This window comes from Microcaecilia unicolor, chromosome 11 (assembly GCF_901765095.1).
Source record: "Microcaecilia unicolor chromosome 11, aMicUni1.1, whole genome shotgun sequence".
NCBI lineage: Eukaryota > Metazoa > Chordata > Amphibia > Gymnophiona > Siphonopidae > Microcaecilia > Microcaecilia unicolor.
The window spans coordinates 121,951,153-122,095,331 of NC_044041.1; the positions used below are offsets into that span (position 1 = coordinate 121,951,153).

General features: G+C 45.4%; 1 protein-coding gene across 1 annotated transcript; it reads right to left on the reverse strand.

Moving 5' to 3' along the window:
• Positions 1-4,757: 4,757 nt before the first annotated feature.
• SCYL1 (SCY1 like pseudokinase 1) lies at positions 4,758-115,372 on the reverse strand. Its single transcript, XM_030217804.1, has 18 exons — positions 115,126-115,372; positions 110,169-110,309; positions 106,954-107,076; positions 81,765-81,988; positions 81,374-81,464; positions 78,877-79,032; positions 78,365-78,523; positions 77,959-78,066; positions 76,115-76,228; positions 75,409-75,564; positions 74,623-74,811; positions 74,426-74,501; positions 73,802-73,996; positions 73,366-73,523; positions 65,851-65,949; positions 47,066-47,338; positions 7,136-7,217; positions 4,758-6,270 (listed from the first exon to the last, which is right to left on the reverse strand). The coding sequence occupies exons 1-18, from the start codon at positions 115,243-115,245 to the stop codon at positions 6,146-6,148; spliced, it is 2,589 nt and encodes an 862-aa protein (XP_030073664.1). The 5' UTR covers positions 115,246-115,372; the 3' UTR covers positions 4,758-6,145.
• Between the last annotated feature and the right edge of the window lie 28,807 nt (positions 115,373-144,179).

Sequence of the window (144,179 nt, forward strand, 5' to 3'; positions counted from 1 at the left end):
GTATGAGAGGGCTTTTTGTCTTTCGTCCAAGAAGAAGGCTGTTGATGATGTGGTATCCAGATATGCTTCTATGAATGTCAGCAATTGAGTTGGGGTAAGCTTGGATTTGCTGTAGTTGATTAGGAAGCCTAAGCTTTGCAGGGTATGTAGAGTAGCCTGTATAGTCAAATGCAGGCGTTCTCTGGACTGGGCATATAGGAGCCAAATGTCTAGTTACAGGTAGACAAAGTGACCCTGCTTTCTGAAGTGTACTGTTACTACTATTAGACACTTGGTAAACACCTTGGATTTGACGACAGGGCTAATGACAGCACTTTGTACTGATGCTGGTGGTTCATGAATTTGAATTTGAGAAATCTCTATTGGTTGAGGGTGGATGGGAATGTGGGTGTAAGCATCCTTGAGGTCAAGAGAGGCTAGCCAGTTGTTGATCTCAGGAGGTGGAAGATTGTGGTGAAAGTGGTCATTCTGATTTTCTCTTTTTCAAGGTAGGGTTCTGTGAGGCCCCGTGTCTTTTTGAGGATGAAAAAAGAAGTTGGAGTAGAGCCCTACTCCTTGCTGATGGAAAGGGTACTTCTTTCAATGCATTGCTGTGAAATAAAGTAGCGAAATCCACAGTCAAGATGGGAATATGTGGGCAGTAAGCTTTTGAGGGTGGTGGGAGGTTGTAGAAGCTCAGACAGAATTCAGTGGAGATGATACTTTCCAGGCTAGAGCAAAGTGGCTGAGCATCCCTCCCCCAGACAGTGTCAAAAACTAGGGTTGTTCTTGAGAGTGGTAAGCTGGGAGCTGGTGTTCTCTTTGCATTCTCTAGGCCTCTGTTTTTGAGCATAGGACTGGTAGTTTTGTTGTTGCAGGGCTGATCTATTGTAAGGTACAAAACATTGTCTCAGACAGAACTGGTTGAAGAGTGTTGAAGATAAGGCTTTCGATAAGTGATGTTAGAGGTTTTACTATATTGACTGTTCTGCTTTGGAGGGTGGATAGTTCACTACTTTACTACTAAACATTTCTAGAGCGCTACTAGGGTTACGCAGCTCTGTACAGTTTAAGAAAGAGGGACAGTCCCTGCTCAAAGGAGCTTACAATCTAAAGGACAAAATGTCAAGTTGGGCAGTCTAGATTTCATGAATAGAGGTATAGTGGTTAGGTGCCGAAGGCGACATTGAAGAGGTGGGCTTTGAGCAAGGATTTGAAGATGGGCAAGGAGGGGGCCTGGCATATGGGCTCAGGGAGTTTATTCCAAGCATGGGGTGAGGCGAGGCAGAATGGGCAGAGCCTGGAGTTGGCGGTGGTGGAGAAGGGTACTGAAAGGAAGAATTTGTCTTGAGAGCGGAGGTTACGGGTAGGAACGTAAAGGGAGATGAGGGTAGAGAGGTAAGGAGGGGCTGCAGATCGAGTGCATTTGTAGGTTAGTAGTAGCAGCTTCAACTGTATGCGGTACTTGATCGGGAGCCAGTGAAGTGACTTGAGGAGAGGGGTGATATGAGTATATCGGTCCAGGCGGAAGATAAGACATGCAGCAGAGTTCTGAACGGACTGAAGGGGGGATAGATGGTTGAGTGGGAGGCCAGTGAGGAGTAGGTTGCAGTAGTCAAGGCGAGAGGTAATGAGAGAGTGGATGAGAGTTCAGGTGGTGTGCTCAGAGAGGAAAGGGCGAATTTTGCTAATGTTATAGAGGAAGAAGCAACAGGTCTTGGTTATCTGCTGGATATGCGCAGAGAAAGAGAGGGAGGAGTCGAAGATGACTCCGAGGTTGCGGGCAGATGAGACGGGGACGATAAGGGTGCCATCAACTGAGACAGAGAGTGGAGGGAGAGGAGAAGTGGATTTGGGTGGGAAGACAATAAGCTTGGTCTTGGCCATGTTCAGTTTCAGGTGGCGGTTGGACATCCAGGCAGCAATGTCGGATAAGCAGGCCGATACTCTGGCCTGGGTTTCCGCAGTGATGTCAGGTGTGGAGAGATAAAGCTGGGTGTCGTCAGCATAAAGATGATATTGGAAGCCATGAGATGAGAACAGGGAGCACAGGGAAGAGGTGTAGATTGAAAAAAGAAGGGGTCCAAGGACAGATCCCTGAGGAACTCCGACAGAGAGCGGGATGGGGGTGGAGGAAGAACCATGAGAATATACTCTGAAGGTACGGTAGGAGAGATAAGAGGAGAACCAGGAGAGGACAGAGCCCTGGAACCCAAATGAAGACAGTGTGGCAAGAAGAAAATTGTGATTGACAGTGTCAAAAGCAGCGGATAGGTCGAGGAGGATGAGGATGGAGTAGTGACCTTTGGATTTGGCAAGGAACAGGTCATTGCAGACTTTAGATAGTGCCGTTTCTGTCGAGTGTAAGGGGCGAAAGCCAGATTGAAGTGGATCGAGGATGGCATGAGAGGAGAGAAAATCAAGGCAACGGCTGTGAACGGCGCGTTCAAGTATCTTGGAAAGGAAGGGTAGGAGGGAAATGGGGTGGTAGTTGGAGGGACAGGTAGGGTCAAGTGATGGTTTTTTTGAGGAGTGGTGTGACAACAGCATGCTTGAAGGTGTCACGGACAGTTGCAGTGGAGAGAGAGAGGCTGAGGATATGACAGATTGGGGGGGTGACAGTAGGAGAGATGGTGTTAAGTAAATTGGTGGGGATGGGGTCAGAGGCACAAGTGGTGCATTTCGAGGAGGAAAGAAGATGGGCGGTTTCCTCTTCGGTGATATCAGGAAACGAGGAGAAGGAGGCCTGGGTTGGTTGGTTGAGGGAGTGGGTTATAGGATTCACACATTATGAAGCGATTATCTTTAATCTGAGACATGGGGTCATTAACTTTTTCTCCCAAAGAGGCTGTATCCCGGGCAGGAATTGTCAGTTAGGCAGTCATGCAGATTCTCCCTGAGGTTGGAAGCTTTGAGCCATGGTAGGCAGAGGATACCGATGGCAATCACTGCCATTCTGAAGGAGTGAAAAAAGATGTTTGCTCCTTTGGGTGGAAAGAGAGGAGGGGGGACCTGGAAACTCTCTAGCCATTGTGGGGGTTTTCTTTTTTTTGGTTGCCTTATCTCCAAGCATGGTCAGTGGTCTTGGTGTCACGACTGGGCAGAGGCTGGGCTGTGATTGCATCCTTAGTACTACTGCTTGTTTGAGCCTTGCTGTTTTAATGTGCAACACTTTATGAAAGGTGTGTTGCAGGTCGTGCAGTTCCTGATGAACTCCAACTCCAGCTGTCTGCAGCAGGGTGGAGATGAGGGTGGAGCATCGGTCTGAAGTTTGTCAGCTATGCTCCCTTCATGAGGAGCTCCCCACCATTGATATGAGTGATGTATTCGGGACAGTGGAAGGAACTGTTCCGGAAGGCAGTCTTGTGCTCACCTCCCCAAGGCTGAGCTCTGGGGGGAGGGGGAAGGCAGCATGGATAGAGCTGAAGATGCTGTCACAACCATGGGATAAGTGTAGGCAGTTGGTGAACCCAGAATTTCTGTTGTAGGCTTTTGTTTTGTCTATGTGATAAGTCTTGTTGGTGGAAAAAGGGGTTGTTCCTTTTTTTTTTTTTTTTTTTAATGCATTGGGCTGCTTCATATGAGGTGAAAATTACGTGAGAAAAGAAGAGAGCTGCAACTTCAGAAGCAGAAAAGAAAAAAAAGTGAATAAGCAAGCGGGAGATGCACCAAGCATGGGAACTCCCACACATGCCCAGTAAGCCAAAAGGTTTACTTAGCTAGAGGAGAGCACTAGCACACAGACTCAATCGGAGCCCTCACCAGCAAGTGTGCCTGCATCTCTAATGATTGTTTCCAGAGAATGGACACATTAGTTGGCAGCCTTAATCTAGTTTTTATCTATGAAGATTCTCAGGATTTGATTTGAAATCGTTTTGCACTACTGGTTACTTTCTTTACTGAAAAAGGTAAGATTGGCTATTGAAATCTTATTTTGGCTAAAACTTAGGTTCCAAGGAGCTTCTCTTATCTTACTGGAATTTCTTCTTCACACAAACTCAGGGTAGCAGCGTCCACTGAAGGCCACTCACTTCTCCAGACCTTCCTCAGGTACTAAAGCCAACAGGACATGCTGGAAGGATCCTTGCTCACAGGACCTTCCTTTCAAGACACATCTTGCTTCAGAACCTCTCTCCAGGAAGCCTCTACACTCGGGACCACACCAGTTCTACACTGTCTCAGAGCATGTAACCTTCCTTCCCTCTCAGCCCCACCCTTCTGACTCAGGACCTGTTTTAGAAGTTTAGCGCCACCTACTTTCAGACAGCTAAACTGCGCCTTCAGTGAGGACGTGCTCTTTGCCATACCATTCACTTCCTCACATGGTCAAAAATCCAGGTTTTTTGCGATAAGGCATAAGTAATACAGCTATATACAACAAGTTTTTCTTTAACTGAATGCTCAAATGCTTGTGCTGGGTGATACCTCTTGCAAATAAATGTCTTGTTAGCCTTTAGGGAATAGTAATGCATTTTAAGAGCCCATACAACTTGAAAAGATAGGCGAAAATAATTACAGAAGAGGGGTTGTTTGTTTAGGCCTGATTTTGTGAAAGAGCGTAATTAGTGGAAGGTGTCTTCCTTAATTTATTTAAACTTTGTTGATATGTCTTATTATCCACTGTCTCCTTAATGTGGGCTTGATGTAGTCATAATGAAAATGGGCAGTCGTTTATTCTTTTCTTATTTTGTCATTAGTATACCACTTTCTGTTTTGGTTTCTTGGGAATATATTCCCAAAATTCTAACAAAAACAAGAAGGTAAGCAGAGAGCAAAAGGATTATAAATCAGATCTTTATATGACTCATCAATTGTACAGAAAGACAGCTTTCATTTGTACAGAATAAATATCCTAAATACTAGAAAAGACCAGTACCCCTCTAAAGACCTTCCACATTTTATAACAAGTCTGTAAAGGTGGCTCAGGTTCTCATACATCCCACCCAAAAAGGGTAAAATGACATAAAACTGCTTTCCACTCACTACTGTTCAAGTCCTCTTACCATTAGCCTCAGCTCTGACTGTATATTACATTTTCTTATTGCCTGTTTTCTTTTCTGGTTTCCTGTCTCTCTCCCCTCAGTAGTTCCTGCATCTCTGGTTATTGTCCTCCTGCCTGCTCATCTCTCTCCACTCGGCGGATCCAGCATCTCTGATTATTGTCTCTGTTTTCCTCTGTCCCTCTTAACTCCCTCAATAGTTATTTTTCATTCTTCCTCCTTGTCTACCCTGTTGAATTCAACATTAGGAATGATTTATTTACTTTTCCCCTCAGGATTTCCTTTTCTTTAATAATAATATCTTCAATTAATCGCTTCATAATATGCCTGGCTCTGTGAGACTCAGCTCACATAAATATCTCCATATGCCCCATTTGCTAAACTCCATTTTAACAGCCCACCTGTGATAGATCTAAGCTGGGAGACACTGGACAGTTACACTCAGAAGTTTTTCTTGTATGGACTGGCTTTTAGTTTGCCAAGAATACTAGTACAGCATTTACAGCAAAGTCCTATTAAATGAAGGCAGATGAAACCTCCCCCACCCCACCCAGAGGAAAAACAGATGTGCCCACAAAAAAACAAGATCTGAATCCTGTTCCTTCAATATTTAATCTGAGGTAGTGGCGTAGCCAAGACTAATTTCCTGGCTAGTTCAAACTGAACATGTGCTGGCACTGGCTGCTGGGTGGAGTAGATGTGGGAGATTGGTGGGGAGGTGTGCTTTCTCTTTCATATACATACTTCCAGTCAATGCAGCCAGTGGCTCTGTCTCCTAGCCCGTGAGTGAGCCTGAATCCCATGGCTACATCCTGATTCACTGAAACCCAACCTAAGCCTATTCTTCTGCATCCAAGCATGTCCATTAGGCTTTCAGAAGCTTTATGGTCTGCGCAAGGATATAACAGGTTTGTAGGTATTATGCACGCAGGCTCTCAGAGGAAGAGGAATGCTGAGCAGCATCTGTTATTCCCATTGCTGCCAATAGAAGAGCTAGCTCAGAGTTTTGGCCTTGTTAAAAGGGCTGCTCCTCCAGCCCTAGCCTAAAAGGAGAATCAAGCCTTAAGAATCACAAGCACAGAGAGGGGAAGGAGAGGCAGCAGAGTAGAACAAATCATGGATTCTCCCCCTTCAGGATACTCCTCAGCCTATGCAGATGCTCCTATTCAGTCCACTTTACGAGCCCCGAGTTTCATGGGACCTCTGGTAGCCTTTCGTTCAGCCCTTTTGGCATCCATCTCACGCTGCCGGTCCTCGCGCTTCTTCCGGGCAAGCTCGGCTTTACTTGGTCCTGAAGGCAAAAGGAAGACCAGGTCACATATAAGAACAAAGTTCGCCCCTAGCGGCCTGCTGCTACAAAGTAAAAACACTGAGAGCCAGATGCACTAAAAAAAACGTTAGAGCCCTTCTTTCACTCAGCTGAGAGACCTGAAAGCCTCTGAGCCAATCACAACGTGTTTAGCTCAGCTAAACGCACTGTGATTGGCTGAGAGACTTCCGGGTCTCTCAGCTGAGTGAAGCACGGCCAAAAAGGAAGTTTGTTTTATTCCGGGGTCCAGAAAAGAGCCTGCAGCATCGGAGCCTGTTTGAATTTTTTTTTTTAGAACGTCCATAAAGGACGCTCCTGACGAGCACTTTGGTTGTTTATCGGGTGGAGCACTCCCATAATGGCCATCCATGACGAGTACCCCCCCCCCCCCCCCGATATATATATATTTTTTTACATTTTATGAAGTTTTCCAATTCCACGCAGCCCCAACGAGAGGTAGATTTTCCACCGTTTTCCAGCATTAAGACAATCGGAAAACGTTAGTGCATCTCATTACAATAGGGGTTTCTACACAATTAGCTCATCTGCATTCCGTTTTTGTTAGCTGCTACCATTGTCGTCGTCAGAAAAAAGTATTTAGTGCATGCCAGGGTTTACTACTTGCTCGTTAATGGCTCGTTAAGTTTAGTGCATCTGGCCCTGAATTCTGAAGAGAAGATGAATGAAGGAGACAGGGAACAAATAGAGAAAACAGATCAAGAAAGAAACAGAGACAGAATAGAGGAAGACAGAATGCATTCTAAGATGGGAATATTTGAGGACAACTATACTCAGTTACATCATCAAAACCTAAGCACACACACATAAAAATTAAATAGTTCCAAACCTCTATCTGTATCTACTGATTCCCAGTTCTCCTCAGAACCCCAGTCCCCAGCAGCATCAGTGCCCCAGGATGTCTCAACTTTCTAAAGCAGAAAAAGAGAGAACAGCAATATCTTGACCTCTAAACAATTCAAGTTTCACACCTATTTTGTAACAAATTTCCCTATCCATTCATCCCACCCCGATAAGTATTTCATTATAACATATCGCTGTATCCACTGCCTCTCCCCCATAGTCCAGCCCTATAACATCCCCATATCCATTTACTCCATCGTGTTTTTCTCACTGAAATACATTCCCACAACCGTTACTCCACCCTGCATCTCACACAAAACACATCCCTGTAAGACCATTCACCCCTTTCTGTACCACAACCCCCTATTCATTCACTCACCATCCTTGGAAGAGCTCAGTACAAGCAAAACTTTTTCTGGTTTTTGGATTCAACTGCTTTGCTGATTTTTTTTTTTTTCTTTTTAACATTACGTGTCAGTTGCTTCATTTTTAGAAGGGGATTTCAAGAGGAAAGAGGTTTTTATTGCAGGAGTGTTTTTTTCTAACTTTTAATATTAAAAGTTCTAGCTTTTAACTTTTGAAAGGGCAACTATGATAAACTGCGGAAAATGTTTTAAAAAAAGCTAAAAGGAACAGCTACAAAGTTTAAGAGTTTAGATCAGGCATGGACGTTGTTTAAAAATACCATCGTGGGAGCCCAGTTCTTAAAAAGCAGGATAAAAGTTGGCTTAGCCATGGTTGGAAACAGGATACTGGTCTGGATGGACCATTGGTCTGACCTAGTATGACTGTTCTTATGTTCAAACCTTCAACACTCAGACATCTGACATAATGCTGTTCTCCTTCCCTCACTACCCTACACTTACTGTCTTCTTTCTCTCTGCCTTGTTAGCTCTCCTCCTTTCCTCTCCAGATTATCATTTCTAGATTTTTTTTTATTCTTAGTAAATAGCTTTGCTGTATTATCAAGCCTGTGTAAATAAATATCAAAAAGGTAGCAGGATGGTGAAACGACAATCAGCATGGTTAAAAAGTAAAATGAAAGAGACTATTACAGTCAAAAGGATATCTTTCAAAAAATGGCAAAAAGGATCCAAATGAAGAAAACAGGAAGCGACATAAGCACTGGCAAATTAGATGCAAGGCACTGATAAGGAAGAACATAAGAACAAAAACTTGCAAAAAATTTTTCAGGTACAGTGATGTGAAAAAGTCTTTACCCTCCCCCAGGAAGTGAATGATACATACCTGTAGCAGGTGTTCTCTGAGGACAGCAGGCTGATTGTTCTCACGACTGGGGTGACGTCCGCGGCAGCCCCCACCAACCGGAAAAAGCTTCGCGGGACGGTCGGCACGCAGGGCACGCCCACCGCGCATGCGCGGCCGTCTTCCCGCCCGTGCGCGACCGCTCCCGCCAGTTGAATGACTAGCAAAAAAGATGAAACACACAACTCCAAAGGGGAGGAGGGAGGGTAGGTGAGAACAATCAGCCTGCTGTCCTCGGAGAACACCTGCTATAGGTATGTATCATTCACTTTCTCCGAGGACAAGCAGGCTGCTTGTTCTCACGACTCGGGTATCCCTAGCTCTCAGGCTCACTCAAAACAAGAACCCAGGTCAATTGAACCTCGCAACGGCGAGGGTACAACAGAAAATTGACCTACGAAGAACAACTAACTGAGAGTGCAGCCTGACCAGAATAAATTCGGGTCCTGGAGGGTGGAGTTGGATTTACACCCCAAACAGATTCTGCAGCACCGACTGCCCGAACCGACTGTCGCGTCGGGTATCCTGCTGGAGGCAGTAATGTGATGTGAATGTGTGGACAGATGACCACGTCGCAGCCTTGCAAATCTCTTCAATAGTGGCTGACTTCAAGTGGGCCACCGACGCTGCCATGGCTCTAACACTATGAGCCGTGACATGACCCTCAAGAGCCAGCCCAGCCTGGGCGTAAGTGAAGGAAATGCAATCTGCTAGCCAATTGGAGATGGTGCGTTTCCCGACAGCGACCCCTAGCCTGCTAGGGTCGAAAGAAATAAACAATTGGGCGGACTGTCTGTGGGGCTGTGTCCGCTCCAAGTAGAAGGCCAATGCTCTCTTGCAGTCCAATGTGTGCAACTGACGTTCAGCAGGGCGGGTATGCGGCCTGGGGAAGAATGTTGGCAAGACAATTGACTGGTTAAGATGGAACTCCGACACCACCTTCGGCAGGAACTTTGGGTGGGTGCAGAGCACTACTCTGTTATGATGAAATTTGGTATATGGAGCGTGAGCTACTAGGGCTTGAAGCTCACTGACCCTACGAGCTGAAGTAACTGCCACCAAGAAAATGACCTTCCAGGTCAAGTACTTCAGATGGCAGGTATTCAGTGGCTCAAAAGGAGGTTTCATCAGCTGGGTGAGGACGACGTTGAGATCCCATGACACTGTGGGAGGCTTGATAGGGGGCTTTGACAAGAGCAAGCCTCTCATGAATCGAACTACTAAGGGCTCCCCAGAGATGGCTTTACCTTCCACACGATAATGGTAAGCACTAATCGCACTAAGGTGATTCCTTACAGAGTTGGTCTTGAGACCAGACTCTGATAAGTGCAGAAGGTATTCAAGCAGGTTCTGCGCAGGACAAGAACGAGGTTCTAGGGCCTTGCTCTCACACCAAACGACAAACCTCCTCCACTTGAAAAAGTAACTCTTTTTAGTGGAATCCTTCCTACAGGCAAGCAAGACACGGGAGACACCCTCAGACAGACCCAACGCAGCGAAGTCTACGCCCTCAACATCCAGGCCGTGAGAGCCAGGGATTGAAGGTTGGGGTGCAGCAACGCTCCGTCGTTCTGCGAGATGAGAGTCGGAAAACACTCCAATCTCCACGGTTCTTCGGAGGACAACTCCAGAAGAAGAGGAAACCAGATCTGACGAGGCCAAAAGGGCGCGATCAGAATCATGGTGCCGCGGTCTTGCTTGAGCTTCAGTAAGGTCTTCCCCACCAAAGGTATGGGAGGATAAGCATACAGGAGGCCGGTCCCCCAATGAAGGAGAAAGGCATCTGACGCTAGCCTGCCGTGTGTCTGAAGTCTGGAACAGAACAGAGGCAGCTTGTGGTTGGTCCGAGAGGCGAAAAGGTCCACCGAGGGGGTGCCCCACTCTCGGAAGATCTTGCGTACCACTCTGGAATGGAGCGACCACTCGTGCGGTTGCATGACTCTGCTCAATCTGTCGGCCAGACTGTTGTTTACGCCTGCCAGGTACGTGGCTTGGAGGAGCATGCCGAACCGGCACGCCCAACGCCACATCCCGACGGCTTCCTGACACAGGGGGCGAGATCCGGTGCCCCCCTGCTTGTTGACGTAATACATTGCAACCTGATTGTCTGTCCGAATTTGGATAATTTGGTAGGACAGCCGATCTCTGAAAGCCTTCAGTGCGTTCCAGATCGCTCGGAGCTCCAGGAGGTTGATCTGCAGATCCTTTTCCTGGAGGGACCACAGACCCTGGGTGTGAAGCCCATCGACATGAGCTCCCCACCCCAGGCGAGATGCATCCGTCGTCAGCACTTTCGTGGGCTGCGGAATTTGGAATGGACGTCCCAGGGTCAAATTGGTCCGAATGGTCCACCAGAGCAGTGAAATGCGGCAACTGGTGGAGAGGCGGATGACATCTTCTAGATTCCCGGTGGCTTGGAACCACTGGGAAGCTAGGGTCCATTGAGCAGATCTCATGTGAAGACGAGCCATGGGAGTCACATGAACTGTGGAGGCCATATGACCCAGAAGCCTCAACATCTGCCGAGCTGTGACCTGCTGAGACGCTCTGGTCTGCGAGGCCAGGGCCAGGAGATTGGTGGCCCTCGCTTCGGGAAGGTAGGCCTGAGCCGTCTGGGCATTCAGCAGAGCTCCTATGAATTCCAGAGACTGTGTTGGCTGGAGATGGGACTTTGGGTAATTTATCACAAACCCCAGCAGCTCCAGAAGTCGAGTAGTGCACTGCATAGACCGGAGGGCTCCCGCCTCCGAGGTGTTCTTGACCAGCCAATCATCGAGATATGGGAACACGTGCACTCCCAGCTTGCGTAGGTAGGCCGCTACCACCACGAGGCACTTTGTAAACACTCGTGGGGCAGAGGCGAGCCCAAAGGGCAGCACACAATACTGAAAGTGCCGTGCGCCCAGGCGGAATCTGAGATACTGTCTGTGAGCTGGCAGTATCGGGATGTGAGTGTATGCGTCCTTTAAATCCAGGGAACATAGCCAATCGTTTTTCTGAATCATTGGCAGAAGGGTGCCCAAGGAAAGCATCCTGAACTTTTCTTTGACCAGGAATTTGTTCAGGCCTCTCAGGTCTAGGATGGGACGCATCCCCCCTGTTTTCTTTTCCACAAGGAAGTACCTGGAATAGAATCCCTGCCCTTCCTGCCCGGGTGGTACGGGCTCGACCGCATTGGCGCTGAGAAGGGCGGAGAGTTCCTCTGCAAGTACCTGCTTGTGATGGGAGCTGAAAGATTGAGCTCCCGGAGGACAATTTGGTGGCAGGGAGGCCAAATTCAGGGCGTATCCGCACCGCACTATTTGGAGAACCCACTGGTCGGAGGTTATGAGAGGCCACCTTTGGTGAAAAAATTTTAACCTCCCCCCGACCGGCAGATCGTCCGGTACGGACACTTTGAGGGCGGCTATGTTCCCGTGGATCCAGTCAAAAGCCCGTCCCCGGCTTTTGCTGTGGAGGCACAGGGGGCTGCTTAGGCGCACGCTGTTGACGAGAACGAGCGCGCTGGGTCTGTCCCTGTGCCTGACGAGGCCTTCGGGCCGGCTGGTTGTACCTACGCTTTGCAAAAGAATAGGGTGCAGCCTGCCGGGCCAGGGAAAAACGTCCACCTGCTGAGGTGGATGCTGAAGGCGCCCGGTGGGAGAGCTTGTCGAGGGCGGTTTCCCGCTGATGCAGTTGGTCCACCAGCTGCTCGACCTTCTCACCAAAAATATTATCCCCCCGGCAAGGGACGTCGGCCAGTCTCTGCTGGGTGCGGTTGTCCAGGTCAGAGGCACGCAGCCATGAGAGCCTGCGCATCACTATACCTTGGGCCGCAGCACGAGAAGCCACGTCACAGGTGTCATAGATACCCCTGGACAGGAACTTTCTGCACGCCTTCAGCTGCCTGACCACCTCCTGATAAGGCCTGGACTGCTCCGGCGGGAGCTTATCGACCAGGTCCGCCAGTTGCTGCACATTGGTCCGCATGTGGATGCTCATATAGAGCAGGTATGACTGGATGCGGGTCACGAGCATGGAGGATTGGTAGGCCTTCCTCCCAAACGAGTCCAGAGTGCGAGACTCCCGCCCCGGGGGCGCCGAGGCGGTATCCCTCGAACTCCGTGCCCTCTTGAGAGCAGAATCCACGACCGCCGAGTCATGGGGCAGTTGGGGCCGCATTAACTCTGGGTCAGAGTGGATCCTGTACTGGGACTCTGCCTTCTTGGGAATGGTGGGGTTAGTTAACGGTCGCACCCAGTTCCGAAGCAGTGTCTCCTTGAGGACATTGTGCAGCGGTACCGTGGAGGACTCTCTAGGTGGTGATGGATAGTCGAGGACCTCGAGCATCTCGGCCCTCGGCTCTTCCACAGAGACCATGGGGAAGGGAATGCTGATAGACATATCCCGCACAAAGGAGGCAAAGGAGAGACTCTCAGGAGGTGAGAGCTTCCTCTCCGGTGAAGGCGTGGGGTCCGAGGGAAGGCCCGTAGACTCCTCTGAGGAGAAATATCTAGGGTTCTCCTCTTCCCCCCACGAGGCCTCATCCTCGGTATCGGACATAAGCTCATGTAGCTGAGTCCTGAACCGGGCCCGGCTCGACGTCGAGGCACCGAGGTCTCGGTGTCGTTGAGCGGTGGACTCCCGCGCCGGCGGGGACGGAGCTCCCTCCATCGACGTCGACGGGGACTCCACCTGCGTAGCAGTCGAGACCGGCGCCGCAAGCGGCGTCGGTGTCGACGGCCCCGGCGCCGGGCTACAGCTCGCCGGCGCCACAGACACTGGCGCATAAGCCCTTCCAGGATCCCCGGAAGGATGGCTCTGAGGCACTCGTCCAGGCCCGCTGCCGGGAAAGGCGGTGGGGCCGGTAGGGGTGTCGGCGCCAGAAGCTGGTGGGGGCCAGGAGACGGCACCGAGGTGCCGGAACCCTGACGCATCGGTACCTCCACAACCGACGGGGACCTCTCCTCTCGACGTGGACGCTTCGGCGTAGCCTCCTCTCCGATGTCCGGATGCACCGAGGGCGACCGGTGACGACGCTTCTTATCCTTCTTGCGTTGCACGTCACCGGCGCCGGGAGGTATGGAGGAGGAGGAGGACGATCCCCCTCGGTCTCGAGGAGCCGGGTCAGACAGGGTTCGGTCCCGTGGACCACGGGCTGAGGGAGTGACCGGGGCAGACTGCCCACGCGGCCTCTCACCTCTACCCTCACCGGAGGACCGGCGGGCCGACGGGACCTGTTCTCCTGGGGTCGATGCCATCGGTGCCGATGTCTCGGGCATCGATACCGGTACCGAAGGACCGGGCGTCGATACCGATGCCGTCGAGGTCGACGTCGAGGGGCCGGCGCAAGTTCCAAAAAGACGGTCCCGTAGAACTTGCCTCGCAACGGTTTCCGGAGACCGAGACACAGGGGACACGACTTGAGATTGTGCTCCGGCCCGAGGCACTGGAGGCACCAAGCGTGGGTGTCGGTCTGCGAGATCGGCCGGCCGCACCAACCACACTTTTTAAATCCACTCGGGACCTTCGAGGACATCGACGGAAAAATCGCGTCGGCGAAGTCAAAGTCGTCGATGGTGGCGGAAATCACACCTCGAAAAAGGGGAAAAACGACCGTGCGGCCACTAGGCCGCAACGCGGCGTCCCCGCTAGAAGCGAGGGAAAAAGGGGAGCGCGTGCTCCACACGCTCAGGTTTTTTTTTTTTTTTTTTTTTTTTTAAAGAAAACCGGTATACAAACCAAAGAGAAAAAAGAAACGAAAAATCAAACGATTCGCGTAAACGCGATCGACTTTCCGGCGGCTGAGAATAGAGAGAGCGGCAAAGCACGACTCTCTCCAGACGCGGAAAAAAAGGAACTGGCGGGAGCGGTCGCGCACGGGCGGGAAGACGGCCGCGCATGCGCGGTGGGCGTGCCCTGCGTGCCGACCGTCCCGCGAAGCTTTTTCCGGTTGGTGGGGGCTGCCGCGGACGTCACCCCAGTCGTGAGAACAAGCAGCCTGCTTGTCCTCGGAGAACTAAAGTTACCTAACACCCATGTGAAAGTAACTGCCACCTAAACATAACTGATTTTGCACCACCTTTAGCAGCAATAATTGCAATGCTTTCTATAATTTGATATCAGTCTTTGACATGGCTATTGAGGAATCTTAGCCTACTCTTCTTTACCGAACTACTATAATTCAAAACACGTTCATAGATTTTTGTGCATAAACTGACTAGGCCAGTGGTTCCCAAACCAGGTCCTGGAGGCACCCCACCTAGTCAAGTTTTCAGTATATCCACAATGAATATTCATGAGATAGATCTGCATACAGTAGAGGCAGTGCATGCAAACCTCTCGTATGAATATTTATTGTGGGTATCCTGACAACCTGATTAGCTGGGGTGCCTCCAGGACCAGGTTTGGGAACCACTACACTAGGCTGATCTAAAACTTTAATTTTGTTTCTCCTCAGTCATTTAGATGTAGACTTTTTGAATCATTGTTTTTCTGCCTAACCCAATTACATTTCAGCCAGCTCTAGCTCACAGACAACTAGACATTCTCCTTAAACATTTTCTGGTACAGTGCAGAATTCATAGGTCCTTCATGAATGTAAAGTTTTCCAGGTCCTTAGGCAGCAAAGCCTCAGGAGAGCTGGAAAACCATCATACTACCACCACCATGTTTGACTGTTGGTATGAGGGTCTTACTATGGTACACTGTATTTGGTTTACTCTGGACATGATGGGACCTGTTTTGTCCAAACAGCTCCACTTTTTATTTGTCTGTCCATAGAACAGGCCTTGACAAATTTTCTTAGTGTAAACCCCCTGGTGGTGGAGCGATGTTACTATAGTTTAGGAAAATGGATGTTAACAAGTGCCTATGATAACAGGTTTTACAGTAAAACTCACACCAAAACTGGGGATTTAACATAAAAAATAAATGTATTATAGCATTAATGAATGGGTGTTAAGTAGCTATAATCTTTCTTCCAACTCAACAAAACTTATACAAACTAATTTTAGGCTTTCAGAGATATGGCATAGGACATCATCACAGGAACATTAACATTCACTTCACTAATTTTGTACAGTTGAATCAGTTTTCATTAAAGGACTGGACACTATGCAATCCCCTTTTTGTCGTTCAGGTTCAGAAGCAACTCTACCTGTCACAGGATTTCAAAACAGTTAAGTACTTTCTTTTCCTTCTCTCTCTCTCTATTTTTTATTTCTCTTACAATTCTGTATACGTTAAGTATGCACACTTGTGTTATTTAATTACTTAGCTTTCTCTTCTTCTTTTATCTCTCTTGCGTTGGCCAACTATTATACTGTGCCCTCCAATCTTCTGAGGTTTAGCGGGTAAGCAGCATTCCCTCTTGGGGACAACACCTGTCTCCCTAACTTTCATTAAATGAAAGGAGGGAAACCCCTATCTATCTTCCTTTGTACCTAATTCTCATATATAGTAATTTTGTACAAGTAGAGAACAATGTTTCCAACTGCACTTGAACAATCCAGAGCTGAGAAGGGAATTCTAAAGTCAGTCAGGCCAGGCTGCTAGTCTTTGCAGCTGTGACACTTACCTCCCTAAAGCTTTAGCAAACTTGAAAGTACATTTGGCGTTGTGTCTTATTCCCTCGTATAGACCTTGGGCTCAAAGACACAAGAGCTGAGGATACATATACAGTACAGTCTTGATGATCCGTGCTTTGCTAATCCTACCATCTGGCATATCTGACAGACCCCACACCAGTGACATCATCGCGTTGCCATTAAGAAGTGCACAGATTCTCTTCCTGCTTTCCGACTTCACATGAAGGAAGACATCTTTGAGCCATGTTTGAGCTGAGACCATGCTTCTCTGCAAGACTCCTTCATAAACCCCTCATCTGAAATAAGAAGCGCATGGTTTCTCCTCCTGTTTGTGTTTTGAGCCAATGCTTTTATGCATGAATATTTGCATCTGGCACCCCATGTTTGTAGCGAGGGAACCTTTGACACCATGCTTTCATGCATTAATTTTTTTTAAATCTTTGTTCTATTCAAGAGAACCATAATTTTTGGACCTAGGACCCCGGTTTTAAAGTGAGGGAACCATTGAAAAAGTTTAAACCTGAGACCCTGCTTTTATAACATTAACGCATGGCACTAATTTTTGGGCCTGGGACTCTTGTGCAGCGAGGGAACCTTTGAAAAAGTTGTGAGCCCTTACCTTGATTTTATAGCATGGTATCTCACTGATAGGTGACGTCCACGGCAGCCCCTCCAATCGGACTCTCGGGAGGAGAAAGCTGCCTTTCAGGGGAAGGAGTGGGATCAGAAGGCAGGCCATCAGACTCCTCGTCAGAGAAATATCTGATGTCCTCCTCCTCCTCCCACTAGGCCTCACCATTGGTATCAGACACAAGTTCACGGACCTGTGTCTGAAGCCGTGCCCGGCTCGACTCCGTGGAACCATGGCCACAGTGGGAGCGTCGAGAGTTAGACTCCCTCGCCCGCACCGGCGAAGCTCCCTCCGCCGACGTCGTCGGGGAGCCTTCCTGGGAGGTGACCGCAGTCGGTACCGCAAGCGGCACCGATGTCGGAGACCTCACCCCGGGCAAGGGGCCAGCTGGCGCCTCACTCGACGGTACCGGGGGCGCAAGCACCCCCGGTACCGGAGGGGAAGGGCGCAACAGCTCTCCCAGGATCTCTGGGAGGACGGCCCGGAGACTCTCGTGCAGAGCGGCTGTGGAAAAAGACGTGGAAGCCGATGCAGGCATCGATGTCAGAGTCTGTTCCGGGCGTGGAGGCTGTTCCGGGCTGTCCATAGTGGAGCGCATCGACACCTCTTGAACAGAGGGTGAGCGGTCCTCTCGGTGCCGATGCCTACTGGGTGCCGACTCCCTCGGCGACCCAGAGCTCTCGGTGCCGATACGGGAAGGGGACCGGTGTCGATGCTTCTTCGACTTTTTGGAACGAAGCATGTCACCGGAGCTTCCCGGCACCGACGAGGACGTAGAATCCAGCCGTCGCTTCCTCGGGGCCGAGGCCGAAGAAGGTCGGTCTCGGGGGGGGGTGGGGCTGTACCGCAGGAGCCCTCAGGGTAGGGGGAGACCCACCCGAAGGCTCACCGCCACCAGCAGGGGAATGGACAGTCCTCACCTGCACTCCAGTCGAAGCACCACCGTCCGACGACATCAGAAGTGGAGGTCCCGGTACCACCGACGCCGCCTTCCGATGTCTCAGCCCCGATGCAGAGGGTCGATGCCTCGATGCACTCGATGCAGTCGCGGCCGAGGACGGAGGTCTGGACGCTGTCGACGTCGATGCACTCGATACTCCCGGTGCCGATGCCGACAAAGAGCCCGAGAACAAAACGTTCCACTGGGCCAATCTCGCTACCTGAGTCCGCTTTTGTAAAAGGGCGCACAGACTACAGGCCTGCGGGCGGTGCCCAGCCCCCAGACACTGAAGACACGACGCGTGCCTGTCAGTGAGCGAGATTACCCGGGCGCACTTCTTGAAGCCGCTGGGAGACTTCGATGACATGGGCGGAAAAATCATGCCGGCGAGATCAAAACTCGTGATTGCGTAAGGCACCAAAAAGAGGGGGAGAGAAATACGACCCGAGGCCTCAAAAGGGCCTACCCCGAAGACGAAAAGAAACTTACCGGGGCAAAAACTGAAAAAAGAGGAAAGGGAAAAAGACCGAAAAGGTCTTCTTCCAAAATCCTTTTTTTTTTTTTTTTGAGCGAAAAGTCAAAAGAGACGCGCAAGGTCAACTTAAGGGGCGCAAACGGCGTAACACGACCGTACCGAGCACGGACAAAAGAAGACTGGCCGGCACGAGCCGGTTTCGGGCGGGAAGACGGCCGCGTATGCGCGGTGCGCATTGGCGCGCGAGGGCTAGCAAAGGCTTTTGCTAGTGAAGATTCCGATTGGAGGGGCTGCCGTAGACGTCACCCATCAGTGAGAACAAGCAGCCTGCTTGTCCTCGGAGAATGAAAGTGCTAAAGAAAGTGAATACTAAAGATGCTTTGATCTGAGTTCATGCTTTTGCAGAAATTTTTGGACCTGCGCTATGTGACCCGAGAGCCTACTTTTCCTGACAGGCTCCATTTTATACCCAAGGCCATGCTTTTGCAGAAATGAAATCATGGTAGAATTCTTCTTGTGCACGAGTTTTATGCAGTACCATATGTTCACATACCGTATTCCTGTTTGTTCTTTTACATTTACAGCACTTTCTCACTCTCACTCTTAGATCCGGAGGGTTTTCTGTTGCAATTCTGTCGTCTTGATTTCTGATTCAAACGGTACTGTTATTGATTGGAGAAGGCAACTTCAGTGAGGCTGAACATGCAGTGATCTTGAGAAATGGGGCTCTGCTTGGTCCTGTATTTCTGTATATGCAGTTGATAAATATGGTTTCCCCTGCTCGGTTCTGTACCTGTACAGTACTGTATTTCTGTTCATATTGTCTGCTGCACAATTGCTGTGCCTACTGCTCTGTATTTGTGCTCAAACTGCCTGCTGTACAATTTAAACATTTTTTTTGTTGCTGATTAGTGCTAATAAACAATATTTTAATTAAAGATACCCTACGCCTGTTCTTCATGCATAAAGTATTTTTCCAGTGCACTTTTTGAGGGGTTACCACTGTTTTCCGTATTATCCGACTTTTCACTTATCCGACATCAGGCCGGTCCCATTTACATCGGATTATCAAGACTGTACTATAGGCACCCAGACTAGAACCGGACCACAGAATCTGATGCCGTGACGGGGTTTTTGGAGCCCAGCGTCTGTCCAACAGAACCATTGGTGGGGTAAGTAAAGACTATGGGGAATTCCTTATGAAAATGTGTTAGAGAGCATCGGATGCAGTATGAACAGTTGCAAAAGAAAAGAAATGATATTGCAAATAAGTCTAAGAGTCCTAGCAACAAGATGCTGCGCCATCATGGCAAACAAGCACTGGAGGCACTTGCCAGGTGGCACTCTATGACAAATGGTAAATGATGCCTTAAAGTTTGTTAGGGGGCACTTTTGTCCTGGATAAGTTGACACTAGATGGTGTTGTCCGATTTAGGAAGGTCACACACTAGTCATGAGTGGATTGTATTCTCTTGGTGGAACACTATGGTTCATGATGAGAATGCAAAAATGGAGCGGAACGATATACAAGAGTTAAAAGATACTGTTTATTAACTTGAAAAACAAATGTATTAAGGCCGTACAATCTGATTCAGTGGCACCATCAGTACCCACTACTCTGCCTGCTTATGAGGATGAGATGTATATTTTGGCAGTGAGACTCTGTTCGTCCATCAGCCCAGCCTGTGTCACCTCCCCTTCTATACTCAGGTAGGACCATAGGTTCTTGTTCAAAAGAACATAATAAAGAATTGCTACAGGATAATAGGGGAATCCATGGGTAAAGGTGTAATGATGGAAGACTCATGGCAAGAAAGCGTTCTTTTCCATCCCTTGATGGCATCAGTGACTCAGTTACAATCAGGGTGCCATGCAAGGGCTTGGAAAAGCCATGACTGGTGGCAAGAGACTGTACAGGAAAGGCATAGGATAATGTCTATGTTCTGGTCTGAGGAAGGAACTAAAGTTAGAAAGTTGAAGATAAAATCCAAACAGTTTACTACGTCACTGAAAGGCAAGTTTACTACGTCATTGAAAGGCAGATGCTCAGATGCAAATGCGGGTGAGAGACGTCAATCAGCGCTGGACTAGCACCCACATTTGCTACCGCAAAATATTCAGAGCTGGCGAGTGCGTGAAAGAATGAGCTTTCTGGCTCTGAACACTAATAGCATGCATATGCATGCTGAACAGGGCCATGAATACTCCTCCCTAATACTCAGTGGGCAGTGTAGCAAACCCAATGCCAGTTTGGAGCTGGCATTAGGATCTGCCAGGGCACTGGAGAAGAATGGGGAGAACCTGTTCAACTTCCAAGGCCACCCTTCCCCCTCCCCCCCCCCCCCCCCCCCCACCACCAAACAAAAGGGCCTGGAGGTCTGGTGGACCTCCAGAACCCCAACCCCCCACCATGAATACAGAACCCTTGTGGCCAATGGGACTCTTGCCAGGTCTGGCCTCCCCCCCTGAAAGCTAGCCCTGGGGGTCTAGTGTTTCCCCCCCCACACACACAAGCCCCCTTGTAGCTTAAAAAAAAATGTGACTCTAGTCTCAAACAGGAGGAAGGACTAGTTGTCCCTCCCTTCTCCTGCAGGTGCCGCCTCAAAATGGCGGCGCCCTGCCCAGTACATTACAGGATGCACTGGGCAGGGTGGCACCTGAAGGAGGTGGGAGGGAGGGAGAGTCACATTTTTTTTTTTAAGTGCACGGGAGCTTGAGGAGGAGGCACCGCTAGAACATCAGGGCAAGCTTTCAGGGAGGGAAGCAGGGCTGGGCCAGGCCTGGCAAGGGTCCCCCTGGACCAACAAGGTTCTGTATTTGTGGTGGGAGGGCTGGAGGTCCACCAGACTCACCATCTACAATTGCAACAAAAATTTTGTAAGATTAAATAGTAAAGCTTCATAGCTTGTTTTTGTTTTTCTTGCAACTAAAGACTTATTTTCATTGGGCCCGATATTCAGCCGGCGGTGGACACTGTGTTTGCTGTCCGTCGCTGGTGTTAAACCCAGATATTCAATATCAGGCCATTTCTGGTGAATAGCATTGAATAGCCAGGTTTATTTTGGCTGCTAAAAAATTAACCGGCTGCCGATATTCAGCGCTAACTGGTTAACATTTTAGCAGTCAAAGATAGGCCTGCTGTTTAAGCGGCCTATTTTGTGCCTGGGTTAGCACTTTTATGTACAGTGGTGGAAATAAGTATTTGATCCCTTGCTGATTTTGTAAGTTTGCCCACTGACAAAGACATGAGCAGCCCATAATTGAAGGGTAGGTTATTGGTAACAGTGAGAGATAGCACATCACAAATTAAATCCGGAAAATCACATTGTGGAAAGTATATGAATTTATTTGCATTCTGCAGAGGGAAATAAGTATTTAATCCCTCTGGCAAACAAGACCTAATACTTGGTGGCAAAACCCTTGTTGGCAAGCACAGCGGTCAGACGTCTTCTGTAGTTGATGATGAGGTTTGCACACATGTCAGGAGGAATTTTGGTCCACTCCTCTTTGCAGATCATCTCTAAATCATTAAGAGTTCTGGGCTGTCGCTTGGCAACTCGCAGCTTCAGCTCCCTCCATAAGTTTTCAATGGGATTAAGGTCTGGTGACTGGCTAGGCCACTCCATGACCCTAATGTGCTTCTTCCTGAGCCACTCCTTTGTTGCCTTGGCTGTATGTTTTGGGTCATTGTCGTGCTGGAAGACCCAGCCACGACCCATTTTTAAGGCCCTGGCGGAGGGAAGGAGGTTGTCACTCAGAATTGTACGGTACATGGCCCCATCCATTCTCCCATTGATGCGGTGAAGTAGTCCTGTGCCCTTAGCAGAGAAACACCCCCAAAACATAACATTTCCACCTCCATGCTTGACAGTGGGGACGGTGTTCTTTGGGTCATAGGCAGCATTTCTCTTCCTCCAAACACGGCGAGTTGAGTTCATGCCAAAGAGCTCAATTTTTGTCTCATCTGACCACAGCACCTTCTCCCAATCACTCTCGGCATCATCCAGGTGTTCACTGGCAAACTTCAGACGGGCCGTCACATGTGCCTTCCGGAGCAGGGGGACCTTGCGGGCACTGCAGGATTGCAATCCGTTATGTCGTAATGTGTTACCAATGGTTTTCGTGGTGACAGTGGTCCCAGCTGCCTTGAGATCATTGACAAGTTCCCCCCTTGTAGTTGTAGGCTGATTTCTAACCTTCCTCATGATCAAGGATACCCCACGAGGTGAGATTTTGTGTGGAGCCCCAGATCTTTGTCGATTGACAGTCATTTTGTACTTCTTCCATTTTCTTACTATGGCACCAACAGTTGTCTCCTTCTCGCCCAGCGTCTTACTGATGGTTTTGTAGCCCATTCCAGCCTTGTGCAGGTGTATGATCTTGTCCCTGACATCCTTAGACAGCTCCTTGCTCTTGGCCATTTTGTAGAGGTTAGAGTCTGACTGATTCACTGAGTCTGTGGACAGGTGTCTTTCATACAGGTGACCATTGCCGACAGCTGTCTGTCATGCAGGTAACGAGTTGATTTGGAGCATCTACCTGGTCTGTAGGGGCCAGATCTCTTACTGGTTGGTGGGGGATCAAATACTTATTTCCCTCTGCAGAATGCAAATAAATTCATATACTTTCCACAATGTGATTTTCCGGATTTAATTTGTGATGTGCTATCTCTCACTGTTACCAATAACCTACCCTTCAATTATGGGCTGCTCATGTCTTTGTCAGTGGGCAAACTTACAAAATCAGCAAGGGATCAAATACTTATTTCCACCACTGTACATACTAGTAAAAAAGGCCCGTTTCTGACACAAATGAAATGGGCGCCAGCAAGGTTTTCCTCGGAGTGTGTATGTTTGAGAGTGACTGTGTGAGAGAGTGACTGTGTGAGAGAAAGTGAATGTGCGAGTGTGTGTGTGTGTGTGTGTGTGTGTGTGCGAGTGTGCGAGTGTGTGTGTGTGTGTGTGTGTGTGTGTGAGAAAGAGTGTGTGCCATGGGCCCTCCCCTCCCTCCGAGTTCCAGGGTCGTCCCCTCCCTCCCTCCGAGCTTCAGGGGATCCCTCTCTCCCTCCGTTCCAGGGTCGTCGTCCCTCCCTTCCAGTTCCAGCACCCCTCCCTCCAAATTTTAGAAGTCATCTTCACTTACCAAGTCAGGGTTACAGTGGCCGTCAGCAGCGGTAAAAGGCGTGCAGGCTCGGCTCTTCTCTCTCTCTCAGCTCTGGTCCCGCCCTCATTTCCTATTTCCGCAAGGGCGGGACCAGAACTGAGAGAGAGAGAAGGGCCGAGCCTGCACGCCTTTTACCGCTGCTGACGGCTGCCGTAAACCCGACTTGGTAAGTGAAGATGACTTAAAATTCTGAGGGAGGGGGCCTGGAACTGGGAGGGAGGGAGGAAGGAAGGGAGGGACGACGACACCCTCAAGCGTGTGACGTTGTGTTCTGTTGCCTGGCAACTCTGTAGCGTTTCCTTCCAGTGACTGGTCACTGCTGCTGGTGACAAACCAGGAAGCACGCAAACGTCAGGACAGGACATGGATACAGCAGGAGCATGAACCCTTCAAGGCTTCACTGCCACGGAGTCAGCTTCAGAACGTTGGAGGTGCTTTTTATTATATAGGATAGAATTAACCAATCTCGCTTATAAGGTTAATAGTCTTAGCTAAGGTACTTCTCTCATTACAGCACTGATTCTGGAAGCCCATATTTTGAGGAAAGCAGTTATCTAAAACCACATCATCACTGATTATTTGTTCTTTAGGGCTAATCATGGGTGCAAGGGATTTGAGGGAATGTGTTGTTTTAATCTGACTGATAACAGTATCCTTATTGAACAGAAACGTAAAGACCTTAAAACGTGTCTTCTAGCATGCAGCATTCTACAGCAGGGAATAGTTATTTTGTCAAGTATCTCCAATTGGTTTGCTAGCTGGCTGCCCAATATTGCCTAGCTACGTAGCTTGTTGCTTATAGTCATGGGCTTCCTGTACACTAGTTGTCCTGTGCTGTTTTCTGCAGTGTTGCTGCCCCCCATGTGGCAGCTCAGCAAGAGCACATTCCCCAGAACTGCTCTTGTTAATGGTACTATTAGGTGTGATTCTGGACAGAATCAAAAAGGGGGGGGCGGATTGTGGAAGACGTACAGTAGGGGAACAAGTTAAAATGGAGAATGTGTCAGTGGGGTCCAATAGGAGACCAAGGAGAAATGGAGTTGTATAAAGAATTATTAAATTCTTCTTTTGATGAGAGCAGTAACCTTGGAGGGAACGAACTGTGAGTATTATCTGTCATCTGTAATTGCTGAATCAGAATGTACTATACAGGACCTTGAGAAACTAGGCATAAGGGAGGAAGTGTGTGTGTAGTCTAGCCAAAGAAGATAAGATGTGCTGTAAATAAGTAATGTGTGAGAAAGAGAGATTTATATTGCTCACCAAATTTGTACCTCAAATTCAAATATATAGGATACAAACTGATGAAAATTGTAATACCAAATTTTTTTTTTCAGTTTGTGTAAAAGCTACCAAACTCTCATGGTTCCTTAGCTACGAAAAATAGAAACAATTTAACAAATGAAACCTCAAAAACTCCCAGTGAGGATATTCAAACAAGAATGTGTGTGCCACTAACAGACTCACCCTCCCCCCCCCCCCCCCCCCCCCCCCCACAACTGTAATGGAGTGGATTATCATCATTATTTCAATAACATAAAGGGGGGAAAAAAGAATCAACAAAAAAAACTCCACAATATTTAAGTACTGGTTGTTTGCAAGAATCATTCTGAATTTTTCTAGTTCAGTTTTTTGATATATAGATATGCTGATTTTTTTTTTAAGTTTAAGGTCTATCACACATTCATTATTTTTTTTTACATATTAGAAAGCACAGCCTTTCATTGTTTCTTAGTTAGCAATGGTATAGGGTGGAATTTTTGGAATCAATCCTTTTTCTCCAGATTGTTTAAAACTATGGGGGAAAGGGCTGTACACTATGGAAACTAGTTAATAATGCTTGCTTCTCTCTCTTTTATTTTTTTCTAAGACTGAACTAGGTCATGCTGTGCCTTCTAGAGTCTATCTGTTAATGCTGTGACAGAAAATTCAAGTTTTAAAACTATGGGGAAAAGGGTATTGAGACTAGCTAATAAACTTTATTGGTTGAAGGATTCTTCCTTGTATTACACTCCAAAGTCTGTTGGCAAAAACTACATTGGCTGAAGGCTTGATGACCTGTTTGAATAGATAGTACATCAGAAAACCGACAACTGTTGGTATGAACCAGCTTATCTTGTAGGTTCCACCCTTGGGTATAAGCTATTCATAAGCGTTGCTCAAAAACAGTGTGAAAGTCAAAACATGCCAATGTCTCTGTAACACAGTAGGGGACTGGAATGGTGAAAACCTTGAAACAGCTATCTAGCAAAACATGAATCAGTGTCGGCACAGATTACCCTTTGAAAGTTTACTTATGAATGTAAGTGATTAATATTTTTATATATCACGTTGAAAAAAACATTTCAAAAAGACTGAATTTATAAGAAGTTAACAGGACTGATCATGATATAAGGTGCATTGGGAGTCCCTAGAGTAAACTTGGGAACAGAACCGCTGATGGTCGGTACCTAATATTTATTTCTACTAATAGATATTTTTGAAATTTGTGGGAACACTGTTTCCAAATAATTATACATATGGTACTATAAAATCTGAGACATCTGCGGAGCCAGTATAAAAAAAATAGTCAACATGCACACAAATCTCTCCATGAGTTCTGGGGTTTATCCAACAAAAGTAGCGTGCGTTGAGCAAACCATGCTCGTTTGTAAGCCTGTCTAATAATCTTACAAGGCTGTCCCCTCTCCTTCAAACGTGTAGCCAAGGTTTTAGCCTCATTTTTATATTCACAGTCAGAAGTGCATATCCAACACCATCAGAGAAGTTGACCAATGGGTAAAGAGCTTTTCAATCTGTAAAGATGATATGATGGCTATCAAAACTGGATTTTGGAACGCAGTTGTGCTCAAAGTTGACCCATCTTTGTGGATTTTTGTATAAAAACAATAGAATAGCAAATTTCAAATGAATATCTAATAATGCATTTAGCCATTGTTAAAAAAAAGTTCCAATTGATGTACAGTATTGTCCAAATAGAAAACCATCATCATCTATAAAGCGATACCAGACATCTATATGTTTAAACCACAAGTATATAAATATTTTTGTAAAAACCTTCACAAAAATTTGCAATACTAGGTGCAGATACTGACACATGAAATATCAATGGGCACGCAAGTAAAAAAAAAACACCCTCAAATTGGAAATAATTGCACCCCAGCATCAAACTGGCTAAGGACAACAAAATGATGTAGGAATTTGTGATGGTATATGTCTTTAAAAAGTTTGAGAATCTAATAAATTTCAAAATTTAAAGTGCAAAAAAAAATGTCATTCACAATTTACAATTTCCATTTAGATAATGCCTTTGTAGATCCATATGTAGTTCTCCAAAACAGTTTCTTTGCATTCAAGATTTCTTTAGGTCTCTGCTGTATTTTAATCACACATTGCATCCCAATTAAGTTCTGCTTGCTTTGTACTATATTTTTTTGTTTAATGAAGTTGTTTTGGTTCCTCTTGTGATATCATCAGGAAGGGCTGGACAGAGCCTTCTAGGAATCTCAATAAAAATGCTAATACACTACTTTGAAGGACCATGTCATGCTTTTCAGTCTTGTCACAAGTTCTGAAGCTATGATAACTCGAGCTCAGATGTTATCACTCGAGTCCTTGAGAAAGTTCTTTTGAAAAAAACCTCTGGGCATTCTGAAATTTGAGGGAGAACCAGTGTCCGTTGTGAGAAATTATCAGTTACTTTATGGAGCAATTATAACATGATTTGAGTCCTGACAGTACAAAGGCAAGATAAGTGGTCAATTATTTGTACTTTATTGAAATTTTTCATAGAATTTGTGCAACATTTTACCTTAAAGATACTTTTTGATATTTAATGCTCAAGGTAGCACCAGTGGGTTATTATTGCTTTAGGGGGTCTTTTACTAAGATGAGCTAGCAGTTTTAGCTCACGCTAAATGCTGAGATGCCCAGACACCCATAGGAATATAATGGGCGTCTCGGCATTTATCGCCAGCTGATTTTTAACGCAAACTAAAAACGCTAGCGCACTTTAGTAAAAGACCCCCTTAGTGTATATTAGAAGTCCTATGAAAGATAAGTGCAAATATCAGCTGTGATATGTCCCTAATTAGAGGACATAGTTTGGATGAGAAATTATTTTAACAACTTTTCACTATTTAAATATTTTGCATTAGGTATTATACTGGTATGTATTCTTTTGTGGATTTACTTGGAATTCAGTTGTAGAGGAACTTTGTATTTTATTTTGGAGAGTATATCATACAGGGGAAAAAGATGCAACCACTTGTCTAGGGCCCATGCCATATAATCTAGGATTCATTACATACTAATAGTTAGGAAACCACTGGGTAAAACCCAGGCAGCAGAAATGGGCTCTTACTCTATCTTAGGAGCCAACTTTTCATAATTATTGGGGGTGCTAAGCCCAATGGAAATAACCCCTCCCTCGAAACATACAAGGAATTTTCTCAATATTTGGGGTGCTCAAGCACCCACAGAGTCGGCTCCTGTGTCTTAGATCATGCTATGGTATGGGTGGTCTACCGTTACAGGAGCAGAAATCTGGGCAGCATAGATGGAGATTCTCAATTTGGAAGCATAAAGACCCAGTATTCTGGAAATTTTTAATGGCAAAAATGAGAAAGCTATGAGGAGCACAACTCAGAAGCGTGAAGGAATCCCAATGCTCCCAAGCAGTGAAATAACCCCACTAAAAAGCTGGATTTATTTTACCATGTTTTTTGGGCCCTAACTTGCGATGTATCACCGCAAGTCACACTGGGGTGAGGTTGATAGAAGATGGGGTTCAGATCTTGGAGAAGCGACTGGAATGCGGAAATCTATAAAAAGAATACACTGGTTGGTGGGAAGAGCTAGCTTGAAAGATTACTAGTTTGGAGTATTAAATCATGCAGACTTCACCCAAGTGCAGGCATGCTTTTCTTACTGTGCATCAGTGGCGTTCCTAGCCTGGATGACACCCGGGGCGGATCGCCGATGCGCCCCCCCCCCCCCCCGGCAGAATGACACCCCCCCCCCCCCGGGTGCACGCTGCTGGGGGGGTGCCGCGGCACACGCCTGTCGGCTCCAAGTTTGCTAACTTCGCTCGTTCGTGCACAAGATCCCATATGTTTAAAATGTAAGCAACAGGAAGGCACTATGAAACATATGCTTTAGGAATGCTTGACTACAAAAGTATTTTGGAGCAAGGTCATTCAATTTTTGGAGAGTGAGTGATCACAGGATACAGAGAGAACACCTAGGACTGTTGCTAGATGTAGTCGCGACTTTTAGAGGTGATGAGAAAGAGGGTGCAATTTTTTGTTCAAAAAGCTTGTGTGGTGGCAAAACACTGTATACTACATCACTGGACACAAGATGAGTCTCCAGCCTTTTGGAACAGGAAGGAGAAATTAGATCTTACCTGCTAATTTGCTTTCCTTCAGTCCCTCCGGACCGGATCAGGATTGGACTGTTGGGTTGTGCCCGCCTACCAGCAGGTGGAGACTGAGAAAAACTCTGACTCTAGAGAGCCAATAGGAGCCCTGGCCATGTGACCTTAGCCTCAGTATTTGAATAACAAAGCAGGAAAGAAAGAAAGAAAGAAAGACCTTCTGTGCCGTTTGGAATCCTAGCAGCCACAAATTCCTCGGCAAAACCGAGTACTATAGCTCACCAGCAACTCTCACCAGAGAAGTGGTATGGCTCACTTGTACTATAGCTCACCAGCAACTCTCACCAGAGAAGTGGTATGGCTCACTTGTATTATAGCTCACCAGCAACTCTCACCAGAGAAATGGTATGGTTCACTTGTATTATAGCTCACCAGCAACTCTCACCAGAGAAGTGGTATGGCTCACTTGTATTATAGCTCACCAGCAACTCTCACCAGAGAAGTGGTATAGCTCATCTGCAATATCGCTCACCAGCAATTCTCACCAGAGAAGTGGTATGGACCACGCAAAGTCTTTTTTTTTTTATATATATACAGTATCATCTGTTTTTTTTTTTTTTTTTTTTTGAAACATTCCAAAACTTAATAAAAGAATCTAAAGAGTTGATAGAACATGGGAGGGGCCTGATCCGGTCCGGAGGGACTAAAGGAAAGCAAATTAGCAGGTAAGATCTAATTTCTCCTTCCTTAGCGTCTCTCCGGACCAGGATTGGACTGTTGGGAAGTACCAAAGCAGTAATCTTACGGGAGGGACAGACATTGAGAATGTGGTAGAGTCCCTGAAGACACCCAAACTAGGATGAATACGAAGGCAAAAGCTTGATGATCCAAGAACCGCCAATAAACTAAATAGAATGACTACAAAGCAAAAAAGCTGAAAAGTCCAAGCGACGCTGAACATTGTCCCCTACCAAGTGGCCGCTATATAATGTCCCCTACCACAGCGCAAAGGACAGAGAGACTCGAGAAAAAAAAACGACTGAAAGAAAGATGGCAAAGGTAGAAGCAGAGCCGCCTCTGCAATGAATCTACCTCAGCTGAGAAAGTGGAAACCGAGATCCTGAAGTACAATACTCCAGATATTGTAGACTACTGCTGACCTAGCAACAGATTGGAAGTATGTAAAGCCTGTCAGTGAGAAAGTACCTGATCACTAGAAGCTATATAGGTAAAAACAAGAATGCAGTTAAATACTATGCAGAAGAAGAAGGTGCCTAAATCCCTGCTGCAAACTAGACTGAAGGTCCAAATAAACTGACAGCCGCTGCAGTTACCCAACATGAAGAAAACATATCTCAGAGCGCAATTCAAATGAGAAAGAAAGAATCATCTGTAGCTGTTGCCTCTGCAAGCAGATCACCTGAGACTCTTGTCGTAGACCCCAATTAGTGAACACGGGAATAAATCAACAGTAGACACTTGTTAGTACCTTTCATCTGTTAGATACATGTAGAAGTCCATAAAACACTACACAGTTCCAGGAATAACATGTATAGAATGTTTGTACGTTTAGGAATCTAGCCAGGTGCTCATGGTCTGGATTGGCTGTGGACCGAAAGGTAGGCTCGATAGGACCTTTGAGCTTTTCCCAGTGTGGAATTAAATATGTACTTATGTAGTAGAACTATAAATCTCTCTATATAATAAAAGGCACCTCCAACGTTCTGAAGCCTCAAGCCAGAAATTGAGGCGCCAGAGATATCCGGTTTGCCCTGAGTGTCTGGCCTGCCCTCGCGTCATAACGTCATGACGTCGAGGGCGGCGCTATGACAATCGGCCAAACGCCATCTCCTTGACCCTCGGTGGATATTTCCCATCTCCGGAGGACTAACATTGCCCGCAAAACGTCGGAGAGAGGCAGGCGGGGATGTAAGCATCGGCGACACGCGATCTCACTCCCCTTGCCCCTCGGCAGCCATTTCCCAACTTCGCAGGACTCCCATCGCCCCGGGGCCGCACAAACTCGGAGACATGGAGGGAGCAACGCAGGCAGGCAGCCTGAACCTTGGACACACGCAGGGAGCCAGCCTGCCTGCCTGAACGTGCCAGGAAGGGAGACAGCTTCAGTCGGAGGGAGCGCCACGACCCTGAAAGGCACTGGAAGGGGGGGGGGGGGGGGCACTAGAACCTCAACCTGCGAGGAGGGAAGGGGGAAAAACGCCGGCAGACGGAGGGACCACCATCCTGAAAGCCCAAGGGAGGCGGGGCCAACACCCTGAAGCTGGGATTCCCTCTCTCACACACACACTCACATTCTCGCACAAACACGCCACACACACTCTCACTCTGTCACACTCACACATTCACTCTCTCTCAAACACACACTACGATACAGAAAAACGCCGCCACAGGGCCCACGATCCTGCAGGCCGGGGGGGGGGGGGGGGGGGACACGAGATGGATATGGGAAAAGGAAACACAGGGGGGGAGCAGGAAGGATGCCAACACATGCAGGGGGAGACCCCTGTGGCACACTCTCTGTCTCGAACACACACTCTCACACAGACAGTCTCACTCTCTCACACACACACACAGTCGCAAATTCACTCTGTCTCTCACACACTCACTGTCAAACATACACACTTCCATGAAAACCTTGCTAGCGCCCGTTTCATTCCTCTCAGAAACGGGCCTTTTTTACTAGTACATATATATTTTCACAGATGCAGCCATCAAAAAACTGCTCACTGTGTATATGCTCCAGGCATACTTGCAGGAAGAATGCTCAATCTCAACCACCAGACCCAAGAGCTGCACTAGTGAGAATACAGAGGCCAACTGAGTGGAGGGAATTCCATCCAAGATAAATATCTGGATACAAGAGGGCATCTATCTCTGCCGCTGACAAGTCTTTTTAGCAAAAGAGTAAGCAAGGCACATGGAAGGTCAGAGCGAAAAGAAATAGTTCTAGAACTGGGACCTCCCCTTAAGGTACTATCCACTGAGAACTCCCAGAAGTTTTTTTTTTTTTTTTTCCCCAATGGTCACGAAATTGACGGAGTGAAAAGCTGCCAAAAAAGACTACCGAGACTCCAAAGAGAATGAAGAAAAAATTCCTTCTTGGGAGCTAGAAAGTAAAATTTTACTCTGCAAAATAGAGCAAGGTAATGGCCGAAGGCCCAAGAACATCCAGAGAAAACAGAAAGTGGGACGCTTGTAGAGAAGACAAAAACAGTCTGCGCCAACTTACTAAACAAAGAGAGAAACAATAGAGACATGCTACGAAATCTAATGAGATCACACGAGAGCTCAAAAGAGAGATCAAATGAGAGACCTGGCTACATGCACCCCGTAACCTATAGTGTGCCCGAAATGCACCACCCGTTGCTTGACCTGACAACTCTGCCAATAAGACTGTCTGTAATGAACCATACATCCAGGAAAGGATGAAACGAGGAGACGTTGTTTCATGAGCGCCGCTGCTACTACGACCATAACTTAAGAAAAAAGTGTGCGGAGCCGACGCGAGACCGAAGAGCAGGGCAAGAAAACTAGTAATGAGGACCTTCTCATCATCCTCGTATCGTGGACATTACTCCTCCTATACTGAGATGTACTAAGATGTACCGACCCACACTCATAAGAAATGAATGTGGTACTTGCAACCTGGATTGACCACAACTGAGGACAGGATGCTGGGCTTAATGGACTCTTACACTTTCCCCGTATGACAATACTCATATACTTATAGCAAAAATGCACAGGAAGTGAAAGAATCCCCTTCCAATTGAATGGAAGGTCTGGAGTGAGGACGTATAGAATGAAAATGAAAGGATCACCATATGTTGAGCTTGGACTGAGACACACTGGCCTTTAATTTTAACGGATCTCCCCAAACCTCGTATCATGTCATGCCTCCTTCCTCACTGAGATGTACAGAGATGAACAGATGCACACTCACGAGATATGAATGTGGTATTTGCAATCTGGATTGACCCCATCTGAAAACAGGATGGGGACTCTTGGCCTTTCCCATTATGGCAACACTTATGCCCTTATGGCAAAAAATGCACAGAAAATGAGTGAATCTCCTTCCAAGAGAAAAAAACTCTGGAGAGAGGAAGAATAAAATGAAAATGAAAAGGAATAGACTTGGAAAATACCTATTACGGAAAAGGTGGTGAATTTGTGCCACAGGAGACAAGACTGTACCTGACGTCAAGAAAGCTTGAAACAAGAACCTAAAATCTGTAAGGAAGAGAAAGGGATAGCAGATGTTATGGATGGTCATACTGGACAAAACCAGAATGTTTACCATGTGCCCAGGCTGAATAGAGGAAACAAAAATACAAGTAGATGGCGTGAGGACCTCCCACTATCCTTAAGTGGGAGAAAATGCAAATTGACCGGATAACTTTACTCCCTAAGTGGACATATATCTTGTAAGTCCTAGAAGAAAACTAAGATAACACATGAGAAACTCCAAGACAGTTGGAAAGTAGAGAAGACGTGAATAAAACATGCCGTCTAAAGCAGCTGAGAAAACTGGGTGCTCGGTAGACAGAACTGAGTCTCCTAGAATATGAGAACCATCTAAACCATGTAGCCTATGCAGCTGTCATCTGCTATGCCAAAGAGAACGCATAGCCATGAAAGAAAATTGCTGAAAGGAAGTAAGACCTTATGTCCAGAATTGCAAAGTACGCAACAATTGAGTATCAGACAATGTATTTCATTGCACATGGCATCTGAACCATATAGCCTACGCTCTAGAGAACGTTTGTTAAGATCTTAAAACACTGTATAAGAACATAGCCATGGAGGAAAATTTCCTGAAAGGAATTAAGATCTTATATCCAGCATTGTAAAGTACCAAACAATAGTCTATCTGGCAATGTAGTTCTATCCACATGGCACCTGAACCAGATAGCCTATGCCATAGAAAATGTTTGTTAAGTTCTTAAAAACACTGTATAACATCATAGCCATGAAAGGAAATGCTTGAAAGGAACTAAGATATTATGGCCAGATTTGTAATGTACTAATCAATTGACTATTAGACAATGTAGTCCTATTCACCAAGAAATGAGAAAGACACAGAGAGACGTACACTGGACCCCCATAAAAACTGCGCTAGACAATAGCGAAGACCTTTCCTCCAAACATCACACACAAGGGAAAGGAATAGGAAAATGGTTATTTTGGAGCTGAGATACAATTTAATTCGCCCCATTGTCTAAAACAGAGAATTCCCGACTGAGCTGCACTTTGAATCGGAGTCTTGCCAAGAACAAAGAAATCGCCAACTAAGCTGCACTTTAATTCACAACATTGCTAGCAACCAAAAAGTCCCCGACGGAGAAAAAAACAGAGGGAAAAACAAAAGGAGCGCCATTCGCATCGTAGCATTTCGTTTTTTTTTTTTTTTTAATAGCTTGAAAAATACATGTAAAAATTAATTGCGAGGAAAATATACTACCAATTGCCCCAACTACCGGAGAATCAATATCTCCTTTCCATTGCACAAACAGCCAAACACAGTAAAAGCAGAAAAACGCTGCCACGTCAAGGGAAATTGCAGCTGCAGGCAAAACAATGGCGGCCAAGCGCGCCAAAATGAGAAGAATAAAGTTCGGGGGAGAAAACCACTGACCAGACCGATGAAGAAGCAGGAAATCCGTGCCGCAGAAAAACAGATAGCCTCCGATGCCGCACAAAACATGGTTTAGCCTCTGACCCGAACAGGAACCGTCAATACAGCTCCCAAGCTATACAGACCTGTCCAAGAGCGAGCACGTGCTTAACAGTTCGTGCCTCTTTTTTTTTTTTACAACTACCGCCGCTAACAACGCCGGATAGCAGAGGAAAAATAATGAAGATAACAAAAAACCGCCGATTAGTCACAGACGCTGACTTTTCCCTTTTTTTTTTTTTTTTAAATAGCTCTGCCAGAAAAGAAAATAAAGACTCTTCAAACAGAATAAGACAGAAGAGCTACCTGCTCGTTATAAGCCTGGGGAAAGCAAAAACTACTTCCTTTAAATTCCTTTCATTTGAATTAATTTTTTTAAAATTTTCTTTTACTTGATTTAATTCTTTAAAAACAGCTGCCTATTAAAAGTGGCTGCCTCTCCCAAAGACGGTACACCTTTCCAGAGAAAGGGACAGCCCTTCCCTGCTAAGCCAGGGAGATGGGGAGGAAGGGGGGTGGACTCGAGACACCCGAGTTTAACACCCCAGAGGCTGTCAAAGAAAGAAAAGAAAAGAAACCCTGTCAAGCCTCTAATTACGATTCCAGGCACAGAAGAAGTATTATAAATATATCTGTAATATCTTATAGAGAAAAAGAGAGAGAGAGACTAATGGGCTCACTTCCTACCTGCTGAGAGACTGAGAAAATACTGAGGCTAAGGTCACATGGCCAGGGCTCCTATTGGCTCTCTAGAGTCAGAGTTTTTCTCAGTCTCCACCTGCTGGTAGGCGGGCACAACCCAACAGTCCAATCCTGGTCCGGTCCGGAGAGACGCTAAGGAATAATAGCTTGCATACACTGAAGTTAATGAACAGACAAGGAGCTTTGGAGGTCTACAAAACATACAAAACAGGAGAAGTGCCTCCTTCTAATATGGGAGAATTATATACTTTTGCTGACACCAACAGCAAGAAGCCTAGTCCTAAATCAGCTATGAAAAGCTTTTATCCACGGGATAGAGGGTTAAGGGGGTGGAAGGCAAGGGGGTAAAAAGATAGGAATTTGCAGCCTGGGAGGATAGTTCAAAGCATGGTGGACCACCAGAGGGGGAAAGACAGGAGAGTGCTTGGACTATCATTGGAAAGACTAAAATGGGGGAAATAAGAGTCAAGCACCTTCTTGGTTGCTATAGGCTTAAAATTATTTAAGATTTGGGGGGGGGGGGGGGGGCGGTAGGGAGGATTAATATCAAGAAAGGAAGCAAGAGGCATAAAAACAACAAAACAACAAAGAAGATGTTACTGTTAAATGGCCCGATATTTTTATACCTTTGATAACTGAAAACCAGTTTGTGATGTTTAAGAGTGGCTGTATTTGTTGGTATTTGTTAATAAAACAGCATCTGGGGTTACTCAAGAAAAAGATCTAGGTGTCACTGTAGACAATACGCTGAAATCTTCTGCCAGTGTGTGGCAGCAGCCAAAAAAGCAAACAGGATGCTAGGAATTATTAGGAAAGAGATGCAAAACAAAACCAAGAATATTATAATGCCTCTGTATCGCTCCATGGTGAGACCTCACCTTGAGTACTGTGTTCAATTTTGGTCGCTGTATCTCAAAAAAAGATATAGCAGAATTAGAAAAGGTTGAAAGAAGAGCGACCAAAATGATAAAGGGGATGGAACTCCTCCCATATGAGGAAAGGCTAACGAGGTTAGGGCTCTTGGCTAAGGGGGGATATGATTGAGGTCTATAAAATCTTGAGTGGTGTAGAATGGGTAGAAGTGAATCGATTTTTCACTCTTTCAACAAGTACAAAGACCAGGGGACACTAAACAAAATTACATGGAAAGAAGAAATATATTTTTTCACTCAAAGAACAGTTAAGCTCTGGAACTCACTGCCGGAGATGTGGTACAGTGGTTAGCATATCTGGGTTTAAAAAAGGTTTGGACAAGCTCCTGGAGGAAAAGTGAATAGTCTGTTATTGAGATGGACATGGAAGTGAGACCTTATTTAGAGTACTGTATGCAATGCTGGAGATCACACCTTTGAAAGGATACAAACCTTATGGAATTGATCCAGAGGATAACTACTAAAATGGTCAGTGGTCTTCAAAAAGGTATAACAGGGACAGACTTGAAGATCTAAATATACATACTCTGTAGGAAATGTGGGATAGGAGAGATATGACAAACATTTTAATATCTCTACAGTATAAATATAGAGGAGGCAGGCCTCTTTGAACAGAAAGAAAGCTCTGGAACAAACTGTAATAGGATAAGGGTGAAAAGAATAAACAGGAATAATTCTAATTAACTATTTTTACAGAAAGAGTAGTGAATACATGGAACAGCTTCCAATTGGAGGTACTGAAAACAAAAAATAGTCTCAGAATTAACGCAAGCATGGGACAAGCACAGAGGATCTTGGAGAGAGAGAAGGGATTATGGAGCTGTTGTATTATTTTTAGTTATGATTTCTGTTTTTTTTATACATGCTTTTTTATATTAATTTATTTTTGTGTCCCTAGAATTCTTCTATTGCATAAACAAACTTTTATGTTCCCACATTTCATTAGAATTTTATCTATAAAGGTAAAGATGATATTTTTTATGCAAATACTTAGGTCCTCAAGATATTTTGATGTGTATGTTTGTATACATATTATTATTATTATATTACTAGTAAAAAAGGCCCGTTTCGGAAAGAAATGAAACGGGCGCTAGCCAGGTTTTCCTCGTAGTGTGTATGTTAGAGTGAGTGTGTGTGTGAGAGTGACTGTGTGTGAGAGAGAGAGCGATTGAGTGCTTGTGTATCTGTGTTTGAGTGTGTGTTTCAGAATGACTGTGTGTGAGTGCGTATGTTGGACACAGTGAGTGACAGACAGAGTTTTCCGAGAGCTACAGTGTGTTTGACAGAGCGTCTGGTTACTTACCCCCCCATTCGTACTTTTCCCTTTTGTTGGGCCCCCTCCGTTTCCTCCCTCTTTTCCCCAATAAAGTTTTTCGGAGCATTTCATCTCTTTTTTTTTTTGGTTTGATCTCTTGAAATTGTATTTCCACTCGTTTTTCTCTTGTGCTAAAATATAAATCAACATATGCATCCAGCTTCTCTACACAACTATGGAATGCACTCCCAAACATCATGAAAACAATGCACGACCTAACAAATTTCCGGAAATCATTAAAAACCATCCTGTTCATAAATGCATACCAGAACGATCCAACCTAAACACCTGTAACCCTGCAACACAATCAAAACTCCTACCAGAACTGGACAAAACTTAACTCTCTCTCCTTGAATACTTAATATACTCTGTCACTTATGAACATTAACACTAGACCACTCTGTATTTCGCTCACCAGAATTAGCGATCGCCACCACAGTACCATGTAAGCCACATTGAGCCTGCAAATAGGTGGGAAAATGTGGAATACAAATGCAACAAATAAAATAAATAAATAAAAAAAGACAGAAGAGATTTTGAAGACAATATCTCCAATGTCCACAAGGAGGTTTAACTGTGTCTTGCAAGATTGTACTACCTTGAAGATTACAACCCAGAAACAGGAATAGGAGGAAAAAACTTCTTTGCAAGAAGGGCAGAACCAGTGACTGGACTTGTGAAAATGCACCTCCTTGTCCAAGTAGATGAAACTTGAAATTGGCTGCAGAGAAACCCCAGAAAAAAAGGATGAAAAGTGTCACTGGCAAGTTTGATTGGCTAGAGGGAGGAGAATCTGTGGAGATAATCCACCTGAAACAGGAAAATTCCCTGAATTTTGAAAAACTCCTAAGCACCATATGGTCCAATAAAAATAGAAATACAACTGGTTGAAGCACTGCCGCATAGCTTCTTTTTGTAATCTGTGGCGATAATGGAAGACCTGCTACATCCTCTCCAAGCAATAGTCCAGTGAAGGCTAGAAGAAAGTTTCTTTGAACCTTTGGTGCCGAAGTTTAAGGGTGCCTGAATCAAAAGTCATTTCATTGAGATACCTGATTCAAGAAGAAAAACCTCAGCCTAAGAGGCTGGAAGTAAGGACAACTAATTAATCTGAAGAATGTATGTTATCCCCTCAGAAACTGCAATGTCAAAATCAGCATTCTAAAGATGTATTTCCTTTGGACTAACCAAGGCCTCTCAATCTAAAATGAACTATAAGGGATGCTTGCAAAGGCACCAGTGGGCCCAAGGCAAGAAAACTGTGATTAAATCACAAGTTCCACATTTGGAAAGCTTTCAAATCCATTTAGCCTCGAGATAAAAGAAACTTCCCTTGAGCAGTCATCACAGCAAAAGCGAGAAGCAGCACTGGAGCTGGCATGTGTCTGTTCTCCTAGAATACTGGTTCCATACAATAGTCAAATCATTAAGGAAGTAGTCTGACACACATTATTATTTACTCCTTCTGAAGAGACAAAGGAGTTGCTCCATTTCTGGATGTTAGATTTTTAATTCCTCTTGCTCCTCAATTCATAGAAACATAACAGCAGATAAGGGCCAAAAAAGACCATCCAGTAACCACTAACTCTTTCTTTCTTAAGTGTGACTGTCCCACGCTTTCTTAAAATCTGAGACAGCCCCCGTCTCCACCAGGAGGCCATTCCACGCATCCACCACTCTTACCGTGAAAGAGTATTTTCTTAGATTCCTCCTAAGCCTATTTCCTCTTAACTTCATTGTATGCCCCCTATACATTAACAGCATCTTATCTCATATAACCAAATATTTGGTTATATGAGATAAGAAGCTGCATATATACAGTGGTGGAAATAAGTATTTGATCCCTTGCTGATTTTGTAAGTTTGCCCACTGACAAAGACATGAGCAGCCCATAATTGAAGGGTAGGTTATTGGTAACAGTGAGAGATAGCACATCACAAATTAAATCCGGAAAATCACATTGTGGAAAGTATATGAATTTATTTGCATTCTGCAGAGGGAAATAAGTATTTAATCCCTCTGGCAAACAAGACCTAATACTTGGTGGCAAAACCCTTGTTGGCAAGCACAGCGGTCAGACGTCTTCTGTAGTTGATGATGAGGTTTGCACACATGTCAGGAGGAATTTTGGTCCACTCCTCTTTGCAGATCATCTCTAAATCATTAAGAGTTCTGGGCTGTCGCTTGGCAACTCGCAGCTTCAGCTCCCTCCATAAGTTTTCAATGGGATTAAGGTCTGGTGACTGGCTAGGCCACTCCATGACCCTAATGTGCTTCTTCCTGAGCCACTCCTTTGTTGCCTTGGCTGTATGTTTGGGTCATTGTCGTGCTGGAAGACCCAGCCACGACCCATTTTTAAGGCCCTGGCGGAGGGAAGGAGGTTGTCACTCAGAATTGTACGGTACATGGCCCCATCCATTCTCCCATTGATGCGGTGAAGTAGTCCTGTGCCCTTAGCAGAGAAACACCCCCAAAACATAACATTTCCACCTCCATGCTTGACAGTGGGGACGGTGTTCTTTGGGTCATAGGCAGCATTTCTCTTCCTCCAAACACGGCGAGTTGAGTTCATGCCAAAGAGCTCAATTTTTGTCTCATCTGACCACAGCACCTTCTCCCAATCACTCTCCGCATCATCCAGGTGTTCACTGGCAAACTTCAGACGGGCCGTCACATGTGCCTTCCGGAGCAGGGGGACCTTGCGGGCACTGCAGGATTGCAATCCGTTATGTCGTAATGTGTTACCAATGGTTTTCGTGGTGACAGTGGTCCCAGCTGCCTTGAGATCATTGACAAGTTCCCCCCTTGTAGTTGTAGGCTGATTTCTAACCTTCCTCATGATCAAGGATAACCCACGAGGTGAGATTTTGCGTGGAGCCCCAGATCTTTGTCGATTGACAGTCATTTTGTACTTCTTCCATTTTCTTACTATGGCACCAACAGTTGTCTCCTTCTCGCCCAGCGTCTTACTGATGGTTTTGTAGCCCATTCCAGCCTTGTGCAGGTGTATGATCTTGTCCCTGACATCCTTAGACAGCTCCTTGCTCTTGGCCATTTTGTAGAGGTTAGAGTCTGACTGATTTACTGAGTCTGTGGACAGGTGTCTTTCATACAGGTGACCATTGCCGACAGCTGTCTGTCATGCAGGTAACGAGTTGATTTGGAGCATCTACCTGGTCTGTAGGGGCCAGATCTCTTACTGGTTGGTGGGGGATCAAATACTTATTTCCCTCTGCAGAATGCAAATAAATTCATATACTTTCCACAATGTGATTTTCCGGATTTAATTTGTGATGTGCTATCTCTTACTGTTACCAATAACCTACCCTTCAATTATGGGCTGCTCATGTCTTTGTCAGTGGGCAAACTTACAAAATCAGCAAGGGATCAAATACTTATTTCCACCACTGTATCATATACTGGTCTGCAATAATTTGTGATCTCTGGTGTGGGAAGATCCAGTTTAAATGTACTGAATTGCCTGAATAATTAGTCCCTTTACATTAACGTCACTGAGGTATTTAAATGTCTCTATTACATCCCCTTTCTCCCGCCTCTCTTCCAGTGTATACATGTTGAGGTCCATAAGCATTTCCCTATATGTTTTATGACAGAGACCACTTACCAATTTCATAGCTGCCCTCTGGACCGACTCCATCCTGCTTATATCCTTCTGTAGGTGTGGTCTCCAGAATTGCACACTCTAAATGGGGCCTCAACAGAGACTTATACAAGGGCACTATCACCTCTTTTTTCCTGCAGGTCATCCCTCTCCTTATGCAGCCAAGCATTCTTCTGGCTTTGACAGTCGCTTTTTCTACCTGTTTGGAGACCTTAAGGTCATCAGACACAATCACCCCCCAAGTCCTGCTCTTCTTTCACACACAGAAGCACATCACCCCCTATATTGTACTGTTCCCCTAAATTATTATAACCCAAGTGTATGACCTTGCATTTCTTAGCATTAAATCTTAGTTGCCAATTATCGGACCATTCTTCAAGTTTCACTAGATCCTTCCTCATGCTATCCACACCCTCCAGAATGTCCACCCTATTACCGAGTTTGGTATCATCCGCAAAGAGACAAACCATACCAGACAGCCCTTCCGTAATGTCACTCACAAAGATGTTAAAGAGAACCAGCACGAGGACCAACTCCTGCAGTGCACCACTGATAACATCCCTTTCCTCGCAGCAAGCTCCATTTAACACTATGTCTCCTTCCATTTAACCGATTTTTAACCCAGTCAATCACTTTAGGTCCCTTAACAAGGGCACAGTTTATTTATCAGTTGCTTGTGCAGAACCGTGTCAAAGGCTTTGCTAAAATCCAACTACACCACATCTAGCACGCCTCCCAAGTCCAACTGTTTGTTCACCCAGTCAAAGACATCAATCAGATTCATCTGACATGACCTACCTCTAAGCAAAGCCATGCTGCCTCGGCTCCTGCAGTCCATTCGATACGAGAAACTTCACAATCTTCTGCTTTAGAAGCATTCCCATAAGTTTGAACACCACTGAGGTCAGACTGACAGGTCTATAAAATTTCCAACCTCTTCCTTACTTCTGCTCTTGTGCACATCCACCCCTCTCCAGTCCTCTGGGACCACGCCAGACTTTAAGAAAGCACTGAAGTTGTCAGACAGCGAAGCCACCAAAACCTCTCTGAGTTCCTTGAGCACCCTCAGATGTATCCCATCTGGCCCCATCGCTTTTGTCTACTTTTAGTTTAGCTAGCTCCTCATTAACACAGTCTTCTGAGAATTGGTCCTGGTCTTCCACACATCCATCCCCATTTGTTTTCTGCGATCCTACCCCCGGCCTTTCATCCATGAACAAAACAAAAATAATTGTTCAGCAGTTCAGCTTTATGTTCAAAAAAATCCGCAATCAAGAGGAGAACTCGAACGCCCCACGGGAAAACACAGATATGGGTAAAAAGTGGGATGTTTGACCACGGAAATACAAAAAAACTTCTTTATTGAAGAAAAGACTCAAGTCTTTTCTTCAATAAAGAAGTTTTTATGATATTGTCTCCAGGATTTGTATTTCCGTGGTCAAACATCCCACTTTTTACCCATATCAGCAGTTCAGCTTTAACATCAGCTTCTACATATACTTCCCCCTCAGCTTTGACCCTCACAATGCTATTATGGCACTTCCTCCTGTCACTTATATATCTGAAAAATGTCTTGTCCCACAATTTTACTGTATCGGCTATCTTTTCTTCCATTTGCCTCTTCGCATTCCTGACAGCTTTTCCAGGTATTTTTGCCCGTCCTCCTCTTTCTGAGTCATCTTGTAACGTATGACGGCTAACCTTCTTTCCCTTACCTTTTCAGCTACTACGTTCGAGAACCAGAGCGGCCTTCTTTTCCTCTTACTTTTATGTAGTTTTCTAACATAAAGGTTTGTTGCCTTTAAAATAGCTCATTTCAGTTTCGTCCACTGCTGTTCTACTTCCCTCAGATGTTCCCATCCAACTAACTCTTTCCTGAGAAATTCCATCTCGGCAAAGATAGTTCTTTTGAAATCTAGGACCTTCAATCTCGAATAAGCCCTCTCCTCCTTTGTTTTAATATTGAACCATACCATTTGGTGATCGCTAGATGTCAGATGAACTCTCACCGTAACATAGCAGATGACAGAGAAAGACCTGTATGGTCCATACAGTCTGCCCAACAAGCTAAACTCATATGTGCTACTTTATATGTATACCTCACCTTGACTTGGATCAGGGCACAGACCGTAGAAGTCTGCCCAGAAACATTCTCCGTGTTTGTGAGCACCAGGTCTAGGACAGCTCCATCCCATGTAGGTTCCTTTACCCACTGCTGAAACAATTGCTTCTACATGACCGCAACACAGAGAAGCCCCAATCAATGTCTGGCATTTTAAAATCACCTATTAGTAATACCTCCCCTTTCCTAGCTATTTTGGATGTCTTCAATTAGGTCTCTGTCCATTTCTTCTGACTGTGAAGGTGACCTATATATTACACCAATGTAAATACATTTCCCTGTTACCAGTTTAATCCACAGTGCTTCTTCCTTGACCCATATGTCCTGCAGTTCTGTCACTTTAATATTATTTTTTTTAACATATAATGCCACTCCTCCACCCTTTTTTCCTACCCTGTGTTTCCTGAATAGATTATAGCCAGGTATAACTATAACCCAGTCATGGCTCTCCTTGAACCATGTCTCCACAACTGCCACTAAATCCAAGTTGGCTTCTATCATTGCAGCCTCTAGATCTAGAAATTTGTTTCCCATACTACGGGCTCTGGTATACAAGGCTCTCCAGATGTGACTCTTTTTTTCCCTTTTTTATAAGGGTATTTGAGGACTTACCTTCCTGAGGGTTATTTATGACTCTGGGGCTTTTCTCACCCATCCCCAGCAAATTTAGTTTAAAGCCCTCTTTAGTACTTTAGCCAGTCTGTTACTGAAAATACTTTGTCCCTTCCTTGAAAGATGGACACCATCACCGTTCACTAGCTCTTAGAAATAATCCCACCATCCAGGAAACCGAAGTGCTCGCGTTGGCACCATCCACACAGCCACACATTTAGTTCCAGGATGCGAACTTCCATCATTCAGCCTTTACCTTCAACTGGAAAGATCGATGAGAATACCGCCTGCGCACCTAGGTGTTTTACCCTCTGACCCAGAGCCATGAAGTCACGTTTGATATGCTCAGTAGAATACCTGGCAATATCATTTGTGCCAACATGGATAAGCAGAATAGGATAGTGGTCAGTAGGCTTTATGAGTATAGGCAGTCTTTCAGCTACATCTCAAATCTTGGCAACAGGCAAACAGCACACCTCCCTGGACAACATGCCTCAGTACCCCTCAGAAGAGAATCACCAACAACCACTATCTTTCATTTCTTGCTGGCCACTGATCAAGCAGCTTTGGGATTACTGATCATCGTCTCCTCTTGTTCTTGAGATGTTTTGAGCTCTTCTGCCTCCAGGGCTGCGAACCGATTCTTCCGTCCAACCAAAGATGGAGTTGGGGAGTTAATTTTGCAGGATCTGGTGACCTTTGTCCAGCTGTCCTCTTTCTGCACAAGATCTTCTCTCTCTTTGCTGGAGATCCCCAATGTTTGAACATGCATCTCCGGGATGAATTTCTGGTTGTCACAGATGCTTCTTAAGTTTTGCCACCTCCTCTCTTAGTTCTTGTACTTATTTCATGAGGGATTCAATGTGCATACATTTATGACATGAAACAAGAATCTTGCCTTGGACCAAGCATTCAGTCTGGACAGAGGCAATAAAAGGAGCTGCAGCTTTAGGGGCATGGTGTTGCTTTGCCATATTTCAAGTGTAGGAGCTTTTTGTGGCTATGGTTCAAGGGAAACGAAAGGGCTGCAAAGTCCCAATTCTATTTTTTCTCTTATCTGAGGGATACAGGAAGCAGATAGATTTATTGTGAGATATCTAGGAACTTGTTCAGATTACTCTGTGGGTGTAATTGTAGTATCGCTGTGAAGTGAGATGCCAGGCTGCTTAAACTCCATCAACCATATCAGTGCTATCCTCAACAACAAGGTTTCCTTCCAAAATGTGGAAGAATCATCGAAATATAAACCTTGAGATGGAAACAAAAAAATTATAAAACTTGGAGCAATGGGAGATCCTAGGGCATGCAGATCCCAATGTGACCTCTACTGGAATGGGCTGCTGAAGACTACACAAGGTATCCCTTCTATGTGGTGATCTAGAAAGAAAAAGGATAAGAAAACCACTTCCTCCTTCCACACAGTGTAAGGTACTACTATGCTACTACTGTCCAACTGTAGGACCTGCCCAGCATTGGTTCCAAGGCCATAAGAAGCCTCCACAGGAATAGAACTTGGGTCTTCTGATTCCCAGTCTGCTCCAAACTGAGGACCAAAAGAATTATGTGCTCCTATGAATAAGGACCTGGAAGATATTATCTGAGATGTTATAGCCCCCGAGAAGATTGCTCCTGGAAAACTCCTCTTTTGATTTGGTACTGACATTGGCATGCGAGGATGTATCACAAGAAGGAACCAAAAAGACCTGGACAGAAGCTATTCTTAGAAAAACAACACAAGAATCCATAACTGAGACTCAGGATTTAACTACCACAGGATTGAAACTACCACACGTCACATCAGACCCTGAAGATTCCAATCTGAGCCATAAGGGCTACAAAGGTGGGTCTGGTATACTATAACCACAGCCTAACCTCAAATGCACAGGGCATCTGGACAATCTGGCACTGCTATACTTGAGCAGAAATCAGAAAGAATTGCTTCAATGCTAAATATGAAATAATACACACACACACACACACACACACAGAAAAAAAGACAAATTGTTTGAAGAAGAGCAGCTGCCACCTGTTAAGTACTTTTTTTAAACCTCTCAGGGGTAATGAATCAAAGCATGGAAAAGGCAGGTAGTGATGTACTTTGTCTATATGTCTATGAATACAGATATAACTGTATATCTATAAACATATATCTATGAGTATGAATTACCATGCTACAGAACACCAAAGATGAGATATCAAGATCGAGTCCTGATACTGTTGCCCTGAAGATATGCAGCATATGCTGTCAACTGGCAGCAACAGAGAAGGAAGCCCTGTCTGAAGATCCCTGCTAGTGTGGAACCTGAAGCAGATTAGTGAAATGCTGGCCATCGTTGGTCATGGGGGATTCTGCTCTCACTGAAGGAGCTGGTTTGCTTTAAGCTTGCTACAAGTTTTGTTAAGTGCATTGGTTGCTGAAAGTTTTGAATATTTGCACTATTTTCGTTTGAACACTGTATGGGTGGTACATCTGCACATGAATGGAAGGTTTTTGCAGTTGATGAAGAGTAGATCTTTATTGATCACAAATAGCTCTATAAATCATTTGATCTGGAGCTCTTTGAGGCTTTTCCTTTCTATTTTTTTTTTTTATATTCAGGTCTCTTTTTGAGTTGTGGAACATATTGTTTTGAAGTTTTATTGATCTTGTGTTTTTACAACCCTAGTTTAATTTTGTAGTTGTTTCTATTGTTAACCATCTAGAATTGTAAGAAAGTGTGGATTACAAAATTTTAAGTAAAATAAATAAGGGGAGAGGGGTAGAGAGCTATACCCCAGCTCCAGGCATAATATTGCAGAGATTGAAATCTTGTGGATCCAAAAAGCACCCCCAGCTCAATTGAAGCTCAGTCTTCCAATTGGTTCAGGATCTACTTATACACTAGTCCATTAGCTGCATGGTTAATCTGTCATCCATCTGAAGGAGACAGAGAAATACTGATGATCAGCCTGGTACCCTTATAGGGCGACACACACAAGACTTTTTTCTTACTTCTCTGTCTCCATCTGCTGGTCGACAGAAAAACCCATAGGTTCCAGACTGGTTTTGTGAGGACGCTAAAGAATCCACATTATTATACAACCCTGTATCTCACACTGAAGCATCTTTCCATGCCCATTCACATTCTTTCTGTAGCTCCCAAAGTAACATATTCCTGTATCCCTTTACTCCCTTTTTGTATCCCAGCCTTGTAACAAAACCTCCATATCAATTCATTGCCCCCTCTCCCAATCTTATACTATGTAACACATCCTTGTATCCATCCACCCCTTCCTATATATCTCTGTACAACATTACTGTATTAATTCACTCACTCGTCTCACACTAACAAGCCCCATATCCAATCACCCTTCCAAGATTTCACACTAAAACACATTCCAGAATCCATTCACCTATCCCCCTTCCCCCTCCTCCCACTGTATCTGGATGGTTAAATTAACTACAGGGAACTAAGTCCCTCGTTTTGGATCTGTCTGCAACTCTTTTTCCTGTTGTTACCTGACTGGAAGACACTGGTCGTGCAGCCAGTGTTGAGAAGAAGTCCTCTTCTTTGCTTTTGCCACTTGTACTACCCCAGTTGTACTCGCTAGCCAGGACAGTTCCTTCAGGCAATGAGGGGTTTTTTTTGTTTGTCGTCTGCCTGGAAGCCTGTTCCATCTGCCAGCTGCTGTCCCAGTCATCATCCACTGCTGACTTCTGACATTTTGCCTTCTCCGTCCAACCGTAGTTCTCCCAGTTGGTGCTCTGCCCCCCGGAGGTGGTGGTGCTAGACTGGGGAAAGAGAGACCAAATAGTTTGCAGTGTTACTGTAGAAAAAAATCATTGTTCAGTGTAGTATCTGACAATACAGTCCTGGGTCCTTATACAATTAGCTCTTTAGCTAACTTTAAAGGAGACCTGTCTTCTGCTCAAGCTACAGTCCTGTATGCCGTGTAAAGGAGATCTGCCTTTTGCTTAGGCTGCAATCCTGTGTGTTGTGGAAAGGAGACCCTGCCTTCTGCTCAGGGCTCAGAACAGGCTACTTCTGAATAATACTGACTTAGAGGGTAGCACTAGCAAGTCACTACTTGCAATGACCACCTAGTCCTGCATCTCCTCACTCTTATTCTTATCCCAAAACTAGCAGATAAAATCAAATATTTCCCAGAAAATAAACAGGAAAAAAACTGTACAATCCTGGGGGAAAGAGAAGAAACAGCAGCTACAGTAGCAAAATATAATGTATCGTGATACCAGGCAAGAAATGTTACCTGACCAGGGACAATGAAGACCAGGACTAGAACTTGAAAATGTTCTTGTTAATGCCCTCTCTGTACATTGTAAATTAATTTCATTGTTGTTGTTATGTAAATTATCTTTCTTTCTTTCTTTTTTCTGTCTCTCCGTATACTAGTAATTATATTACTTTGGCAACACATGAACTTATCTAAATCTAAATATTTTTTGTAGCTGAATACTCACTTTCTTTTGCTAAGTTATGTTTGCTTGTAATTAGGGTGTGTTAGCTATTTCATGCTTATTTCAAACATTTTTATTGCAATCCACCTAGGACTATTTACGATGGGCTGTGTATGAATTTTTTTTTCACTCCAAATACCAAAATGAGGACAGTGGTTCAAACAATCAACTTGTCCTATAAATATCACCATAATACTATAACAAATCATTTCCTTGACAGTTCAATCTTTTTTTTTTAAACACCACTCAATATTTTTCTTCTTTTAAGGGTAAGAAAAAGCCTCGGACAGTGGTTCAAACTATCAACTAATCCTATAAATATCACCATAATACAATAACAAATAATTTCTTTGACAGTTCATAAACATACAATTTTTTTTAACCACTCAAAATAGTTTTCTTTTAAGGGTAGGAAAAAGCCTAAGAAAATTCAGGTAGCTTTACCATAACATGTTTGCTCCCTACTTTTTAATCACTGACTTAAAAAGCCTCCCTTTTATGTTGTGAATCCTGTCAAGAACAATCAGCAGTATCTAGAATAATGGAGAGAGTTTAGAGTGAATGAAATACCGAGTAGCAAGATAAGAAGATCCTTGATACCGCGGCAAGGGAGTCGCAAAATGCTGGCCGTGTTGGAGTTTATATATTGGACTGCAATGAGAGAAGATTTTGTGAGCTGCGCTGAGTGAAAGACCTCTAGAAGATAAGAGGTTTTATTTAAAAAGCTAACTGAATTATTTCAGTAATCACATTTTGAGCACATTAAGAAAAGTAGAAAGCTGGTTATGAAGACAGACTATAAGTTATAAAAAATTTTGGGGAGTATCTTACATGTTCTAGACAGAATTCACAAAATGAAAAGGGAAGATTTTTTTAAGCCAGTGATTGAAAAGTAGGGAGTAAACACATTCTGGTAGAGCTACGCGAATTTTCAGAGGCTTTTTCCTACCCTTAAAAGAAGAAAACTATTTTTAGCATTTAAAAAAAAATAAAAATAGATTTGTATGTTTATGAACTGTCAAGTAGAGAGGTGTGGTAGCCGTGTTAGTCCACTCTTAAAGGTTATCAATAGAAATCAAACAAAATAAAACATGGAAAAGAAAATAAGATGATACCTTTTTTATTGGACGTAACTTAATACATTTCTTGATTAGCTTTCGAAGGTTGCCCTTCTTCGTCAGATCAGAAATAAGCAAATGTGGTAGCAGATAGTATATATAAGAGAAGCATCAAAGCATTACTTTGACAGTCTGACAGAGTGGGAGGAAGTAAACTCCCAACACAGATGGAAAAAGAAAAGGGCACGTTTCCCTGTAACACATCCAACTGCAAACTATGCCAAAACATTTCACAAGACCCCACAGTCATTCACAAGGGAAAAATATTTAACATAAAGGACCATTTTACATGCTCATCTTCCAATGTGGTATATATCATTCAGTGTAAAAAATGTAATGAAGGATGCTATATTGGAGAAACAGGCCAGATGCTTAAGACAAGATTCAATCTGCACAGACATCACATGAAAATAGCCGGTGCTAGTCAAGCTCCCACCCCTGTGAGCCAACACTTTACAAGACCAGATCACTGCACCAGTGATTTCACAGTAAGAATACTGAAAGGTAATTTTAAAACAATACAGGAACGTAAGACCTTTGAAATAAGAATGATTGAATATTTTGACACCCAACAAACAGGACTTAATAAGGATCTGGGTTTTCTAACCCATTATAAACCATAAAGCTGTATTTCTCTGTTTATTACCCTCCTCTCACCTACCAACACCCATCCTGTTAGAATATCAATGAAATGCTTTGATGTCCCCATGCATACCCCCACCCTCCCACTCTGTCAGGCTGTCAAAGTAATGCTTTGATGTTTCTCTTATATATACTATCTGCTACCACATTTGCTTATTTCCGATCTGAAGAAGAAGGGCAACCTTCGAAGCTAATCAAGAAATGTATTAAGTTACGTCCAATAAAAAAGGTATCATCTTATTTTCTTTTCCATGTTTTATTTTGTTTGATTTCTATTGATGAACTGTCAAGGAAATTGAAATATTTGTTATAGTATTGCAGTGGTATTTATAGGACCAGTGTGATTTTATTTTAATAAACAGAAGCAAAAATTTGGTCTTATCTGCTAATTTCTACCAGATCAGTCCTGAACTAATGGTTTATGCCCATCAGCCAGCAAATGACAGAAAACGACAACTTGTAAGCCCTGCCCTATAAAAGGCATCATGTAGCAGCTTCTCCCTAGTATTTCTGTAATAAAGCAAAGATGGGGGGAAACCTCTAAAACCAGAGTATGCAACCAGGGAACAATCACCAACTCAAGAGAATCACAGAGGATTTCTTGGAAACCCCTCTGTTGCAGAGCAAGACATAAATAGAACCCACAACACAGCAGGATGGGACTCTGGACTGGTCTGGTAAGACTAAAAAAAAAAACCAAACTGTTTCATGCTTCAGTTTTGATATACTGTCAATAATCAAAAGATATCTAAGCAGTTTACAAAATGATAAAATAGGGAAAAATTAACATAAAAATAAAAATCCAAAGTGGGAAAGTATAAAATAAAAAACAAACAAATCCTAAGAGGTATAAAGTAGGGTAGAGAAATTGCAATAGGTCAGTCAGACGACTAATACAGATTATTCAACTCTAGCCAATCAAGAGACGGGGAGAATAAATGGTAAGGGGAAAATAGGCAGACAGGGTCAAATCCACTGCCAGCAGAATTAAGCGGATTCAGCAAGGATTAAAAGTAACAGAATCCTTTTAGGATTCAATAAGGAAAGCCTGGCAAAAATAGGATTTTAGGCCCACTTTAAACTTTTTATATGCACACTCCAATCTGAGATCTAATGTGCAAAGTGTTCCAAAATGTTGGTGCTAATATCCTGAAACAGAAGTACAGGTCTACTTGAACTAACCTAAAGGAGTGCATGACCAAACGATTATGATGGGAAGAGCAAAGAGTTCTTTGAAGGAAGTAGGGTATCAGAAATGGTGCAAGCAATAAAGGAAGATCAGTAGATTGAATTCGATATGATAGAATCAAAATTTTAAATGGGATGGGGTAACAAATTGGGAGCCAGTGTTCGGGTTGAAGTAATGGAGTCACGTGGTCAAATTTTTTCTTACTGAATAAAAAAATTTGATCAGTGTATTCTGTTCTTGTTGGAATCTTTTTAATTGTGTAACAGGAAATCCTTGATAGAGGTAGCTGCAATAATCCAAACTAATCATGACAAGAACCAATGTAAGAATATATAATGATGAAAAAATCAAATATGGAACGAACAGATTGTAGGTATTTATTTATTTGTTGCATTTGTATCCCACATTTTCCCACCTCTTTGCAGGCTCAATGTGGCTTACAATACATTGAATAGTGGACATATATAAGAGAATAGAAATTTAGTATTACAGAAGGATTTGGGGTAACATGATAATGAAAAAGCATGATATTAGTGTAACAAGCAAATATTATAAGACAATTCTGGATATATGTGGAGGAGTTCACATTTGTTGATCTTTGTGGTATGCCTTGTTAAAGAGATGGATCTTCAATAGTTTGCGGAAGTTAGTTAGTTCATAGATCGTTTTTAAGTTGCGTGGAAGCGTTCCAGAATTGTGTGCTTAAATAGGAAAAGGTTGACGCGTGCATTAGTTTGTATTTTAGGCCTTTACAGTTGGGGAACTGGAGATTGAGGAATGTGTGGGATGATTTTTTTAGCATTCCTGGGTGGTAAGTCTATCAGATCTGACATGTAGGCTGGGGCATCTCTGTGAATGATTTTATGAACTAGGGTGCATACTTTGAACGTGATGCGTTAAGTGGGGAGCCAGTGTAGTTTTTCTCGTAGGGGTTTAGCTCTTTCATATTTTGCTTTCCCGATTATGAGTCTAGCTGCAGTGTTCTGGGCTGTCCGAAGTTTCTTGATTATTTGTTCTTTGCAGCCAGCGTAAAGTGCGTTGCAGTAGTCTAGATGACTGAGTACCATTGATTGTACCAAGTTATGGAAGACGGTCCTTGGGAAGAAAGGTCTTACTCTTTTTAGTTTCCACATTGAGTGGAACATCTTCTTGGTTGTGTTTTTCGCGTGATTTTCAAGTGTTAGGTGTTGATCAATGGTAACTCCAAGAATTTTTAGGGTGTCCGAAATTGGAAGATTCAGTTTTGGTGTGTTAATGGTGGTGAATTTGTTCTTGTTATGTTGGGAGGTGAGTATTAGGCATTGGGTTTTTTCTGCATTGAGTTTCAGTCGAAATGCATCTGCCCATGAATGCATGATTTGTAGACTTTGGTTGATGTCACTGGAAATTTCCTTTAAAACTTGTTTAAATGGGATGTAGATCGTTACGTCATCTGCGTATATGTATGGATTGAGGTTTAGGTTTGATAGTAGTTTGGCCAAGGGTATCATCATCAAGTTGAATAAGGTCGGTGAAAGGGGGGATTCCCTGTGGAACTCTGCATTCAGGTATCCATGTGGCTGATGTAGTTGAATTAGATGTCACTTGGTATGATCGTGTGGTTAGGAACCCCCTAAACTAATTGAGAACGTTGCCTCCAATTCCGAAGTACTCGAGGATGTGTAGTAGTATTCCATGATCAACCATGTCGAAGGCGCTGGACATGTCAAATTGTAGAAGTAGTATGTTCTTGCCAGTTGCAATCATTTGTTTGAATTTTGTCATGAGAGTAACTAGTACTGTTTCAGTACTGTGGTTTGACCGAAATCCTGACTGGGAATCGTGTAATATTGAGAATTTGTTTAAATAGTTTGTGAATTGTTTGGTCACCATCCCTTCCATTATTTTGGTTATTAAGGGAATGGATGCTACTGGTCTGTAGTTGGTTAGTTCACAAGCACTTTTCTTTGCATCTTTGGTATGGGGTGAGTAGTATGTTTCCTTTCTCCTTCGGGAAGAGTCCGTTTTGTAACATATAGTTCAAGTGGTTCATTAGGTCTTTTATAAATTGTTGAGGGGCAGATGCCATAAGGTTGTTTGGGCAAATGTCTAAGTTGGTCCAAATTCTGTCTGCTGGGTATACACCAGGGTCTGGGTCTAGACAGTTGAGGAGTACGGTGTAGTCAATGGTGCTGGCTGGTATTTTAAGCCGTAGTTGTACGATTTTCTCATTGAAGTATTTCGCGAGATTGTCTGTTCCTGGTGTATCTTTGTTGTTGGTTGTGACTGGTGTGATGTCTAAGTTTATTCACGAGTTGGAAGAGTTTGTGTGTGTCCTTGTAGTTTGGTCCAATTTCAGGTTTGTCTTACAGTATATTTATATTTTCTTTGAAGTTGTTTCCAGGCGTTAAGTGTGGGGTCGTCTTTCTTTTTATTCCACGCTCGTTCTAACCTTCTAACTTGTGTTTTAAGTTTTTTCAATTCTTCATTGAACCATGGGGCGATATTGTCTAATATTGATCTGCATCTATCGTCCCATTTTTGTACTACTAAGGATATCTGTGGAAGAAAGTTATCCTTATCAACGTAGAATACACAGCATTTTCACTGTATCCTTATTGGGAATCTGGATACCTTTAACAGAGGGCATGGAAGGGGGTTATATGGTAAGTGCCATGAGAAGAAGGTTGTTTCAGATTTTCCAGGGTTCAATATTAGGTCATTCTGGCTTAACCAATCTGAAATGTTTTCCAGTTTAGATATAACCAGCAGAAATGGAAATCAAGAGAATAAAGGAGTTTTAATATCATTGGCATAAATGTAAAGCCCAGAGATACAATGGGCAGGAACAGAGGAGCTAGATGGATATTAAAAAAAACATGGCGCCTAATATGTAACCCTGAGGGACACCTGATATTGGATATGTGTGTCATATATAAACACTAAGGTTTTAAGAAAAGCTGAGGTGTAAAAATAAAAAAAAAGTATATGTTAAAGCTATATAAAGAATAATCATACTAAACTAGACTGCATAGGGTTGTCACATGGAATGAGGGGGAGGGGAATTTGAACCATCCCATCAAGAGAAAGAGGGTGCTAAAATGCCTTCAAGACACTTGCGCTGATCTATTTAATCTTTCTAAATTTTATATCCTGCTTTAAACCACAGCACATTACAATCAAGCATACATAATTTAAAGTCATAAACAAAAACATACCATATTAATCGCCCCTCCAGCAATTCTCAAAACTAAAAGAAATAGTGAGTTTTCAAGTATTTCTTAAACTGTTGTCTACTCGCACAAAGTCTCAAATGTCCTGGGGATGCTTGTTCTACGTAATAGACCCAACAATCAAAAATACTCAAGTACAAGTTTCTGAAAAACAATATGTTATACTAGTCGGAATACATAATTGTTTTGCCATTTCAGAATGTAAAGCTCACTTTGGCTGATACATAGTCAAAACAGCATAGCTCTACCGCTGAATCAAAGATAACACTTGAAAAATTGCTCGATATTTCACTGGCAACCATTGTAGCTCTTTCAAAACTGGCATGATGTGAGCATATCTTTGGTCTCCCACGATCAGACGTGCTGCTGCATTCTGGAAGACCTGCAGAGCCTGGAATCTTGTGGCCAACATCCCTAAATACAGTGAATTACAATAATCAATTCTTGTTAATACCAGGCTCTGCATGATCATCCAAAAATCCAAAGGACACTCCATCCTTTTCAACTTACTCAAAACATGGAGCTGGATATTTTTCCTCTTTGTGTTTCTCCAATATAGCATCCTTCGTTACATTCTTCACCAGATTCTGAGGCAGATTGATGTCTGTGCAGATTGAATCTTGTCTTAAGCATCTGGCCTGTTTCTCCAATATAGCATCCTTCGTTACATTTTTCACCAGATTCTAAAGCAGATTTGGAATTATCCACACTAGGGGTGCCCTACTTAAAAGAGAACATTGCAGGACGATTTGAGGCCTCATTGGAGGCAGGGTAACATCTCCTCCTGCCCACAGATGATCTATAACTGTCCAAAATCTTAAATGGTCACATGGTTCCCAACTGAGGGCCCAGTTTACTAGATGGCTGCAATGTCTTCTGCCTTGAAAGCTCTTTGAGAAAAGGCTTAGCTTCTTTTGATGTGGCCAAAAACTTGCAGCGGCCATCCATGGTCAACATAACTTTGGCAGGGAATCATATTCCCACAATCAAACCTTTATCTTGCAACTCTCTTTTATATAGTAGAAGTTCCTTTCTTCTGCATAAAGTCTCAATACTCTGATCAGGGAACATTTATTTGTCACATTTGTACCCCACATTTTCCCACCTATTTGCAGGCTCAATGTGGCTTACGTGGAGGGGCATAATCGAAAGCAAACGCCTATCTCCATGGGCATCTATGTCCGAAAACGGGTACGTGAAGAGGCGGGACAGACCGTATTTTCGAAAAAATGGACGTTTTTCAGCTGGGCATTTGTTTTTTTTTAGCGATAATGGAAACTAAAAACGCCCAGCTCAAAAACGTCCTAATCCCAGCCATTTGGTCGTGGGAGGGGCCACGATTCGTAGTACACTCGCCCCCCTGACATGCCAGGACACCAACTGGGCACCCTAGAGGTCAGTGCGGTGGACTTCAGACAACGCTCACACATGCATAGCTCCCTTACCACAGGTGCTGAGCCCCCAACCCCCCTCCCCCAAAACCCACTACCCACAAATGTACAACACTACCATAGCTCTTAGGGGTGAAGGGGGCACCTACATGTGGGTACAGTGGGTTTTGGAGGCCTCCCATTTACCAGTACAAGTGTTACAAGTAGGGGGGGATGGGCCCGGGTCCACCTAGCTGAAGTGCACTGCAGTACCCACTAAACGTGCTCCAGGGACCTGAATACACGCAGGCCTCTAGGACTTGTTGCTGCTATATAACATTGGCACAGCAGTTGACACCTGAAGACTAATCTCTCCGAAAATGTCCTTTATTGGAATAAGCACGCTTACTCACAGTTAACTGCAGATCAGAGGTTGTGCCCCACTGGCAACGAGTCTCCCTGGTACTGAGATGAGCAGTAGGTCAGAGCTGGCAGAATGCTGTACAATGCCCTCTTTCAGCCACATTCAAGGGAAGAACTGTAACATGGCTAACACGTGAAAGGGATCTAAAACTGGCTTACAAAAATGGCCACCACCTCATGGACTACCGGAAACAAAACAGGGCACACTCTGACCCAGTAAGCAGGGGGGAAAGCACCATGGGAGTAGAGCCTACCAACTACCAACATCATGAGCATTTGCCACAAGCCAGTGGAATCACGGAGCCCAATACCCTACACCCACCACAATGCATTGCTGATGTGACTCTGCAGTGCGCATAACAGAAAAGGTGTCACACTCACCCGAGAGCCACATCAGAACCAGGGAAAGGCTGTCACAGGATAGAACACATTCTGCTGTCATAGAGGTGGGTACGGCATTTGAGGCTGGCATAGAGGCTGGAAAAAAAGTTTGTAAAGTGTTTTTTTTTTTGGTGGGAGGGGGTTAGTGACCACTGGGGAGTCCAGGGAGGTCATCCCCGATTCCCTCCAGTGGTCATCTGGTCAGTTGGAGCACTTTTGTGGGACCTGTTCGTGAAAAAAAAGGGTCCAAAAAAAGTGACCCAAAATTGCGGTAAAAACGCTTTTCCCAATTATCAGTTAAAGACGCCCATCTCTCCTCAGCCGATAACCATGCCCCAGTTCCGCCTTCACCACGCTGTTTCCGTGATGGATTGCAGTTGGAAACGCCCAAAATCGGCTTTCGATTATACCGATTTGGGCGCCCACGGGAGAAAGACACCCATCTCCTGATTTGGGTCGCAATATAGGCGTTTTTCTCTTTCAATTATAAGCTGGATAGTACCGTAATGGCCTTCGCCAATTTGGCTGATAACAAATACAGGTTGTATTGTGGTCTGATGAGGTAGGTGTGTTATCAGGCAGCAAGACTGTCCAGTACAATCATTGGTTATGCTGTGTTGCTGGGTTTGGGAATTTACGGTGGGTCGGTGGGGTAAGCCTTTTTGAAGAGGTTGGTTTTTAGAGATTTCCTGAAGGTTAAATGGTGATGGATTGTTTTCACAGCTTTTGGGAGTGCATTCCGTAGTTGTGCACTTATGTAGAAGTAGGATGCATAAGTTGTTTTGTATTTAAGTCCTTTGCAATTAGGGTAGTGTAGGTTTAGGTATGATCGTGATGATAGGCTTCTGTTTCTGGTTGGTAGATCTATGAGGTCTATCATGTATCCTGGGACTACGCCATAGATAATTTTGTGGACCAGGGTGCAGATTTTGAAGGTGATCCTTTCTTTGATTGGGAGCCAGTGCAGCTTTTCTCGGAGGGGTTTGGCTGCTGTGTTTTGGGCGGTCTGGAGTTTTTTTGTGAGTTGATCTTTGTATCCCGCGTAGATTCTGTTACAGTAATCTGCATGACTTAGGACCATTGATTGTATTAGGTTTCGAAAAATTTCTCTCGGGAAGTAAGGCTTTAATCGTTTAAGTTTCCACATTGAGTAGAACATTTTCTTTATTACGGCGTTTACTTGGCTCTCAAGGGTAAGGTTGCAGTCGATAGTGACTCTGAGTATTTTTAGGATGTCTGTGGTAGGAAGGGTGTGTCCTGGGGTGTTTATGGTTGTGGGTTTGTACTTGTTATGTTGAGATGAGAGGATGAGGCAGTGAGTTTTTTCAGTGTAAGTTTCAGTTGGAATGAGTTTGCCCAGGAATCCATGATGTTGAGGCTGTCATTGATTTCATTGGCTATTTCTGTTAAGTCATGTTTGAAGGGAATATAGATTGTAACATCATCTGCGTAGATGAACGGGTTGAGGCCTCGAATGGATAGGGATTTTGCTAGAGGGCAAGCATTCTTATATTCACACCTTCATATTTGCATGATTTGATTTGGCGCGTCCTTGTTAGCACTAGTTCCATCTCTTCATACCTAAGCAGCTTTACAAGTGCCCAGGGAGGGAGGTTAGGGTCAGGTTTTTGTCTAATTCCAGGTATTTTTGGTGGGGATTCTGTTGGTCTGGGGATATTTACTATGAGAAGAGCTATTTTTCTGGTCCCAGCTTAGTGATGCTATTTCCGTCAGCCTGGGGACAGTTTGTTCTTGCAATATTGAGGGATTGGGTTAGGAGATTTTCAAAGTGAAAACAATGTTATAAATCAATATTGTTGCTGGTAGTTACAGTTTGTGAACTTGAAATGTGTTGCTTCTATTGTTGCTGACTGGGTTAACTGCAGGTTACCTGATCTCAGAATAAAAAGGTTTAAAAAAAAACCCAACAACAACAGATGCTGAATAGTCTGGTGAAGACGCTAAAGGAAAAATTATCTGGTATACATATTCTTTTCAGAAACCAATGCTGGAAATAAGGAATAACTACTTAGATATTGCAGCCATTTGGATGCCTCTGCTAGAAGGGTAGAGAGAAAAAGCCACAGATGATTGTCATTCCATTTCCTCACTCCCCATTATTTGTCTCTCTTCATGTTTCCCTGTATGAGTTCATTAGCCTTTACCTGTACAGGGCCTTGAATGGGAAGGATTAACTTTCATTCTGAACAATGCAGTAGAAATATTATAATTTGAAATATTTATGTAATGCAATATAGTTACAAAAAAAACAAAAATAAAAAAGGAGCATCAGGATATGTCTGTGTAAAAATCTGCTCTACAGATGGACCTTCTCTGTACTGTGACAAAGCAAATTGGACACCTTAGTGCTAACTCCAAGACCTCCTAAATCACTGTTTTAGAAATTAACACGTTCTCCTCGCTCTCAAAACAAGAATCTTCTTAATATCCTGGCAACAATATACAGTCACCTAGATTCAACACTATGTTCTGCATTCTTCTTAGCGCCTATATTATAAGTACATAAGTATTGCCATACTGGGAAAGACCAAAGGTTCATCGAGCCCAGCATCCTGTTTCCAACAGTGGCCAATCCAGGTCACAAATACCCAGCAAGATCCCAAAAATGTACAGAACATTTTATACTGCTTATCCCAGAAATAGTGGATTTTCCCCAAGTCCATTTAATAACAGTCTATGGACTTTTCCTTTAGGAAGCCGTCCAAACCTTTTAGAATTTCCTACCCACATTTTGTAGTAGAAGAGAGCCCATAAGAAGTTTAAGTCAAGTCTTAAAACATAACATTTTGAACCAGCTTTTAATGGCATAGGCTGACCTGGATTAAAAGCAGGTTGCAGTCTGGCAGAGCCCCGCGAAGGGGTGGGGAAACCCGTATTATCAAAACAAAATGGGCATCCATCTTTTGTTTCGATAATACGGTTGGGGACGCCCAAATCTCAACATTTAGGTCGAACTTAGAGATGGTCGACCTAAATGTTGAAATGGTCGTCCCTGGTTTTCGTCCATAATGGAAACCGAGGACGCCCATCTCAAAAATGACCAAATCCAAGCTCTTTGGTCATGGGAGGAGCCAGAATTCGTAGTGCATTGGTCCCCCTGACATGCCAGGACACCAACCGGGCACCCTAGGGGGCACTACAGTGGACTTCACAAATTGCTCCCAGGTGCATAGCTCCCTTACCTTGGGTGCTGAGCCCCCCAAAACCCACTCCCCACAACTGTACACCACTACCATAGCCCTAAGGGGTGAAGGGGGCACCTACATGTGGGTACAGTGGGTTTCGGGTGGGTTTTGGAGGCCTCACATTTACCACCACAAGTGTAACAGGTTGGAGGGGAGGATGGGCCTGGGTCCGCCTGGCTGAAGTGCACTGCACCCACAAAAACTGCTCTAGGGACCTGCATACTGCTGTCATGGAGCTGGGTATGACATTTCAGGCTGGCATAAAAATTTTAAGTTTTTTTTTTTAGGGTGGGAGGGGGTTGGTGACCACTAGGGGAGTAAGGGGAGGTCATCTGGTCAGTTCAGGCACTTTTTTGAGGCTTGGTCGCAAGAAAAAATGGACCAAGTAAAGTCGGCCAAGTGCTCGTTAGGGATGCCCTTCTTTTTTCCATTATCGGCTGAGGACGCCCATCTCCTAATCACGCCCCAGTTCCGCCTTCACTACGGTGCTGACACACCCCCGTGAACTTTGGTCGTCCCCGCAATGGGAAGCCATTGAGGTCGCCGAAAATCAGCTTTCGATTATGCCGATTTGGGCGACCCTGAGAGAAGGACTCCCATCTCCCGATTTGTGTCAGAAGATGGGTGCCCTTCTCTTTCAAAAATAATCCTGTGTCTTAGAAACAGTATATGACCTGTATCTGTTTGATGTTTACCTGGTATGTTTGTCTTTTTCAACAAATTGTAAACCATCTTACTGTGTGTTATGAAAGGCAATATAGAAAACACAACAATAAAAACACCAGTTACAAGGATCACTAGTCTATTAATATCATATATTAGTATAGTATTATTAGGACCAGTGATAAGAGGTGAAATTTATTCTTACCTGTTAACTTCCTTTCCTCGAGTCCTGCTAGACCAGTCCAAACCAATATCCCCTAACCAGCAGATGAAGTAGAGAAACAAGACAGTTTCCAGTGACATCACCAGTATAACAGCAGCTGCAGCCTGGAGGCTTGTCAGTATCAAACTAATAAGCAAAAAAAAAACAAACAAAAAAAACCTTAACTCCCTTGGAGTCCTCCAAAACCTCTTCAGAAGAACAATCAATAGGACAAACCTTAGACAAAACAGAGTTCTGAAGGAGAATGGCCGAGGGCAACTGCAGCCCCGATAGTCAAGACATCCAATCCTCCTCCTTGTAGCGCGATCCTGGACTCATCTAGCAGGACTCAAGGAAAAAACAGTCCAAACTAATGGGATGTACCAAAGCTTAATCATCTGGACAGGAAGAAGACAAGCCTCCCTGCACAACTTCCCTGTCAAAGGTGTCGTCACCTCTGGTCCTAAATCCAACTTATAATGCTTCACAAAGGAATGAAGAGAGGACCAAGTTGCCACCCAACAAATGTCCTCCAGAGAAACAGCCCGAGCCTCCACCCAGGAGGTGGCTTGGGCCCTAGCTAAATGAGCCCTTAGCCCAGCTAGGACCACCTTGTTTACCAAAATATATGAAGCCTAAATCGCTGCCTAGATCCATCAGGTAATTGATGTCTTGGAGGCAATCTCCTCTTCACATGGTCCCCCAAAACAGAATGAAGAGGCAATCCAACTTCCGCAACTCATTCGTGACTGCCAAATATTTCATCAAAGTTCTCTAAACATCTAGTTTGCACAGCATATGATCCATTACTTCTCCTCAAGAAAAGGTGGGTACAGAGACTACCTAATTCAGGTGAAAAGGAAAAACTGGATGAAGAGGGGGTTGAGACTGCGTAACCCCCTGCAGGAATCACACTATGTCTGGCAAGGCTGCCAGAGACTTCCCTCCCCCCCTTCTCCCAGAGGGTGCCTAGAATATGTCAATGCAACGACCTGGACATTGAAAGGGTTAAGGGCCAGGCCTTGACTGAACCCATCCTGGAGGAAGGAAAATCTTGACCTTCCATGGAGAGAGCACCACCTCTCCCATATCACCTCTCAAAGGCTCACCAAAAACTTTCATTTTTTTTTTTTTGTTTTGTTACATTTGTACCCCGCGCTTTCCCACTCATGGCAGGCTCAATGCGGCTTACATGGGGCAATGGAGGGTTAAGTGACTTGCCCAGAGTCACAAGGAGCTGCCTGTGCCTGAGGTGGGAATCGAACTCAGTTCCTCAGTTCCCCAGGTCCAAAGTCCACCACCCCAACCACTAGGCCACTCCTCCACTGATGGAAGGTGACAGGGGAAAAGATACACCTTGAAATCTTGCAATTTTGGACTCCAACAGGATAACAAAGCTCTCTGAAGAGGACCCATTTGGGCTCATGCCCAAGGAACCCAGAAGCTGTGAATAATCCCATGCTCTGGGAGCTGCCTAGGCCACAACTCCACCTCCTACACGTGGCGCTTAAGGATCCACTCCTAAGTCAGGCAAACCCTCCCTATATACCAGTGAGAAAGAAGACATCCAGATACTCCAGATCCTGGGTTGGCTCAAGGTGACTTTTTGCATAACTGACCACCCAACTGAGGGTCTCAAAAAAACTGGACCACATGGAGCAAAACCATTCAGGAGTCAGCCCAAATAGGAACACATCCACACCCCTCCTTGCACAGAAAGGCAGCAGCCACCACCACCATGACCTTGGAGAAGGTCCAAGGCGCTGTGGTTGGCTGAATGGGAGGGCCCTGAACTGGAAGTATCTGCCCAATATGCAAAACCTCAGATACAACCACTGGTGATCCAGATAATTGTGGCTATGGAAGGAAGCCTCAGCCAGATCCAGCGAGGACAAGAATTCCCCAAGATGGACCGAAGCAATCACCGAGCAGAGGATTTCCATGTGAAACCAACGGGACATGCAAAGTTGCATTGACCCCCTTAAAGTCCAAGATGGGACAGAAGGATCACCCTTTCTTAGGAGCCACAAAATAGACAAGAGTATCTGTTTTGTCCCTCCTTCAGCGGAGGCACATCCTCCATGGCCCCCAAGTGAAGCAGGCGGGCCAGAATCTCCTCTGTTACTCTATGCTAGAGGAGAAAACCTCAGGGAGACACCATAAACGCATCTGAAATGGGAGACTCAAACTAAGGCATAACTATCACAAACTACCTCCCAGACTTACTGATCTGAGGTGATGAGGGTCCACTCCTGGACAAAAAGGCTGAGACACCTCCAATCTGCCATGATCCAGGATGCCCCCCCCAACCCATTCTCATTACACACCCTTCTAGGTGGAGGAACCAGGGTCTGAGGTCCTTCTGATCTTTCACTGCAGAGCCATCATACCAGGACGTTTTTTGAGCAAAAACAACTCCAGCTGCATGAGATCCCTGGTTTCCCGAGGCTTTAGCAGTTGCCCTAGGCTTCTCCTAAGGGAGACTGATGTCAAGCCTCCCCAAGTCCTTACAAAACAGCCTTTATAAAACAGGTCAAAGTGGTTAACAGTCCTTACAAAACAGGCCAAATCAGTTAACAGTAAAAATCCATATATAGATTTAAAAAAAGGGAGGGAAAGGAAATACAATATGCTGATAGGAAAGAAATCAATCACACATAAAGGTCTCACAAAAAGACACTAACAGGCAAGACAAGACAAAGTAGTTGCAAAACGTCTGTAACTTTCAAAAGGTCAGTGGATGCAGTATCTACAGCCAGATCCAACAGAGGGCTCCCAACACCGAAGTGACCGAGTTCAAGCACATACGAACCAAGTCATTAAACAAGTCCGCCAACAAGGTGGCCCCGTGTGCCAGCCAGGCTGATTCTGTGGAGGGTGGAGGCTGCTACACCCATTTGCTCAGGCCACATAACTCCCACAGACAGCCCTGTGTACCTCCAAGGCAGCAGAACTGAAGAGCTGCTTCAAGAGTAGCTCCATCCTCTAATCATATTGGTCCTTGAAGACAGCTCTGCCCTCCACCAGGACTGTCATCTTCATGGTCACTGCCATGACCAACGTGTCCACCTTGGGGAAGGGAAAAGGCAATTAATATCAGTCCTAGGCATGAGGTAGAGATGTCCCATAATCTTGGAACCCTTTAGAACCAAGCCCAGCGTTTCCCACTCCTTGAAAACCATCTCAGAGAAGTCCTAATGGAGGGAAAAGGTTATAACTGTTACTGTTAATAACAAATTCAAAATAAGTTTGAACTGTAGATTTAATTAACAAATATTTATAAAACAAAACATAACTATAAAGATGCAAAAAAATTATATAATCTACCCTGTTCTTCTTATACCAACAGTCTGCTAAGACACGTGCTTTAGATGTTTACAACTGGAGGGCCTTCACAACTTGGTCAATAAGTGCAGATGAACAGCCGGATATCTAGTGACTCCCGCTCCTTCCCTGGGGAGAGCTCTCCTGGCTCTAGGAAATCTGAGCGAGCAGGACAGCCTCTTCGTCTCCCTTCTCCCAGCTTGCATCCCAAAGGAGGAGAGGGCAGGAATGTCTAAACCCATGCTGGCCACCTGCACTGGCTTGCTGGGGGGTGGAATCAGGCACCCTGAGGTGAGTCAGCCTGGACCCTGATCCTAACCCTGACAAGGGCCCCAAAGAGTCCGCCTCTCGCCAGGCCGCTACTATCATGGTCCCAAAATCCCAACTTGAGTACCCAAGAGTCCAATAGGGCTGGTCCTGAAGGGAGGGATGCACAGAAACTTCCTCTGAGTCCCCCTCCAGCAGGATCACATGAAGCCTGCCCTGCCACGGGAGCCACACAGCCAAATTCAAAGATGGCCATTGCTGCCACCAAAGACCACAGCTCCAGGACTGAAGGATCCACTGCCGGCAATTCTGGAGCCCACCATGAGCCATCCTGCAGCTCCCCCAAGCGCCCCACCCCACATTCAGGACACAATGATTCCAGCGCTCCTGACTGCTGCATAAGCCACACCCCCACAGCATGTCGGCCGTCTCAGAGCCACTCCTGAGTGCCAGACCCCAGTGATCACCCTGCCCTTTCTCCAGACCTTTGTCTTCTTTTTTTAGGTTTTGTTTTTTGTCAAAGTTTATATAGCTGCATCCATGTATGCAGCTGTTTCCAAACCTCTTCTCCCCCACCCTTTCCAAGGGGGCTCTAGAGGGGGGAATGAGGAATGGAGAGGAAGGACTGGCAGAAGAACCAACCCACAGGCGAGGACTCCTGACCAAAGAGAGCTAAAGCACCCCCAATAGCAGGGAGATGAGCCATAACCCAAACCCGGGAGAACCGGTGGCCCCTAGGACTCAATCACCAGAGCCCCAGCTGTGGCGTGAGTCTGTGGGAGTCAAGCCGCAGAAACAAACATCCAGCTGCATCAGTCCAATTTATACCATCTTCTGGGAGGTAGAGAAATATTGACTACCACCTGATGTTATTCCAGTGATATGGCTAGAAACTGTCTGTTTGCCTACCACCATCTGCTAATCGAGCGTATAAACCCATTAGTTTGGACTGGTCTAGCTGGACAGAAAGGAAATGCATCTTAAATTTGCCTGTAATTAAAGTGATTCTGGTAAAGGGAGAAGACACTGAGTGTCGCATTTGTCCGAGAAGAGCCGGAACAATTTGCCCCCTACTCGAGTTCTATTCCCTATTTTACTACCCGATTTGTAGTTCACCCCATCCTATTCTGTCATGTTGAGTCTCCCATCAGTTCTATTATCTCCTTTTCTTCTTTGTTTAGACTGTAAGCTCCTCAGATATTATTATACGATGGGCGGAATAGTAAATCCCCTAATAAACTTGAAACTTGGTAAGACAAACTTTTTAAAATTTTTTTTTTTCACCAAACAGTACCATTTCTACATGTAACCATAAACAATCTCTCCCACCTGTGCATGTGCCTCTGGGTGCAAGTGTTCATAATATATGCAATAATATTTGAATTTAGCTTAGTAGTAGTAGTACTACAGTACAGTCTCAATTATCCGAACTTCGCTAATCCAATCATCTGGCATATTGACAAATTCCCCCTGGTGACACCATCGGGACTCCAATAAGAAACACGCAGCTTCTCTTTCCGTTTTCCGGCACAGCACAGAGGGAAGTTTTGCACCCGAGACAATTACAGTACTGTATTTTTTAAGTCAGACCTTACTTTTACTGCAAAACAGCACCGTTGTAACACGGAAATCTGTTAATAAAGAATTTTGAAAATTGGGAACACTATGCCTTTGTTTATGCAATGTTTGAGCGGTTACCACTGTTTCCCATATTATCCAACTTTTCACTAATCCTATTCAACAACGAGTCTGTCCCATTTACGTTGGATAATCGAGACTATGCTGTAATATGCAGATAAAGCAGTCTCACGTTAAGATTAATGCTCACCATCTTCCCTTGACTTGCCGACATTGCCCGTGGCATTTCCGACCACTCTGGTGTATTCCAATCTTCCTCAGCCACCTCCTGAGACTCTTCTTCTTCGTGCTAGGAAAAAGGTAGTCTGGTCACAATTACTCTTTATACCATGCTGAGCACAGTGACACCTGTCAAAGGCACAGGGAGGTCCAGCAACCCAGTAAAACTGTCGCAGGAAAAATACATCAAGAGCAAACATAACTATCAAAACAAATTCAAATTACAACTTAGTTTCTTTGTTGGTTTTGGGTGGGGGGGTTTTTTGCTTGCTTGTTTGTTGTTGTTGGGGTGGGTTTGTTTTTTTTAATAGTTTAGTGGGTAATGCTTAAAAGTTTTTCTCAGGCCAACATTTAACTGTGTAAAAACACATTTTAAAAACTGCACCACTATTACTACTACTACTTATTTCTCCAATGCTACTAGACGTGCGCAGCGCTGTACACTAAACATGTAAGAGACAGACCCTGCTTGACAGAGCTTAATATCTAAGACAGAAAAAAAGGACAAATAAGGGAATTATTTATGTTGGGAATGATGAAACAGACATGGATACTGAACAAGCGAATAGGAGTTAAGAGTTAAAAGCAGCCTCAAAAAGGTGGGCTTTTAGCCTAGATTTCAATACGGCCAGAGACGGAGCTTGACGCACTGACTCAGAAGTCTATTCCAGGTATACGGTGCAGCAAGATAAAAGGAACAGAGTTTGGAGCTGGCAGTGGAGGAGAAGGGTGCAGATAAGAGAGGTTTACACATTGAACAGAGTGTGGGGAGAGATAAGAATGGAGAGGTACTGAGGAGCTGCAGAGTGAATGAACTTGTAAGCCATGAATGCACTTGTAAGCCAATAAGAGGAGTTTGAACTGTATGCAAAAACGGATAGGGAGCCAATGAAATGACTTAAGGAGAGGGCTAATATGAGCATAGCAAAACTGGTGGAATATAAGTCGTACAGCAGAAGTTTGAACGGATTGAAGGGGAGAGAGACGACTTAGAGGCAGATGCACTAAACGTTTTTCATCGTTAAATGAGCCCTCGGGGAAGAATTTCCGATCCTTTCCATGCACTTAAGCCTATTTTCCGACGACAGTAGCAGCTAACGAAAACGGAATGGAGATGAGCAATTAGTGTGAAAACCCCATTGAAACGACATGCACTAACCTTTTCCGATTGCCTTTACGCAGGAAAAAGGCAGGAAAACTAACGAGAGGTCTGGACCTCTCGTTAGGACAGCTCTGTGCCAGGAAAAAGTGTTAAGTGAAAAAATAAACAAACTTTGAGCCAATCCCAGCGCATTAGCAGAGCTAAAAGCGCTGTGATTGGTCCAAAGGACCTCAGAAAACACATAAAAAAATAAAACTAAAAAAAGGATCGGGAGGGGGCAAGGGCGCTCATCAGGAGCGTCCTGTACGGACGGCCTTGCCCCCCCCCCCCGCCGCTGCTCCCCACTTTCCGCCGCTCCCCCCACCCCGAAAAAGCAAAATTGTAGCAGCCCCTGCCCCCCTCCCTTCCTCACTACTCTCAGCTCCGCCTCCCGACATCCTCCGTCTGTGCCCCGCCCCCTTTGGGGGTCGTCGCCGCCATTCCCCTTCTCCATCGGGCCCCCCTCCCTCTTACCGGGCCCGTGCAGCGCCTCTCTCCTCTGTCCGAAGGCGCTGCACGGGCAAGAAGAACGCTGAATCAGCTGATGCCTGCCTTCGCGATAGAGCGTCTTTCTCCTCCTGGGCCCGCCCCTGTCTGACGTCAGTAACACTGACGTCAGACAGGGGCGGGCGCAGCAGGAGAAAGACGCGCCATCGCGAAGGCAGGCATCAGCTGATTCAGCGTTCTTCTTGCCCGTGCAGCGCCTTCGGACAGAGGAGAGAGGCGCTGCACGGGCCCGGTAAGAGGGAGGGGGGCCCGATGGAGAAGGGGAATGGCGGCGACGACCCCCAAAGGGGGCGGGGCACAGACGGAGGATGTCGGGAGGCGGAGCTGAGAGTAGTGAGGAAGGGAGGGGGGCAGGGGCTGCTACAATTTTGCTTTTTCGGGGTGGGGGGAGCGGCGGAAAGTGGGGAGCAGCGGCGGGGGGGGGGGGGCAAGGCCGTCCGTACAGGACGCCCCTGATGGGCGCCCTTGCCCCCCCCCGCTCCTTTTTTTAGTTTTATTTTTTTATGTGTCAATTCAATTTGCCATGTGCTTGTGATTTGACTGTTTGTGGCATGCGCAGAGCAGCTAACATAACGCTTGGCTGCTCTGCGCATGATTTGGGGGCCGATTAACGATGTGTATTGTGATTCTTTGATACATTGTACGTTTCAATACCGATTCCAGCATGTGTGACTTTTTTTTTTGGTGCATTTTTCGTTATTTTAAAATCGTTAGGGACTTTAACGATTTAGATTTTTTTACGTTTGGTTGCTGCATCTGCCTCTTAGTGGGTGACCTGTGAGAAGCGAGTTGTAGTAGTCTAAGCATGAAGTGATAAAGAGTGTGGATAAGGGTTTTGGTAGTGTGCTCAGAAAGGAAGGGATGAATTTTGGTGATATTATAGAGAAAGAAACGAGAGGTTTTAGCAGTCTTATGTGCCAAGAAAGACAGAGAGCAGTCAAAGATGACCCCACGGTTAAAAGCTGATGAGACTAGGAGGATATGAGTGCTATTGACAGAGACAGAGAATGGAGGAAGAAGAGAGGTGGGTTTAGGGGGAAAGATAAGAAGCTCAATCTTAGCCATGTTTAGTTTCAGATGGCATTGAGATATCAATGTTAGGCAGGCAGGCTGAGACTTGGAACTGGATTCCTGCTGAAATGTCTAGTGCGGAGAGGTAGATCTGGGAGTCACCAGCATAAAGAAGATACTGAAAACCATGTGAGGAGATTAGAGCAACAAGAGAATGAATAAGTATAGATGGAGAAAAGAAGAGATCCCAAGACAGAGCACTGAGGTACAACAACAGATAGTGGGATAGAATTGGAGGAGGATCCACCACAGCATACACTAAATGTACGATGGGAGAGGTAAGAAGAAAATCAAGAAAGAACAGAGCCCCAAAATCAAAGTGAGGACAGTGTATCAAGGAGCAGGTGGTGATCAACAGTGTCAAAAGCTGAAGATAGGTCACTAAGGATAGAATAGAGACCTTTGGATCTGGCCAGGAACAGGTCATTGGAGACTTTAGCAAGAGCTGTTTCAGTTGAATGTAGTGAGCAAAAGCCAGGTTGAAGTGGATCAAGAATAGCTTGAGAAGAGTGGAGAGGAGTGGAGGAGTGGCCTAGTGTTTAGGGTGGTGGACTTTGGTCCTTGGGAACTGAGGAACTGAGTTCGATTCCTGGCACAGGCAGCTCCTTGTGACTCTGGGCAAGTCACTTAACCCTCCATTGCCAGCCGCATTGAGCCTGCCATGAGTGGGAAAGCGCGGGGTACAAATGTAACAAAAATAAATAAATAAATGTCAAGACAATGTCGGTGGACAGCACATTCAGGTAGCTTGGATAAGAAAGGGAGGGGGAGATGGGGACGATAGTTGAAGGGCAAGGAGGGTCCAATGATTGTTCTGAGGAGTGGTGTGACTACAGCATGTTTGAAGGCATCAGGAACAGTTGCAGTGGAATGTATAAGACTGAGGATATGACAGATAGAAGGGATGATAGTAGGAGAGATAGTGATGAGTAGATGGGTGGGAATTGGATCAGAGGAACAAGCATTCAGTTTGGAGGAGGAAAGAAAAATGTGCAGTTTCCTCTTCAGTGATTTTAGAGAAGAAAGAAAAGGTGGCAGGGGTTGAAGGAGGGTTGACAGAATGGACTGAGGGAAGGAGAGGTGGAGGTGACTTGGTAGAGAACTCAAAGTTAATCTTGTGAACCTTGTAATGGAAGTACTTTTGGGCTACCCTCTTCACGGTGGCAAGGGGGTCCCTTTGGGCACCCAGGATCCTCGCTATTGAGCTTGGGCGACCCTGGGATTACCCATTTGGGTCAAGTGGTGGAGGATGGAAAAAGGATTCCTTTTGCGGATCTAGTTGAAGAATTTGGCCTACTACTACTACTTAACATTTCTAAAGCCTAAGTCCCCCAAGATATTTTCTATTATAGCCGTGTATCTGATTTCATCAGTAGACATGCCCACCCGGAAGTGGCACGAGAGGAGAACTTTTTGGAATGGGCTTTATTTTTTTTTTTTTATAAGTTTATAACTTCAAACACAAGTATTACATCTTGTTTTAGAAAATCAAAAAAGAATAAATCACAGGCATTCATATCGAAAGATTAAAAAAAAAAAATAACATTCTTTCTTAGACCACAAATTAGATTCATAGAGGGCTAAGAAACCAGAAGGAGATAAACTAAGTCAAAAGAAAAAAATATATAAGAATATGGCCTGGTATACATCGCTTTTGTTAATATGAACTACATGATCTAAATTAACATTTGAGCTATTTGTTCAAGCTTTTAACATCTATGAAAGATCTTAAATGTTCCGGTTCCAAAAAAAGATACTTATTATCAAGGTATCGTATTTGACATTTACAAGGATATGCCAGCAAAAAAATGGCTCCTAAGGCTTTAACTTCATCCCTCATCGCCAGAAAAGCTCGTCTCCTTTCCTGAGTAACCTGTATAACATCAGAAAAAATCCGAATTTTTGCACCATAAAATGGTATAGCAAGATTCCTAAAGCATAGTCTCTTTATCATATTCAAGTCCTGTTCGAAAACTAGTGAAACCAACAATGTTCGCCTTTCAAAAATTCCATCATTAGATTGTTCTAGAAACGCTGAAAGATCTTGTAAACCTGCATTCCTATCTTCTCTCCCTTTAGAAATCGGTAAGTAATAGATTTTATTAATCGGAGGAATTAGTGTTGGTGAGATAGATAGGTTTTTCAGTCAAATACTTCTTGAAAATATCGCATTTATTTCCGACGAACATGGAAAATTCAGAAGCCGAAGGTTCGAACGACTGTTATAATTTTCAAAATTCTCTAATTTTCGATGAATTGATATTTTATCTTTAATTAGTAAATCCGTTTTTGTTTTTAAGCCAGATATCTCTTGTTGAACCTTCAATTTAACTTGAATTGTATCCTGTTTCAATGTTTCAAAAGTAGTAGTTAATGAGTCCAGCTTACTCACGATTAGGGACGTTTCTCGGGCAGCTTGAGAGACAGTTGAAGTTAGAGCCTGTATCGCTGCCCAAATAGACTCTAATGTCGGCGCCATGGGGGAAATATTTCCACACTTGCTATTAACAGCTGCCGTCTCAGGAGAGTCGCCGCCGATCAGAGAAACTTCTGCCACGGATTCCGAAGGCTCTAGGATCTCCACACTCTCCTGAGCTACGGCAGGGCATGGCAGTGGGTTCAATTCCGGTGAAGACAAAGTTGTTTCTTCTCCCTGCGGGTAGAATACTCCTTCATTTCCGCCCGCTGCAGGATTACTCAAACCGGGTAAGTGAGGTGTGCTCGTGACAAACCGTTCTAGCGTTGTTTGTATTGGCGTTGTATTTGAAGTCGCCGGCGGTAGACTTCTTACAACGCCTTTCCTTTTAGTGTGAGGCATTGTTCACCGAGGAAAAAAACAAGTATCTTGGAAAGAAACAAACACGCTCCGGCAGTCAACGGGTCCAATCCGCCATTTTGACATGCCCCCTGGAATGGGCTTTAATGGGAATAGTAGGCAAAGATGTCTCTCCCAGTTCTACCAAGCCCTGGTACAGCAGACTGCCCCACCCATTAAATATATAGCCACTTGGGAGGGACTACTTGGTGATACCTATACTATTAAAACAGAGGAATGGAATATTCAAATGCCTCCTTAAGCTCTCTATAGCAAGTAACTTAGAATAGAATGGTTATCCATTGCTATATCAGCGGTATCTCATGCCAGCTTACTTGCATAAAATATATCCAGTAGTCCCGGTGCTTGCAGGTGGGCCTGTGGTGGTACAGGCACTTCTATTCACATTTGGTGGACCTGCCCAATGTCAATAAAATATTGGAGGGGAAAAAAAAAAAACACCACAAGGGTGGAGGTACACTGAAGTCCTACGCAAAAAGATGCAAAAGGCAGAGAGTAGAAAAGGTAGGCTCTTCCAAAACAACCGGAGATGGCGTATGTAGAAAATCAAATCTTTATTCAATTGAAAAACCTGTGACACACTTGACTCTGACTCGACACAGCCGTGTTTCGGCACAAAAACGCACCTTCATCAGGAGTCTTATGAGATACAGTCAATGGTGTATATTCAATCATCAATTCTATGATGGTTGTTGTATCTGATATGGCTATCATCCAATGTTTGAGTCAAGAGAAATCTCCGTAGCGTGCAAGTGCCTCTGATGTACCGCTACAATGAAATATTGGGACATGATATCTGACTTGATTGCAGATATCCTGGGTTTGTCTATACCAACATCTATGAGATGTGCCCTGTTGCACATTAAACCAAGGGGGCTTCCAGGGAAACTCGTTCATTTGACACTACATATCATCACTGCTGCCTGACTGATGCTGGCAGCATCTTGGAAGTGACCTTTCCTCCTGACACGCTTGCAGGTACTTTCTAACATGGACTATAAGTGTCAAATGTCATGCCTTAGACCTCTTAGACGAAATCGAATGCTGTTTTTTACCCAAATATTTAAGTTAAATGGCAGGAATGTAGACATGTTTGAGTATTACTTCTCCTAATTCTGTATTGAACCCTATGCATGAGAGGGTGGGGTGGGGGGGTTGTTGGTGGGGGGGGCTGCCCCAGGGGTATGCTTAGTAATTGTACCTAACAGCCAAGGTATGAATTGTTTTTGTACAATCGGGCAGTTTGGATTGTTCATGTAAATTTCTAATAAAGAGATTTAAAAAACAAAAAAGAGGATGTTAAAGCAAGAAACAGAGAGGCATAAGAGTCAGAAGGATCATTAGCATGAATGTTAAAATCCCCAAGAATGAGGGAAGGAAATGAAGGTTTGAAAAAGAAGGAAAGTTGGGAGTCAAAGTCAGTGAGAAAAGAAGAGAGGGACATCAGGGGGTCGATAAATGACTGCTACTCGGAGAGGTAGAGGAATGAATCGAAAAATGAAGTAGAAGAAAGAAAAGCAGCAAGACTGAGGTATGAGAAAGAAAGAGAAGGGGAAAAGAGAGGAACAGAAATAAGATTGGAGACATTGTTGTGTGACCTGAACGAGTAGGGCGACAGCTGATTTGGAGGACCAGGACTGGGATTGATATCCCAGCACAGAGTAGAAAAGCAGTAAGCGTGTATGGAGAAGAGTAGGAGAGGCATGACGACAGCGACGAAGATGAGATGCACTCAAACAGAATGGAGATAGTTGAATGAAAGGAAGAAAAAACATTTTTGATCTACTGGGCAGAAGCAGCTCTCGATACCTAGTAATATCAGCAATACCAATGACACCATTGTTTCTCATTTAGGTCAAACCTGGCATTTTGAATGCCTTCTCCTACTTCTGAGGGATTGAAACATGGCTCACATCCCCTCCCCTGCCTACCTCTAGACTGCCCCAGTCTTCATCATCCCACCGGTCTGCTGAGTTTTCTTCTTCTTCTTCCTCCTCCTCCACCCTTCCTTCTTCTGCATCCCAAGCAGCCGAGGACAAAACAGGGGCACTAGGAGCAGGGACAGTTGCTTCAGGACTTGAACCAGCTCCTTAAATGTGCATACACATACACACAACAGAAAACATTAAGCCTTTTACTGTCTCTGCATCCCGGCAATTAAACCATCACTGACTAGTTTGACTCAAGGGAAGCTTTTTGAGGGGACGATCCCTAATGAAAGACAGATGGAGAATAAACAGGAGACAAGAAGAGAGCCAGATGAGAAGGACTAAGAAGAGAAGTCTAACAAGTCTCTCCAATGAAAGCCAGGTGAGAAGCAGTAAAATTTAAATAAGGTGTGAAAGTTTCAACTCCACCAACACAAACCAGTTTTAGTATTCTCCACAGCTGATCCTGGCATTGTCTCAGGTCCACCCCGTCCCAATGCTGTCTGGCCACCTCCTACATTGGTGCGGATGAGTTTGGAGGTAAGGGAGGAGACCCCGGTGACTGCCCAGCCTGCCCAGCTGCCTGCTGCTGCTGTGATGCCTGGACTGGTTGAGGCTGCATGAACATCTTTCTCTGCAACAGAAAATGAAGTGCTGATGATGTGTGTTCAAGTATGAGGCTTTCAAGGACTGTGAGAGGGCCAGTGGATACCTCTTGTCAAGGATCTATCGCAAAACTATGCTGAGTCAGCAGAGTGGAGGTTAATGTCCAACCTTCCTTCTCCTTTGTCTGTAGGCCCAAGTGTTTTACCCTTTCCTGAGAATGCAGCGTTACATACAAATTCTGCTATTCTTCAATAGCCCAGCTCTGTGCACCATGGGCCAGTAAATATAACCCTGTGGTATACCCTGCATATTACACAGAAAAAAAAAAATCCAGGGCAGGCACTCGAGCCCAGCCACACACTCTTGGCACAAATGAGAGTCTCTCTGTTAGAGAGTCGTTGTGCCATTTGCTACTGCAGTGCAGGTCAAGTGATGGGCAGATACCAGCTGTACTTACCCATCTCTGGCAGCATGCTGGGATCCTCAGATACTGTCTCGAGCTTTGTCAGGAAACTCCTAATTGCCTTAAAAGTCTAGAGAAAAACAGCAAATGCTGAGTGGGGAAATCACAACTGAGAAATGGGGAGATAAAGCAAATTGGAAAAAATTTGCATTAGAAGCTGACTGGCACATAGACACCCAGACACCCCTCACCTGTTCACGAACACTCTTCTCAGGGTCTATGGTGACAGCACACAGCACAGGTAAGATCTTGAAAGCAGAGTCATTCATGGAATAGAAGTTGTGTGTGGCAGCAAAACCCAGGACTCCCGCTGCCCGTGATGGTGGGAAGGGATCCTTGGTGGCCCGGCAAAAGGCAGATATGAGAACCCGTTGCCTGGTCTGAAGGGGAACAATAGCCAATACTTAGTGAGGCCACTGCTGTTCCATCTAGCCCAACCACACCATCACATATCCACCCACCTGCTTTCCCTCCAAACCACTGGCTCCACTCCTTTTTCAAGTCTACATAGAAGCGTATTTTCAAAGCATTTAGACTTACAAAGTTCTATAGTAACCTATTGAAAATGAGCCCCTTAGAGTTAGAGCCATAAATGAGTGGCTGCCCCCTTGTTTTGTTCATCCCTCCACTGAGGACAAAAAGATCCTCTATGAGATCTGGGTAAGTTCATTTCTATATAACATATTTAAATGCCTACTTCAGACTGACTTGGTGAACAATTCCAGTTTGGACAATCTTTTAGCCCCTTTATACTGAAATGAGCTGGGGAAGATGCTGATCATGGCAGATAAAGATCCAGTCTAGGAAGAATGCAATTGAGAAGACCTCAGATCAAAAGGAGGTAAATATTCTCAGCTCCAGGAGCAGCAACAACTGTAGGTATATGTGAACAGTGACATCAGAAGTGGCCCAGCTAGGAGATGTGGCACTGCAAGAGGATGCTGGTGGGCTGGTAACAAAGGATAGCTGGGACTTACCGCAGGGTTAAGATAGGGGGCAATCTTCCCCAGGCAGACAGTGGTGTTGCAGCGGATGGGACCCTGCTCATCCTTGGCCTGAAGCCGAGCAAAGTGTTTCATCAATTCTACATTCAAGTTGTTTTCACTCAGCTTTGGTGCCAAAAGCAGCATGGACTGTGAAAGGAAAACATGAAAGGGCCAGCGAGAACAAAAAGGAAACAATTCAGGAGACCCTTGCCCATAAGCTGATCACAAGGCATCTCAAGTTCAGGAAAGGTTACTGAAAAATCAAAAAAGGCAACTAGTGACTAGAAGCAACCAGTCAAATCAGCATCATCTTCTCTCTCTTCCGATAGGTAGCAGACTACAACTTCCTCTCCAGTTACTTCCACAGCTGTTCCTTAACCGGGCACCGAGGGTCACCACAGGAAATGCAACTCTTCCCCCCATCACCAAAAAGAGACTGCCTACACCACTTCAGTAGAACTGCTCCAACCCAAGGATAGACTAAGAGTTAGATCACAAGTTGAGAACTATGCCCAGGACAAAGCTATTTACCTTAATTCCAATCCTAGCTCTAATGGCCAACTGAGCAAATGATATTGGATGCAAACTGAAGGTGGGAGCAGAGGAAAAGAAATCATGGAATTTTAGGCAAGCTCCTTTTCTCCAGTGGCTGCCCCTTCTAAGACTTTTATATGTTTTTTCCCATGGTCAACCATACCTTCACTGTCTGCTCACGGATGGCTGGATTGGTGTCCAGAAAGCCATGGACCACATGTGGAAAGATCTGTGTGTTCACTGTAGGCTCATTGAGATATTGGATAAAATGTTCCATCTGAAATGGGAGGAATAGGCATAGTCAGACTCAAATAGTGTCATTCCAGTTCTAGAGATGACAGGCTCTGTATTCCTCCACTCATTCCCCAAGCCCTCAGGTCCTAGATATGACAAATTCTGTATCCCTGAATCCATCCTCTGAACCCTTGAAGTCTTAAAGGTCAGAGGCTCTATATCCTTTCATTCACACCCTAAGCTCACACATCCTAGAGGATTTGTTTTCCTGCATTCAGCCCCTAAGCCCTCAGATCCTAAAGGTGACAGGCTCTCATAGGCGGTCGGTGGCCCAACTGTTTGGGGAGGCTAAAGGGGGCGGAGTTAGGGGTGGGGCCAGGGGTGGTGCTTAAATCCATAATTGTCTGATAACACACAGAAAAAAAAATAAAAAGTCACAATTAATACCTTTTATTAAATTTAGATATTAGATACATATCATATGTCAAAGAATAAAGTGGTTGCTCAAAGTATATACTAACCACAATCGCTCAACTGTAAAACACTATGCACAACTTTGTGCAAAAACACACTCAGAACTTTACTGTACCAAAAATATTACACTGGGCAGAACCTAATACACCATTAGGGGCTTATAGCCCATTTAGTTATGTTTAAACAAAAGAGATCTGCATTAAAAAAATATTTATTTTTATTTTGACCTATAAAACCACTTGTCCCTGAAACATGCCTAAAAACAGAATAATCCAGTTGTGTATCTAAAATGCAAATTCCTACAAATGAGATGACATTAAAATGTGATTCCATGTGCCCCAATGAAAGGTGAGTTTAATTCTACTTCCATTTAATTTCAATATACAGTATTCTATCATCTTTATAACACCAGCTTCCCAAGGCAGAGTACAACAACAGTTAAGATAAACTCAGATAAACTCTCAAGAAACAGAAACAGGATATATAAGCACAAACTACAGAGTTTATAATCGCTTTTCTACCAGCTGCAATACCGTGCCTATTAACAGAAACAGCTTTAGCCTTGTTACGATCAACAATCAAGAACAACCTGGATGCAGCAGCTCAAACGTTTGTTTGTTTTGTTTGGGCTGAAGGCAGTGGGAAACACATTAACCAAATTGGCTTCCTTGTTTACTTACTGGGCTAGAAAGGCTCACTTCCACTCGGTCTTGGGCAGCTCTCCCCCACGGAGTCTTGCATCTTTCTCCCTGTTTCTTCTGCTGCCTGCTGTCTCACATCATCATTTTTACTGCCCTGAAGAGTTCTCCCTCAGCACCCGCAATAGAGTCAGCTTTCTGCCAGCGTCGGGGCTTCTCCTCAGGGGCATCCTGGACTCTAACGCAACTTCCTCTTTTCTGCAGAGCTGGGAGGGAGTGAGACACGCCTGAAGAGAAAGCCCCGACGCTGGCAGAAGGCTGACTCTGAATCGCCAACTCTTCAGTGCAGTAAAAATGACGACGGAGACGGCGGGCAGCAGAAGAAACACAAGGTGGTCAGGGTTGCGCTGGGGAGGCTTAGCCTCCCCAAGCCTCTTATACGGGGCGCCTATGCAGGCTCTGTACCCTTTCACCCATCCCCTAAACTTCCAGATCCTAGAGGTGACAGGCTCTGTATCCTTTCACCCATTCCCTGAACCCTGAGATCCTAGGTGTGATGGGCTGTGTATTCCTGCCTCTGGCCCCTATGAGCTCCACTATCCTTTCTGCAATGAGATGCTGGCACCATTCTCAGCCACTTTCCAGGACAGGGTGCACATACCTGCTGCAGCAGCCTTATCCTCATGGCCCTGTCTGTGGAGGAAAACATTTTTACAATCACTGGAATGATTTTCTGTTGATATTCCTCAGCATTCAGGAACTTCCCCACCTGTGGCAGAGAACAAAGGGGTCAGAGAGAGGTTTCGATGGTAGGTGGGATACTGCAGCAAGAGCACTGACTTCAGAAAAAGGATAGAACCAGTGAACATGGCATGGAATCTCTTCAAAGTACTACATGTGAACACAGTCCCAATCACACACAAACATACTTTAAAGGGCAGGGCGAGGATGATACGTGCACAAATACACATACTGAATAGTGGAGCAAGAACTACCTGCATATACACACAGAAATGCACAACACTCCAAATACCCTGAATGACAAGCTGAGGATGACACACACTTACCTTGAAAAGTGGGGCGAGAATGACAGCACCAGCACTGCCATATTCAAAGGCTGTGAGTAGTTGGGGAAGGATTTTATGTCGACAGAAAGCTTCAGGAAAGGCATCAAGGCTGTCACTGAGGTCTTGGAAGAATTTCTGGCGCTCAGCTGGCTCCTTAATCTGCCAGAAAGGGATACAAAGGTCAGCTCAAGTTTCTGACCCAGAAAAACTATAGATCAATCATCTTACATTAATCATACACTATCAGCCAAGATAGCAAAATCAACTGTTTGCTCTCCCTCACTTTCTAGAGAAACATAACTGAAATCAGTCAAGGACTAGCTCTAGTGCAAGCAGCAGCTGTGTTCCCATTGGTCGCTTTTTAATTCAGGAGTATAAATTATATTTTCATTTTTGTCCCACTCTCCTTATTGAAGTGCATAAAGCCACTCAGGTTCTGTGCTTAGTGAGACAGTTCTGGCTATCTGGCAATATTTCTGGGCTGTGGGGAGGGGCTTGGAGGGCCTACATACCTGTATCTCCTCCAGGAAGAGGTTGGTTTCCACAAAGCTGTTTCTCATGAAGCCTCCTGGGCCACGGCAATTCTGAAGGAACTTGGAGGGGTTGGGGCGTATTTTGGGGTTTGCCCCCACCAGTTCACAGTAGTGGGGTACCAAGGATTTAGGGATCTGAGGGGAGAGGAGGTGCTGTCATAGTGTAGTAAAGAGACGTACTACAGAAGACTATAAGTGAATTTCATCCAACAGGCAGTAAATAAATCCTAATAAATAAACAACCAAAAGTTATCACTGAGGGTGGGGAGTGGGAGGGAGGATGGAAAATACTCTAATAATATTACAGTGCCACGCCAGGGAGAGGGGAGGAGGGATACTAACATCATACTAATATTACATTTCACATTTTGCTTTTATTTGCTATAACACATATAGTGGTTAAAAAAATCTAGGTGGTTCACAACTTAAATAACTGGAGAAATATAAGATGGGAAAGGGAAACATAAGGAGATCTATATTACAATTGCACATTATAAGGGATAGTTAGGAAATAGATTAATCTAACCTGAAACACAAGAGAAGGATAGGTTGTGTAAGAGACTCAAGGACATATGTGATGAAGACATACTGGGCCAGTCACGGGCTTAGTCATCATATATCTATTGTTAATTTGAGCATCCAATGGTTAAAAAAGCCTGATTAAAGCAATGGGTCATAAGTAATGTTTTAAATTTCTTCAGTGACATCTCCTTACAAAGGTCCAATGGCAAGGAGTTCCATAATGGAAGGGCTATTTCACTGAAGCAAGTAGTCCTGGTCAGATGAGAGCATATCTGCAAATGAGACAGGACCACACTTGCGAGGATGGGAATGGTGGAACTGTAGCACTATACTAAACATTAATACTCCAGGGAAAGGGGAGAGAGACAATAACACTACCACCCTGGAGGGAGGGGGAACACTTTACATACATTCTTCTCTCCCACCCCCTACCTTTTTCTGTGGTCCTCTCTTCAGTTTCCCCACCTCACTTATAGTAATACAGTAGAAAAGAGTAGAAGAATACGGAGTGCCACAGGGATCATCACACTCGCCTATACTATTCAACCTAATGATGACCCCAACTAGCCAGGTCCCTATCCAAATGAGGCCTTAACCTATGTCTATATGCGGATGACGTCACAATTTATATCCCTTTCCAAAAGAATCCATCAGAAATCACCACCGAAATCACAAATAGCATGACCACCATGGAATTCTGGGCATCAGCATTCAAGCTGAAACTCAACAGAGAAAAAACACACTGTCTCATTCTCTCAACCCAACACAACACTGTACATCCCACAACCATAAATGCCTTGGGCTCATCTCTTCCAGTCTCAGACAACCTGAAAATCCTAGGCATTACCATAGACCGTAACTTGTCACTCGAGAACCAAGGCAATGCCACAAAGAAAATGTTCTACACAATGTGGAAACTCAAACACATAAAACAATACTTCCCAAGGAACATATTTCACAACATGATCCAAGAAATGGTGCTAGCCCACGTAGACTACTGCAATGGAATCTATGCAGGATGCAAAGATCAAATCATAAGGAAACTACAAACTGCATAAAACACGGCAGCCGGGCTTATCTATGGAAAAATCACAATTCGAAAGAGCGAAACCCCTCCTCTGGCTACCAATCAAAGCACGCATGGCCTTCAGGATCTGTTCTCTGGCACACAGAATTATCTATGGCCTAACACCGGGCTACATGACTGAACTAACTGACTTACCAATTAGAAACATAGTGAAATCAGTAATATCGTACCTGACCCTTCACTACCCCAGGTGTAAGGGCCTGAAATACAAACCAACATACGTCTTCAGTTTCTCCTTTATAGGCACCCCACCTTTTCAGGAAATTCATCCCCACAGAACTTAAACATCCAGACCACCAAAATACAACCTAAATACTCACGATAATGAACAATGCAAACCTTTTACCGCCTAGTCCACCCAATCCGCCCCATACATACTGTAAACGCAGACTACGCAATCTGTAATCAATTCTACTAAGTTCTCTGTATTCAATTACGCTGGAATCTGTAACCATGTCTCTGGGAACATGTAAGCCACAATGAACCTACCAATAGGTGGGAAAATGTGGGCTACAAATGCAATAAATAAATAAAAATACCAACTGGTTCATCCACTCAGCCCATTTATTCCTGTCCATGATGCCATGGATATATCCAGCAAGCAGTATCCAACTAGCAGTTACAGACAGTCAGACTCTATGGTTGGCAGCTGGGACATATCACAGAAGTGCATTCAGGAATGGACTAGTTGGTCTTATTCTGCCATATTCTATGTTACTACTAGTGAGGTGGGAAACCTGAAGAAACATTCATAGGTAGGAGAGGACAGAGAATGTCTACAAAGTGTTTTAGAATACAGGAGGTATGTGCATATGAGGAAGTGTGTTAAACTTTCTTAGGAGGACAAATGAGTGCAGACAATGCTACCTTTCCAACAGAGCGCAGAGAGGATGAGCGAGGTAGAGGCCCGTTAAACACCTCCCAGATGAGGCATCCAAGCCGCCACATATCTGCTGACCTGCTCAAAAACACAGGGAAACAAATATGTCATCTTGTGGCATGCGGCAGGAGGAAGAAGCATCACCCACTAAGCTTTTACAGCATCCATGTATCTATGTCACCATCTGCTGCAATTTCTTCTGCAAGCTTAGCAACTGTTATAACACTCCACTGGCTAAAGGGACCAATCGGGACTAGTGTGCATATGTATGAAAGACCTGCTACAGCTCAGCCCAAGATGCCCACCCCATCAGCCATTTATCAAGAGTGTTCAGTAGTCAGAAGTTTCTACCTCCTGCACCCCTGGGAATATACATACCATTTTTCGCCAGCCACCTTGCTGCTGCCTTCCACCTGTTCAGGTGGGTCATATTTCTCCAGCTCCACGATGCCCTTCTGTGGCCTGCTGTCACTTCCCTGGGCTGAGAACATGTAGTCCAGTCCCCCCAGTTTCCATTCGCCAGCCCGGTCCACGAACACAGAGGACACACACACATTGTTGTGAATGAGGCTGCAATCATTCACCAGGAAGCAGAGGGCTTTCTGAGGCAAGATAGATGGAGGAGGTTAGTAAAAGACAGAATGTGAACCCAATACCCACTTGCACGGCTACTTCCCCATCACCACTGCATATGACTCCTCTCTCCTTTCCTCTTGGTCTAGCAGTTAATCTCCCAATTTTGTTTTTCTTGGTACAATTTTAATAGCATACAAAGCATGACAATCTAGTGACCTTAGCTACAAGAATACATTCTGAGCTTGGTTACAAAGGCTCTCTGGAAAGCACGCTTGTAGGGACCCAGTTCCCAGATCTCATACCTAGATTTCAAATTCACAAGTTTCTGTCTTAATGCAATCAATAGAAATCAAACAAAATAAAACATGGGTTCCTGGGCCAATCTGAGGCCACTAAAATATATATACTATCTGCTACCACATTTGCTTATTTCCGATCTGACGAAGAAGGGCAACCTTCGAAAGCTAATCAAGAAATGTATTAAGTTATGTCCAATAAAAAGGTATCATCTTATTTTCTTTTCCATGTTTATTTTGTTTGATTTCTATTGATAACCTTAAGAGTGGACTAACACGGCTACCACACCTCTCTGTCTTAATGCAGAAATACAGTTCTGAGGAAAAAAAAACTGAATCTCAAGTATGGAGAAATTAGGTCTTACCTGCTAATTTCCTTTAGTACCAACTGAGCAGTCCAGAATGTATAGGTGATGCTCATTTACCAACAGGTGGATATAAAAGTACAAAACGCAGCAACTCCAAACCAGTATTTCAATAAAGCAATGGAATATATTGGAGTCACCAAACTTCTCCCTTCTCCTTCTAAAAACCATGAAGAACAAGCAAAATTTCAAAAATTTTAAACATCAGCTAAGAACAGAACTAAACAGAGAAGTCTTAAGAGATGAAACATCAAAAAGACAGAGAGAAAGTTGAACGTAAGTTTCTGTTGGGACTAAAGGAAAGAAAATTAGCCACGAAGACCTAATGTCTCCTTTCTTAGCATCCACAACAGATCAGTCCAGAACTGATAGGATATATCGAAGAAGTTCTCAAGTTGGGACAGCAACAGAAACCCCTGGTAAGAGCACTGAAGCTCCAAAGGAATTTTCCCTTCTTGACTGAAATGTCCAGCCTGTAATGTTTGAAACAGGTATGAAGTGAAGCCCATGCTACCAATCTGCAGATGTCCTCTATTGTTACTGCTCACAATTCTGCCCAAAACATAGCAAATCCCTCAGGTACAGTGAGCCTTCAAAGTCAAAGGTGGCTGCTTGCCTGGCAAAATGTATGTCAAGAAAATTGTCTCTTTCCACCAACGAGGGCACGCAAAGAAGACAAAAAGTCAGATCGATGAAATTTATTCGTAACTTCTAGGTATCTCAGCAGATATGAACGCCCAGCTATTTCAAGGAATCATATTCATTCCCACAGTCTTCCTGGTGAAATGAAGGAAGAGTCAAAAGTTGATTTAAGTGGAACAAGGAAACCATTCTTGAAAGACAGGATGACACTGTTTGGATTAAAACTCCAGCTTCTGTGAAGTGAAGAAAAGGGTCTCTACAAGGAGAAGCCTGAATTTTAGAAACTCCCCTAGCTGAAGCAATAGCTACCAGGAAAACCAACTTCAGGTTAAGATCTTTCAATGTAGCTTTCCTAAAAGGCTCAAAAGGGAGATTTCTGAATGCCTTAAGCACCAAATTAAGACTCTACTCCCAAGAATATCTGCCAAAGGAGAGACTTTAACTGGATTACTATCTTCAAAAATTGGACGATATCCAGGAAGGCTGCCAAAGAATAATTTTGGAAATGTCCTCAATAACAAGCAAGAGCTGCTACTTGCACTTTCAGGGGATTCAGAGCCAAGCCTTTAAATCCACTCTGTAAGAAGGCCAAAATATGGGATAGGGCCAAGGAAGACTGAAGAGGAAAAATAGTTCTTTCATTGCACTATGCTTCAAAGGTTCTCCAAACCTCAACATATGCAATCAATCTCGTTCTAGCCTGTAGCAAGTTTGTAACACCATCCTTTCTTCCTTAGCTTGTGACTTTTCAAGAACCAAGCCGCAAGTCCAAAAGGGAGACAAATCTTCCAAATGGATTGTACCCTGGAAGAGAAGTCCCTTGCAAAGTGGAAAGACACAGCGGCAGTGGCGTTCCGACCCTAGCTGACACCCGGGGCGGATCGCCGATGCGACCTCCCCGGCGAAATGACACCTCTTCCCCCCCCCCCGGATGCACGCTGCTGGGGAGGGGGGGGGGTGCCGCAGCGCGCGCCTGTTGCCCTGTTTCAGTCCGATTTCGCAATTCGCATGTGTTCACTGCTGCTCCCTGAGTTTGCCCCGGAACAGGAAGTAACCTGTTCCGGGGCAGACTCAGCGGCGTGCACCCGGGGCGGACCGCCCCCACCTTGGTACGCCACTGCACAGCGGCTGCTCTATCTGAAGATAAATTAAGTCTACCTACCATGGGTTCCTGGGCCAATCTGAGGCCACTAAAATTACCCAACTGGGATGGCAACTGACTAGGTGGAATACTCTATCACTTGCCAAGGAGGAAACACATGAAACAGGGATATCTGCAGCCAAGGCTGAAGCAGGGCCAAACTGTACTTCAACGACTTGAAGAATCTGCAGCTTTGGAATTGTGCCTCGTGGTCATCAGATCCAGAATGGAAAGGCCCCACTTTACCAAGATGAGGGAAAATACTCTCACTCCCCTGGATCCAAGAAATTCCTGCTGACATAGTTTGTTTGTAATTTTTTTTTTAATTAAAAAAAAAAAAAAAAAAAAAAACTTACTTTGCCACCTATACTAAACAAGTAGGTCAAAGCAGTTTACAATCTATAAATAAAAGTTAGAAAAGAACACCAATAAATCAAAAATAGAAATAAGAGATCATTCATTAAGATGCAATAAAAACATTCATAAAGAGCAGAGGCTGGTATTCATGCTAGCCAACATGTTCATCTGTCAGAGCCAGGCAGTAGGCACCCAAATGCTATTTCAAAAAAAAAGAAAAAAATTTTTAAGAGCTGTTTAAATTTTTTGTTAAAGGCAATTCTCCACAAGTATGTGGAGGCAGGATTATTCCACAGACTACGAGCCAGGAAAAAAAAAAAAAAGGTAGAATGCCAAGTGGACTTGTACATAAGCATTGCCATATGGGGACAGACCGAAGGTCCATCAAGCCCAGCACCTTGTTTCCAACAGTGGCCAATTCAGGTCCAAGTACCTGGCAAGATCCCTAGAGAGTAAAACAGACTTTATGTTACTTATCCAAGATATAAAGTAGTGGATTTTCCCAAGTCCACCTTAATAATGGCATATAGACTTTTCTTTTAGGAAAGTTTTCAAACTTTTTTAAACCTTGCTAAGCTAACTGCTTTTACCACATTCTCTGGTAACAAATTCCAGAGTTTAATTACTACTTAGTAGCTTCATTGAGTGCCTCCTAATCCTTGTATTTCTAGAAAGAGTAAACAAGCGATTCACATCTACCTATTCCACTCCATTCAATATTTAATAAACCTCTATCATATCGCCCCTTGGCTGTCTATTTCCAAGCAGAAGAGCTCTAGCCTCTTTAGCCTTTCCCACCCCCTTTATAAATTTGGTCGCTCTTCTCTGTACCTTTTCTAATTCAGCTATATCTTTTTTGAGATGCAGTGACCAGAATTGCACAGAATATTCGAGGTGCGGTCACACCAGAGGAATTATGTTTTCAGTTTTGTTCTTAGCCACCACTGCACACTGAGCACAGTGTTTCAATGTATCATCAACAATTATACCAAGATCCTTTTCCTGGGCGGTGAGACCTAATGAGGACCCTTGCATCATGTAGTTATAGTTTGGGTTCCTCTTCCCCACATGCATTACTTTGTACTTGCTCATATGTTATCTGTCATTTTAATGCCCAGTGTGCTCGGGCTGGTGATGAAAGCACCAGTCAATGAGAATCCAATGATCTAACTGCCTGGTTGGGAGTATAAGGAACAATTAATATGTATAAATAAGTTGGAGCTCCAGTAGTCCATTTGAGTGTCCAGGGTTCCTGCAATGTGTGCTGTGATTTCATTGGTACATGCTTCTCCGCCCACTGGAAAAGTGGATGCGCCTCCAGGGCCAGTAGAGCACTCCGGGTTCCCCTTTGCCTGTTGATATAAGATACTTCAAAGGAAGCCAATGAGAATTCTGTGAGACAATGCAACTGAAGAAGGCTGACAAAGACTAGTAGTGCCCTACAAACCGCTTTCAGTTCGAGATGACCGATTGGCTACTATGCTTTACTGGTAGACCACTGACCCTCAGCTGTGTGATGAAGGCAATGAGTTACCCAGCCCAAGAAGCTGGCATCTGTGGTCACCATTATCTGCTCCAGGGATGCCAGGATAGTACTTTGCTGAAAGTAGTACGACTGGAGCCACCAGCTTACGCTGAACCTTGACTGAGAAGTCCAGGAAAGGCTCAGCAGAGAGTGCTGGAGCGGTCTCACGTGTGTTCTTGCCCAGGGTATTACCATCAAAAGATGGCTACCATGGACCCCAGTATTTGTATATAGTCCCACACTCAAAGATTCTGAAGCTGTAATAGGAGCCAAACTTGACACAATCTTTTGTCTTCTAAAAGCAGGAAGAAATGCCTTCACAGCCCGCATGTCAAATAGGACTCCCAAGCACCGAGAGAGACTGAGGTGGTGTTAACTGGCTCTTAGCAAGGTTGATCACCCTTTGCAATAACTGGAAAAGAGTCACTAATCTGGAAGTGACCTGGAGGTTTTCATGAGAAAAAAACCTCTGATCAACCACTTGTCCAGGAAAGGATGAACTCCGATTCCTTAGCATTTATTTATTTGTTGCATTTGTATCCCACATTTTCCCACCTCTTTGCAGGCTCAATGTGGCTTACAATACATCATGAATAGTGGAAAATACATGAGAAAGTATACATTTAGTAATAACAGAAGAATTTTGGGTAACATGCTAATGATAAGACATAATAGTATTTTAACGAGCAAACATAGTAAGAAATATTTAAGAAATGTATAAGAATCAAACATATAAACGGCGAGTAACCGTACTCACTCGCAAATGCGCAGTAGAGACCTTCTCTGCCCCGCCCCCACGTCAATACGTGATGACGGGGGGCGGAACACAGAGTGTCTGTACTGCGCATTGCTGAGGGAGGGACACCGCCGTCTAACGCTCCCCCCACCCGAGTCGCCGCCGCCACCCACCTTCTACCCGGTCGGGCCCTCGCTCCACTATTGAAACAGCGAGGGTCCGGGAACGCAGCACTGAGCTCTGCTGAGCTGCCGACATTGCCCTTCCTTCTTCTTCTCTGCCTCTGTCCCGCCCTCGACGACGTTACGTCACACGAGGGCGGGACAGGCAGAGAAGAAGAACGAAGGCCGACGTCGGCAGCTCAGCAGAGCTCAGTGCTGCGTTCCCGGACCCTCGCTGTTTCAATAGCGGAGCGAGGGGGCCCGGCCGGGTGGAAGGTGGGTGGTGACGGCTCGGTGGGGGGGGGGGGGGGGGGGGGCGCGAACTCGGAGGGGGAGGGGCAGCGGCGAACTCGGCAGTGGGGGCGGCCCTTTCAACCCCCCCTTCCTATAATAGCCCGTTTTTACGGGCTCAAAGTCTAGTTATATAAGAAAATATACTTTTTGTAATAGCAAAAGGATCTTAGGTAACATGATAATGAAAAACATGATAATAGTTTGGCAAGTAAATATTGTAGAGGCATCAGAGTGCCACTACAACAATGAATTCTGAAAATGTTCTGGGAGCTATGGAGAAACCGAAGGGCATAGCCTGAAACTGATAACTATCTTTGAGAATCATGAAACACAGGAAATGCTGATGAGGAGGCCAAATAGGAATGTGAAAGTAGGCTTCCTTGAGGTGTAGAGAAATAAGAAACTCACCAGGCTGGGGGGGGGGAGGGGGGGAGGGGGGGTCACGTAATGGCAGCGCCATGAGCGGACGCCTGGAAGCTTGGCTCCGCTCCCTCAATAGAATATTCTCCCTCTAATGCAACCCCACGGAGGAATTTGAGATGACTAGCATGAGGAAACTGTAGTAGCAGTGCTGGAGAATTGGTTTGTGTGGTTTTGAAGCGCTGGAAGTGGTGTTATGCCAGCAAGGTCGACCTGTGTGAGAAAAGAACAGGCTGTGAGTGGTGTGCGCAAGATGGCGGCCCAGCAGCGTGACTCCCCTGTGGCCCATGTTCCTGAAGACACTATCAGCATTTCAGTGTGCCACATGTCTAGCTTACTGGATGAAAAACTGGCTAAGCTGCATGCTGCACTCGATGAATAGAAAGATTCGGTATCAGGGAATGTGGTGCGCATACAGCAGGCAGAGGATCACATTCACATCTCCGCCCAAGAGGATCGGGTCCAAATGCTGGAAGAACGCGTGAGAGTAATGGAGGAGCAGCAGAAACAACTAGAGGAGAAAGTTGAAGATCAGAAAAATCGAGGGAGACGCAACAACATCCGAATCATTGGTTTGTCAGAATCCCTTAAAGAGGCGGACTTAAAAGAAATAGCGGAGAGATGGTTACCCGAGGCGGTTGGCTTGCCAGGCAATGGAGGGTTAAGTGACTTGCCCTTTTGGCAAGTGACTTTGTCTTTTGGTCAGAGCTCTGCAAGGAGACTCTAAGAAAACATCTTTGAGGAGATGGAAAAAATTCTAGTTTCATGATGATCTCCAAAACTCACCAATCTAAGGTTTACTCACTGTGAAACCTCAACAAGCACCACCCATCTATCAAGGTCTCCGAGGAGTGGATCCAGACCCCTTTATTGGGAAGAATGGGAGGCCTGCCCTTACCCTCTTTTGTCCCCACAAAAGGAGTACTGTTTCTGCTGAAATCGGGGCCTTTGAAAGGAATCAGGCTTGCCTAGCCTACAGCACTTTGCATCTTGGAGGCACAAGCTAGATTGATCTGAACAAAATGGGGGATTAGTTTTGTCTTCAGGTAAAAGTTGATTTTTACAGTCACCCAGATCCTTTATCAACTTCAAGGTCTTTGTCAAACAAGAAATTCATCTCTTAAGGAAAACTTAGTGAGTCTAAAATTGGAAGCTGCATCTGCAGCCCAAAGCCTGAACCACAAAAAAGCATATTGTAGACACTGTTTTAAGGCCAATGTTTTGGCTGAAGTTTGAAGGAGATCATAGGGAGTGTCAGCTAAATATGCCAAGTCCAGTGTTAGAAAATCCAGGGAAGGGAGGAGCTCAGAAACCTGAGCAGACTCACTTGCTCACCGAATCCAATGAAAACAAGTTCTGGCAGCGTAAGAGTCATACACCATAACCTGAAGAAACAATGAAGCCACGTAAGGTTCAAAGAGACTTCTATCCTGCAGTCCTGAACATCCTTAAAAGCCATGCCGCCTTCAACCAAAATAGTTGTTTTCGTTGTTACTACTGTAACCAGTGCATCTACCTTAGATAATTTAAGCCTATCCAATTTTTCTGGAAGAACTGGATTCAGCTTAAACACAGCTCAAGCCACTTTTAAGACTGATACCTGGGGTATTCCATTGAGCCGAGATCAACTCCTGTATAGCCTCATGAAAAGGTAAGGCTTTAGGAAGCTTTTCAGTACCCAGTATAATAGAATCTGACTGAAGAGGAATCTTGAGGTATCATAGAGGAGATAATGACAACCTTTAATAGCTCTGGTAATTAGAGGAGAGATCTTCCTTGTGGAAAAGTCTAACCACTGTCGGATCACCTGGGAGTTCCACCTCTTCTAAGAAATTTCCAATACCTGAATGACCAGAAGCTACAGAGAGCTGCCTCAGACCTCGGACCTGAGAGCAAAGATCTGATATCCAAATCTGGAGGGTGTTCCAATCTCCTGCTTTTGGAGCACAATTTCTCTTGAAGCTGTAAAGGATCAGAAACCTCCTGAGAAGACGGTGTCCTTTTTAACAATTAAGCCTGATAAACTGAAAAAAAAAAACAAAAAACAACAACTCAAGGGAAAAAGAGACTGAAGGGATACACAGACACTGTCTAGGGAGCTGAGCCTACTAAACTGTTAGTGCCCAAGGTATAGAAAATACTCTCATAAGCCAGGAGCTGAATGCAGGAATCCAAGATGGCAACAGCTCCCACTCTTTCTGAAGTAATGTCAACCATGTCTGCTAAAGTCTCTCTCTGAGGCCCTGCATGGTGTCCCAAACTTGGGCCAGGACCAGCGTCAAGGCATTACCCAACTCTGACCGCAATAAGGAGAGAGAGACAAGGTGAACACTGCCCCAAAGCTGCTCACCAAGCACCACATCAGAAGAGGCATTTAACTGCCTCAGCCAGTGCTGTCATTATGCAAAGGAAAAAGAAGCGCTGACTAGAAGCAGAAGTGGAGTAGAAAAGGAGATAAAGGTAAAATTATGTATCATACCTGATAATTTTCTTTCCATTAATCATAGCTGATCAATCCATAGACTGGTGGCTTGTGTCCATCTACCAGCAGGTGGAGATAGAGAGCAAACTTTTGCCTCCCTATATGTGGTCATGTGCTGCCGGAAACTCCTCAGTATGTCGATATCAAAGCTCCATCCGCAGGACTCAGCACTTAAAGAATTACACCCACAAAGGGACACTCTGCCCAGCTCACCACCGCCGAAACGGGGGAGGGGAATTAACCCAGCTCATCCCCACACAAGTGGGGGAGGGGAATCCATCCAGCTCATCCCCGCGGAGCGGGGGAGGGACACCACACCCGCCGATGCGGGGGGATCTGGCTTATCCTGCAACCGCAACCGCGGGAGGAGCTGACTGACCCTAACACCGCCGAAGCGGGAAGGGTACAAAGCTGCCCTACAGCCGCACGAAGCGGGAGGGAGTGCCGGCAGAATAAGTCTCAATCCAGCCCCGTAAAACGGAGGGGAGAGGAATGCAGCAGCTCACTGTAACACAAATTCGTCTCAACTCTTGAAGAATCCATTGAAAAACTTGAACACGAAGTCCTCCTGAACAGGAACTGAAGACTAAACTTGAACCTGAAATGCAACCAGAATATAAACAATACAGATATCTGGGAGGGACTATGGATTGATCAGCTATGATTAATGGAAAGAAAATTATCAGGTATGATACATAATTTTACCTTCCATATCATCATGCTGATCAATCCATAGACTGGTGGGATGTACCGAAGCAGTACTCACCCAGGGCGGGACATTGAAATCCCTGACCTCAACACTGAAGCTCCAAACCGGGCCTCCGCCCGTGCCGCCACAGTCAAGCGGTAATGCTTGGAGAATGTATGGGCCGATGCCCAAGTTGCCGCCTTGCATATCTCTTCCAAGGAGACGGAGCCGGCCTCTGCCATCGAGGCCGCCTGAGCTCTAGTGGAGTGAGCCTTCAGCTGGATAGGCGGCACCTTCCCCGCGGCCACATAAGCCGCTGCAATGGCTTCCTTGACCCATCTTGCCACTGTAGGCTTAGCAGCCTGCAGACCCTTACGAGGACCTGCAAACAGGACAAACAGATGATCCGACTTCCGGAAATCATTGGTCACTTCCAAATATCTGATGATGACTCGTCTCACATCCAGATATTTAAGAGCAGAGTATTCCTCTGGGTAGTCCTCCCTACGAAAGGAAGGGAGACAGAGCTGCTGATTCACATGGAAGCGAGAAACAATCTTGGGCAGGAAGGAAGGCACTGTGCGAATAGTCACTCCTGCCTCAGTGAACTGCAGAAAAGGCTCTCGACATGAGAGTGCCTGGAGCTCGGAAACTCTTCTGGCTGAAGTGATAGCCACCAAAAAGACTGCTTTCAACGTCAGGTCTTTCAGAGATGCCCTCGACAAGGGTTCAAAAGGCGGCTTCTGTAATGCTCTTAGCACCAGATTGAGATTCCACGCAGGCACCACCGAGTGCAGAGGAGGGCGCAGGTGATTAACTCCCTTGAGAAAACGCACCACATCTGGCTGCGAAGCCAGGGAAGCACCCTTCAGGCGGCCCCTAAAGCAAGCCAGGGCCGCTACCTGGACTTTAAGGGAACTGAGCGACAGGCCTTTCTCCAGACCTTCTTGCAGGAATGCCAACACTGAAGAAATTGGAGCAGTGAATGGAGAACATGAGCCTGCTTCACACCACGCTGCAAAGGTACGCCAAACCCTGGCGTAAGCAGTAGAAGTAGAGCGCTTCCTCGCTCTCAGCATAGTGGCGATGACCTTGTCTGAGAAGCCCTTCTTCCTCAGACGCTGCCGCTCAATAGCCAGGCCGTAAGACCAAAGGGGGAGGGATCCTCCATCACCACGGGACCCTGATGTAACAGACCCTGCTCCACTGGCAGCCGCAGAGGATCGTCGACTGAGAGCCTGATCAAGTCCGCATACCAGGGACGTCTGGGCCAATCCGGACCCACCAGGATTACCCGGCCCGGATGCTTTGCCACCCGGTCTAGCACCCTGCCCAACATGGGCCAGGGCGGGAACACATAGAGGAGCTCTTGTGTCGGCCACTGTTGGAGAAGAGCATCTACTCCCAGGGATCGAGGGTCCCGTCCTCTGCTGAAAAAGCGCGGCACTTGGCAATTGGCCGATGACGCCATCAGATCTAGGCTCGGCTGGCCCCAGCGCTTCGTGATGCCCAAGAACGCCTGAGCAGATAGCTGCCACTCTCCGGGCTCCAAGGTATGGCGACTGCGAAAGTCCGCCTTGACATTCATGACTCCGGCAATGTGGGCCGCTGACAGCTGTTCCAGGTTCGCTTCCGCCCACTGGCATAGATTCATGGCCTCCTTGGATAGAGGGGCGCTCTTGGTACCTCCCTGGCGGTTGACATAGGCCACAGCCGTGGCATTGTCCGACAGGACCCGTACTGGCTTCAACGCCAGTACCGGGATGAACTCCAAAAGCGCCAACCGAATGGCTCTGAGTTCCAGGAGGTTGATAGACCACTTTGCCTCTGCAGGAGACCAGAGCCCCTGCGCTGTCCTTCCCAAGCAGTGGGCTCCCCAGCCCGACAAAGAGGCGTCCGTCGTGACGACAATCCACTCCGGGGTCACCAGAGGCATTCCTGCAGACAACTTGTCTGTCTGCGTCCACCAGCTCAGCGCCTTGCGCACTGCTGGGTCCAAGGGAAGGCGCACAGCATAATCCTCCGACATCGGAGTCCAGCGCTGCAGCAGAGAGTGTTGTAGTGGTCTCATATGAGCCCTGGCCCAGGGCACTACTTCCATCGTAGCCGTCATAGAGCCCAACAGCTGCACATAGTCCCAAGCCCGAAGAGGAGAGGCTACTAGGAACTGGTCCACCTGAGCCTGAAGCTTGACAATCCGATTGTCTGGCAGGAACACTCTGCCCACTTGGGTGTCGAATCGAACTCCCAGATACTCCAGGGACTGAGTTGGGCGCAGCTGGCTTTTCTCCCAGTTGATGATCCACCCCAGGGAGCTCAAAAGAGCAACCACCCGGTTCACAGCTTTGCCGCACTCTGCATAAGAGGGGGCTCGGATCAACCAGTCGTCCAGATAAGGATGGACTTGTACTCCCTTCCTTCCTCAGGAAGGCCACGATGACCACCATTACTTTGGAGAAGGTCCGCGGAGCAGTAGCCAACCCGAACGGGAGGGCTCTGAACTGGAAGTGTCGGCCCAGTACTGCAAAACGCAGAAAGCGTTGATGAGGAGGCCAGATGGGAATATGCAAGTACGCTTCCTTGATGTCCAAGGATGCCAGGTACTCCCCTGCCTTCACTGCTGCTATAACAGAGCGGAGAGTCTCCATGCGAAAGTGCCGAACTTTCAAGGCCCGATTGACCCCTTTGAGGTCGAGGATAGGCCGTACAGAACCTCCTTTCTTTGGTACCACAAAGTAAATGGAGTAATGTCCCTTGCCAAGCTGATTTTCTGGCACCGGAACGACCGCACCCAGGTGGATCAGATTGTCCAAGGTCTGCTGCACTGCCACAGCTTTGACCGGAGACTTGCAGGGAGAGAGTACAAACCCGTCTCTTAAGGGTCGGCAGAACTCTAGCTTGTAGCCGTCTCTGATGACTTCCAGCACCCAAGCGTCTGAAGTTATTGTGGTCCACTCGCCCAGAAACGAGGACAGCCGTCCTCCAATCTGCACTGGGGGGTGGACCAAGGCCCCATCATTGGGTATGAGACCCTGGGGGAGGACCGGAGGGGCGGCGGTCTCTGCGAAAGGAATGCTGCTTGGGGGAGAAGTTCCTCTTGAAGGAAGAGGAGGCAGAAGAGCCCGACCTGCCCGGGCGGTACCGACGGGCTTCCTGAAACCGTCCTCTGGAGGTACCGGGGCGAGTACTAGCCCGAGCCCTGACCTCTGGTAACTTCTTGCCCTTAGACGTGCCGAGATCGGTCACGATTTTGTCCAGCTCGACCCCAAAGAGCAGCTTGCCTTTAAAAGGCAATTTAGCCAGGCGGGATTTAGAGGCGTGGTCAGCAGACCAATGCTTCAGCCAAAGCCACCGCCGCGCAGAGATTGTCTGAGCCATGCCTTTAGCTGAGGCCCTCAAGACATCATACAGCAAGTCTGCCAAATAGGCCAAGCCCGATTCCAGGGCCGGCCAATCAGCCCTCAAGGAATGATCCGAGGGGGAAGCCCGCTGCACCATAGTCAGGCACGCCCTGGCCACATAGGAGCCACAAACTGAGGCCTGCAAACTTAAAGCAGCCGCCTCAAAGGACGACCTTAAGGCCGCCTCCAATCTTCTGTCTTGGGCGTCCTTTAGGGCCGTGCCACCTTCCACCGGCAACGCCGTTTTCTTAGTCACCGCAGTGATTAAAGAATCCACAGTAGGCCACAGATAGGCCTCACGTTCACTTTCAGGCAAAGGATAGAGGCGGGACATAGCCCTAGCCACTTTAAGGCTCGCTTCCGGGACATCCCACTGAGCCGAAATTAAGGTGTGCATAGCATCATGCACGTGGAAGGTTCTAGGCGGGCGCTTCGTCCCCAGCATAATGGCAGAACCAACAGGGGCTGAGGGAGAGACGTCCTCCGGAGAGGAAATCTTCAAAATGCCCATGGCCTGCACTAACAGGTTGGGCAAATCCTCTGAGCTAAAGAGCCGCGCTGCAGAGGGGTCATCCGCTCCATCCGAGCGGGGATCCGTTTCCTCCAAGGAATCCGCAAAGGACCGTTGGGAGAACTCAGAAACGCTGCCCTCATCTACATCGGAGGAGACAAAGTCCTCCAAGGCCTGGGAATCAACCCGAGGGCGTTTACCTCCGGGGGCCTCAACCTCTTTACCAGACGAGGGAGCAGGGGCAGCGTTTGCATAAGGAAGGCCTGATGCAGCAGCAAAACAAACTCGGGGGAGAAACCCCCCAGACTGTGCACTTCCGCAGCCTGGGCTACAGCCCTAGACGCACTCTCAACCGGCGCTCGCAAGAGCGGGGGAGAGACATGCTGCGCATCCAAAATGGCGTCCGGTGCGACACTCCGCGAAGGAGCCGCGCGGGAAGAACGGCGCTTAAGTTTAGCCGCTTTTGTGCCGTCGCCCAAATTAAGGGCGTTCATGGCATTAACGTCTCCCACCTCAAGGGCGGCCCAAGAAGAAGCCGTCCGAGCCGCGTGGCCGGCCAAGATGGCGGAGGCGAGCAGCGGGGGATGGGCGTTTATGGCGGGAAAAACCGCCACACCGGAGGAAGGACCGGGACACTCATCGGTCACGAAACTGTCACCCAACAAGGGCGAATCAGACTTTAAGACCCCCGCATCCCCTCTAGAAGCGCACAAGCGATCTGGGGAGCGACTCTTTGCGCCCTCGCCCTCCGACGCCATAGGCCACGTGGAGATCAATCGGGGAACCCCCTGCCCGCTATAAAAAGGTAAAAATTACCTGCTTTCCGCTCCGAGCTGTAACGACCTGGTGTCCCAGTGAGTAGCTGCAATAAACGTTTAAATAAACGTCAAAATAAACGCCTTTAAGGACGTTCAAAATTTTTTTTTTTAACGGAGCCAGCAGGAGGGGGGAGAAAAGGAGGGACCTGGCGCCACCAGGTTTGCACTTGCTCAAGAAGAGCCCTCAACCCCAGGCACTCAACAAAACCTAAAAATTAGGCTTGGAGGCCTAGCCAGAGCTGCTGCTGTGTGTGACCACCACCTGCTGAGATAGAGAACATACTGAGGAGTTTCCGGCAGCACATGACCACATATAGGGAGGCAAAAGTTTGCTCTCTATCTCCACCTGCTGGTAGATGGACACAACCCACCAGTATGGATTGATCAGCATGATGATATGGAAACAGTACTCACTAGCACTAAGGCAAGCCCCTCCTTTGGTGACAAAGCAGAGAAAGAAAAAAAAGAACCCAGCTTTGAAGGCTTCTCTGGGAAAAGAGATGCTTTAACAGGCAACAGCAACAATGTCTGTGAATATTTCCCCTGTTAAAGCTGTACCAAGGAAGAAACTACCACAATCCAAAAAGAACTCTTCTGTCTACTTCTGGATCACCAAGAGCATTTGCACATTCCACAAAATGGCTGAAGAAGAGATCTTCCAGACAATATTCAACCTGCGGTGACCAGTGGATTTTTTTAAATGCTGACCACCGCAAGTTGAATTAGACTTGGATATTCAATGCCAGTCCATACCCGAGTACTGGCATTGAATATCTGGGTCTTTAGTGGCTCCCAGAAGTTACCCAGATACTGCCAACATTCAGTGCTAGTACCTGGATAGCTATTCAGGCAAGTTAGGATTGTTATATATGCAGTTCTACTTGCCTAGACCTTCTGACTGTTCCATCCCTGGACCACACCAGATACTGCCAAAGTGATCAGTGATCACACATGATACTCAGCAGCACTACCCAGTTAAGTCAGCAGACGTTAGCCAGACAGGAGCCACGCCCATCAACTTAACTCCCATTGAATATGAACTCCCTTCTGTTTTAGACTGGCCAGGACAAGGGAAAAGTGAGAAAGTGATCATAGGTGATAGGAAATGTTTCGCTATTGACGCTCAAGGAAATGCCACTGGTCAATGAATGAATAGTTCACATATGTTTTCACACAAGGATACTTACTATTTAATTTTTTTAGTAAATAATCAAAATATATCTTGTCTAAATTGGTTTTATTCAGTGGGGGTAATTTTTCTCTCCTCTCAGGGGCATGATAAGGATCGAATAATTATGAAATGTATTTATGGGGAGGTTTGTTTTAATTGTAATTACTAGAACTTTCAGATATTTTAACTTGCTTCAGAGGCATTCCCTTGATCAAGGGATTAGTGAAATGAACTAAATAAAAAGAAGCAATCATTTGGTTATAAACTGTGTTAAAATAGAGACAATCTTAGAGAGTCCACAATTTTTCTCAGCACTGTGCCAAAACTGTCAGCAGATACAAACCACCAACCAGATCCATCAAGATGACCCATTTTGTGCTGTCTTACTGTGCTGTCACAGGTCTTGAAGGAGGTAGAACGAGAGGACATGAAATGAGATTGAAGTGGGGCAGACTCAAGAAAAATGTCAGGAAGTATTTTTTCACGGAGAGAGTAGTGGATGCTTGGAATGCCCTCCCGCGGGAGCTGGTGGAAATGAAACAGTAACAGAATTCAAGCACGCGTGGGATAAACATAAAGGAATCCTGTTCAGAAGGAATGGATCCTAAGGAGCTTAGCCGAGATTGGGTGGCAGAGCCGGTGGCGGGAGGCGGGGATAGTGCTGGGCAGACTTATACGGTCTGTGCCAGAACCGGTGGTGGGAGGCGGGGTATAGTGCTGGGCAAACTTACACGGTCTGTGCCCTGAAAAGGACAGGTACAAATCAAGGTAAGGTATACACAAAAAGTAGCACATATGAGTTTATCTTGTTGGGCAGACTGGATGGACCATGCAGGTCTTTTTCTGCCGTCATCTACTATGTATCTGTAGTCTTCTCCCTTCCTCCGCTCGCCACTAAGGTCCCTATGTAGGTAATTCATAAAGGGGGTCTTTTACTAAAGATTAGCTCCAGTTATCTGCAGAAGGGCCCATAGGAATAAAATGGGACCTGCTGCAGATAACTCGAGCTAACCTTTAGTAAAAGGCCCCTAAAGAATTTTATAAAAGATTTTACACACAAAACAGTATCCCAGAGGTTACACTTATAAAGTATGCACAATGCCAAGAAAGAAAGCCTTTTTACATGACCTGCATGTAGGCATGTTCAGGGATGAAGTCATGATTTAGATGTTTTGTCTATGAAATACACATGCATGAACATACTTTACACATGAACATATAACACCTGCTCCCACAGACGCTTGTCTTTATAAAACAGGCCTTCATCCATACACGGAGGATATTATAACACGACACTTGTTCATCCCATTCCTGCTTGTGTTCTGTTTTACCTCCTAGCACCTTACCACCTTCTCTGGATACTCTATCACAGGGGTGTGCAACCTCAGCTCTTGAGGGTCGCAACTCAGCTGGATTTTCAGGATTTCCTCAATGAATATGTACAAGATCTATTTGCATGCGCTATAGATGTGATAAGTAGTAGTAGTAGTAGTAGTAGATCTCTTGCATATTCATTGGGGAAATCCTGAAAACCCGACTGGGTTGCGGCCTGAGAACTGAAGTTGCCCACCCCTGCTCTATCATCCTCTCAATGAAAAAGCTTTTTCTCACATTCCTCTTCCGCTCCCCCCAGCAGCTTCATTTGATAACGCTAAGCTATTTACCTGTACCGGGTGTTCTCCAAGGACAGCAGGCCCAGTATTCTCACGTGTGGGTGACATCATCTGACTGAGCCCAGTACTGACATTGCCTAGCACCCATAGCTTTAAGTTCTGCAAGTGTCCCACTGTGCATGCGCAGGTACCTCACTGATGGCATAGCTGAAGAAGACAACTCCAAGGGGAGGAATGAGGGTATGCGAAAATACTGGGCCTGCTGTCCTTGGAGAACACCTGCAATAGGTGAGTAACCGCTTTCTCTGAGGATAAGCAGGTCCAATGTATTCTTTTTTTTATTTATTCATTATTTTACAACAATACATCAAAAACCAGTTTGAATTAGAATGAGTCAGTTTCAGATAATCTAACAACAAAACATAATAGTCCCAATAAAAAAAAAAGGTATATTTAAGAAATTGGCGTTATATAATCCACAAATGTGGAAGCAAGGATCCCACTAACCTCCGAGGAAAAGGAAATAGAACAAGAAATAATATCATGTTACAAAATAAGCAAGAGAGCAATCCTATTAACATAAATGGCTCAGGGTGTCAAAAAGTGTCTCAGAGTTCATCTGTAAGAGTGCCTTTCCCTTCCAAAAAAAAATTGTAATTGAGAAGCTTCATAAAAAATATAGGTGCCCCAAGATGGCTGTCAACACACAGTGAGAGAGAGGAGCTCCAGTTTGCTTGCTAAAATTATGCCGAAAAGACGAGGAAGGGCGGTTGCCTGTGCCTCACAACCACCCCCCTCAATACCTACAGGTCCAATGGATCGATTTGTGAGTACTCTGGAACAGATTCCAAGGATCGAAGGTGGACCCCTAGAAGGCTCCGATGCAATGCAGGGATTATCGGCGTCTTCAGGGCATGATATCACCTTGAGTCCCGATCCACGAACTCCGCCCCCGCAACTGGCTAGTTCCCCTTTCATGGGCTCGATGGGAATTTCACCAAAGAGCGACATACCTTCAATTGAAGGCACTATGCAACCTGAGGGGGATTCCGAGGGACAATTTCGGTCACTCGAGGCTGATAATGTTGGCGGATTAATTGCGGGACAGCAAAGAATGGAGCAAAGGACCCAGAAAACGCAAGTAAAATTTCCTTAACAACGTTGCAGAAGCCGGCTGAAGTAACTCTAGATTCGCTATGGGATTTGATTTCTCAATTTATATTATCTGAAAATCAAAAAAACAATTCCATATCCCAAAATGTTGTTGAAATTGAACAGAAGATGGAAAGAACTGAAAAGGAAATAAAACTTTTGAATGAGAAACGGGAAATTATAGAAAAAAAATGCTACGGATATGGGAAACATACAAGCAATAATGCTAAAAGATATCTCTAATCTAAGAAGGAAGACAGAGACATATGATAATTTCATGAGAAAGAATAACTAAGATTTATAAACTTTCCAAAAATTAAACTGGTGAATCCAATGGATATGTTAAAGAGATATCTTCGTGAAATATTGGAAATTCCTGAGACAAACTTACCTCCTTTTAATCAGGTGTACTATATTCCACAAAAGGAATCATCTCAACAAGCAAATAAGGGGTCTTTAGATTTGACTGCCTTTCTGGAAACTTCCGAAATTGAACAAGCAAAAGCAGCCACATTAGTGGCTTCTATAGCTTTGATTCCTGATAAGCAATGGCTTTTACGATTATTCTTTAGGAACCGGGATAAATTATTCCTGGGCCAAAGAATAAGTTTATTTCCTGATATTTTGAAAGAGACCCAGAAAAGACGTAAACAATTTTTGCTATTAAAACCAGCTGTCCTACAACTTGGAGGAGTATTTTATTTGAGGTTCCCATGTAAATGCATTATTCGGTTGAACTCATTTAAATATATTTTCATGGATCCTTTGCATTTGTCATCTTTTATTGCTTCGAAAAGAACAGCAGGAGTTTAAATTAATGTTATTTTCTGTCCAAACTTGTGTTGATTAATCCTCATAATTTTTCTTTAAAATTCCTGCTATTAAATCTTGGACCCTATAAAATAATGGACTTGAGTGCTGCAAACTTAGTTTATCTTCTTTAATATTATTGTTTTCCTTTTTTTGTAAACTATTTGAAATGTTACCACACTATGCTGTATCAAGAGTATAATCTTGAAATATATGTAAAAATTTGAAATTAAAAATAAAATAAAAAATATATATATAGTTGCAATTATCCAAATGAATAATACATCTACAGGGATATCTTAACTGGAACTTAGCACCTATATCCAACATTCTTTGTCAAAGGTTCGGGAACTGTCTTTGTCTGGATTGTGTAGATTTAGATACATCAGAAAATATGGAGACATTTGCCTCAAAAAAAAAATTGTCCTTGTTTTAAAGTAAAGCCGTATTAAAGCTTCCTTATCCTGATTAAAGACAAAAGTTACCAACAATGTAGAGCTTAGTTTACCTCTTCTTATGTTCTCTCTAGTATATCTGTAAGGTTCAGACTGTTGGAAGAAACGTCTACCATTGAAGATTCTCTTTCAAGAGTAGATTGTTTCTTAGAAACTGGTAGAAAGTAAATTCTATGTAAAGGAGGAAGTGCCTCAGTAGAACATTTAAATACCTCTTGAACGTACTTATAAAACTTTTCTTTAGGTGACACTGAGATTAACCAAGGAATATTTAACAGACACAAATTCAAAAACTGAGTATTGTGCTCAAAGTTTTCCATTTTCCTTTGAAACAATAAATGCTTTTGTAGCATTTTTCAGCGATCTTAATCTGATTTACTTAGCTTGTTAACACGAAAGGACCACCACCTTCGCAGAAGGTAGGCAGGTAACAAAGCAATCCTCATATCCACCAGCTACCTACATGCCTAATGATCAAATCTCCAACTACAATGGCTATGCTAATTGTTCCCTCCTGAGCAACACATTCTCGGTGCAAAAGCATATTGCATAGCCTGGAGGGCAGGTCCTGGCTACAGGATCACTTCCTGCCTCTCCACAGTGATGTTCTCCCTTCAGTAGATCTTTCTTCTCCATGGCACCACAAAGGCTGCCAGACTGGAAATGGGACTTCTCTACTGTGTCCCTTTAGGCCTCCTCTATAAACCTTTCTATCTGCCTCAGTTCCTCCAAGTCTGCTATTCTAGCCTCCAGACAATGGACCTATTCCCCGAGTGCTAGAAGCTCTTTGCACCGAGTATACACATACAACTTCTCACCAACTGGGAGATAAACATGTGACAGTGTTAAAAAATGGATAGCCCCCATCTGTTGCTAGACTGCTGCCTGCATCTTATTATTGGCGATTTCCTAATTATGTTGCTAATGGAGTGGGAATATGTAAACTAAAGTCCCCTAAAATTGCTAGTTATATGCCAGGCTATGCTAATATTTAGTTTTTATTTTTTTTTACGTTATTAGTAGGTTCCACTCTATGAATCTAAGTAGCCTGTATTTCTAAGAGCTAATAACTGGCTGATAGAGATGCCCTAATCTAATTTGAAGTCTCCTAACTGGTTCAAGGGCCTTTAAATCAGGCCAGGAGTGGGCGGGAGGAAATTTAAGTCTAAACTAAGGCTTCCTGTGCCTATTAGCTGTGCTTTATACTGATACTATAGTAACTGTAAAATAGCCCCTTAAATACTAGCCTATGGAACTGTAACAGAGACTTTATATAGTAAGAAAAATTATTATTTAAACTCCTTTGTTAAGTGAACAGAGTAACTTAAAATAAAATCCCTGAAGTTACCTATTTAATTCTAAGCCTACCTTTTCCCTAGTTTAAAATCAATTTCCCAGCAAATTCTTACCAGTGAAGATATCTCCCTCTCCGGAAGTCCTCACAGCACCTCTTCTGGAGGCAGAATTTGGAATAGGAGTCCCGTGGTCAAATTTAACTGAATTGCCCACCAGAGTAGGTAGTGAACTAGCTCTGGAAAGTCTCTGATGACATCCGCTAGGTTCCCCATAGCTGGAGGCTACTGGAAAGCTAGAGTTCATTGGGCCCCTCTCAAATGGATGCAAGCCATGAGACTGACGTGCACTGTGGAGACCATGTGGCCTAGAAATCTCAACATCTGCCGAACTGTGACCTGCTTGCTGCAGCGGTCTTGCAAGGCGAGCATCATCAAGGAATCCGCTCTTCCTTGCGGTAGGAAAGCCCAAGCTTGCACTATATCGAGCAGGGCTCCTATGCATTCCAATTTCTGTACAGGTTGCAAGTGGGACTTGGAGTAGTTTACAAAGAACCCTAGTAGCTCTAGAACCCGAATAGCTCTTTGCACAGATGCTTGCACCCCTTCTTGCAACATGCGCTTGATCAGCAATTGTCCAGGTAGGAAAATATATAAACTCTAGTCTGCGTAGCGACGCTGCAACTACTACAAGGCACTTGGTAAAGACTCTGGGAGCTGACACCAGGCCAAAAGGCAGAACGCGATACTAGCAGTGGTGTGTCCCTACTTGAAATCTGAGATACTTCCTGTGACTGGGAAGCATCAAAATGTAGCTATAGGCATCCTTTAAGTCCAGAGAGCATAGCCAATCTTGTTCCTGAATCATGGGGAGAAGGGTGCCCAGGAAAATCATCCTGAACTTTTCCTTGAGCAGTTATTTCTTCAGGGCCCTTAGATCTAGGATGGGACGAAATCTTCATGTCTTTTTGGACACGAAGAAGTACTTAGATAGAATCCCTTCCCTTCTTCCCCTGGTGTCATGGGTTCAACTGCACTGACCTGTAGAAGGGCGGAAATTTCCCCTGCAACTACCTGTTTGTGCCAAGAGCTGATGAACGATGGTCTTGGTGGGGGATTGGGTGGTCTCTGTCGCCAATGCAGGGTGTAACCGAGATGGACAATTTGAAGAACCCACTGGTCGGATATTACATTGGGCCATCTTTGATGGAAATATTCAGCCTCCCTCTCACCACAAGATCATCCGGGATGGTTACTTGGACTTCAGCTATGCTCTCCTGATGCCAGTCAAAAGCTCGTCTCGCGCTTTGATTGGAAAGCTGGCTGGGACTTTTGGTTCCTAGGCTGAATGTGGACGAAACTGTTGGGGCTGGGACTGCTGAGATGAGCAAGAAGGCAGCAGATACCTATGCCTTTGAGAATAGTAGGTGCTGCGTTTCGACCCACTTAGGAACTTCCTAGTAGAAGAGGTGGCAGCTGGAGGCTGCCGAGAGAGGGACTGAGTGGTGTCATTATGCTTCTTAATGAGGTCAGCAACCTCCTCCACCTTGTCCCCAAAAAGACTGTCCGCTAACCACTCTTGAACAACTGGTTCTAGGTCAAATGCGTAGCCATGACAGTCTACGCATTCCCATACCCATGGCAGAGTCTGGACGCAATGTCAAAAGTATCATAAGTGCCACGGCCAAATACATCCTGTACTCCAGCTGCTTTTTGGCCAACTGATGAAACTCTGTGGCCTGCTCCTAATGGAGAGAGTGCACGAACTAAGTGCACTGTGAGCAAGGGACTTCAAGTAGATGCTCATGTAGAGCTGGTAGGTCTCGATGCAGGCAATAAGCAATGTGGCCTGATAAAAGTTTTCTCCCAAATGAGTCCAGAATCCAATCCTCCCTACTTGGGAGCACTGAGGCATGAGTTCTGCAGCTTCTGGCCCACTCAAGAGAGGATTCGACCTGCAGTGAATGGTGAGGCAGTTGCTCCCTCTTGAATTCAGAAGCCTTTTGGATACAATACTGTCACGAAACGCCTAGCACCCACCTGGGGTTAACCCTGCAGACCACCTGGAGGGTCCTTTCCCAGCACTGCTCAGGCCCGCCTGCATCTGTGCCCGTGCTCTACACTAGCACCCTCCTCCCACCGACTGGGTCCCGCTTGCTTCTGGGCGAGTCTCCCACCTATGTTATTTCCCTGGTGATTTCTAAGAACACTTGGGCCACTGGAGGTCTTCTTAGATATCAAGAAAATAGCAGCAGCCAAATTAAATTCCTCAGTTTTGAAGGTGTTCTGGAATTTTCTGGTCTTTTCTTTTGGGTCTGCTTATTTCTATGTGTTTCCAAGTTTCCACTGACAGATGCAAGACAGGAATTTCTGGCTGACCACAAACTGACAAGACCTCTGTTGTCATGACATCCCAACTGTTTGTTACAAATATAATTTATTGAGCAGGTGTCGCAAGGACCCCGATACAGCTATCACAATTCTTAGGTGAACATGCGGGACTTCTGATTGGTATAGGAGGTTGGGAACTACAGTCCTATAAAAGGTACACTGCAGACAAAGAACCACACAAAGAACCCCTGGAATAGTCCCCTGGCAGGAGAGTTTCATATCCTTGCCAGAGCCTATTTCCCGGGAGGGTGAGGGGGTGTACCCCATGAGAACTAATTCTTTGCAGCTAAGAATCACTCATTCATTCTTCCTCTCAGCTCTGTGACCTTTGTATGACAATGAGGAATAAACTTTCCTCCTTTTTCTCTAAGTTCAGATTGATTCTTTTACAAATTCCAAAGATACTGTTGTTAGACTCTGTTCTATAAAACTACTAATGCTGAGAGCCAATAATATTTCTTGTACTGTTGCAGTGAGTAATAAAGATTCCTTTCTTTCTACCTTGTTTCTTTTACTTCTAAGAATAGCACCTAACGCTGCCATTACAAAGGTCAGAAAAAAGGGCAAAAGACCAAAGTTAACGCCAGTGCTCAAGCCTAAAAGGGCACGAGACCAAAGTTAACGCCAGTGCTCAGGCCTAAAAGGGCACGAGACCAAAGTTAATGCCAGTGCTCAGGCCTAAAAGGGCAAAAGACCAAAGTTAACGCCAGTGCTCAAGCCTAAAAGGGCACGAGACCAAAGTTAATGCCAGTGCTCAGGCCTAAAAGGGCAAAAGACCAAAGTTAACGCCAGTGCTCAAGCCTAAAAGGGCACGAGACCAAAGTTAATGCCAGTGCTCAGGCCTAAGCGAGCCTAATGAATCACGAAAAAATAAAGAAAACTTGAAGGGCCAAAAAAAATGAAGGCTCCAATATTCTGCCAGTTCGGGCAGTGTTTTTGGTATCTGCTGCCGGCGTTAAACACAGATACTCAGGGTGGAGAGTGGGGTGAGGGATTGGGAAATGGAAACGATTTATATAGGGGGGGGGGGGTATAAAATGAAAATCTGATGACTGTAATTAGCACAGAGCTGTAATTGTTAAGGTATATTTGAGTGAGTTTTGTATAGTAGAAAGTGGATTGTGACATTGTTTTGATTTGTCATCAATAAAATGTTGAAACATAAACACAGATACTCAATGCCAGGCTGACTGATATTGATTATCCAGGGATTTTTTAACCGCTAAAAGTTAACTAGTTAAGCCAATGTTCAGCGCTAACCAGTAACCAGTTAACTTTTTAGCAGTTAAAAGGTAGGCCTATTTTAACCGCTGAACATAGCTGGGCAAGCACTGAATATCCAGGCCTAATCAGCTATGCCATGCGATATAGCTGCTAGCCACAGATATTTAGTGGGAGATAACCAGTTATCTCCTGCTGAATATCTGTGGTTAGGCGCCAATATGCTATTTAACCGGTCAGCGGCTGTGTCTGACCAGTTAAAAGCTCTGAATATCGGGGGATAAGAAAATAATTAGAGAGATAAGACAAGGGAAATACTGAGAAAACCAACTTGAAATAAGCACTAAACCTGCACAGGAAGGTACTTGAAAGTCAAAAGAACTATGCAATGAAGGGAGACCACAAAAAGCGTCCTCCCAACTCCATGGAGAAAGAGACTGAGATACCCACACTCGCGTATCAGACGGGGTGGTACCTGCTCATGCACAGTTGGACGCTGCCAGAACTTTCTTAAAGCTATGCACGATAGGCAACATCCACACTGGGCTCCATTGGATGATGTCACCCACATGTGAGAACTCACTGGGCCTGCTTGTCCTTGGAAAACACCCTGTCTTTGAGTTTTTCATTCTGTGAACACTGGTTCCTTTTGGTACCTTTTTGAACTCTGCTAGTTATTTGAGTTTTTGCATCACATCTTTCCCTACCCTCTTTTTTCTAGGGCTGAAATCTAAGAAGTATGTCACACCATAATGTATATTAAACTTCTGCATAGCCCCTTTAGGATCCTCAATATTTTCAAAGGCAAAAGGCAGTAAGTTCACTGCAGAGAAACCAAGCAAATTATGGTTGTTTTTTTTAAATATTTTCCTACAAATCAGTCATAATGGATGAACTTTCTTCAGCCTCTGCAGGGCAGAATACTTGTACCCTCCTCTGAATGGCCAACATCCTCTGGTAAATCTGGTCTGAAGAGCTAGACACACAATGGGGCACAACATCAGCACCAACAATATCCTAGATAAAGAGGTGTGTATTCCAGCCCTTACCAGGATCTGATGAAGACCCCATGAAACTTCCTGTTCATTCAGGCCTCCAGAGTCCGCCTTCGACTTGAGATGAACACCAAGGGGCGTCACAGGCTCTGTGACAATGTACAGGCATTTATCCGTCTGCCATAACAGAGAAAAAAAAAAAAGAAAATCAGACAAGAACATAAAAGAGTAGCCATACTGGGTCAGACCACTGGTCCATCTAGCCCAGTATCCTGTTTCCAACAGTGGCCAAGCCAGGTCACAAATACCTGGCAGAAACCCAAATCGTGGCAATATTCCATGCTACAAATCCCAGGGCAACCATTTGCTTCCCCATGTCTATCTCAGTAGCATGGAGAAGTTCTGGATGAAAAGTCCATACTTTTCCTCCAGGAACTTGTCCAAACCTTTTTTAAACCCAGATACACTAACCGCTGTTAACACATCCTCCGGCAGAGTTCTAGAGCTTAACTATTCATTGAGTGAAAAAATATTTCCTCCTATTTGTTTTAAAAGTATTTCCTTGTAACTTCCTTGAGTGTCCCCCTTTGTACTTTTAGAATGAATAAAAAAAATTGATTTACTTCTACTCGTTCTACACCACCCAGGATTTTGTAGACCTCAACCTCATCTCCCCTCATCCATCTCTTTTCCACGCTGAAGAGCCTTAATTCTCTTTAGCCTTTCCTCATATATCATTTTGGTTGCTCTTCTTTGAACCTTTTCTAATTCCGCACCCACAAAACTATTTCCCCATACAACAGTCATGTACACACACAGCTTTTCTCTGTTAAAAAAAACCCCCACAGCACTAGCCGCTGACCAACAGCTCAGAGCAGGCTCTTGTTAAACACCTTCTGGTTGGGTTTTAGTAGAGTAAATACATGGCACCTTAGGGTGGTAGGGGTGAATCCTTGGATTTCAGCCAGATAAACACAATGTGAAAATAAGAGAGGAAACACTGCTGCCTGGACATACCATGATGACTGCTCACATGTGCACGTCAGAGCTAAATAATGAGGGAGATCTGTTTTAAAGGAAAGTCAGTCTCTCCCCCATTTAGAAAGAAGAATCTGAAACACGTGAGAAACAAGTATTCCATCATATAACAAGGAACACTGCCAAGTATTGCTAGACAGAAGGTGTAGGTGTGTGGAGCTATTAAAGGATACCATGCACCTTACTCAGACAAATATAACTCCTGCTCTGATTACCTGTGCTGTGCACAAGAACAGCAACATCTCTGACCTGCGGTTCTTCAGATTTTACAACAGAAGCAGACGCTCATCCTGTGTACCAGTGATCTCACTGAAATAATCATTATGACTCCATGCCATATAAACCCAGTAGAACAGCATTTCACACCTGTGTGCACTGGAAGTTCATTAGCTTGTTCCCTGCTCCATAGGAAAAGAGCAAAGAAAGGACTAATGCTGAGGTTTCCTGGGCTTGTAATGATATGGGACAAAATGTAAACCAGCAACATCACTTGTGTACAAAATGCACACAAAGCTGAAGAGCAGATCATCATCAGCGCCCCATGCAGATGTTCAACTGATACATATAAAGCAGGACTTCAGCATAATAGTTGTAAAAAGGGCCTATATTCAAAACAATTTATCTGGATAATAGCAGCCAGAATTTGGAAAATATTTAAATATTTATGAATATTCAGTGACATCATCTGAATAGTGCCAATGAATATCCTTACAAACTACCTTGGCACTATCCAGATAGTGCTGGGGTGGTCCATAGGTGGAACTGGAATTTATTCAGAGAGCAGCAATATTCAGCTCACTCTGTGGATAAGTAGCCGGATAAAAAAAAAAAATGTAAGATAGTCTCAATATCACCACTGTCTGGAAAGCAGTGGGACTCACTGCTCTATCCAGATACTCAGCATCAGCCACAACCAATATCCAGACTATCTTAAAAAAAAAAAAAAAAAAAAAAGCCGCCAACTGCACTACTGTAGCAGCTAAATATCAAGCAGAGAAATTTTTTCAGAGTCCCATATAAATTGTGAAAACAACAAGGATGACTCATGCTTTGTACTGTCATGTGGAAGGTCCCTAACTGGATGTTCAGATTAGATCTTTCACTCCTCTAACTGTACAAAGCTTTGCATGCTGTGGAGGCAGTTTTACAGCCCCCTAGGAAGTGGGGAGGAAACTGATTATCATTCATGGGTGACACCTAATGACCAGATATTTAGGGCCCATGTTTATAGGGTTTTGGAGAGAGCCCTGATGAATGGCCTACAGGTAAGGGCTGTCACTAGGTACATTGGGGGAGGAGAGGAATGTAAGAAAATAAAAATCCCTGGGCCTGAAAAATTCATGGCACCCGATTCCAGCCCTGATTCTGAATGAATTAGAAGTCAGAATCTGCAGATAGGAACCACCAATCAACACATTTAAAAACTATCCGGTAGACATTCAAAGCGATTTAGCTGGCTGCTATCTAGTTAAATTACACCTAACTCAAAGCCGGCTATGTTGGAACGTTCTAGGAACGGAGTCAGCACTTGGCCGCTTAAGTGTTGATATTTAGCCCTTAAGCGGCCAGGTTTAGCACATAAAAGTCTGCCCTATCTTTATGCACTAATCCATGGCCGCTTAAGTGCTAAATATCAACTTTAAATGGCTATGCGCTAGCCGGCTCAAAAATAACCAGATATTCAAAGCCAAAGTCCAGACAGGGCCCCAGCTTTGAATATCCGGGAATAACTAAGTCGACCCCACCAGCTGAATATTGATCCCTCTATTTATTGATACAACTGAAGAACAAAAATGGTGAGAGATTTAAAAAAAAAAAAAAAAAAAACACAAAGCTCAGGCCTAAAAGCTTCAAACCTTTTTTTTAAATAAATATTAAGACAGTTTAAACAAAATTAGAACAGAAAATATAGGATACCCATAAACAAGGCCAAAGAGGATCCAACAGAGCCAAAAACATACCAATTAATACCAATGAACTGTACAGAGCAGATTGTCAGATACACTTCACAAACATACTGGAGAGGAAACAACGGGAGCAGCTTCTCTGAACTTGAGGATCTTGGGTCATAAGAATAGTCATAATGGGTCAGACCAATGGTCCATCTAGCCCAGTATCCTATTTCCAACAGTGGGCAATCCAGGTCACAAGTACCTGGCAGAAACTCAGATAGTAGCAACAGTCCCTCCCTCCCTCCTCCCCAAAGTCAAGCCCATCCACACATTACATACCTCTAAGCCATCAACAAAAGACAAGATATTTGGATGCCTCAAGGTTTTTAGGCGTTTGAAAGCCGCTCTGGCCAACTGTGTCTGCTCCTCTGCATGGGGTTTCACCTCGTATGTAAAAATAGAGACTGAATCACCCAAAGTCTGTAAGGAAAGAGGATAAGAGGGTAACATATTAAAAATTGGCACAGAGGCCCAGATGCATCAAACAAACGTAAAAAAAATCTAAATCGTTAAAGTCCTTAACGATTTTGAAAAACCGATGCATGCACCAAAAAAAACAGGTCAAACATGTTCGTTGCGGTATCGAGAAGTACAATGTATCAATGCTGGCTACTCTGCGCATGCCACAAACGTCCAAAAAAAACCACAACACAAACACGTGGCTCCCCACTAACCAAAACATCTGATCGCCAATTGCTTCTCCCTCCTCCGACGTCAGTCTGTTGTTCCTGGGCCCACCCTCCATTGACGTAAGTTACCTACGTTAGTTATCTACGTAGGTAACTTACGTCAATGGAGGGCGGGCACAGGAACAACAGACTGACGTCGGAGAAGGGAGAAGCAATTGTCGATCAGATGTTTTATCCTGTGCAGCACCTCCACATACAGGTGACAGGCGCTGCGCGGGACGGTAATGCGGAGGAGGGGTCCGGTGGAGGGTGGGAGCGGCGGCGATGATCCCAGGGGTGCGGGGCACGGGGGCGGAGGATGGCGGGAGGTGGAGCCCTGGAGCAAGGGACAGGAAACTCAGGAAGGGAGGGGGACCGGGGATCAGAAAATGTGGAGATTTGTTTTTATTAAAACCGGCTGAAGCGGGGAACAGTGGCGATCTCGGGGGGGGGGGGGCAAGGGCACCCATACAGGACGCTCCTGACGAGCACCTTTGCCCCCTCCCAATCTATTTGTAGTGCAGGGGGAAGTGGGGAACTACCAGTTTGTGTTTTATATAACTTTTTTTTTTTTTTACTTGCCAGCTTGCATTTTTAAGGTGCAGGAGGGAGCGGGGAGATGACAGCTCAGGCCTGAGCGACAGGTCTGAGATCTCGCTAAATTTCTCATATTAAATGATTCGTTAGAATCGTCGGTATGATTAGTGCATTGCGAATTGTCCACATTTCAATGGTAGTTTCTGGTTTGCATTCCGTTTTAGTTATCTGCTAGCGGCTTCAGAAAAAGGCCTATAATGCATGCAACGGTGGCAAATTTTGTCGTTAAAGGGTTGTTATAGTTTTGTGCATCTAGGCCAGAGTCCAGTGGTTCTCAAACCTGTCCTTGGATAGCACTTGTCATTTGGGTTTTCAAGCTATCTACAATACATAGTAACATAGTAGATGACAGCAGAAAAAGACCTGCACGGTCCATCCAGTCTGCCCAACAAGATAACTCATATTTGCTGCTTTTTGTGTATACCCTACTTTGATTTGTACCTATGCTCTTCAGGGCACAGACCGTATAAGTCTGCCCCGCACTATCCCCGCCTCCCAACCACCAGCCCCACCTCCCACCCACCGGCTCTGGCACAGGCACAGACCGTATAAGTCTGCCCAGCACTATCCTCACCTCCCCAGCCCTGCCTCCCAACCCCGGCTCTGGCACAGACCGTACAAGTCTGTCCTGCCTCCCAACCCCGGCTCTGGCACAGACCGTACAAGTCTGTCCAGCACTATCCCCGCCTCCCAACCACCAGTCCCGCTTCCCACCACCGGCTCTGGCACAGACCGTATAAGTCTGCCCAGCCCTATCCCCGCCTCCCAACCTCCAGCTCCGCCTCCCGATCTTGACTAAGCTCCTGAGGATCCATTCCTTCGAAAGTCCTGCGAAAGTCTATGATCAACCCATATTTTCTATTACAGGGACAAAAAGTGTGTGGATTGTCGGCCACTCGTTCATCAAATGGGCGGCTCAACGGGCCGCAATAAGGCCTTATGGCCCACATCTGGGCATGGCTCCTAGAGGAGTACGAATACACTGGATAGGAGTTGCTGGAATGAAGTGGGCGCACTTGATCCCTCTATTACAGCGTCACGCAGGCAAAATGGCCTCCCCAACGGCCATTGTATTGCACCTAGGCGGGAACGACATCGGGACCCTCTCCAGCATCAAAATGATTCGAGCAGCCCAGCGGGACCTAGCCACAATTTCCCACCTCTTTCCCAACACCACTATAATTTGGTCCGACATAATACTTAGATGGAGCCACAAACACTCGAAGCCGTGGGGCAGACCCAGAAAGAAAGTTAACAGGCAAATTGCCGCTTGGGTCATAGACATGGGCGGTAGGCAGGTCACACATGAGTGGGCAGAGGAGTTATGCCAAGGGTTCTTCTGGAGAGATGGGACCCACCTATCCGCAATAGGGAACGACCTGTTCAATAACGATTTACAGAATGTACTAGAATCTGTAATTGGCTCAACTGGCCGCAGCTTGCCTATAGTGGGGGGCCCGGGGCAAGCTACGTTACCCCGGGCTGGTGGCGGGGTACCCAAGCCTGATAGTGTAAGCTAGACAGCTGGGATAGCTGCGCTTAAGGTTGAGATCCCTTGCTGCACGGCGGGGAGCTCGGTTTACGATTTGTCAGTCTTGCTGTGACGGCGGACTGGGTTGGCTACCAAGCCACGAGCTGATTGGCTTGGGTATACCTGGGATTTATGTTTATAAAGTTGTTTGATTTTAAAATAAAGCTGCGGCCAAGTTATGCCATGTTTAAGAAATGTCCATGTGTCTCGAGTGATTATTATGCATTGTAACTGATAACCGGGCCCAAGGGTCTCGGTTGCCTATGTTAAAGCGAGGCGAAGTGCCCCCCGGTGCACGGAGCCGACATTAACATGGCGCCGTGCACCGATGGGCACGCATGCCCTAAGCAGCGGGGAGCGAGCGAGGGGGGAGAGGTCAGGACCCCACCTCGCAGGTACTCCCCGCTGTGAGGGGCTGGCTCAAAGAGAGGGGTTTAAAACCCTCCTCAATAAATATGCATGGAAAAGTTTTGTATATAATGGAGGTAATAATCTTTTATGCATATTCATTGTGAATAACCTGAAAACCCGACTGCCTGGTGGTAGGTTTGAGAACCACCGATTTAGTCAATACAGGCGGTGCAGGACACCAAGGGGGTGAAGGGGAATAAAGCAATGGTAGGTGATACTACTGTACTTCTCATTGACTCCCATTCCCTTATCAGTCTCAGTCCATTGATTTGTCCTTAAAGCACACACTGTAAAAAAGCATAACCAAAACAGCACTGGGGATAAGCAGCACAGAACACAAGTTATAACCCTGAAACCAGTGGACCTACTAGAAACCATGAGGATGGCTAACCTGCAAGGAGTGACAGCTGCAACCCTAAAAGCACTGGTAGTACTTTAATATTGTAAGTGAGGGGCATAGAGGAATAGGGGTTGACTATTGGATTTCAAGCAGGCATTTGTATATGCATCTACCCAATGTAAACAAATCATTGCTGGGCAAAATAGATGGGCCATTTTGGTCTTTGCCATTAGACAGCAGGACCATCCTGCACCACTGTCCCATGACATCAGCTGCATGAAGAACAAATCTTACTCTTTACATTCTCTTCTCTAGATACTATCAAACAAGGACCTTGGAGACAGCTTGAAACCCTTTCAATGTGTCAAGATCCCAGAAACAAAATGACAGTTGACAGCAGAAAAAGCCTTATTCTCAAGCCTGCTTGATTCTCCCATCCAGTTTCAGAAAAGCAACAAAACAGCAGCATGAAAATGAAATGTCAACATATGACAGGACCTTCAGAGACAAGTATCTTCCCTCACCCACCATCAGCTGCAGATCAGTTCTCCAGAGATAACCTAAGACCCTTAGGGACAAGTCGGGTATCCCAAAGACAGCATGAGGTAGGATCCCAAAGAAAGCCTGAAATACTGATTCTCCCACTCAGGTTGGTATTCCCAAAGGCAGCATGAAACACCTAAAGAAGCGCACTGAGACCTCAACCCAACAGTATCCCATGATAGCCACCACATATTGCCCACGAGCAACTTTACATACCCAGAAAAGATCTGAGTCAGCCTAACCAATGGTTCCCAAACTTGATCCTGGAAGCACCCTAGCCAGTCAGGTTTTTAGGATATCCAGAATGAATATTCATGAGAGATTTGCATGCCGTGGAGGCACCATGCAAATCTCACCTATGAATATTCATTGTGGATATCCTGAAAACCTGACACCAGGAGACTCTCCAGAGCAGCAGGCTAGAACTCTCAAAGACCGACAGGGACCTCCTGAAATCAGCTGGAACTTCCAGAGACACCATGAAATAACTAAAAAAGGTCACCCAGATCCCGAATCCTTTGACAGACTTCCAAATATCACCCAAAAGTAACCTGACATAGCCATGGTATGAGAATGTGAGAGACACTCCAGTCCTGCCTGAGACACTGAAGCAACAGTCCTAACATAAAGATGGGATACTCCAAAGAGAGACTCCAAGGCAGCGAGAAATATAGACACAACATGAGACCACTGACTACATGTCTCAGACACAGTCTGAGAGTGTACAGGGCAGTCAGCCATACAAAGAGATGAATGAGACCTCCTGATATAAACTAAGCCAGCCTGAGTCATGCAAAGGGCCATGTCAAAAAATAGGCCTCTGAGAGAAAGCATACAGGGGAATTAGAGAGATTAAAAAAAAATTGCACGAGACTCCTGAGAGAGAGCTCAACACAGCATCCTGGACACTTAGTTTCCCTGCATTGAACTTGGCCCTTGGCAAGGAGCCGGCAAGGCCCGAGCGCTGCACAACCCGATCACCGCCGCAGCCACGTCAGCCAGGTCCGGCCACTGTGTACAGAAAGACTTGCTATAATAACGTGAAGGAAGGAAGCCTGCCTGCCTGCCTCCCCCCACCCCCGTGGCCCCCCACCCTTCCCCCTGTCCTCTCCCTCCAGCCGCCCCTCCCCCCCGAGTCTCTCTCACCCGGCTCTTGCCGCTTCGCAGCCGCCACAGCCCGGGCCCCGGAGCCTCCTCCGGCCGCTGCCCCGCCGGCTCCACATCATAGGGAAAATCCCGGACCGGGTCCCGGGAGAAGAACCACATCCCCAAACCAAGGCCAGGCCCGGGCCCAGAGAAAGAGAGGTAGAAGAACCCGCTGCAGAGAAGAAAACGACGGAATCGAGCGAGGCGGCTCCTCCCCCTGCCAGAGCCAGAAACACCCCCCGAGAGGAAGGGGCGCTAATATAATACCAACACTATCATCGCCCCAAGAGGGGGTCACTGCTAGTCTAATAACATCTTCATCCCAAGAGGAGGGCACTGATATTATTATAATACTATCACACCCAAGAGACAGAACAGACCTGCGGGAGAGGAACCAGACAAATTGACGTCAGCACGGGGGGGGGGGGGGGCTCGGCTCGCCACTTTGAAGGAGGACGAGGTTGGAACGCAAATAGGAGGGTCCAGGATCACATCCCCAGCATTAAATACATCAAACAGTGTTGCAAAATAACTCTCCTCTCGTGTGTCTGGGCAAAAAAACCCTTTATTTGGGAGTCAATCCCCTTCTTATATACTCTATGAATATTCATGGATATTACATGTATTATCATTACTATTGGTTACATTTTGCTTACACAACCATGATCATGCATTGCTTACAAGAACAACTCTACATGAACAGCTCGTGAACCTGCTCAGGAATGTACAAACATCACCTGCTATTCTGCTACTTTCTCAGGAAAGAACAAAAACATCACATGCTAGATTCTCAGGAATATACAAAACATCATCTGCTGCCTGTATCCAAATACATTCTATCTACATCTCCACCTTTTTTTTTTTTTTTTTTTTTAATGAAATCTCCGTGGTGTGCCAGCTGGAGATGGAGGTGGAGATGTTTGTAATAGCTTATAAACATATTGAGCAGAGTGACGTGTTGGAGCGAATGGACGAGGAAAACATAAAGAAAAAAGGTTAGGAATGCATTGTATACAACAGCAAAAAATAGTGAAAACAAAAATACCAATGACTAAATACTGGATAATAGGGCGGAGCCAGGTCCAAGGGATCCATTGCCACAATTGATCCCATACATCAGAGAGTAGGTTATTATGAATAGTAATATGAGTAGTTAAATTCCGTAGGAAAGCTAATTGTTTGTCAATGGCCTTTGAATTGTCAGATAAATTAAAACAGCACATGTCCTGAAACTCTTCGCAACCATGATGGTTAAGTAATAAAAGATAATCAATGGCTGCTCGATTTTGTAAAACTCCATGACGTAATTGCTGTTGCTCAGCATTAAGTAAACTAATAGCAGTGGAGGTTGCATTGATTGATTTAATTGCCCAACAGGCTAATTCACGAATATTTTTTGCATTTGCCGCTGCCAATGCAGGGACACCTATTAATGAAAATGCAAGTGCCAGATATTCAGTTTGACTCAGAAATTTAACATTATCATTGCAATTGGCAGCAAGGGTCATACGCTTGGATCGCATATGTGAGGAGTTAGAAAATAAAATATGTTTACTGGGAAGTACCATAGTGAGTCGACTTAGACAGCATGTAGTACCATCAGATATATTAGCTGGAATATAATTAAAGGTATACATTCCACATGACCAAAACCAGCCAGGGGGTAAATGAGTAAATTTATAAATATATGAAACATTTTCGTAGGAGCTACAATTTAACAAAGTTGGTCCAAAATTAACACAATTTGATCGGGTACAATTAACCATACGAGCACATGTCATATTGATACTAGCTATTTGATTGGTTCTCACATGCATTGCCAAAGTAGGCGGCAACAGGGTTTGTGTTCCCCAATTATGGTATTCATAAGAAGCATTTCGATAGGATGAATTAACAGGAAGCTGTGAATAAAACCAAGTATCATTTTGCATATCTTTAGGATCATGACATACTGGAATCAGGCAAGTTGCCAAAACTTCTCCAACTGCCTTTTGATGAGAAAGACAGAAATCAGTTTGGTTCAGTGAAATTGCAAACGCTTCCCAAATATTTTTTGTGGGAAGTAATTGTGACTGTCCACAAGGTATGTACAAACAACAACACAGTAGAAGCAATGTAATGGAATTAGCATTAAGCGCTGCAATAATAGCCACTACGAAGTTATCATCAGTCTTTTCAATATGAGCTTTTTCTAAAGTCTCTGTAGCTTGTTGACTCAAGGCTTTAATTTGTCCCCAAGTAACAGGAGCATTAGGTTGACGAGTCACTGACCGTTTGCGTGTTTGCATCTGCGGTCCTTGAAGGGTGAGTGTGAAATTGGGAATTGGGTTGTGAAGACCTTGATGCCACGACATGAGGTTTCACCCACTTTGCTGGAATCCACACCGGGCCAGAATCTGTTTGAACAGCAGCGTAACCACGACCCCAGGTAAGGAGAGGCACAGGGGAACTCCACTGATCAGAAGGTAGTTGTCGGTATATGACCAAAGGACGAGATAAAGGTGGGGCAGGAGTACGAAAATGTTGTTCAAATCTGGAAGAAAAAGTTTTTGTAGCAGGATTATTGATGAGATTGAGATGATTCAGTGTGTAAAGGATTTGTGCTAAGCATTCATCAATGCTTACTCTATGACGGAGAATACCGTCTTTTTTTGTAGTCAGATTACTTAAAGCAGTTTTCAGTGTGCGATTAGCACGTTCAACAATAGCTTGACCAGTGGAGTTATAGGGGATACCAAAAAGGTGCTCAATATGCCAGAGGGTCAGGAACTCCTGTAAGGAGGTGGAAGTATAAGCAGGGGCATTGTCTGTCTTGAGAGTTTTAGGAACACCCATGACCGCAAAAGCTTGGAGAAGATGAGAGCGGACATGAGATGTAGTTTCCCCTTTTTGTGCAGTGACCCACAAAAATCCAGAATGAGTATCAACAACCACATGAAGCTTAGACCATTGACCAAAAGGGGGAAAGTGAGTAACGTCCATTTGCCAGAGGCTATTAACTTCCAGACCACGAGGATTAACTCCAGGAAAAAAGGTAGTAGGAGCTGAAAAGGAACATTGTGGACAATTTTTGATAATAGCTCTAGCTTCTTCTAAAGAAATTTGAAACTGGCGAGCTAGGCTAGGTGCATTTTGATGATGAAGTTCATGACTGCAGTGTGCTGTGGAGAAAAAATGAAGATGGCGATCCGCTCGAGCATTCCCTTCAGACAGACCACCAGGAAAAGGTTGATGACTGCGGATATGACCTATAAAGAGAGAAGAAAGGCGATTCTCCAAGTAACCTTGGAGGGTTAACAGTAAAGCATAAAAAGAGGCATCCATTTTGAATGATACATAACTGTCGGGCATGCGACGGACAAGATTAGCACAATATTGACTGTCAACAATAAGATTCAGTGGTTGATCTGAAAATAAAGAAAGAGCCAGGATGATGGCAGCAAGCTCTGAACGTTGAGCAGAGGTTTGTGGAGAGGTAAATTTGACGTGCCATTATTGTAAACAGGTACAGTAAAAGCAAAGTATTTATAATCTTTTTCCTGGAGAGGAATTGAAAAAAAACAATCCTTCAGATCTATAATAGCTAATTGATAATCATAAGGAATCAAATTAGGATTTGGAATACCACATTGTAACGGGCCCATTGGTTCTAAAATCGCATTAATAGCTCGTAGGTCATGTAAAAATCTCCATTTTCCGGATTTTTTCTTGATCACAAATACCGGAGTATTATATGGAGAATTGGTAGGCTCAATGTGATTTAATTGTAATTGTTCTTCCACCAATTGATGTAAAATCAACAGTTTTTCTCTGGTAATCGGCCACTGCTCTACCCAAACAGGTTTGTCAGTTTTCCATTCCAAAGGAAGAGAAAAAGACATATTTATGAACTGTTAATCAGGTAGGATCAATGATGCATCTAATTGTTCCAAAAGGTCACGACCCCATAAATTAAAGGGTACTTGTAAAATACAGGGCTTAATATGTCCTAGAACCTTGGTATCGTTAGGATATGTAATAGATAACCATTGAGAACTTTGGGAGGCTGACTGAGTTCCCCCTATTCCTGTCACATGTGAAGTATCTTCAATGGGCCATTCCACAGGCCATTGTTTATAAGCTATGACAGAAACATCCGCCCCGGTATCTAATATACCAACAAAGGGCTTTTGTTGCAATAAAAATTGAGCAGTGGGTCGTGCATTAGAAACCGGTTTTAAAACTGCACTTACCTGTCGCGTAGATCCAAAGCCCCCTGTACGAGAGACAGTAGAAGGAATAGGTGCTGTAAAATATGGTAAAATAATTAATTGTGCCCACGAGTCCCCGGGAGAAATTGTTAAAGGTGATGAGGACCATACTTGAATTTTAACAATGCCTGTGTAATCAGCATCAATAACTCCAGGGATAACATGAATACCTGCCTTCGATGCAGAGGAGCGAGGTAATACTAAACCTACAGTAGCCGCTGGAATGGGTCCTTTAAAGGTAGTATTATATACCAAAACTTCATGAGGTAAGATGGCAGTTTTACATTCCGCTGCAATAAGGTCAATTCCTGCACTACCTTGTGTAGCAGTAGTACTATGAGCAAAAGACCCTTGCACTCCCTTTGGACCGAGGTTAGGAGTTAACCCGGAGCAAAGTTTTTTGGGGGTGGCGGTGTGGAATTAATTGGATTAGAGCGACATTGATTGGCCCAATGATATCCTTTTTGACATCGAGGACATTTTCGAGAAGGTCGAGAAGGTCCTTTTGCAAAGTTGGCACCCCCTCCTGGGGCTCTACACTGAGCTCGAAAATGTCCTGGTTTCTTACAATTAAAACACGTCCCCTGTGGCTTATTACCTTTTTGTATAGCTCCTGCTAACAAATTCATAGAATAACCATGAGTCCCCACATCTGCACATGCGCTCAATAAATCTGCTAAAGTAATTCCTGGGCGATGAGCTACAGTCTGCAATGCCTTTTTGCAATCTGAATTTGCATTTTCTTGGGCTAATTTAATCAATAACTCTGTTTGCGCATCAAGATTATCAATTTGCCTAGTTACAGCTTCCTGCAATCGATTAACAAATTGAAGGTAAGATTCGGTTGCACCCTGTTTAATTGATGCAAAAGATTTTGTTGGTTTATTCCCTTCTGGTGTTCTTTTAAATGCTCGCAAGATACAAGTGCCTATGGCTTGAAAACAGGTATCGTTTTGTTGAATTTGCATATCAAGGGTTGAAAATGGTCCCGATCCATAAATTTGATCAGGCACCAAATTAGTCCCAGTGATAAGTTGTGCTGCTTGCTTATATTCATTATCCCACACTACATATTGCGCAGGAGTTAACAGCATACGGAAAAGGTCTTTCCAATCTTTTGGAGTCATTAAGTAACCGTTACTAATCCCTTCTATCATGCCTTGAACAAATGAACTTTTTAAACCTGATTCTACGATAGCTCTACGTAATTCTCTGAAAACTTGATAAGGTAGAGCAGTCCATTCTGCATGATGTGTTTCGTTCCCTGCCTCTATTGTTGTAGTTCTAGTAACTGGGTATAAATTAGGATTAGGTTCCGAATTATCCCATAGATCATCGTTCCAAATGAATTCACCATTTTTTCGTGCTTGCTGTATACCTAATTGAATTAAACTAGGTCGTTCTACGCTCTTTGGTGTTTTGGTAATAATAACGCTATCATTAGCGTTGTTGTTTTGGATATTTTCAATTGGTTTATTAGGGGTAGTAGTAGTAAAGTCAGGAGTTTTGTTTTGCTCTTCCCTTCCCATATCGGTGGCCAGCCGACAAGAAGGAGGAGAAGGTGTAGGTCCAAGAGTCGCGGGAGGTAAAAGAGACCAGGTCTTGCCTGGCAATTTGTTGGATATATTTTCGTTAGTAATGCCTGTCAATCCAGAAGAGAGAATTACTATAGTAGAATATATCTCTCTCCAAGTCAATAATATAGGAGTCGAAACTCTAGGCTCTAAACGAAACTGCTGCCCTATCTTTTCCCATGTTTGAGGATCGAATGATCCCTTCTCTGGATACCAGGGACATTGACAAACTATTTCCTCAATTAAACGCTCTATATCTTTAAGAGTTATTGGATTTCGGGAGGAACCATATCTTTGCGTTATAGTATATAGCTCCTGTGCATGTTGTTTATGTGATGATGTTAAATTTCCCCCCATACTTACAGTGTTCCGTAGAAGGAATGGCGCGCTGACTGTTCCAGTCGTAGTAAGTACGTCACGTTTTCACCGATCACGTCGGGGATCACCAGATGTTGCAAAATAACTCTCCTCTCGTGTGTCTGGGCAAAAAACCCTTTATTTGGGAGTCAATCCCCTTCTTATATACTCTATGAATATTCATGGATATTACATGTATTATCATTACTATTGGTTACATTTTGCTTACACAACCATGATCATGCATTGCTTACAAGAACAACTCTACATGAACAGCTCGTGAACCTGCTCAGGAATGTACAAACATCACCTGCTATTCTGCTACTTTCTCAGGAAAGAACAAAAACATCACATGCTAGATTCTCAGGAATATACAAAACATCATCTGCTGCCTGTATCCAAATACATTCTATCTACAAAACAGGATATGTAAAATGCCCGTATCCAAACGACTGGGCAAAGAAAAACATGAACTTTTAAAGGTTTTTGTAATCGAATCCGTGAGGATCCCGTTATATCCGTCTTTTACCTTTTGGGGAGGATCACGCTATATCCGTCTTTTACCCTAACCCCCCCCCCCCCCAAGAGGGGAATTAATGATACTATCACAACGGGAAGGAGAGGGTAGCACTACTATAATAGCACTATCATCGTCAGAGGGGCCCTAATAATTCTATCAAATAATATAACCCTGAAATAGGGGAGGCAGTAATATTATAATCAGGGCTTTTTTTGAGGGGGTACTGAGTACCGGCACCTTTTCCATTGTCGGCTAAAATTGACCCATGGTCCCCAAGTTTTAATGAAAGAGCTCAGGCTCTACACACCAATTCGGCCTTGTCATAGATTATGTGACTGGTTGCAGGGGGCCTGGCCTGACTTTTATAGGGTGGGTCCCCTCAGTGATCACCCCACCCCAGAAGGGTGGCCTGGCATTTGAGTACCGGCACCTTTTTTCACTAGAAAAAATGCACTGATTATAATACTTTCACCCCGCAAGAAGAAAGGCACTAATATTATAATACTATCACTTCGTGAGGGGAACAGAGACAGTAATATTATGATACTATCGCACCGGGGGGGGGGGGGGGGGGAGACATTAATATTATAGAGGCTGACAGAATTTCAGGTTTGGGTTTGGTGCCGAAACTGTCCAAAATCCCAATTCACCCTTATGTCTAAGGTTATCAATAGAAATAGAACAAAATAAAACATGGAAAAGGAAATAAGATGATACCTTTTTTATTGGACATCACTTAATACATTTTTTGATTAGCTTTCAAAGGAAGCCCTTCTTCGTCAGATCAAACAATACAGGAATGCAAGACCTTTGAAGTAAGAATGATCAAATATTTTGACACCCACCAGACAGGACTTAACTAAGTTAAGATCTGGGTTTTCCAGCCCATTATCCTATATAATAATTCTCACCTCCAACAGGATGTGCTTGGGACCCTGCCTGCCGGAAGTGGTCTGCTAGGCAGGCACGCACTGACCTCAGTGACATCAGTGACAGACAATTTGGCAAAGCAAAACAATCTGAGTGCTGGCCATTAGGACACAGGGTTGATAGGAGAGTTTTAAAAGACTGAAGGAACTGAAAGGGTTAAATGGGGGGAGGGGGGAGTTCTGAACAACTGAAAGACATGAACATTTGGGAAAGGAAAACAATCTGAATGCTGGCCATTAGGACACAGCGGTAGATAGGAGAGTTTTAAAAGACTGAAGGAAACGAAAGTGTTAAACTGGAGAAGGGGGGGGGGAGTTGTGAATGACTGAAAGACATGTAAATTTGGGACAGGAAAACAATCTCAATGCTGGCCATTAGCACACAGGGTACATAGGAGAGTTTTAAAAGACTGAAGGAACCAAAAGTGTTCGGGGGGGGGGGGGGGGGGGGCAAGTTCTGAATGAATGAATGAAAGAAATGAAAATTTACGAGAGGAACACAATCTGAATGCCGGGCATTTGTGCAAAGGGTAGATAGGACACTTTTTTTTTAAAAATGAAGGACGTGAAAGTATTACATCTTGGGGGAGGGGTGAGGAGGAAAGCGGTGGGGTATCCGGATACTGGGCGTTAGGGCCATGGGGGTACATAGACTTTTGAAAGCCTTAAGGAACCCAAAGTGTGGGAAGGGGGAGGAAAAGGAGGGGAGGAAACGGGGTGAGGGGCATTAGGAACAGGAGAGGGGGCCCTGTCACACACTCTCATTCTCACACACACACTGTCACACAGACAGTCTCACTCTGTCACACACCCGCACATTCACTCTGGCTCTCTCTCTCAAACATACACACTCCCAGGAAAACCTTGCTAGCGCCCGTTTCATTCGTTCCAGAAACGGGCCTTTTTTACTAGTAAAGCATAAAATTGTATTGCTTTGTACATTGTATTGCTCTGTCACCTTCCTGTCTCCCTGACTCTCACCTATCCACCCCCATCCTGTTAGATTGTCACTGAAATGCTTTGATGTTTCACTCATATATACTGTCATCTACCAACATTTGGTTATTTCCGATCTGACGAAGAAGGGCAACCTTCGAAAGCTAATCAAGAAATGTATTGTTATGTCCAATAAAAAAGGTATCATCTTATTTTCTTTTCCATTTTTTATTTTGTTTTATTTCTATTGATTACCTTCGTCAGATCAGAAATAAGCAAATGTTGATAATGACAGTATATATAAGTGAAACATCAAGGCATTTCAGTGACAGTCTAACAGAGCAGTGCAATTTATAGTTTATAATGGGCTAGAAAACCCAGATCTTTGGTTTATAATGGGCTAGAAAACCCAGATCTTTGTTAAGGCCTGTCTGGTGGGTGTCAAAATATTTAATCATTCTGACTTCAAAGGTCTTACGTTCTTGTATTGTTTTAAAGTTCCCTTTTAGTATTCTCACCATAAAATCATTGGTACAGTGTTCAGATTTTGTAAAGTGATGCCCCACAGAGGTGACATCCTGGTTGGTACTGGCATTTTTCATATGATGTCTATGTACATTAAATCTCTTCTTTAGCATCTGACTTGTCTCTCCAATGTAGCACCCTTGTGTTTGAAACCAAAACTGTGCTGTCCTGTAGCTCGCCTCTGATTTTGAACAGGAGCAGTCCCTACTCCCGTTCTCCCTCCCTCACCCTCCTGAAGAGAAGGCGCTCTCACTCCTTTCCCCTTGTACAGACTCATAGGCCAAGCCCTAGGCAAACATATATATGTGGGCCCATCCCCCACCATCATTTCACCTCTCCAGAAGTAGCAGGGAAAAATGCAGAACCTAGCTGTGGGTATGATAGCAGTAATACTTTGTGAGTGAGCATGGGGGCTATGCATGCACTATTAAGACTCTCATAGACTTATTACTGTAAAGTCATGATATCTTTAGAGTATAACCTTGGCACACCAATCACACCTGAAGTCTCTATTATTTTTCTGAAGTCTCTATTATTGAATAAATCACAGATAATTTACTCACAATCAGATGTTCAGAAGTGCTGCTCCAGGGCACAGAGACTCCGTAATCTGAGAGCTGTTGGAGGTGGAGATCTGAGGAGAGGTAGCTTTATTGCAGGGGAGAAAGATAGTTGAACAGGTAGAAGTGGTTCAAAGCTGGGTGACTGGAATGTGCGATATCTCATTAGGGAGGAGATATTTTCAAGGTAAAAAACCAAGTTCGTTGCAGGGAGTTTCAGCAGGACAGTTGTCTGGGCCAAGATGGTGCATGCCCCATGTCTCTAACAAGATGGTGAATGCCTCATGGCTGAAGGGACAAAGGGGTGTTGAGGCTTCACACAGGCTCAGGGAGGAGCATATAGAGACCAATGGGGACAGAGCCTGCCACCGGGTGGCAAGGGAGGTGCTAGAGGACAGCCCTTGATTGGAGGGAAAGGTCATACCTGGCTGACCTCCCAGGACAGAGATAGTAAGAATGACCAGGAAATGATAGCAGGAAGACAAAAGAGCCAAGCTTGGCAGAGAGAGAGAGGAGGCCTGGCCAGCCTCACAACCAGTGGTAACAGTTCTTATTCAGACAGACAAGTGTGGTTGCATTGCCTGTGAACTACATTACACACAATACCTTGCTCACATATCTTTGCCAAGGAAACTACAACAGTGGAGGTCCTTAGAAATTAGATTAACAGTAAAAGCATTAAACACATTTTAGGATCACATTATAAACTAGTGCAAGGCTGTCAGAGGACAGAACATGCACATTGTAAGAAGGAAGAGGCTGTCCTACCCTGGTTAGGCCCCTAGAGGGCGTAGTTCCCCTAAAATGTCCAGGGAAAAGGGCTGGGTGAGTTGCTGAAGGGAGCCAGAAAGGGGAGGTATAGCTGGAGGTCGCTAGGACCGGGGCGAGTCCTGGAGGATAGCTGGAGGTCGCTAGGACCGGGGCAAGTCCTGGAGGATAGCTGGAGGTCGTTAGGACCGGGGAGAGTCCTGGGGATAGAAACAGGTGCAGCAGGTTATGGGCTGGGTCCTGTTTGGCTATTAACTACTTATACTCCTCCTGAGTTGTGAAGGGAGGAAGGAGAGCGAGCAGCTGCAGAAGAGAGCTGGTAACTGAAGCAGAGGGATCCCCATGAGAAGTACTGGCTGTGCCCTTTGGACTGGTGGTAGAACTGTGTGTTTCCAAGAAGGAAGCTGGCTGGGGTAAGAAGGCCCTAGAGTATCAAGAATAAGAACAGTGAAGAGGTGCTGTGTGTCCCAGAGGAAAAGACTGAGTGCCTAGAACAGTGAAGGGGGACTGTGTGTCCAAGATGAAGAGACTGTGTGTCTGGAGCTGTGTGCTACAAGGAGGGACTGTGTGTCCAGGGACTGAGTTAGTACTGAGCCCAAATGCCTAGGTGAGAGGGCTCAGGGGGAAGAAATCTATGGATATTGAACTGTGCAAGAAGAAATGTTTAAAATGGAAGATTGCACTGAGTAGGAAGAAATGAAATGGTTAAGCTGGAAGAACTGTTTAAGCTTGTGAAAGTGTTTTAAACTAAAAGAAGTGTGCCCCAGAGGCTGGAATAAAGATGTGTATGAAAATAGCCTGATTGGTGAGACCTGACTATGTTTGCCTTTTTGAGAAGCAGGTCACCCTGAGCAGAAAAGGGTAGTAGATTAATTTGCATACAATCTGCATATTGAGAACCAGCTCACCCTGAGTGAAGAGGGAGCTGGGAGCCTGAGGTGGGAGCTTCATCATCACAATAGCCTCATGGTTTTCACAAATGGTGGCGCAGTAGTGGGATCTGCACTGAACATCCACGCGGGAGCAGTGGGATTCCAGATCAGACCAGATGAGGGGTCGGCGTGAGATGGAGGTGTCCCTGGAGGTTCCAGAGGCTGTGGTTCCAGAAGCCCGTCGAGGGGGCCAACACTAGCAAAAGCGCTTTGCTCACCTACCCCAGGTAAAGGGTATTTAGGGGGGAGGTGAGAGTGGATACGTAAGTGAGAACTGGAGGCTTGGGAGTGGCTGTAGGGGATGGAGGAGGCCACAAACCCCTTCCCAGGAGGGGGAGGCAGACACACAGGGAGGTGCAGCACAAGTGAGGGGGCCAGGAGAGTAAACAGGCCACACTTGGATGTTGTTTTGTGTGATTGCAGGCTGCACCATCGGACGGCCAGGAAGGACGGAGGCCGGAGAAGCTGGAGAAAAGTTCAAGCCAGAGAAGAGAAGTCCAGAGCACTCACCGGAGTCAATTACCGCTGGAGAGGATCTATTAAAGCTGGACATTAAGAACCAGGTTTTGGGACTTGCAGGGGGAGGGTCAAAAGGGACCTACTGCAGGGGTCCCAGCCTGGGGGAGCATGGTAGTGGCGGGCACCCTAGTGAGAGGGAAGGGCCCGGGCCATGGGAGGTGCTAAGAGAAGAGTCGTCAGGTGACCCCTTTCTCGGAGGGATCGTGGTGAGGTCGGAAGCCCCAGGCGGTAGGAGGTGGCTGCAGTTGGAGGGTCAGATAGGACCTGCTGCGGCGGTTAGGCACCTCAGGTCCCCGGGAATGGGGGGATGGGCCAAGCCATGTGAGGTGCTAAGAGAAAGATAAGGGACCTAGGCGGGCTAGGTGACCCCTCCCTCGGAGGGCTCATGGTATTGGCGGGCGCCCAAGAGGCGGGAGGGGGCTGCGGGAGAAGAGGGTCAGGTAGGGCCCGCTGCAGTGGAAACCCCTCAGGGCCTGGTGAATGGGAAGGGCCCGGGACCATGGGATGTGCTAAGAGGGGGATGAGGAGCCTAGATGAGGGGTTGGTGAGACCCAGGGATAGAACAGGGATGAGCCTGGAAAAGTGTATGCCCTCTTGGAAGAATTGCTGCTCCTCAGTGGAAAAGGCTTACAGAGTGGCTGAGGTTGAGCAGCAAATATCTTAAGGGTGGGGGTATGTAAGAAGGAAGAGGCTGTCCTACCCTGGTTAGGCCCCTAGAGGGCGTAGTTCCCCTAAAATGTCCAGGGAAAAGGGCTGGGTGAGTTGCTGAAGGGAGCCAGAAAGGGGAGGTATAGCTGGAGGTCGCTAGGACCGGGGTGAGTCCTGGAGGATAGCTGGAGGTCGCTAGGACCGGGGCGAGTCCTGGAGGATAGCTGGAGGTCGTTAGGACCGGGGAGAGTCCTGGGGATAGAAACAGGTGCAGCAGGTTATGGGCTGGGTCCTGTTTGGCTATTAACTACTTATACTCCTCCTGAGTTGTGAAGGGAGGAAGGAGAGCGAGCAGCTGCAGAAGAGAGCTGGTAACTGAAGCAGAGGGATCCCCATGAGAAGTACTGGCTGTGCCCTTTGGACTGGTGGTAGAACTGTGTGTTTCCAAGAAGGAAGCTGGCTGGGGTAAGAAGGCCCTAGAGTATCAAGAATAAGAACAGTGAAGAGGTGCTGTGTGTCCCAGAGGAAAAGACTGAGTGCCTAGAACAGTGAAGGGGGACTGTGTGTCCAAGATGAAGAGACTGTGTGTCTGGAGCTGTGTGCTACAAGGAGGGACTGTGTTAGTACTGAGCCCAAATGCCTAGGTGAGAGGGCTCAGGGGGAAGAAATCTATGGATATTGAACTGTGCAAGAAGAAATGTTTAAAATGGAAGATTGCACTGAGTAGGAAGAAATGAAATGGTTAAGCTGGAAGAACTGTTTAAGCTTGTGAAAGTGTTTTAAGCTAAAAGAAGTGTGCCCCAGAGGCTGGAATAAAGATGTGTATGAAAATAGCCTGATTGGTGAGACCTGACTATGTTTGCCTTTTTGAGAAGCAGGTCACCCTGAGTAGAAAAGGGTAGTAGATTAATTTGCATACAATCTGCATATTGAGAACCAGCTCACCCTGAGTGAAGAGGGAGCTGGGAGCCTGAGGTGGGAGCTTCATCATCACAATAGCCTCATGGTTTTCACAACATGCATGGAATGCAGAGGCTTGATGGTTAAAGCTGGAGAGCTACCAGGTTACTCAGTTCCAGGAGGGAAATTCTGACCCAGTCTTGGATTTCTGCTACCCGTTCCTAGTACATTATGGGATACGAAGTGCTTTCAATTGGTGGTATCAGGGACTACAACGAGGACACTTACTTGAGATATAAGATCAAAAATAGGACTGGCCAAAAAGTCTCCCTCCTGGAGCTGAGTAACTTGCCAGCTTTGCAGCAGTGGGCTGAGAACCAGGGAAGTTGATCAAGTAATTTTCACTCTCCATTGCCTCTGGTACAAACCAGTGGCGTAGCCGGGGGGGACCTCGGAGGCCTGGGCCCCCTCACCTTTGGCTCAGGCACCCCCTCTGCTGTTGTGGCTGGTGAGGATGCCAAGCCCCGCCTGCCGACATTGTCAGCTGTCTAAGTCACGCCTGTGCTGAACGAGCAGCACTTAATTCAGTAGATGTGCTTTGGCCGCTAATGCCGGCTCTCCTGCACATGCTGTGTTACACTTGAACTGAGCAAGCGCAGGAGAACCGGCATTAGCAGACAAAGTGGCCTGCTGAATTAAGTGCTGCTTCTGGCTACACCCCTGGTACAAACCACAGATTCCAAGGATGGTGTGGCGAAACTGGGGGTTTTCAAGCCAGTGAACTGTATTAATTTTTTCATGCAGTGTATTTCTCTTGTTTTGCCAGCAGGTGGTGTTTGTTTTGTGTTTTAAAGCTGTTGCAGAAAAAACTGTTTTCTTTGTAGTTTAAGCCCTGTGGGAAGGCAACCTGCAGTGCCATTGGACAGATACTTTCAAAGTTGGTGCTCTGATTGGCTCTGGAGTTCAAATCCAGCCAGGAGATACTGGATTTTCCCCAGCCTCAGATAGGGAGTGCAGAGGGTAAACATTTCTGCCCTGAGGTCCTGTTCAAGAAATGTGAGCAGTTATTTTCCTGAAACTCCCCAGGTGGTGACAAAGTGTTTAGATAGTTTTAATATTGATCCTTATTCAGTTACCTGTTATTGCTTGTTGTTTTTTCAACTGTTTTACATCGTCCACTGTTCTATTTCTGTTAAAACAAACCCATTAGTTTATTAGCTCTGATGTCTTGGACTGACTAAGAATCCTGGTGGTTTGTGTTTTGGGTCTGTGAGTGCTTTCTAGGAACTGTGGGACCCCTGGGAGTGTGGCCCCTGTGTCCTAGAAATCACAGGGGAATAACTTGACAGTGGGAGATTCACTCAGAGGTAAGCGGGACCCAGTCGGTGGGAGGAAGATGCTAGTGTAGAGCACATGTCCAAGTTGTTAGTCTGGTTGTGAGCCCTTGGGCCCCGGCCGAGGCCTAGTATAGGAGTTAGGGGCCAGCAGGCACTACACAGTACCCCAGTTACCAAGCCCTTTACACACACGAAGCAACCAACTTGCACCTCCAGAAAAGGGAAGATAGGGCAATCAGGTGGGCCTCACGGCATATCGGGAACTGATTCACTCAGAATTAAAGCATGCGGGCCTAACTGGAACCGACTTATACTTAGGGAGGGGAGAAAGAGACTAAACGAGGGGTCCCCCACAGGGACCGGAGCACCAGCAACACCCTCGGTGCTGGTAATCAAGGAGAAAGGGAAGCATACACAGAAACACGTCAAGCCGTAGCCCACCACACACAAAGAAGGTGAGGGACTGGAATATAAGATACTGTAGGCAGAGACCTTCAGCAGACAGGGAAAGGAAAAGTCCGCAAAACGGAGTGCGGAGCCTAACACACACACCCTGCACAGAAAGGAACAGTGCTCTGTAGTACAGCAAAGAAAAGACTGAAACAGTCACAAAGGGAAGATTGCAGTAAACAGACAAGTGCCAGAAGCAGAGAAGCTCTGCAGACAAAGGGTTAAACCAAGCTCAGCACACACACAGCAACCAGAGGCAGGGAAGACTGCAGACAACAAGTTAATCGGGAGTACAATGAAAGAGCAAACAACCCCCACGGCGAGAAACAAAAGGGTCCCGAATCTGGTACCAGGGCAGGACCTCCCAAGCAGAAAACAAACAGGGCACAAAGGGAACTCTGAAGGAAGGGGAAGCAAAACAAACAAACTGGAACAGAACGAGGTAGGAACTCACCACACAGCACTACAGCCAAACAGAGAAACCCAGGTGCAGTGAGAAAGGTAGTTAGACACACGCAGGCAGCAGCCAGCAGACAGAGACAGAGCAACAGAAACTGTAAGCAAAGGAAAGGAATAATAACTGCACGCAAGCACAGAGCTAATAGCTCAGACAGAGCAAAGGTAAGGCTTCAGCAGAACTGAAGTAACGCCAAAGCAGGGGTTGTAGGGAAAGGTCAGCTTAAGTAGATCAGATTGACGTCAGCTCAGCCCCTGACGGATCAATCAGGAGCGGTTCCAAGCATTCCCCTGCCTGACTAGCAGAATTCTAACAGAATGATAACACAGGTGCAGGCGGGCCTGAGCAGTGCTGGGGACAGACCTTCCTAGGTTAACCCTAGGTGGGTGCTAGGCATTTCATAACACATGGACTGCCTGAAATAGTGAGATTTATGGGCACTATGTCCATGATAAAAATTTACAAAGTTTTATATGTGAGAAAAGGTTCACAAATGGAAAAAAGCAAAATAAAATATCTAGTTTTTTTTATGATTCTGAAAAGATATAGACAAAATGGAAGCATTATTAGGATAGTGTTCAAAGGAATTTGTCCAAGTTATTTAATAGGGTAAATTACCTGTCCTGAAAAATTCCCTTCACTTAGTATGTGCACAGGTACATTTGTACCAATTAACTTCTCCATTTCAGCCCAGATTTTCAAAGAGAAGCTTTATTTATATGAGACTGTCCTCACTAGAGTCACAGAAATGTACACAAGTGGGTTCTGGGTAAAAGGTGGATTCTGTGGATTTCACAGATCTTCAGTGTATGGCGTTAAACATACATTGGACTCTGTTGTGATGGCTGCGATTGCAGTTTGGGTGCCACAAGCCCAGCGTTGACTTCCCTTCTCATTCTCTCCTGGGATCCACCCCCACGGCAACAGAGCATCACATCATAGGAGGCGGAACCCAGCACAGAATGAGAGGTCAGGTTGACGTAATAGCTCCTGTCAGTCAAACAGCCATGCAGCATTAATGAAAAGAAAAAGCACTGCAGAGCTGCCCAAGTTTGGCACAAGTCCATGCTCAAGAGCTCATTACTAGGTCCGTTTAACCAGTCCCAGAGGGAGGAGGGGGAAGGAAGGATAGAGATGCCGGAAATAAAGAGGAGGAGGAAGGAGAAAGATGCTGTAAATCATGGAAGGAGAGGGTTGCTGGTAATCAGGGGTGGAGCAGGAGAGATTCTGGAGTTGGGAGGGGGAGAAAAATGCTGGATATTATGGGGGAGGGAAAGAGAAATGCTGGACCACTCAGGGAAACGTTGAGAGGAAACGAGAGAGGCTGGATGCCAGGGGCATAGGGAGCACAGAATGCTGATACTGAACAATTAAATATTAGTGAAGGGAGGGGGAAATGCTGGGTTTGGGATTGGAGCTGGATTTGAACTTAGAACATTAAAGAAAAAGCATTTCTGCTTACCCTGGTCGCAGATATTTGAGTTCAAAGAAAAGCAAAAAAAAAAAAAAAGCCAAGGAACTGGCAGGCTCTGTTTACACGGGCACTAGCAGCAACTCGATCGGTAATCCATACATGTATTACTCAGTGGTGGCTCACTCACTTTTGGTTGTCTTCCTTTGTTCTCCTTATTATCTAAACCCACCACAAAGGCTGGATCCTATCAGATCCAGCACAAACTTTCAACAGAAGAGCTAGAGCCACCTGGATGCAGCAGAAAATCCCAAGAGAACTAGATCCACCCAGATTCAGAACAAACTCCCGAGAGAAGAGAATATATCCACCTGTACCAGCACTCATCACCAGAAGGGCTGAATGAAGCAAGATCCAGGTGTAAGTCCCACCAGGATGGATGGATCCACCTAGATCCAGAACTCATTCTCATCAGAAAGTGTGGATCCACTCTGACCAGAATGCATTCCCATCAAAAGGGCTGGATCCACCTGGAATCCAACATTGTTTCCCCATCAGAACAGCTGGATCTACGTGGATCCAGTACTAATTCACATCAGAAGAGCTGAATCTAAATGAATCCAGCACTCATTCACACCAAACATGATGGATCACCATGGATCCAGTACTCATTCACTGAAGAAGGGCTGGATCTACACAGATCCAGCATTGGTTCCCACCAGAAGAACTAGATCTAGTACTTATTCCCTCCAGGAGGGCTGGATCTACACATACAACATTAGTTCACACCAGAAGGGCTGGATATACAAGGATCCAGCATTTGTTCCCTCCAGAGAGGCTTGATCTGCATGGATCCAGCACTAGTTCCCAACAGAAGGGATGGATCTCCATGGAGTCATCACTAGTTCCCAACAGGAAGGCTGAATCTACATGAATCTAGCACTCATTCCCACCAGAGGGGTTGAATCTACACAGATCCAGCACTCATTCTCACTAGGAAGGCTGGATCTCCACAGATCCAGAACTAGTTCCCACCAGGAAGGCCAGGTCTACACGGAACCAGCATTGTTTCCTGTCAGAAGTGCTGGTTCTGCACAGATCCTACACTAGTTCTCTCCTGAAGGGAAAGATTCAGCACTAGTTCCCATCAGAAGGGCTGGATCTACACAGATATAGCATTAGTTCTCAACAGGAAGGCTAACTCTACATGAATCCAACACTAATTCCCTCAGGAAGGTCTAGATCTACACAGATACAGCATTAGTTTCAATGAGAAGAGGTAGATCTACAAAGATCCAGCACTGATTCCCTCCAGGAGGATTGGATCTACACGTATCCAGAAATGGTTCCCACCAAGAGAGCTGGATTTGTAAACTGATACAGCACTCATTCCCTACAGAAGGCTGTAGCTACATAGATCCAGCACTCATTTACTCCAGAGGGGCTGAATATACACAGATCCAGCATTGCTTCCCACCAGAAGAGCTGGATCCACACAGATCCTGTACTACGTCCCTTCAGAAGGGCTGGATCAACACTGATCTAGCACGTTCCCATCAGAAAGACTAAATCTACATAGATCCAGCACTTATTCTTTCCAGAAGGGCTGGATCTACAAGGATCCAGCATTAATTCCCAAGAAGACTGTATCTACATGAATCCTGTAATAATTCTCTCCAGAAGGGCTGCTATCTACACAGATACTGTATGCAAAAAGTCAATCCCTTAAAATCCTTCAAAACCGGGATGCAGGGGCATATACCAAAAGCGAGTACTGAAAACTATCTACTATACTTAATAATTTGTGAAGGGGTACACAGAGAGTTCAATATAGGCTGTTCCCACAGCTGAGCTGGTTTTCAGTGAGTCTAGCCGCGAAAGCAGCTCACTAGCAACCTCTGTCATCATGATTTACTCTCTTTGAAGTGTTTCCCCAATATTTTTTGGTGTGAATACACCACTACAAACTTAGTGAAAAAAGTAAAACAATATATACCAAAAGTGAGTAATATTGTTTTACTTTTTTCACTTTAAGTTTGTACTGTGTCCCCATCAGAAGGGCTGGATCTACTCTGTGATAAGACTGGCTGTACCTGTGCGGCATAAGCGCCTCACAGACCCTCATCAACAGCTGCTGATGGGCCCAAATGGCAGAGTCCAGGAGCTGGAGAAGGCAGGACATGACTCAGACTGGCTGAAGCATACAACTAGGCAGTGCCTAGCAGACTAGCTGGAACATGACAGGGGCAGCAGTCTAGAAGTTGGCTCTTAAACCCTTCAGGGTAGCTCTTACAAGAGCCCAGTAGGGCTGCCCGATGGAATCGATGCCAGGGAGTAGCTGGAACAAACGAGGTTGGAAGACTGGAAAAAGCAGAGCTAGAAGACCGGTACATGCAGGGCTAGAAGACCGGTACATGCAGGGCTAGAAGACCAATATTTGCAGGGCTAGAAGACCGGAACATGCAGGGCTAGAAGCAGGGACAAGCAGGGCTGGAACAAGCAGAGCTGGAAGCAGGAACAAACAGGAACACTGGAGAAGCACAACTCTGGAAGCCTGTTGCTGAAGCACAGAGCACCTCCTTAAATATTCCATAGCCAGGAATTGAGATCATCTGTCAGCACCCCAGCTAGGGCTATAAAAGGGAAGTGCAGCAACCAAGAAGTAAAGACTTACAAGACTCTAGCCATGAAATTCTGCAAGACTGTAGTGGTTTCCTGAACCAGGTGAAAGGTGTGACACCTACAAGGATCCATAACTAGTTCCCACAAGGAAGGATGAATCTACATGGATCCAGCATTCATTCCCACCAGGAAGGCTGAATATACATGGATCTAGCACTAATTCCGTCCAGAAGGCTGAATCTACACAGATACAGCATTGACTCCCAAGAGAAGAGCTGGATTTGTAAATGGATGCAGCACTACTTTCCACTAGGAAAGCCAGATTTACACAGATCCAGCAGAAGTTCCCAATAGAAGGGCTGGATTTCCATGGATCCAGTACTAGTCCTCATCAGAAGAGCTGGACCTACATGGATCCATCACTAGTTCCCACCAGGAAGGCTGGATTTTCATGGATACAGCTCTAATTTCCACCAGGAAGTCTGAATCTACACAGATCCAATACTGATTCCCATCAGATGTGCTGGATCTACACAGATCCAGATCTAGTTCCCATCAGAAGGGCTGGAATTACACAGATCAAGCACTTATTCCCTCCAGAAAGGCTGGGTCTATATGGATCTGGTGTTAGTGCCCAAGAGAAAGGCTGGGTCTACACGTATCTACAAGGATATAGCACTGGTTCCCACCACAAGAGCTAGATATTTGATAATCCAACACTCATTCCCTCCAGGAGGGCTGGATGTACACAGATCCAGTACCAGTTCCATCAAAAGGGCTAGATCTACATAGATGCAGCACTCATTCCCTCAGAAAGGGCTGGATCTACACTTATACAGCATTGGTTTCTATGACAAATGCTGTATTTACAAGGATCCATCTGTCACGTTTTCAAAGCTGGAAACTGGGTTGTGAGCCCTTGGACCACTGCCGAGGAGCGGCAGTGGCAGGCAAAACCACCCCATGCTAGAGACAGGGCAGATCTCTGACAAACAGTTAGGCTTCACCTGCACCTGGCCATTTTTCACCAAGAGTTGAGCTCCAGGCTTCGGGTGGCCGGCAGGACTTACTGGACAGGCAGGACTGGATAACAGCTAGGCAGCACAGGGACAGCAAGGCAGGGAAAGGATAGGCTAAAGGACAGGACTGAAAGCTGCGAGCAGCCACTGAAACAGGGAACAAACACAGCTAGACAGGAGACTGAACTGAAAGCTGCAAGCAGCCACTGAAGCAGGGAACAAACACAGATAAGCCCAGAACTAGGCAAAGACATACAAACAAGACACAAGACTGGGAAACAAGCAATACCCTAAACTAAACATAGACTAACTAGAACAGGCAAGACTTCAGGCAAGAACTAGAGCAAGGAAACAAACTCTGGCTGAAGTGCAAAAGCACCAACATACCAGGGCCTTAGATGCAATGCAAAGGCAAAGCAGAAAGGTTTCAAAATGGCTAATAAACCCAGCAGCAGCTGAGACTCAGCTGCAACAATCACCAGGCAACTAAGGGTGCTGTGCAGATTCAAACAAAACAAGCAGGTCTGGCAGTCTGGAAGATCCGGACCGGACTAAGCTGAAATCTGGAACGGGTGACAGCACACAGACAATCTAATGCAGCCAGCACACAGAGACAGAGACAGAACTAACTCACAAAGAACAGACAGAAGCCAGCTCAGAAGCTGACTACAGGAAATAAGGTGAGTCTGAGAGGGGGCACGGCCACAGACGTGACACCATCACTAGTTCCCATCAGGAAAGCTGATTCTAAACAGATCCAGCTCTTGTTCCCACCAGAGGGCTGGATCAAACCAGATCCAGCACTACCTCTCAGTAAGAAGGCTGGATCTCCACAGATCCAGAACTATTTATTTATTTATTTTATTTTTGTTACATTTGTACCCCGTGCTTTCCCACTCATGGCAGGCTCAATGTGGCTTACATGGGGCAATGGAGGGTTAAGTGACTTTTCCAGAGTCACAAGGAGCTGCCTGTGCCTGAAGTGGGAATCAAACTCAGTTCCTCAGTTCCCCAGGACCAAAGTCCACCACCCTAACCACTAGGCCACTAGGCCACTCCTCCAGGAAGGTTGGATCTACATAGATCCAGCACTCATTCCCTCCAGAAGGGCTGGATCTACACAGATACAGCATTAGTTCCCAAAGGGAAGGCTGGATCTACACAGCTTCAAGCACTAATTCCCTGAGGAAGGGCTGGATCTACACTTATACAGCATCAATTTCTATGAAAAATGCTGGATTTACATGTATCCAGCACTAGTTCCCACCAGGAGGTCTGGATTTACATGGATCCAGCATTGATTTCCAACAGGAAGGCTGAATCTGCACGGATCCAATACTGATTCCCACTAGATATGCTGGATCTACACAGATCCAGCTCTAGTTCCCTCTAGGATGGCTGGAACTACAAAGATCCAGCACTAATTCCCTCCAGAATGACTGCTATCTACACAGATATTGCACTGGATTACACAAGAACTACAAAGACCCAGCACTGATTCCCTTCAGGAGAGCTAGATCAACATGGATGCAGCACTAATTCCATAGGGTTGGATCAACTCAGATCCAGCACTAATTCCCTCCGAAGGGCTGAATCTACAGAGATACAGCATTGGTTCCCACCAGAAGAGCTATATCTACAAGGATCCAGCACTCATTCCCTCCAAGAGGGCTGAATCTACACAGATCCAGTATTAGTTACCACCAGAAGAGTTGGATCTGCAGGGATCCAGATTCATGCCCTCCAGAGACACTGGATCTACACAGATCCAGCATGTTCCCATAAGAAAGGCTGGAAATCCACAGATCAGGTATTAGTCCTGATTAGTAGGGCTGGACTTACATGGATCCAACATTAGTTCTCACCAAGAAGGCTAGATCTACATGAATCCAGCACTCATTCCTTTCAGAAAGGCTGCATCTACACGGATCCAACATTAATTCCACTACTTTCAGGAATCTCCAGGCTGTTGACCCTCCCAACTTATCCTCTAATATCTCTAACCTCCTCCCTTCCATCATGTCCTCCGAGTCTGTCGACAAGGCCGTCTCTGCTTACAATGCCACTCTCTCCTCTGCTCTGGATACCCTGGCACCATCCGCCTCCCGTCCCACAAAGCATACTAATCCTCAGCCCTGGATGACCGCTTCCATCCAATACCTTCGCTCCTGCACCCGATCGGTCGAACGCCTCTGGAGGAAATCTCGCACCCATACTGACTTCATTCACTACAAATTCATGCTATCCTCATTCCAGTCCTCCCTATTCCTTGCCAAACAGGACTACTACACCCAATTGACTAATTCTCTCGGCTCCAACCCTCGTCGTCTCTTCGCCACCCTTAACTCACTCCTCAAATTGCCCTCCGCTCCCATCCCCCCCTCACTGTCTCCTCAATCACTAGCTGACTACTTCTGCGACAAGGTGCAGAAGATCAACCTCAAATTCACCACCAATCCATCTCCTCCTCTTCACTCTTTAACCCACCCCCTCAACCAGCCAACCCAGGCCTCCTTCTCCTCCTTCCCTGATATCACTGAAGAGAAAACTGCCCACCTTCTTTCCTCCTCGAAATGCACCACCTGTTCCTCTGATCCCATCCTCACCAACCTACTAACCACCATCTCTCCTGCTGTCACCCCCTCCATCTGTCACATCCTCAACCTCTCTCTCTCCATTGCAACTGTCCCTGACACCTTCAAACACGCTGTAGCCACACCACTCCTCAAAAAACCATCAGTAGACCCAGTGGTGTGCTGGTAAATGTTTAACAACAGGCTCTCTCCCCGGTCCACCTCTGCGCCCCTCCCCCAAATTGCAGAGCTGGTTATAGCCGGGGAGAGAGCCTGGGGGGGGGGAGGGCAATCTAATTCATGTTTAATGTGGGATAAAATGCCATAAATAAGTAAATAAAAATAAACTTTTAATGTTGAGCACCTGATTCTCAAAGTGGACATATTCCAAACACTATAATGAAAATAAAATGATCTTTTCTACCTTTGTTGTCTGGTGACTTTGTTTTTCTGATCATGCTGGTCCAGTATCCGATTCTGTTGCTATCTGTCCTCTTAACTCCGTTTCCAGGGCTTCCTTTCCATTTATTTCTTTACTTTCTGCCTTTCTTCTTCATTTCTTGTCCTACATCCGTAAGTAAAAGCTGGGTCCTCCGCAGATTTGACTGTCCAGTGGATCCAACTTCAGGCTATTTTCTCCATCCATGTGCAGTTATTCTCTTCTCTTCCTTTTCCCTTTTCTCATCTCATTCCTCACTCTTCCCTTCCTTCCATCCATGTCCAGCATTTCTTCTCTCTCCCTTCCCTCTCCTCCATCCATGTCCAGCAACCCTCCTCTCCCCCCTGCCCTGCCCTCCACGCACCCATGTCCAGCAGCAACCCTCCTCTCCCCTGCTCTCTATGCACCCATGTCCAGCAACCCTCCTGTCCCCCTGCCCTCCATCCACCCATGTCCAGCGAAACTCCTCTCCCCCCTGCCCTGCATCCACCCATGTCCAGCAACCCTCCTCTCTCCTCCATCCACCCATGTCCAGCAACCCTCCTCTCCCCCCTGCCCTCCATCCACCCATCTCCAGCGACCCTCCTCTCCCCCCTGCCTTGCATCCACCCATGTTCAGCAACCCTCCTCTCCTCCCTGCCCTGCATCCACCCATGTCCAGCAACCCTCCTCTCCTCTCCCCTGCCCTCCATCCACCCATGCCCAGCAACCCTCCTCTCCCCTGCCCTCCATCCATCATGTCCAGCAACCCTCCTCTCCTCCTGCCCTCCATCCACCCATGCCCAGCGACCCTCCTCTCCCCCCTGCCCTGCATCCACCCATGTCCAGCAACCCTCCTCTCCCCCTGCCATCCATCCATCCATGTCCAGCAACCCTCCTCTCCCCCCTGCCCTCCATCCACCCATGTCCAGCGACCCTCCTCTCCCCCCTGCCCTGCATCCAGCCATGTCCAGCAACCCTCCTCTCCCCCCTGCCCTGCATCCAGCCATGTCCGCAACCCTCCTCTCCCCTGCCCTCCATCCACCATGTCCAGCAACCCTCCTCTCCTCCCTGCCCTCCATGCTCCATCCACCCATGTACAGCGACCCTCCTCTCCCCTCTATCCACCCATGTCCAGCAACCCTCCTCTCCCCTCCATCCACCCATGTCCAGCAACCCTCCTCTCCCCTTGCCATCCCCTCCATGATCCACCCATGTCCAGCAACCCTCATCTCCCCCCTGCCCTCCTCCCCTCCATCTGCCTTCTTCCAGACCCCCCCCCCCCCCGCTGCCCCGGTCGTCCATCATCCGTCTTCCCTCTGCTCCCTGACAGACCTGGTTTCCTTCCTGCGCCGCTGCTTGCCTTTAAAAATTTTATTTTCCTTCGAGGAGCGCCGGCATTGAAGCGAAGGCAACAGGCTTAGCTTGGTTTCAGCCTTCCGTTCCCTTCCCTCGCATCATGGCTCCGCCTTCTTCTGACATATTTCCTGTTTGCGTGAGGGCAGAGCCATGATGCGAGGGAAGGGAACGGAAGGCTGAAACCGAGCTAAGCCTGCTGCCTTTGCTTCAACGCCAGTGCGCCTCGAAGGAAAATAAAATTTTTAAAGGCAAGCAGCGGCGCAGGAAGGAAACCAGGTCTGTCGGGGAGCAGAGAGAAGACGGATGATGGACGACCGGGGCAGCGGGGGAGCAGAGGCGAGCCGGCTCACACTGGCCAACAACCGGCTCACAAGATGCCAGTAAATTTAACAAGCGGCTCTTGCGAGCCGGTGTGAGCCGGCTCCAGCACACCACTGACTAGACCCCACCTGTCCTTCCAACTACCTTGAACGTGCTGTTTGTTCACAGCCGCTGCCTTGAATTTCTCTCCTCTCATGCCATCCTCGATCCGCTTCAATCCGGTTTTCGCCCACTACACTCGACAGAAACAGCACTCTCTAAAGTCTTTAATGACATGCTCCTTGCCAAATCCAAATGTCATTACTCCATCCTCATCCTCCTTGACCTATCCACCGCCTTTGACACTGTCAATCATAATTTACTTCTTGCCACACTGTCCTCACTCGGGTTCCAGGGCTCCGTCCTCTCCTGGTTCTCCTCTTATCTCTCCCACCGTACCTTCAGAGTATATTCTCATGGATCCTCCTCCACCCCCATCCCGCTCTCTGTTGGTGTTCCTCAAGGATCTGTCCTTGGACCCCTTCTTTTTTCAATCTACACCGCTTCCCTCGGCTCCCTGATCTCATCTCATGGCTTCCAATATCATCTTTACGCTGACGATACCCAACTTTATCTCTCCATACCAGACATCACGGTGGAAACCCAGGCCAAAGTTTCGGCCTGCCTATCCGACATCGCTGCCTGGATGTACAACCGTTACCTGAAACTGAACATGGCAAAGACTGAGCTCATTGTCTTTCCACCCAAACCCTCTTCTCCTCTCCCTCCACTCTCTATCTCAGTTGATAACACCCTCATCCTCCCCATCTCATCTGCCTGCAACCTCGGAGTCATCTTCGACTCCTCCCTCTCTTTCTCTGCGCACATCCAGCAGACAGCCAAGACCTGTCGCTTCTTTCTCTATAACATCAGCAAAATTTGCCCGTTTCTCTCCGAGCACACCACCCGAACTCTTATCCACTCTCTCATTACCTCTCGCCTTGACTACTGCAACCTACTTCTCACTGGCCTCCCACTTAACCATCTATCCCCCCTTCAATCCATCCAGAACTCTGCCGCGCGTTTTATCTTCCGCATGGACCGATATACTCACATCACCCCTCTCCTCAAGTCACTTCACTGGCTCCCGATCAGATTCCGCATACAGTTCAAGCTTCTCCTACTAACCTACAAATGCACTCGATCGGCAGCCCTTCATTACCTCTCTACCCTCATCTCCCCGTATGTTCCTACCCGTAACCTCCGCTCACAGGACAAATCCCTCCTATCAGTACCCTTCTCCACCACTGCCAACTCCAGGCTCCGCCCTTTCTGCCTCACCTCACCCTATGCTTGAAATAAACTTCCAGAGCCCATACGCCAAGCCCCCTCCCTCCCCATCTTCAAATCCCTACTCAAAGCCCACCTCTTCACTGTAGCTTTCGGCACATAACCATTTACCTCTACTCAGGAAACCTCGACTGCCCCATTTGATTGATTGATTGACTACATACTTGTCCATTAGATTGTAAGCTCCTTTGAGCAGGGACTGTCCTTCTTTGTTAAAATTGTACAGCGCTGCGTGACCCTAGTAGCGCTTTAGAAATGTTAAGTAGTAGTAGTAGTAATTCCTACCAGAAATGCTGCATCTACATAGATCCTGCACTAGTTCTCTCCAGGAGAGCTGGAACTACAAAGATCCAGCACCAGTTCCCATCAAAAGGGCTGGATTTACATCGTTTCAGCACTAGTTCCCATCAGAATGGCTGGATCTACATGTATCTAGCACTACATCCCTCAGCAAGGGTGGATCTACAAGGATACAGCATTGGTTCTCTTGAAATGAGCTTGATCTACAAAGATCCAGCTCTGATTCCTCTCAGAAGGGCTGGATCAACATGGATCCAGCACTAATTCAATCCAGAAGGCTGGATTTACACAGATCCAGCATTGGTTTTCACCAGAAGAGCTAGCTATGCAAGGATCCAGCACTGATTCCGTCCTGGAAGGCTGGATCTACACGGATCCAGCACTCATTCCTTCTAGAAGGTCTAGATCTACATAGATCCAGCATTAGTTCCCAACAGGAAGGCTAGATCTACACATATCCAGCACTCAGATATGAAGGTACCCAAAGACAAAAAACACCCCCAAATCACAAATATTGAAAAACATACCAGAAAATGTAGATGGAAAGCGATGACCACAAATGCTCGCAGTCTAAGCAATAAAGTTCATGACCTTCAAGCCCTGATGTTGGAGGCAGACTTAGACATTGTTGCAATCACGGAGACGTGGGTAAATGGTTCTCATGAATGGGATGCAAACATACCGGGCTATAATCTATTTAGGAAGGATAGAGAGGGTCGAAAAGGTGGAGGAGTAGCTCTGTATGTGAGAAATGACATCGAGGCAACTGAAATGTCAGGGACTTGGGGAAAGGAAGAAATGATATGGATCACCTTAAAAAGAGATGATAAAACCTCTGTACACGTGGGTGTTGTCTACAGACCTCCGACACAATTGGATGATCTAGATAAAGATCTGGTCGCAGATATCCATAAGTTGGGAAAGAAGAGAGAGGTGCTGTTGCTGGGAGATTTCAATCTGCCGAATGTAGATTGGAAAATTCCATCTGCGTAATCAGAAAGAAGTAGAGAGATCGTGGATGTTTTTCAAAGCGCTCTGCTCAGACAAATAGTGGCGGAACCCATGAGGGAGGGAGCTACGCTGGATCTGGTGCTCACAAATGGGGATAGTGTGTCAAATGTCTGAGTGGGTGCCCACCTGGGCAGCAGTGACCATCAAATGGTTTGGTTTGATATGACGGCTAAAGTGGAGGGCGGCCACTCAAAAATCAAAGTCTTGGATTTAAAGCATGCTGACTTTAGTAAAATGGGGGAATACCTGAGGAAGGAGCTGATGGGATGGGAGGATGAACAAGAAGCGGAAGGACAGTGGTCCAAGCTGAAAGAAGCTATAAATAGGGCCACAAACCTTTATGTAAGGAGAATAAATAAAAGCAAGAGAAAAAGGAAACCGATATGGTTCTCCAAACAAGTGGCTGGGAAAATAAAGGCTAAAGAGTTGGCGTTCCTGAAATACAGAAAAACTCAAGAAGAGAAACACGGGGAGGAATACCGGATGAAACTGAAAGAAGCCAAGAGAGAGATACGTCAAATTTGCTAAATAGATACTTTTGTTCTGTTTTTACAGAGGATAATCCTGGAGAAGGACCGCGATGGACTGGAAATAATACAATTGAGAATGAAGTGGATAGAGCACCTTTCATGGAAGAAAGTGTGTATCAACAATTTGAAAAGCTAAAGGTGGACAAAGCCATGGGACCGGACGGGATCCACCCCAGGATATTGAGGGAGCTCAGAGAGGTTTTGGCGGGTCCTCTTAAAGATTTGTTTAATATATCCTTGCAGACGGGAAAGGTTCCGAGGGATTGGAGAACGGCGGAGGTGGTCCCTCTTCACAAAAGTGGTGATAGGGAAGAAGCTGGAAACTACAGGCCGGTAAGCCTCACTTCAGTTATTGGAAAAGTAATGGAAGCGATGCTGAAGGAAAGGATAGTGAATTTTCTGGAAGCCAATAAGTTGCAAGATCCGAGACAACATGGTTTTACCAAAGGGAAATCGTGCCAAACGAATCTCATTTAGTTCTTTGATTGGGTGACAGGAG

Coding starts and splice junctions, on each gene's coding strand:
- SCYL1 (XM_030217804.1), bottom strand. CDS start 115,245: ATGTGGTTCTTCTCCCGGGACCCGGTCCGGGATTTTCCCTATGATGTG. Junction 107,077..110,168: donor CTTTTGTTGATGGCTTAGAG/GTATGTAATGTG, acceptor CTGTTATGGCAG/ACGGATAAATGCCTGTACAT. Junction 73,997..74,425: donor CAGCATGCTGCCAGAGATGG/GTAAGTACAGCT, acceptor TTTCTGTTGCAG/AGAAAGATGTTCATGCAGCC.